This window comes from Thalassophryne amazonica, chromosome 9 (genome assembly GCF_902500255.1).
Source record: "Thalassophryne amazonica chromosome 9, fThaAma1.1, whole genome shotgun sequence".
NCBI classification, from domain to species: domain Eukaryota; kingdom Metazoa; phylum Chordata; class Actinopteri; order Batrachoidiformes; family Batrachoididae; genus Thalassophryne; species Thalassophryne amazonica.
Window position 1 is genome coordinate 86,226,399 of NC_047111.1, and position 110,692 is coordinate 86,337,090.

General features: G+C 40.8%; 3 protein-coding genes across 4 annotated transcripts; 1 reads left to right on the top strand and 2 right to left on the bottom strand.

Moving 5' to 3' along the window:
* Positions 1 to 2,978: 2,978 nt before the first annotated feature.
* Positions 2,979 to 17,593, bottom strand: LOC117517978 (short transient receptor potential channel 2-like). Its single transcript, XM_034179096.1, has 13 exons — positions 17,588 to 17,593; positions 16,828 to 17,520; positions 16,545 to 16,745; positions 16,284 to 16,448; positions 13,703 to 13,877; positions 13,410 to 13,610; positions 13,157 to 13,319; positions 12,293 to 12,385; positions 11,657 to 11,849; positions 11,451 to 11,578; positions 5,129 to 5,204; positions 4,915 to 5,035; positions 2,979 to 4,762 (listed from the first exon to the last, which is right to left on the bottom strand). Exons 1-13 carry the CDS (start codon positions 17,591 to 17,593, stop codon positions 3,945 to 3,947), a joined length of 3,033 nt encoding a protein of 1,010 aa, XP_034034987.1. The 3' UTR covers positions 2,979 to 3,944.
* A 14,433-nt stretch (positions 17,594 to 32,026) lies between these two features.
* Positions 32,027 to 104,850, bottom strand: rb1 (retinoblastoma 1). Of its 2 annotated transcripts, XM_034178655.1 has the most exons (28): positions 104,626 to 104,850; positions 104,213 to 104,333; positions 101,669 to 101,772; positions 95,767 to 95,901; positions 95,574 to 95,612; positions 87,168 to 87,217; positions 86,802 to 86,912; positions 69,778 to 69,923; positions 69,621 to 69,698; positions 68,138 to 68,244; positions 67,911 to 67,985; positions 64,977 to 65,064; positions 64,111 to 64,227; positions 63,964 to 64,020; positions 63,644 to 63,675; positions 63,425 to 63,501; positions 63,053 to 63,276; positions 39,123 to 39,238; positions 38,653 to 38,825; positions 36,380 to 36,525; positions 34,111 to 34,215; positions 33,883 to 33,996; positions 33,636 to 33,784; positions 33,339 to 33,369; positions 33,016 to 33,158; positions 32,342 to 32,388; positions 32,196 to 32,269; positions 32,027 to 32,149 (listed from the first exon to the last, which is right to left on the bottom strand). In XM_034178655.1, the coding sequence occupies exons 1-27, from the start codon at positions 104,733 to 104,735 to the stop codon at positions 32,205 to 32,207; spliced, it is 2,760 nt and encodes a 919-aa protein (XP_034034546.1). In that variant the 5' UTR covers positions 104,736 to 104,850; the 3' UTR covers positions 32,027 to 32,149; positions 32,196 to 32,204. The 2 variants fall into 2 exon arrangements, with proteins under 2 accessions (XP_034034546.1, XP_034034545.1); XM_034178654.1 differs by having other exon boundaries at positions 32,143 to 32,269.
* On the top strand, positions 43,870 to 46,189 carry LOC117517576 (lysophosphatidic acid receptor 6-like). Its single transcript, XM_034178657.1, has one exon. The coding sequence runs from the start codon at positions 44,330 to 44,332 to the stop codon at positions 45,467 to 45,469; it is 1,140 nt and encodes a 379-aa protein (XP_034034548.1). The 5' UTR covers positions 43,870 to 44,329; the 3' UTR covers positions 45,470 to 46,189.
* Positions 104,851 to 110,692: the final 5,842 nt, after the last annotated feature.

Genomic DNA, 110,692 nt, shown 5'->3' on the forward strand with positions numbered 1-110,692 from the left:
TTTTACTAATAGCCCAATTTCATAGCCTTAAGAGTGTGCATATCATGAATGCTTGGTCTTGTTGGATTTGTGAGAATCTACTGAATCTACTGGTACCTTGTTTCCCATGTAACAATAAGAAATATACTCAAAACCTGGATTAATCTTTTTAGTCACATAGCACTACTATTATTCTGAACATTACTGTAAATTAAGCATTATTTCATCATAAAAGACAAAGGAAGCGATCAGAGTGCCGAGACTACACGAGCTGCTAGCTCATGCATTCACTGCATGTCGGTCATTTCAAAGCGTTACAGAGTATCGCCTCGTTTCTGCTTAAAACTAACTTTAGAATAATTTAAGTGGTTTTACCTTGTCATCTGATGGTTAATAATCCCATTAATCCATTTGATCACTTTGGGTGAAGAGACTGTCTTAGAACGGCTGAGCTCCAAAATGACGCATGCGCAGTGAAGGCAGGGCAGACCAATATTTAGGGGGGGGCATTCAGTCTGTGACAACAGCATACTCAGTAATGAATTATGATTTTAAAAGTTGTACAGTGGATTACCTACTTAATTTGTACTTAAATATACGAGGTCTGTTAGAAAAGTATCCGACCTTATTATTTTTTTCAAAAACCATATGGATTTGAATCATGTGTGATTACATCAGACATGCTTGAACCCTCGTGGGCATGAGAGATTTTTTTCACGCCTGTCGGTTACGTCATTCGCCTGTGGGCAGTCTTTGAGTGAGGAGTCGCCCACCCTCTCGTCCTTTTTTTCATTGTTTAGGAATGGCTCAGAGACTGCTGCTTTGTTTGATAAAAATTTTTTCAAAAACTGTAAGGCACAACTGAGTGGACACCATTCAATAAATTCAGCTGGTTTTCGGTGAAAATTTTAACGGCTGATGAGAGATTTTGGTGTGTAAGTGTCGCTTTAAGGACGGCCCACGGCGCCTGACGGCGATCTGCGCTCCGAGGCGTCATCGTCTCGCTGTTTCAAGCTGAAAACTTCCACATTTCAGGCTCTGTTCACCCAGTAAGTCGTCAGAGAACAGAGAACTTTCAGAAGAGGTCGGCATGAGGAGTTTATGCGGACATTCCACTGTTAAAGGAGATTTTGTAATGAAAGAACGTGCGGGCAGATTCGCATGTCGGGCCGGACCCGACCAGGGGGGGTCGGGACAGGAAAAACACCTCCATTGGAAACCTTAACGGACAAGTTGGAACATGCCCACCTGTTAAACAATTTCTCAGATACTCACTTGTTGAAAGCCATCAAAAGCCGCCTGAATTTTACAAATGGTTTTCAACACGGAGGTGTTTTTCCTGTCGCGGCGCAGACGGATTTGCGTCGTCGTCACGGAACCGACTCGGCGAATTTGCCCGCACGTTCTTTCATTACAAAATCTCCTTTAACAGTGGAATGTCTGCATAAACTCCTCATGCCGACTTCTTCTGAAACTTCTCTGTTCTCTGACGACGTCCTGGGTGAACAGAGCCTTAAATTAGGATGTTTTCAGCTCGAAATAGCCAGACGGACGCCACCTCCGACCGCGCCGCGCCGATCCGCTTTGTGAGCTGTCCTTAAAGCGAAAGAAACTCCACAATCTCTCATCAGCCGCTAAACTTTTCACCGAAAACCAGCAGAATTTCTCGAATAGTGTCCACACGGATATCCCTCACAGGTCCTGAAAAAATTTTGATAAAGCAACGTGCGCTGTCTCCAGCAGCGTCTCAGACAAAGGATTTCAGCTGAGAGGGCTGGACCAGTGCTCACTCAAAGCCTGCCCACAGGCGAATGATGTCACTGACATGCGTGAAAAAACTCACGCATGCGCATGAGGGTTCAAGCATGTCTGGTGTAATCGCACATGATTCAAATCCATATCGTTTTTTTTTTTTTATAAAACTGCCGGTTAGTTTTCTAATAGACCTCGTACTCATAAAAGTACCAAGTATCTGAAAAAACAACTTAACTGAAGTACCTTATATGCTCATGGGAATATGATCCTATGCAAATTTCATCTGTGTAATCTTGATGTTGGGGTTCAGTTCCATTAAGTTGTTTTTGGTGTTTTTTTAAATGTGATTCCTGTCCTGTATCCTTTTATGTCTCTGGTCACCTGTCCTGTCCCCCCGTTGTCTGTGGGTACGTGTGTGAGTGTATCGCTTGGCTGTCGTGCGCGTGTGTGTGCATCGTCTGGCTGTCATGCGCGTGTGTCTGTCCCATGGTGTGCTTGTGTGTGTATGTGGTCTTATCTTACCTGCATCTTGGGGTCAAATCTTGTCTCCTAGTTGTTCCAACCATAACACTTGATGTTAAATTAACCTTGTTTCGTTCATACTGCTCGCCTATGTACACAACTCAACTTTGGTGGAACTACAAGAAATCGTCTATAAACAAATTGTGTATCCTATCATAACATTTTTAAATTAATCATTGGATTCTCCACATATGAGAGTCCAAGTCCACTCTGCACAGTCTTTGACATACAGTGTTGTCAGGCTATGATTGGGAATTTGGTATATCGGTTCATGCAGCATTTAGACAGGTCTGTGAATCCCATCATATGTGCTATTCTTGACACCAGCTTAAAATATAGATTCAGGATCTAGACCCACTAGTTACGGATGTTAGATACAAACTTCACTCTTTAAGTCTATAACTGCCCACTTATGGACCTTTGTACATATCATGCATCTATGTACTCATGAGTCTGGAATAAAGTCATTATTATTATTATAATACCTTGAGTAGTTGTAATTAGTTACTTCCACCCCTGCAAACACAACATGATAATCTGTTTTGTTTTCATTGTAGAGAAGCGATTACGACATACACTGACGTTGTTATGAAGTAATGGAGCGATCTGTTTATGTGGACAATCTCACGAGAACAATAAGCTGCAGCTCCAGGTGTAGGCAGGGACCACTTACCAAATTAGAGACTTAATGTCATGTTATGACTAAACAATGACAGAACAGAAGTATTTAATAGTTTAATTACTGAAGGACATAATGTATACTTTAACACAAAGCAGATTTTTTTGCAACACATCTGAACTTCATGAAAATGGAAACCAGAGAGACCTGTTGTGCTTCTTTGCTACTGAACAGTAAACTTTAAAAAATGATCCAAAGGACAAGTTAATGAAGGCCTTAATATTTGGAGTATGACACAAATGTAACATTCCAAAATTCAACATCTTTATTTAACATGGTCATGTCTTTAAGACAAACTACTGCACTATTTTGTGGAACACATATCCTGCCATTGATGCTCTTTGATGCTAAAGGAGTAAGCGGACGTTTGTGACAGTTTATCCTGTTGGTTAAGTTTAATATAAGATAAGAGGATTGGTGAAAATATTGTAACTGGGCAACACATTCTCAGCACTTAACATTTTAGCCTTTCGCCTCTAAAATATATGGAGCAGAATTATCGCTGTATAGTTGAACGATACACAGAGACACTATCTGCAGCTAGCATTAAATTTTCAAGCCCTTTTGTAGTGAAAGGAACATGCCAAGTTATGCGTATTTGCATCCCAAACAACATGACTACTTGGAACCACACCAGCCCTGGATGGTGGTGTTGAAGTTTCGATTGCTTCCTTCTAATAACAAAATGCTTTAACCTATCGTCGTTTATCTACAGACTTTTATTTCTATCCTCTGCCCTGTTTGGTTGTAAGATCACCCTCTAGACCATGGTCTGCCTGTAGAGGTCGCACAAAAACCCCAACTGTGACTGTCTGTTGACACTATCAGGTCAGGTCTGACAGTACATGCTGGTACCACACTACGGCTCTGCCTTGGGTCGTAGACGGCAACCACTCAGGCAGACAACCAGTCCATACCCACCTGTCAAAAGTGGGCACCCCCTTGTTGAAACTATGCATGTTGAATATGTCAGCCTTTACAAAGAAGTGACTAATTCTCCAGCACTAAGTTAAATCCTCTCAACAGACATATGACACTGCCCTGGTTGTGGGGTTACTGGTGTCAAATCAGTTGAATTCTCGGCTTCCTGGGAACCAAATCCTGTGTCTTCAGAACTGCTGCTGCTTATTGGGGAGGAAATATCATCTACATTTTTATCAGCATTCTCCTGCACACTCGGGTTCTCTGTTGCATTTTTCTCATTCTTTGCACCCTTCATCCATCTTGGCTCTGCTTTTCTTTCTTTAAACTCTGTGGGTTTGAACTTCACCAGACGTGTTGCATTTGCCTTTTCCTCTGGGACACGTTCAGGTGTTATCTCTATGTCCTTTATCTCTTCTGCCTCATCTCGTGTGGTTTCTCCTGGCCTCTCTTCTTCCACCTCACACTCACTCTTTCCAATTATTTCAATTTCTGCCTTTTCTTTTTTCTCTGTTTCTTTTTGCCGTCGCTCTACTATTACTCTACCTTCCTCCATTTTCACCACATCTACCTGCTTTGTTCCCTCTGACCTGGACTTGAGCGCCTCTTTCCATTTCATGTCAGACTTCTGCATTCGAACAGGGTCAAGCTTTTCATCCTCTACCTCTTGCTCTACATGATGCACTGTCACTTTACGAGATGTATTTTTCACATCTTGTCTGCTGTTAAATCCTCGGAAATTGTTCTTGGCACCGATGATGTATTTCCCCAGTAATGAAGAACCATCTTTGGTGGATTCATCTCCCACTGTGTAGCCTTCACCCACCAGAAGCTGCTGGACCAGTTTCATGTCACTGTGCATTCTGCCAACTGCTTTGCTCAGCTCAGTAATCCGATTACCAATGTCTGAGGAAAGAAGAACCCCGCCAGAGACAGAAAGACTCATATCAACTGATATTATTGGCCAACCGATATATCGTATCAGATTGGGCTCTGGCACAGTGCAGTAAAAGGTCGCAGGCTGTGTCAGTGAGCCACTAAGACAATGTCATGTTTACCTTTCCTCTTAGTCTCCTCAAACTCTCGACGAGCTGATTCGATGTATCGCTGCACCAGAGCCCTGATCACCTGCTGTCGGTAGGGCAACTGGCCGTCACTGCTCGCTGTCTTCTCCATAGACTTATTACCAGAGCAAGAAAAATATATTTAACATCTTACACAAAATGCACATGTTTTCTCACCAATTGTTTGCAGTTAATAGTAAAAACATACCATAGAAGGTAATGGAGGATATTTTTCCTCAGAATTAGAATTGCAGCAGCAGCAGCAGATTGTCCTGAAGATTCCCCTAGAACATAATTGAAAATGAATTAATACAAGAGTGGGCAGTCAGCGAGTGTAACATCCACACATTAGATTAGACCCGTCCATATAGACTTGGAAAAAAAAAGATTTGGAAGTAGATGGAAAATGTATCTCAAAATATTAGAATGTTTCATAAGATCAACCCAAAAAAAGGGTTTATAATTCAGAACTGTATATATATATATATATATATATATATGTGTGTGTGTGTGTGTGTGTGTGTGTATATATATATATTTCAATTCAATTTCAATTTATTTTCATTTATATAGCACCAAATCACAACAGAGTTGCCTCAAAGCGCTTCACACAGGTAAGGTCTAACCTTATCAACCCCCACAGCAACAGTGGTAAGGAAAAACTCCCTTTGAGAAAGAAACCTCAAGCAGACCAGACTCAAAGGGGTGACCCTCTGCTTGGGCCATGCTACAAACATAAATTACAGAATAATTCACAGAACAATTCACGGACAAATATATAAGAAATGCTATTGGCGCATAGGACAGGAGGATCGCCAACACAAATACAACTCCCATCTCTGGATGGAGCTGCACCTTAAACAGAAAGAAAAAACAGAATCAGGCATCAGAAAGACAAAAAAATACTGTATAATTTGCCAGCATTAAACAACAAGAAAAACAGAAGAAATACTAAGGTGATCGCCGGCCACTAGCCATAAACTTCACTAAAAGACCCAGAATTTAGGTAAAGCTGAGGCCGCGGCCAGCTCCAATTACTAATAAATGAATTAAAAGAGTAAAAAGCGTAAAACAAAACTGTACCAGTATGCTAGCCATATGAAAGGAAAATAAGTGCGTCTTAAGTCTGGACTTGAAACTCTCCACAGAATCTGACTGTTTTATTGATGCAGGGAGATCATTCCACAGAACAGGGGCACGATAAGAGAAAGCTCTGTGACCCGCAGACTTCTTATTCACCTTAGGGACACAAAGTAGTCCTGCACCCTGAGAATGTAAAGCCCGGGCCAGTACGTAAGGTTTAATTAGGTCAGCTAGGTAGGGAGGTGCCAGTCCATGAATAATTTTATAGGTTAGTAGCAGAACCTTAAAATCTGATCTCAATGGGACAGGAAGCCAGTGAAGGGATGCTAAAATGGGTGTAATGTGGTCGAACTTTCTGCTTCGTGTCAAAAGTCTGGCTGCAGCATTTTGAACCAATTGGAGACCCCTAACGCTAGACTGCGGTAAACCAGAAAATAGAACATTGCAGTAGTCCAATCTAGAAGAGATAAATGTATGGATCAGGGTCTCAGCATCAGACATAGACAGGATGGGACGAATCTTCGCTATATTTCACAGGTGGAAGAAAGCAGTCCTAGTAATATTTCTAATGTGGAGGCCAAAGGACAACGAAGGATCAAAAATTATCCCAAGGTTCCTCACTTTGTCAGTGTGATGTATGACACATGAGCCGAGGCTGAGCGTTAACTGGTCAAATTGATGCCGATGTCTCCCTGGACCAAGAACCATCATTTCAGTCTTATCAGAGTTTAAAAGTAGGAAGTTTCCAGACATCCAACTTCTCACTGCTGCAAGGCAATCTTCTAAGGATTTTATGTGAACGAAATTACCAGCAGTTATCGGCATGTATAACTGAGTTTCATCTGCATAGCAGTGAAAGGTAATCCCAAAACGCCGCAATATGTGCCCAAGGGGTGCTATATAAAGGGAGAAAAGCAGGGGGCCTAAGACAGACCCCTGTGGAACCCCAAATTTCATGTCACTAAGGTTAGAGGTAGTGTTACTTTACAAAACACAGTGAGAACGACTGGTCAAGTATGACGTCAACCATGCAAGGGCACTCCCAGTAATCCCAAAGTGATTTTCCAGCCTATCAAGTAGAATATGATGATCCACTGTATCAAATGCAGCACTGAGATCTAACAGCAACAGAACTGTAGTGGTGTCCGAATCCATTGTAAGCAGAAGGTCATTCACCACTTTAGTGAGAGCCGTCTCTGTGGAATGATATTTTCTAAAAGCAGACTGCAGTGGCTCAAAGAGATTAGTCTCAGTAAGATAGTCTATGAGCTGCCGTGACACCACTTTTTCCAGAATTTTAGAGAAAAATTATAGATTTGATTTCGGCCGATAGTTTGTCAATACACTAGGCCCAAGAGTGGGCCACAGGTCCTTAAACAGTTTTGTTGGTATAGGATCAAATAAACGGGTTGTGCTTTTTGTTGACATTACGAGTTTTGTCAGCATGCCTAGTGAGATACTGTCAAATTTTGTAAATCTAGGTAATACCTCAGTAGTGGCGCCCACATCAATAGCAGGGTGTAGTGGCTGGATTAAGGCATGCCGAGATATGTTTAACCTGATGTCTTCTATTTTCTTCCCAAAGTAATCCAGGAAATCTTGTGCTGTAAAAGGAGAGCGAACTACAGGTGGTTGTCCATGCAAAAGTGTTGCCACTGTGTCGAACAAGAACTTTGAGTTATGCTTGTTTTTGTTGATCAAATCAGAGTAGTAAGTCCGCTTTGTAGCCAATAATGCATGCTTATAGTCTAAGATAGCATCACGCCACGCAAGGTGAAATACTTCTAATTTTGAACAATGCCATTTCCATTGTAGACCTCTTGCTTTATGCTTGAGGTCTCACAGATAATCATTGAACCAAGGTGACTGTGATTTGGGGGAGTGTGGTTTTAACATAGGTAGTGCAATCATGTCGAGTGTAGTTTTGAGCACTGAGTTTAAACTATCCACAAGTCTGTCTACTGACTGAGTATTTGTCAAATGTGAAGCTAAGACATCAGGCAGTCTAGCTTCGAGTTCAGTCTTAGTTGAGGAGTTGATACATCACCGTAATGATATATAAGATTGTTGTTCCACTAAACACAGCAGCAAAACTTTAAACTTAATAAGTGAGTGATCAGACACCACTGATGTAAGAGGCATGATGTCAATATTCGTGACAGCAATACCACGTGCGAGAACCAGATCCAGGGTATTTCCACTAATGTGCGTCGAATCCCGAATGCATTGCCGAAATCCTAATGCATCCACAATTTCCATAAATGATTTGCAGAGGGGATCAGAAGGCTTATTTATATGAATGTAAAAGTCACCAATGATCAGAATATTATCTACACTAGTTGCCAAGTTAGAGATGAACGCACCAAATTCATCTAAGAATTCAGAATATGGGCCAGGAGGCCTATATACAGTGACAAAGTAATACGACTGATTTTTATTCTTCTGACCTTGGCAATGTGTAATATCCTGAGCAGAGCGGAGAATCAGATGCTCAAACGAGTGATATTTGTAACCCCCAACAGCTAATAAGCTAAACCTAGATTTATAAATAAGAGCAACACCCCCGCCTTGCTTCGCATCACAAGGGACGTGACTAAATGTATATGCTGGTGGGCAGGCCTCATTTAAGGGGAGGACAGCTGTAGGTTTAAGCCAGGTTTCACATTGCCCAATCATATCTAAGTGATGATCAATAATTAGATCATTGATAAACAATGATTTTGAGGACAGTGATCTTATGTTAATGAGAGCCAGTCTAAGGACCTCAGTGGGGTTGATAGTTGAACTGTTTGGGTTTAGGGGTGGTTCTAGAGTAGCATATATAAGATGCCTAGAAGTAGGTTTAGGTTTAAGACATTCCATGTGCATTGTAGGTAGCAGACACGAAATCTTTGCTATTGCTGGAACAACCACTGGGCCATCCTCAATTTCAACATCATCCAATATAGTATTGGCATTAAGTTTGGAAAGCATATCCCTCTATGATTTTTATGGACACGACTACGGAAGCAGGCCACAGTCTCAACTTGTTGAAATTCCCTCCCTGGCAAATAACTGCACTAACACCATAGTGGATATTCTGCACTAAATTCCCCGCTAAGCTAATGGATTCCACACCCACATTTGTCATAAGCCTTGCAGGGTCTCTAATCACCTGCTCCGTGGCCTGCTGTAGATTCCTAATGTTACCCTCCCTGGAGAGCTCTATCTATGTTCGCAGACAAGATGGCGGCGCCTTCCCCAGTAGGGTGGAGGCCGTCCGGCATCAGCAAGCCACGGCGGCCCCAGAACATACATATATATATATATATATATATATATATATATATATACACATACACACACACTAGACACACACACACACACACACACACACACACACACACACACACACACACACACACACACAGAGTACTGTGCAAACGTTTTAGGCACCCAGAGTTATAAAAGTTGCGTTTGTTGCCCCTTCCCCCGCTCCATCTTTGAATGGCATGTCAACACAAAATCAGTTCCAACAAAAGTGAATATATGAGCTATATGTTTTTTAATTGCTTAATAATAATAATAATAATTTATTTGCAAGTGTATTGGCCAGTAGAATACCAGACAAACTCAGTTGAAACTGATCATGCAATATCAATATGATTGCACACAATTACTCATACTTTAAGTCACATTTTTCTTAAAATAGTTTTTGAGGCCCTGCAACTTATATACCGAAAATTCACATGTAAACAGAACCCAACTGTCAAATCGATTGTCATCAAAGTTGAAATTCATCATACATTTCATTTATTTATGAATATTTGCCTGGCTTTCATAATTTTTCAGGCTTTTATGATGCATTAAATGTGCCTGAAACATTTGCACAGTAGTGTACACACACACACACACTATAATATATATATATATATATATATATATATATATATATATATATATATATATATATATACGAGGGCTGTCCGTAAAGTATAGGTCCTTTTTATTTTTTTCAAAAACTATATGGATTTCATTCATATGTTTTTACATCAGACATGCTTGCACCCTCGTGCGCATGCGTGAGTTTTTCCATGCCTGTCGGTGACGTCATTCGCCTGTGAGCACTCCTTGTGGGAGGAGTCGTCCAGCCCCTCGTCGGAATTCCTTTGTCTGAGAAGTTGCTGAGAGACTGGCGCTTTGTTTGATCAAATTTTTTTCTAAACCTGTGAGACACATCGAAGTGGACATGGTTCGAAAAATTAAGCTGGTTTTCAGTGAAAATTTTAACAGCTGATGAGAGATTTTGAGGTGATTCTGTCGCTTTAAGGACTTTTCACGGTGCGAGACGTCGCTCAGCGCTCTCAGGCAGCGTCATCAGCCTGTTTCAAGCTTAAAACCTCCACATTTCAGGCTCTATTAATCCAGGACGTCGTGAGAGAACAGAGAAGTTTCAGAAGAAGTCGGTTTCAGCATTTTATCCGGATATTCCACTGTTAAAGGAGATTTTTTTAATGAAAGACGTGCGGACGGGTCCGCGCGTCGGGACGCAGCCGACGCGGCGCGGCGGCACAGGAAAAACACCTCCGTGTTGATAACCATTTGTTAAAATCCAGTTGGCTTTTGATGGCTTTCAGTGGAGTGAGTATATGAGAAATTGTTTATCAGCTGGAGATGTTCCAACTTGTCCTCAAGGCTTCCAACAGAGGTGTTTTTCCTGTGGCGGAGCGTCGCGGTGGCTGCGAGCCGACGCTGCAATCCGCCCGCACGTCTTTCATTAAAAAAATCTCCTTTAACAGTGGAATATCCGGATAAAATGCTGAAACCGACTTCTTCTGAAACTTCTCTGTTCTCTCACGACGTCCTGGATCAACAGAGCCTGAAATGTGGAGGTTTTAAGCTTGAAACAGGCTGATGACGCCGCCTGAGAGCGCTGCGCGACGTCTCGCACCGTGAAAAGTCCTTAAAGCGACAGAATCACCTCAAAATCTCTCATCAGCTGTTAAAATTTTCACTGAAGACCAGCTTAATTTTTCGAACCGTGTCCACTTCGATGTGTCTCACAGGTTTAGAAAAAATTTTGATCAAATAAAGCGCCAGTCTCTCAGCAACTTCTCAGACAAAGGAATTCCGACGAGGGGCTGGACGACTCCTCCCACAAGGAGTGCTCACAGGCGAATGACGTCACCGACAGGCGTGGAAAAACTCACGCATGCGCACGAGGGTTCAAGCATGTCTGACGTAAAAACATATGAATGAAATCCATATAGTTTTTGAAAAAAATAAAAAGGACCTATACTTTACGGACAGACCTCGTATATATATGTATATATATATATATATATATATATATATATATATATATATATATATATATATATATATATATATATATATATATATATATATATATATATTATATTCACAATAAAGGTGGTTGAATCTTACTAGACACTAACAAAACTTACCTTAAAATGTAAAAGACAGCTTTGGGGGAGGGGATGATGTTGAAGGGCACAGGAATGGTCAAACCTTCTCGAAAATAACTGAGGTAGAGTTTTGAGCGGGCAAATTTCCACTCCACATCTGCATCATCCTGAAGGAAAAGTTTCAAGAAGTCACTTTGTTTTTGGTTTTGAAACTGCAAGTGATGAATTAAATTTTTTTCCTATACCTCAATTTTCTGAAAGGAGTTTGTGATCATGGCAATAAGCATGTTGAGTAAGATGATCACGATGACAAGTGTGAAAATGCCATACAGGATACGTCCCACAAACTCTGCCAACACAAACTGTGGCATATCCACATAGTCCTGATTGGCCACGCCAAACATGGTCCAAAACAGGAAGTGGAAGGTCTCGTTGAACCTGCAGGAACATAGTAAACTTCTGTTATTATTATTATTATTATTATTAATATGTTTGATGTCGATGACATTAATGAGTGAAGCTCTTTACTATCTGTGTATATATCAAACAATAATTTTAAATTGAATAACTGTTGCAGAACCTCAAAGTAATAATAGGCTACGTCACAACTGTCGTTATGATTCTTTTTTTTTTATGGCAATATTGTAATAATGTAAAGAAAGAAGTTTGCGCCATTTCCGGTTTGGGGCTTCGTCTACCATTGAGTGATCTCACAAGATATTTTTTGTGCCATTTTTGCTCGAACGTGATTTCAACCAGTGGGCAGATTTTTTGTGCCATTTCCGGTTTGTGCCTTTGTCTACCATTGAGCGAGCTCTAAATATGATGCCATATTTCTAAGCTGTCATGTACCCCTTTCTTTGAGTGATTTATTTATTTACCTGCCCAGGTGTGGAGAGATGATATAAGGCACATAGACATTGTTGATGCCACAGAGGAAGGCTGTCCCAATAATCATCAATATAAACATGAACCTAAAAAAAAAGAAAAGAAACACACAGCTGTATCACATCTACAGTACCTCCTACAAAAGAATATTTGACATGAGGCTCAGCCATTGAAGTCATTGCAATGGCTGAATCAGTGGATAACCTGATTGCATGACTTGAGAATCTGTGAAAGGAACCAGAGTGTCTGGGTTTGCTACTGCCCTGGATCAAGACTAAGATCCATGTTTGTAACAACTTCCTGGACTTGACCACCAGAAGTGTATCTGTATGTGGTGAAAGTGTTGAACTTGTAGATTGAAAGATGTCGATATCTTTGCAGGAGAACAAAGGTCCGAGTATTTAGGGTCTTGGTGCTTCCTGTCTTACTGTATGGTTGTGACACTTGGACACTAACCAGTGACCTAAGATGAAGACTGGATGTCTTTGATACTAGGTCTCTTTGGAGGATCCTTGGGAACAGACTTTGTGTTAATGAGCGCTTACTAAGGGAGACTAAGATGAGGACCATCACTTGCATTATAAGGGATCATCAACTTTGATATTTTGGCCACATGGCAGTGGCTGGAGAAGGCCATGGAGATGTCGATACTATACCTGGCTGCAACAGATAGATGGCTATTTTAGAGAGGTGGGGGTGGACTGGTTGTTTGACCAGGTGGTTACCATTAAGGACCCAATGCAGTTCGATGGTGTTGTGGATACAGCGAAGTGAAGCACCAGTGCCTGCTCACAGACTTGCCTTGACTCATCCATGTACGATGTACACCAAATTTCTTTGTACAAATCAACTGTCACCTCATCATGTCATCAATCATCTTCCCGATGGAGATCTGTAGCGTGCCCAGGGACTCATGGGCTGGCAGGATGTACGCCAACCGTGTGAAGCTCAACATACTTGTAACTGCAAAAAGCACCTCTGCAATCAGCTGAGGGTCCTCCTGATGCCAATCATTGCGCACTATTGGACACAATCGCACAATAAGAACAGACCAGTAAACAACATGCAAAAATCCCACAGAGGTTTTCAATGATTAATTTCATTTCTCACCAGTCTGCGTGAAATAGAGGCACTCCTCCGTCCCATTATGAGCCTGGCACAGGAAGTAACCTTTAAGCAGGATTAGCACACGTAGCGAAAAGGAGGCCAGGTACATGCTGAGCACCATCATGTCCAAGCAGTTCCACCAGTCTAAAAAGTAACTTCTCAGCCCTTCAATCCACACCTCCTTACATTCATACCAGAAGAATCCTACACAAGATCACAGAAGCTCAAACCTGATTCAAACCACATTTCATGTGTATTTTTTTTTTTTTACACAAACAATAGGAGCATGAACTTACCAACCACCCACACCATGTGGAAGGAGCTGTGCAGAATGTTTTGCTGCCGGGAAGCAAATTTGTCCCGATACATCTCCATGGTGATCGATTCTCCGAGTAATGTGATCAGGAACCACAGGTAGGAAGCAGAGTGGAGGAGGAACTTTATCACTGGGATTTTTAGCAGCTTTCCTGCCTAGTGAAGACATAAGACCAGGACAGAGCAATAATCACACCACAGAACCGTCTTCCAATCCATCTTCCAGTTGGGTTGCACATCTGTCTTCTTGTAACCTCACTAATGTATCATTAGTTTTGTCACTCAAACAGCTGTGAATGGTGAACCAGCATTTCTTGGAGCAAGTCTACTATGATGTAGATCTGGGTATAATTTGATGAAGCAATACTAAAGGAGGTAGACTCAAGGCCGGGTCACACAGCACTAACAAAGAACACCGAAGCCAAAACGAAACAAGAAATCTGGACTTACGTTGACATTGTTTAACTGTCGTCCAGCTTCGTTTCTGTAGCTGGCGCTTTGTCAGAATTTTCAAACTGTTGAAAAATGTGAACGAATCCTGAAGACAACCTCAGTTTGTCCATATTCTGTTTTGCTTTCTGTCTTGACGGTTCCTCATCGTTTGCGTAGTTCCTGTACTGTCTGCGTTCCGTTTGATTGTTGTCCAACTTCCTCCAACCTCCAGCCTCTCAACGTCTCTGGCTGTGATGTGTGTGTGTGCACACACATTATTAAGACCACGCAGCTGCAGGTGGCTGTGGACAGCACAGACTCACTGCAGAAATGATCTCACACTGGCACTTCGTTTTGATTTTGTTTATATGCGTCAAGGTCACCGTTCACTTTGTTTTTCTTTTGTTAGGTTTGGTTTCGTTTTGATCTTTTATGCACTCTGCACTCGCAGGCTTTTCGGTGATGGGAGAAGTCCAGGCTAATTTGTCCACTTTTTCTCAACGATTTGTGACTTTGAGACTTTTTTCCTTCGTTCAGCTAAGGCTGTGTGCTGTGTGACCGGGCCATAAGACTTGGTATTCAAACCTTAGACAAAGACAAAGAATGGTGGTGTGCTATGGGAACAGACTGGACACGTTAAATCTGTCTAACTCTAGTCCAAAGATTCAAAATTGAGCCCACCCTTTTGCGGTGGTTTAAGCCTGTTAGTCCTGGTTTAATGCCAAGATGGTAGTGACTGTCGTGCTTCAAGACATAGAGAGGAGGCGATACTTATGTCAAGAAAGGGTTTGTCAAGATTGTAAGGGTTCTTCCAATCTCTGAAATCTGTGATATTTTTTGGCCAATTTTGATTGAAAACAAATCTTTTAGTCATATCAACCCAGGTACCATATTTATTTTTTAATTGAACTTTTATTTAACCAGGTTAGTCCCATTGAGATCGAGACCTCTTTTGCAAGGATGACCTGGACAATTTTAAATTTACATTTCACCAAACTTGCATGTCTTTAAATGTGGGAGGAAACCGGAGCACCCAGAGAAAACCCACATAAACACGGGAAGAACATGCAAAAACCACACAGAAAGGCCACAGGTGGGAATCGAACCCATGACCTTCTTGCTGTGAGGCAACAGTGCTAACCACTAAGTCACCGTGCTGCTGAATGATTCCTGATCCCATCTTTGAAATTGCCACGCAATTTTCCAGTGAGCAAAAATGGCAAAATCATGATTAAAACTTTCATTTTTGCTTCTGGAACTTCATCCTATAGTGTCAATTGTTCCTTATAATATTCTCTAAATACCACAAACAAAAAACTACTAGTATTTAGTTTTAACACACTCAAATTTTAACCCAAGAATACAGAACCAACCTCTAGATTGCTTTTTTGTTGTCGCACTGTTTAATTTCAACAGCAGCATTTCACTTTCAAGTCACATTTCCTCAAGGAGGGTGTATGTTTGGGCATTTTTCTTTTTGTTTCTTTTCCTTTTGGCATGAGTTCTACTCATTGCAGGCAAGGCGAGTTTTCACATCCACAGCATATGCAGTGATGAATGCGAAAACAAAACCACAACAAAGACAAAATGAGTTTTTGGGCTATCAAGCATGCGCAAAGGACAAGGTTTGTTCAGACACAACTTTAGTCTAGGGGTTTGCTTAGTCTATAGTCAGGAACCTCATATCAGTTCATAGCATTATTATTTTGTCAGTCTGATGCAAAATTGGAACCACGGGTCTAGTGAGTCTCAGACTGACTTAGCCCAAAACGTTTTAGTACCTCCACATAAAACTGCTCACATTACCCATCTGTGTCCTTGGACAAGACACTTCATCTGCATCGCCTCAACCCACCCAGCTGTAAATAGGAACCAGACTTGGCTGGGGAAGTATCCTTAAGCAGAATGACATCCTGTCCAGCGACAGTTGTAGACTCATTTGCTTCATGCTGCAGAATCCAGCTATAAGCACTATAACCAATGTGCTTCAGGGCCGATATAGGACTTCTTCTGCCTGCTTTCTATTACTATAGTTTTGAATTTAAATGATTACAGTTGATGCTCAAGCATCATGTTGAATCAAGCATTTCACTATAGTCTTTGGATGTGGAAATTTGTGGGTGCTGGGACCTTTGATTTTGGGGCTATCCAGTAGATGAGGCAGAGTACAGGCATGGTGAGGAAGATCCCTACAGAGACAAACAGCTTCCAGGCTGTCCTGCTGCCTCTCCAGCCCGCGAGGTTCCCACACCAGATGGATGACAACACCTGCTGGCAGATTGGATGGGCCACAAACTGCACAAAAAACAACAACAACAACAACAACAACAAAAGGGTTAGGGTCAGGTATATATGAATATCTTTACAAGTGGACAGTGTTTCAGTGGGTACCTGCTTCTGGTTGTAGTTGACAGCAAGTCGCAGTCGTAACAGGCTGGGTATTCCCTCCTCAAAGGCCTGTTGGTCCAGTGAATCCTGGATCTCATCTCCGCAGCAGTTCAGAATAGTGGTCACCTCACTTTGGTTCCGACACATCCCTAGCAACTCCACAGCAAACTCCTGACAGAGCTGCTCCAGGCTCAGGTACTGAGGCTGCAGAAGGGAAGCACCACAGCAAATTAAGAAACAACACAACCTGAACTGTAAGTGGGAAAAGCTATGGACACCGTCACACCTTGAACTCTGGCTCTTTTTGAGAGAGTGTGCGGAGCTCTCTGCTCAGGCTGAAAGCACTGAGCATGGCATCGTCTGATGTGATGGACAGATAGGCGCGGCTTGCAATGCCACGATAGGTGTTGATACGGGACAAGGAAAACTTCAGCAGATCATACTGCCTGCCGTTACGGCACTCCAGACATGCACAGGATATCGTGTGTGGCCATGGGATGACGTGGCCTCTTTTAGTAAGCATGATGACGATATCATACAGGTCCTTCTGGCAGGATAAGGTCAAAGGGGTCACACCGGGGGCAAATTGGGAGTTGTCAATTGAATGATCAAAGATGGCCTGAGAGAAGGAGCGCACATCCATCTTATTCCCCTTCTCTTGGTCCAATCGGTCTAGCAGTTTTTTCACTACACGAGGTTGGTTGGTATCTACAGCAACGAGCAACGCCTCGTGGATCTGCCGGAAGTCAAACTTGACGCCCTGCAGGAGGGCATCCATAGCATCCTCACTGCCCAGGCGGATGGAAAGGTTAAGGGTCTCCCTCCACATGCGATCTTCGGACTCATCCAGCTGGCGAATGATGCCATCGCCAGTCTTCAGAAGTCCGCAAACCAGGTCTATTTTCCCATCCTGAATGGCATTGATGAGCTCCGGTGGGAACTTCAGCTTCTTGTTCATAATCTCGCGCCATTGGTCTGGCTGTTGGACAGGACAGGACAGTTAGTGTAAGCTTTTGTAGATAATTCACAATAATCTACATGCAAACAAGCATTGTCAAATGTTAGTCATCATTATTGATGGGTTATGAAACTGCCAATGTAACCACATAGTTTTAAAGCAAACCTTCTTTTGGTTGGTAGTATTGGATATTGCAAATGTCAATTATATTGTCCACTATCACACCATCCACCTAACCATAAATCAACTCTTTGGCCTTCTTCTTCTCCTCTTGCCTGGTAGTTCTATCCTCAGCATCCTTGTCCTGATCTACCACTTTGTTTCAAACAATCCTAACTGTGCTGTCCTGCTGATATCCTGTGCATCCTCATCATTCCTAAAGAAAATCACAGCATTTTCAGATCTTCCAGCCTCAAGTCCACCTTCTGCCTTGCTGGCTTTTTGTTAGTGCCATCGCCTCTGCCATACAACAAAGCTGGTCTCAGTACTCTCTTAGAATTTCAATTTATTTTATGTATATAGCACCAAATCACAAGAGCGCTGCCTCTTGGCACTTCACATGGGTAAAGTCTAACCTTACCAACCCCCCTGAGCAAGCACACAAGTGACAGTGATAAAGAAAAACTCCCTCTGGCATTTTTGAGGAAGAAACCTGAAGCAGACCACACTAAACTGCAGGATTGTCTTACAGACATAAAGACATGGATGACCTCTAATTTCCTGCTTTTAAACTCAGATAAATCTGAAGTTATTGTACTTGGCCCCACAAATCTTAGAAACATGGTGTCTAACCAGATCCTTACTCTGGATGGCATTACCCTGACCTCTAGTAATACTGTGAGAAATCTTGGAGTCATTTTTGATCAGGATATGTCATTCAAAGCGCATATTAAACAAATATGTAGGACTGCTTTTTTGCATTTACGCAATATCTCTAAAATCAGAAAGGTCTTGTCTCAGAGTGATGCTGAAAAACTAATTCATGCATTTATTTCCTCTAGGCTGGACTATTGTAATTCATTATTATCAGGTTGTCCTAAAAGTTCCCTAAAAAGCCTTCAGTTAATTCAAAATGCTGCAGCTAGAGTACTGACGGGGACTAGAAGGAGAGAGCATATCTCACCCATATTGGCCTCTCTTCATTGGCTTCCTGTTAATTCTAGAATAGAATTTAAAATTCTTCTTCTTACTTATAAGGTTTTGAATAATCAGGTCCCATCTTATCTTAGGGACCTCGTAGTACCATATCACCCCAATAGAGCACTTCGCTCTCAGACTGCAGGCTTACTTGTAGTTCCTAGGGTTTGTAAGAGTAGAATGGGAGGCAGAGCCTTCAGCTTTCAGGCTCCTCTCCTGTGGAACCAGCTCCCAATTCAGATCAGGGAGACAGACACCCTCTCTACTTTTAAGATTAGGCTTAAAACTTTCCTTTTTGCTAAAGCTTATAGTTAGGGCTGGATCAGGTGACCCTAAACCATCCCTTAGTTATGCTGCTATAGACGTAGACTGCTGGGGGGTTCCCATGATGCACTGTTTCTTTCTCTTTTTGCTCTTTATGCACCACTCTGCATTTAATCATTAGTGATCGATCTCTGCTCCCCTCCACAGCATGTCTTTTTCCTGGTTCTCTCCCTCAGCCCCAACCAGTCCCAGCAGAAGACTGCCCCTCCCTGAGCCTGGTTCTGCTGGAGGTTTCTTCCTGTTAAAAGGGAGTTTTTCCTTCCCACTGTAGCCAAGTGCTTGCTCACAGGGGGTCGTTTTGACCGTTGGGGTTTTACATAATTATTGTATGGCCTTGCCTTACAATATAAAGCGCCTTGGGGCAACTGTTTGTTGTGATTTGGCGCTATATAAAAAAATTGATTGATTGATTGATTGACTTATGGGGGGGTGATCCACTGCTTTAGCCATTCTAACAGTTGCAAAGTCTTTACACAACCCAGTCTCACGGCATGTCATGATTCAACAGCAGGAAATATACATTAATCTATTGGTTTGAGATATTGTCACAAAATGTGCAAAATGTTCATAATGGGAGCACAACTTGATTCTAATACATTCCGTTACGGCTACATGAAATTAAAAGTGTTGCAGGGGGTTCTGGGGGGTTATGGTTAGGGGTAGGGGAAGGAGTAGAGTTAGGTTATGGTTAAGGTTAGGGTTGGGGTAGGGTAGGGTTATTAAGTTAAAAAAACCCTATCATGAAAATTTGAATCATTTTGTGACAGGAGCACAAAAAAAAAAAAACTTGTGAGACTGGGCTGCTTTACAAAGGCTGAAAAACCCTCTTTTGGGTTGGCATTTTGACTAGTGGCATTTGGAGGTGGTTCCCACGTAATATATGTAAGATGCCTTAATTTGGTTTGGGTTTATTCAATTCCACACTAACATTTGAATACGTTGTAGGAACAGCCACTGGGGTACCCTCAGTTGTAGTGTTACTCAGTGTAGTAATGGGCACTAAATTTCCAAAGCATGTCCCTATGCTCTTTATAAGTATGTCCATTAGAAGAGGTCCTTTTCACTCTTGTACACCCTTGACACTCTTTTTTACTTTTGTATCACACATTTAAACTTTGAATAGCTTATCCCAAGTATTCTCACTCTCTCCCATGCGTACTACTACCTCTACAGGCTCACTTCAACCTGCTCCCTATTGTCACTACAATTCACAATGTCATCTTAAAACATCAAAGACTATGGAGATTCCCATCTGATCTTTTGCATCAATCTGTCAGTGAACATTGCAAACAAGAAAGTACTCAGAGCCAATCACTGATGCAATCCCACCTCCACCTTGAAGCTCTCCATCATTCCTACTGCACATCTCACTGCTGTCACACTGTCATTATACAACCCCTGGCAATAATTATGGAATCACCGGCCTCGGAGGATGTTCATTCAGTTGTTTAATTTTGTAGAAAAAAAGCAGATCACAGACATGACACAAAACTAAAGTCATTTCAAATGGCAACTTTCTGGCTTTAAGAAACACTATAAGAAATCAGGAAAAGAAATTGTGGCAGTCAGTAACGGTTACTTTTTTAGCCCAAGCAGAGGGAAAAAAATATGGATTCACTCAGTTCTGAGGAATAAATTATGGAATCACCCTGTAAATTTTCATCCCCAAAACTAACACCTGCATCAAATCAGATCTGCTCATTAGTCTGCATCTAAAAAGGAGTGATCACACCTTGGAGAGCTGTTGCACCAAGTGGACTGACATGAATCATGGCTCCAACATGAGAGATGTCAATTGAAACAAAGGAGAGGATTATCATACTCTTAAAAGAGGGTAAATCATCACACAATGTTGCAAAAGATGTTGGTTGTTCACAGTCGGCTGTGTCTAAACTCTGGACCAAATACAAACAACATGGGAAGGTTGTTAAAGGCAAACATACTGGTAGACCAAGGAAGACATCAAAGCATCAAGACAGAAAACTTAAAGCAATATGTCTCAAAAATCGAAAATGCACAACAAAACAAATGAGGAACGAATGGGAGGAAACTGGAGTCAATGTCTGTGACCGAACTGTAAGAAACCGCCTAAAGGAAATGGGATTTACATATAGAAAAGCTAAACGAAAGCCATCATTAACACCTAAACAGAAAAAAACAAGGTTACAATGGGCTAAGGAAAAGCAATCGTGGACTGTGGATGACTGGATGAAAGTCATATTCAGTGATGAATCTTGAATCTGCATTGGGCAAGGTGATGATGCTGGAACTTTTGTTTGGTGCCGTTCCAATGAGATTTATAAAGATGACTGCCTGAAGACAACATGTAAATTTCCGCAGTCATTGATGATGGTGGAAATGAGTGAGAGCCAACTGGTGGTTGGCTCTCACTGCGGTATTGTATCACTTCCTGTTCCGGAGCACAGCGGTGTTTTGCTGTATCTGTTAGCTGTTTAATCTGCGCAGTTAGATTGATCTAGTTATCTAGATTACGATTTGTTTCCCAGTGTAATCTTTACGTGCCTTAACTAAAGCACTCCCTCTGCTGAATCACCTCTAAATTATTTACACATTATTCACTTTGCGTGTTTTTAGGAATCCGCTAGCTTAGCGTAGCTACTAGCTCTTAGCCGATTTAGCATGGCGGCTTCTCCTGTCTCTCCCGCACTTTTCTGCTCTGGGTGTGAAATGTTTAGTTATTCCTCGGCCTCCTTTAGAAGTAACGGTACTTGTAATAAGTGTAGCTTATTCGTAGCTTTGGAGGCCAGGCTGGGCGAATTGGAGACTCGGCTCCGCACCGTGGAAAATTCTACAGCTAGCCAGGCCTCTGTAGTCGGTGCGGACCAAGGTAGCTTAGCCGCCGTTAGTTCCCCCCTGGCAGATCCCGAGCAGCCGGGAAAGCAGGCTGACTGGGTGACTGTGAGGAGGAAGCGTAACCCTAAACAGAAGCCCCGTGTACACCACCAACCCGTTCACATCTCTAACCGTTTTTCCCCACTCGACGACACACCCGCCGAGGATCAAACTCTGGTTATTGGCGACTCTGTTTTGCGAAATGTGAAGTTAGTGACACCAGCAACCATAGTCAATTGTCTTCCGGGGGCCAGAGCAGGCGACATTGAAGGAAATTTGAAACTGCTGGCTAAGGCTAAGCGTAAATTTGGTAAGATTGTAATTCACGTCAGCAGTAATGACACCCGGTTACGCCAATCGGAGGTCACTAAAATTAACATTAAATCGATGTGTAACTTTGCAAAAACAATGTCGGACTCTGTAGTTTTCTCTGGGCCCCTCCCCAATCAGACCGGGAGTGACATGTTTAGCCGCATGTTCTCCTTGAATTGCTGGCTGTCTGAGTGGTGTCCAAAAAATGAGGTGGGCTTCATAGATAATTGGCAAAGCTTCTGGGGAAAACCTGGTCTTGTTAGGAGAGACGGCATCCATCCCACTTTGGATGGAGCAGCTCTCATTTCTAGAAATCTGGCCAATTTTCTTAAATCCTCCAAACCGTGACTATCCAGGGTTGGGACCAGGAAGCAGAGTTGTAGTCTTACACACCTCTCTGCAGCTTCTCTCCCCCTGCCATCCCCTCATTACCCCATCCCCGTAGAGACGGTGCCTGCTCCCAGACCACCAATAACCAGCAAAAATCTATTTAAGCATAAAAATTCAAAAAGAAAAAATAATATAGCACCTTCAACTGCACCACAGACTAAAACAGTTAAATGTGGTCTATTAAACATTAGGTCTCTCTCTTCTAAGTCCCTGTTGGTAAATGATATAATAATTGATCAACATATTGATTTATTCTGCCTTACAGAAACCTGGTTACAGCAGGATGAATATGTTAGTTTAAATGAGTCAACACCCCCGAGTCACACTAACTGTCAGAATGCTCGTAGCACGGGCCGGGGCGGAGGATTAGCAGCAATCTTCCATTCCAGCTTATTAATTAATCAAAAACCCAGACAGAGCTTTAATTCATTTGAAAGCTTGACTCTTAGTCTTGTCCATCCAAATTGGAAGTCCCAAAAACCAGTTTTATTTGTTATTATCTATCGTCCACCTGGTCGTTACTGTGAGTTTCTCTGTGAATTTTCAGACCTTTTGTCTGACTTAGTGCTTAGCTCAGATAAGATAATTATAGTGGGCGATTTTAACATCCACACAGATGCTGAGAATGACAGCCTCAACACTGCATTTAATCTATTATTAGACTCTATTGGCTTTGCTCAAAAAGTAAATGAGTCCACCCACCACTTTAATCATATCTTAGATCTTGTTCTGACTTATGGTATGGAAATAGAAGACTTAACAGTATTCCCTGAAAACTCCCTTCTGTCTGATCATTTCTTAATAACATTTACATTTACTCTGATGGACTACCCAGCAGTGGGGAATAAGTTTCATTACACTAGAAGTCTTTCAGAAAGCGCTGTAACTAGGTTTAAGGATATGATTCCTTCTTTATGTTCTCTAATGCCATATACCAACACAGTGCAGAGTAGCTACCTAAACTCTGTAAGTGAGATAGAGTATCTCGTCAATAGTTTTACATCCTCATTGAAGACAACTTTGGATGCTGTAGCTCCTCTAAAAAAGAGAGCTTTAAATCAGAAGTGCCTGACTCCATGGTATAACTCACAAACTCGTAGCTTAAAGCAGATAACCCGTAAGTTGGAGAGGAAATGGCGTCTCACTAACTTAGAAGATCTTCACTTAGCCTGGAAAAAGAGTCTGTTGCTCTATAAAAAAGCCCTCCGTAAAGCTAGGACATCTTTCTACTCATCACTAATTGAAGAAAATAAGAACAACCCCAGGTTTCTTTTCAGCACTGTAGCCAGGCTGACAAAGAGTCAGAGCTCTATTGAGCTGAGTATTCCATTAACTTTAACTAGTAATGACTTCATGACTTTCTTTGCTAACAAAATTTTAACTATTAGAGAAAAAATTACTCATAACCATCCCAAAGACGTATCGTTATCTTTGGTTGCTTTCAGTGATGCCGGTATTTGGTTAGACTCTTTCTCTCCGATTGTTCTGTCTGAGTTATTTTCATTAGTTACTTCATCCAAACCATCAACATGTTTATTAGACCCCATTCCTACCAGGCTGCTCAAGGAAGCCCTACCATTATTTAATGCTTCGATCTTAAATATGATCAATCTATCTTTGTTAGTTGGCTATGTACCACAGGCTTTTAAGGTGGCAGTAATTAAACCATTACTTAAAAAGCTGTCACTTGACCCAGCTATCTTAGCTAATTATAGGCCAATCTCCAACCTTCCTTTTCTCTCAAAAATTCTTGAAAGGGTAGTTGTAAAACAGCTAACTGATCATCTGCAGAGGAATGGTCTATTTGAAGAGTTTCAGTCAGGTTTTAGAATTCATCATAGTACAGAAACAGCATTAGTGAAGGTTACAAATGATCTTCTTATGGCCTCGGACAGTGGACTCATCTCTGTGCTTGTTCTGTTAGACCTCAGTGCTGCTTTTGATACTGTTGACCATAAAATTTTATTACAGAGATTAGAGCATGCCATAGGTATTAAAGGCACTGCGCTGCGGTGGTTTGAATCATATTTGTCTAATAGATTACAATTTGTTCATGTAAATGGGGAATCTTCTTCACAGACTAAAGTTAATTATGGAGTTCCACAAGGTTCTGTGCTAGGACCAATTTTATTCACTTTATACATGCTTCCCTTAGGCAGTATTATTAGACGGTATTGCTTAAATTTTCATTGTTACGCAGATGATACCCAGCTTTATCTATCCATGAAGCCAGAGGACACACACCAATTAGCTAAACTGCAGGATTGTCTTACAGACATAAAGACATGGATGACCTCTAATTTCCTGCTTTTAAACTCAGATAAAACTGAAGTTATTGTACTTGGTCCCACAAATCTTAGAAACATGGTGTCTAACCAGATCCTTACTGTGGATGGCATTACCCTGACCTCTAGTAATACTGTGAGAAATCTTGGAGTCATTTTTGATCAGGATATGTCATTCAAAGCGCATATTAAACAAATATGTAGGACTGCTTTTTTGCATTTACGCAATATCTCTAAAATCAGAAAGGTCTTGTCTCAGAGTGATGCTGAAAAACTAATTCATGCATTTATTTCCTCTAGGCTGGACTATTGTAATTCATTATTATCAGGTTGTCCTAAAAGTTCCCTAAAAAGCCTTCAGTTAATTCAAAATGCTGCAGCTAGAGTACTGACGGGGACTAGAAGTAGAGAGCATATCTCACCCATATTGGCCTCTCTTCATTGGCTTCCTGTTAATTCTAGAATAGAATTTAAAATTCTTCTTCTTACTTATAAGGTTTTGAATAATCAGGTCCCATCTTATCTTAGGGACCTCGTAGTACCATATCACCCCAATAGAGCGCTTCGCTCTCAGACTGCAGGCTTACTTGTAGTTCCTAGGGTTTGTAAGAGTAGAATGGGAGGCAGAGCCTTCAGCTTTCAGGCTCCTCTCCTGTGGAACCAGCTCCCAATTCAGATCAGGGAGACAGACACCCTCTCTACTTTTAAGATTAGGCTTAAAACTTTCCTTTTTGCTAAAGCTTATAGTTAGGGCTGGATCAGGTGACCCTGAACCATCCCTTAGTTATGCTGCTATAGACGTAGACTGCTGGGGGGTTCCCATGATGCACTGTTTCTTTCTCTTTTTGCTCTGTATGCACCACTCTGCATTTAATCATTAGTGATCGATCTCTGCTCCCCTCCACAGCATGTCTTTTTCCTGGTTCTCTCCCTCAGCCCCAACCAGTCCCAGCAGAGGACTGCCCCTCCCTGGGCCTGGTTCTGCTGGAGGTTTCTTCCTGTTAAAAGGGAGTTTTTCCTTCCCACTGTAGCCAAGTGCTTGCTCACAGGGGGTCGTTTTTGACTGTTGGGGTTTTACATAATCATTGTATGGCCTTGCCTTACAATATAAAGCGCCTTGGGGCAACTGTTTGTTGTGATTTGGAGCTATATAAAAAAATTGATTGATTGATTGATTGATTGATTGATATGGGGCTGCATGTCAGGTAAAGGCACTGGGGAGATGGCTGTCATTACATCATAAATAAATGCACAAGTTTACGTTGATATTTTGGACACTTTTCTTATCCCATCAATTGAAAGGATGTTTGGGGATGATGAAATCATTTTTCAAGATGATAATGCATCTTGCCATAGCGCAAAAACTGTGAAAACATTCCTTGCAAATAGACACATAGGGTCAATATCATGGCCTGCAAATAGTCCGGATCTTAATCCAATTGAAAATCTTTGGTGGGAGTTGAAGAAAATGGTCCATGTCAAGGCTCCAACCTGCAAAGCTGATCTGGCAACAGCAATCAGAGAAAGTTGGAGCCAGATTGATGAAGAGTACTGTTTGTCACTCATTAAGTCCATGCCTCAGAGACTGCAAGCTGTTATAAAAGCCAGAGGTGGTGCAACAAAATACTAGTGATGTGTTGGAGCGTTCTTTTGTTTTTCATGATTCCATAATTTTTTCCTCAGAATTGAGTGAGTCCATATTTTTTCCCTCTGCTTGGTCTAAAAAAGTAACCGTTACTGACTGCCACAATTTCTTTCCTGATTTCTTATAGTGTTTCTTAAAGCCAGAAAGTTGCCATTTGAAATGACTTTAGTTTTGTGTCATGTCTGTGATCTGCTTTTATTCTACAAAATTAAACAACTGAATGAACATCCTCCGAGGCCGGTGATTCCATAATTTTTGCCAGGGGTTGTACATATCCTGCACTACCCTCACAGACATCTCTGCTCCTCCTAACTTAATCATACAATACTACAACTGCTGTCTTGACATCCCATCATAGTTCTCTAAATCCACACACACACAATGCACGGTTTCTGGTGTTCTGTGTGCTTCTCCATAAGCACTCTCAAAACAAACGTCACATCTTTAGTGCTTTCTTGGCACAAATTCACGTTGCCGGTCACAAATCATCTCCCTTCTCACTTTCTGCTACTCTTTCCCATAACTTTGTCCTGTTGATCTTCATCCCCTCTGCAATTCCTGCAGCTCCATTAACGCCCTTATTACAAACTTTTCAAGATACGATTAAACTGTGTGGCTAAAAACTCCAATGCTATGTCTCCCAAACAACTCCATGTACCAGTTGCCATCAATGCCTCAAAGTAACACCTTCTCAACACTCTCAGCTTCTCAGTGTGCTTCTTTCTATATGAATTTTAAAACCAAACAACGGGGCTGAAAACTCTGATTTGCAGATGATGTTCTGTTATTTAATAATTACAAAGAAATGTCCCATTAAGACATGTAAAATAAATAAAGTGCGCTTCAGCTTACAAAATTAATGCATTACTATAACTACATTTTTAACATAAGAAAGCACAATTGATGATAAAATAGACAAGTTAGAACACATGGTTTGAGTATTAAATACATAATAAAACGGCTTACCGTGAGGTTTTCCATTCTTGACAAAAAGAAAATGAAAAAAAAAGCAAGCAAGTTAAAATGTCAACACTGCCTGGAGACTTACAATATATTCCAAGAGTAATTCTGAGAATCTTCAGTGGATGGTATCAGTTGTACTGCTCACAAAAAGAGGTGTCTGTGATCAACTGCGACTTATTAACTTAACTCAATAACACATTTCAGTCCCTGTGGAATAAAGCCAATTAAAATGTAACTTTCACAGTGTTTCATACTTGACTAGGCTTGAAGCAAAGTGTTTCTGCAAACAGGAATTAACTGTGGTCTCCTGTTGGAAACAAGGCCCTGCTTTAATTAATGTAACTGTTAGTGAGCGGGTAGCAGCTGTCATCGCTCCCCAGAGGAGCCTGAAGTCATTCGGCACAACAAAGCGCCACCAGAACAAGAAAAACACATAAAATACACTGGCACTGGCTTTCTATGCAGGTCTTTTTATCGAGATTCATTTTTGGCTTCTAAAACAGTTATTTTTTATTTTATCCAGAGATGTCTGGGTTTTTTTCATACATTTTTGAAGCTTTACATCTTGTAATGTACCTTTTTTCCCTTACTTACTTAAAAATAAAAGGTGTGAAGAAGCTACTCAAATCAAAACCAACACAATACTTATTTCAGAGCTGACAGAAGCAGGTGCAACTTGCTTCAATTCCAATTCAACTTCAATTCCCACTGTGTTCGAGCTTGATGGCAGATGTAGAATGAGTGGTGCAGAGTTGTGCAAATGATTTTTGTTGTTGAAGTGAGGAACAAAAATTCAAATATTGTTATTCTGACTGCTTTATGAATTTTGAAATGCTCTAGTTTTTGCATTTTGTCTACAACTAAACACAAGGCAGAGATAGTAGACTTCACCCCATTCAAACAACTAGCGGAATAACAATTAATGAGATATACTTTGATAATATTCTCACCAACTGTTCAATTTTTCTTTGTTTTCTGAACAATGCCAACATATTATAATGATATTTAAAATAAAGTATGAAAAAATTGCAGATGCAGCTTCACACTGGATCTGCTGTGGCGAGAACAAGGGAGCAGCTGAAGGGATTTACTCTTATTATCAAAACAGCAGTTGGGCTAGTAACCCAGTCATGAAGAGCTATCAGTTACACTCCATTGCAGGTATTGTCAAGTGCCTGTGTTTCTGCACTTGACAATACCTGCAATGGAGTGTGTATATATATATATATATATATATATATATACACACACACACACACACACACACAGTGGGGAAAATAAGTATTTGACCCCTGTCAGTTTTGCAGGTTTTCCCACCTACAAAGAATGGAGAGGTCTGTAATTTATATTGTAGGTACACTTCAACTGTGAGAATCTAAAAAAAAAAAAAAAGAAAAATCCAGAAAATCACATTGTATGATTTTTTTTAAAATAATTAATTTGCATTTTATTGCATAAAATAAGTATTTGACCCCCTACCAACCAGTAAGAATTCTGGCTCACACAGACCTGTTAATTGTTCTTCAAGAAGCCCTCTTATTCTGCACTCTTTACCTGTATTAATTGCACCTGTTTGAACTTGTTACCTGTATAAAAGACACCCCTGTTCACACACTCAATCACACTCCAACCTGTCCACCATAGCCAAGACCAAAGAGCTGTCTAAGGACACCAGGGACAAAACTGTAGTAGACCTGCACAAGGCTGGGATGGACTACAGGACAACAGGCAAGCAGCTTGGCAGAAGACAACAGCTGTTATTATTTATTAGAAAGTGGAAGAAACACAAGGTGACTGTCAATCTCCTTCGGTCTGAGATTCCATGCAAGATCTCACTTTGTGGGGTAAGGATGATTCTGAGAAAGCTCAGAACTACACAGGAGGACCTGGTCAATGACCTGAAGAGAGCTGGGACCACAGTCACAAAGATTACATTAGTAACACATGATGCTGTCATGGTTTAAAATCCTGCAGGGCAGCAAGGTCCCCCTGCTCAAGCCAGCACATGTCCAGGCCTGTTTGAAGTTCACCAGTGACCATCTGGATGATCCAGAGGAGGCATGGGAGAAGGTCATGGTCAGATGAGACCAAAATAGAGCTTTATGGAATCAACTCCACTTACCATGTTTAGAGGATGAGAACAACCCCAAGAAAACCATCCCAACCGTGAAACATGGGGGTGGAAACATCATACTCTGGGGGTGCTCTTCTGCAAAGGGGACAGGACAACTGCACCGTATTGAAGGGAGGATGGATGGGGTCATGTATTGCGAGATTTTGGCAAACAACCTCCTTCCCTCAGTAAGAGCATTGAAGATGGATCATGGCTGGGTCTTCCAGCATGACAATGACCCCAAACACACAGCCAGGGCAACTAAGGAGGGGCTCTGTAAGAAGCATTTCAAGGTCCTGGAGTGGCCTGGCCAGTCTCCAGACCTGAACCCAATAGAAAATCTTTGCAGGGAGCTGAAACTCCAAACCTGAAAGATTTAGAGAAGATCTGTATGGAGGAGTGGACCAAAATCCCTGCTGCAGTGTGTGAAAACTTGGTCAAGAACTACAGGAAACATCTGACCTCTGTAATGGCAAATGTTTCTGTACCAATTGTTAAGCTCTGTTTTTCTAGGGGGTCAAATACTTATTTTATGCAATAAAATGCAAATTAATTATTTAAAAATCATACAATGTGATTTACTGGATTTTTTTTTTTTTTTTTAGATTCTGTGTCTCACAGTTGTAGGTACAAGTGTACCTACGATAAAAATTACAGACCTCTCCATTCTTTGTAGGTGGGAAAACCTGCAAAACTGATAGGGGGTCAAATACTTATTTTCCCCACTGTACATACAGAGCCACTAAGAAAAACAACAATAATGTAATTAATTAATCTGGCCCTTTTGAATCAAATTTTGCACAGCAGAGGGAGTAAAGGCTTGCCATAATGGAGGTGCAAAAGAAAGCATTTTAACTCCTGATATTATTCACATATGTGATTTTCAAACAATGATTATTAGTAATTTGTCACTCAACATTCAGCGAATTAAAACAAAAATGAAAAGTAAAGGACTGAGTTGATTTTAATCACATTGAGTTAATGTAAAGCAAAAGAAGTAACATTTTTCCTAAGATGAATTATTGGTGAATTATTTTTTTCAGATCCACATTATTCTGCAGAGACACACCAGCACAGACAAAAACAGCCAAACCACAGGAGCTCAAACGGTAACGTGGTATCCATCCACAGCCACACTAAAGGTTGAATCAAAAGACTCTTTCACACAATAATACTGACAGTAGTCTCATTTATCCTCAAAATAAAAACAGCAATGTAACAAAACTGCAATGTTGCCTTCACATAATGAAAAAGAGCTGCTGAAATACTTCAAAAGCCAAAATTAAATGGATAATAAGTCATCAGTAAATGAGAAGAAAAAAAAAAAAAACAGATTTTGTTTGTATGACACGTGGCAATGTATTATTATTAGTACTAATAGAAAATTAAAATCATGAAAATTGGCTCACTCAAATGACCACATTAAACTTTTCATGAAACTGTTCCATTTCTCTTAACTGATTGCGCACAAAGAAAAATGATGTGTTTATGCAAAGATGGGCAATTTTTTTTTAAAGATTTTCAGAACAAATATAAACATATTTTAATTTAAAAACTACAGCATTTGACATTTTTAGTAATATTTAACACATGCACAGTCTGTTTTTAATGGCTTCTTCTGACACCTTACAACAAATTAAAAGTTAAACATTATTTTTGAAACTGTGACTGAGAAAAAAACAAAACAAAACATTCCTTCAGCTTCTTTTTAACGATCCCCAAAGTAAATGAGTTACAATAAAACTATATACATTACAGTAAAGTAAATGTCTCATTAAACTACAAATTGTTCGGACCACAGTGTGACTGAAACAGGAAATCTGACAGAGTGCAAATCAAATACAGGTTTTCTTTTACATAACACTTCAATTCACGGCACTTATCCACAATGTTGCATATCAATGGAATAATTACACACTTTTTAAGTGGTTTAACTTGAATCATTTAGCAATGCATTCCCAAACACATTATTATGCGATGTATTAAACTTGAATTTAAAACAAGCTTTTCAAAATAAACTATTGTACTTTGAAAAAATAAATAAAATCAACTGAGCATGATGCATACAATGTAATAATTTTATTACAGGTTGACATATGTAACGGCTGCCTGTAATCAATCATTTCAACATTCATTAATAACCACTGAAAAGTACATAATTATTCTGCACACACCAGGCTCCATCCTCTGATGTTTTCCATTGTCTATAAGCAGCACAATCAATTACAACAATATTTCCATTTGTGGAACGAGTGGAGTGAGTGATCATCCAGCATTATAATGTTAAATGAAATGTGTGAAATGTGTCTGTAGAAGAGATACTACAAACATAAAGTTGTTGACAGCGATAATTTAACCAGCTTATCAACACTGAGCCTGGTGATGGAGCATTTTTGTGAAACAAAAAAAAGAAAGAAAGAAAAAAAAAAAGATTATTTTAACATCACTCTTAAAACATGTCCAAACACACTTTTGCCAAATCCAATGAAAAATCATTATTCAGTTAAAAAATTCAGTTATAATATCAACATAAAAGAAGAGAAAGTCCTCCTTTTTAACATATTACTAAGATTTTAATGAAAAGGTTAAATATAAACTAAAATCAAGTAATAAATGTACACTTTTTTGTCATAGCACATAAACAAAACATAGTGTTGTGTGTGTGTGTGTCAGTAGATTTGAGTTATTCCTTCCTGGGTTCCGCGTCCTCTTTCATTTTTTGTTCCTGCATGCGAGTTCGAGTGGAGCCTGCACAGAAAAGCTTCATCACTACATCTGATGTGAACAAAAGATAATGAATAAAACCCCACTTTCACTTACTCATCTCTGCGAGTTTCTGGATTAGTGTCGATTCCCCACCGGATTTACTGCAAATTAAAACACAGAATGTTATGTGATATAGAAAGTAAACAAACATAAAGAGCTCTTTATAAACAGCACTGTGTTTTTAACATACTGGATACAACCTTTTACTTTAAAGAAGGGAAAAACTATACACATGCACACACTGTATCCGTGTACTGGAATGCCTCTCATCATGCATCAGCCCACCCTCATTTTGAGTTCGCTAAACCCCTTCCCTAAATTAAAGAAAAACAATTAATTAAAGTTTATTAAGCGCCCATGCTAAAATGAATTAATTTTGTGACCCCATCATTTTGGAAGATGCAGTAAGTAATGAGTTTTCAGTGTTTTTCTCATTGCTTTCGCATCTTACATGTGACGAAGTCAGTGTGCTCTGGTAGTATTTGCATGACAATGACGTCAATCTGAAAGTTTGCACTACGAGAGTTGAAGCACACACTGTGACGGATTGAGTAAACTGATCAGAACAGATTTAATTAGTAATTTGTCCAGTAGCAAAAACTGTCTAATCCACCAGTCTACGATGGATTTCGGGCTCTGTTGGAATGAGCGGACAACCACCGAATGCGGGTGTGATTTCATGAGTGCTTCTTGACACACACAGGTCAATATCACCATGCCTCACTGACCTTCCATCAGCTTCGTCTTGGCCGTCTACATCAAACTTTAATCTCTTCAGGGGCTTGGGAGTTGCACCATGATCCAAAGTCCTTTTAACAGCTCGATCGTTGCTGTTGACCATTTGGTTGATTTTCTGAAACCGATTGGACGGCTGCACATGAAAACAACAACACAAGACAATCATTTAACTGCAGACTATGAGGAAAATGGTGACTGCATTGTGACATCAAATATAACACCTAAATGATCCTTGTTATTTGATTGGTGGGTTGTATGTCACGTGCCATTGATTATTTGTATGTTATGACAGAAAGAAACAAGAGGAACACACCCCAAAGGATTCACCGATGGACACCAGCATTCTGGAAATCAAAGGCAAAAAAAAAAAAACCACACACACACACACACACACACACACACACACACACACACACACACACACACACACACACACACACACACACACACACACACACACACACACACACACACACAACACACACACAAACAAACACTTTTATAGCAAAAGACAGTTTTCAAAGTCAATTTAAACACTGACGATGCTTCTTCCAAAAGTGAAATCATTAACAACTTTTTTCAAGAGCAATGCCAATCATCATGAACTAACCTGGATCGAGGAGTCATGATACCCGGGGACATGCGAGGGCTTTTCAGAGGGGAGATGTACACGTTGTTGCTGCCAGGCACACGCAGAGGTGAACTGGGGAACTTGTAGGGGCTACGTGGTATTTGTGGGATTGGAGAGAGTGTAGGAGGCTGGAAAAATAACAACAGCATAGAGTGGTTGTGGTGTTAGTCCATGTGGTCTGATTAAAGTATTCAACTTGTACATTGTCAAAGACACCAAGTCTCACCCTGGTAGATGCATACTGGAGGATGTTGGTTTTTAGTTTCTGCATGAACACCTGGTTGTAGAAGACGATGATGGAGTCATAGTGATCGTCCGTGATCAGCACATGCTTAAAAGTCTGTAAAACCCAGCCACACAAGCACACATGCACAGTTTAGAGTAAATCAAGACTGTGAGGGCAGAAAACCACACTGAACCAAAAAAAAAAGCAATTTTCAGAAAGGTGCGACACCTCCTGGTTGGTGTTGGGCATGTTCTTGTAGGCCGTGACTATGGTCTTGAAGCGCAGATCCACGTTTTTCACTTTACATATGGCATACATGGCTGACATCATCAACTATAAAAACAAGGACAAATGTGAGAGAAAGACCAAGAAATGCAGAAAACATGATTACAGAAAGAAAAGACATCAGAGGGCTCATACACACCCCTGCACGCTACAATAGAAATGTAGATGCAAATATCATCATCATCAATTCATCAATTTTATTTATATAGCGCCAAATCACAACAAACAGTTGCCCCAAGGCGCTTTATATTGTAAGGCAAGGCCATACAATAATTACGTAAAAACCCCAACGGTCAAAACGACCCCCTGTGAGCAAGCACTTGGCGACAGTGGGAAGGAAAAACTCCCTTTTAACAGGAAGAAACCTCCAGCAGAACCAGGCTCAGGGAGGGGCAGTCTTCTGCTGGGACTGGTTGGAGCTGAGGGAGAGAACCAAGAAAAAGACATGCTGTGGAGGGGAGCAGAGATCAATCACTAATGATTAAATGCAGAGTGGTGCATACAGAGCAAAAAGAGAAAGAAACACTCAGTGCATCATGGGAACCCCCCAGCAGTCTAAGTCTATAGCAGCATAACTAAGGGATGGTTCAGGGTCACCTGATCCAGCCCTAACTATAAGCTTTAGCAAAAAGGAAAGTTTTAAGCCTAATCTTAAAAGTAGAGAGGGTGTCTGTCTCCCTGATCCGAATTGGGAGCTGGTTCCACAGGAGAGAAGCCTGAAAGCTGAAGGCTCTGCCTCCCATTCTACTCTTACAAACCCTAGGAACTACAAGTAAGCCTGCAGTCTGAGAGCGAAGCGCTCTATTGGGGTGATGAGGTCCCTAAAATAAGATGGGACCTGATTATTCAAAACCTTATAAGTAAGAAGAAGAATTTTAAATTCTATTCTAGAATTAACAGGAAGCCAATGAACAGAGGCCAATATGGGTGAGATATGCTCTCTCCTTCTAGTCCCCGTTAGTACTCTAGCTGCAGCATTTTGAATTAACTGAAGGCTTTTCAAGGAACTTTTAGGACAACCTGATAATAATGAATTACAATAGTCCAGCCTAGAGGAAATAAATGCATGAATTAGTTTTTCAGCATCACTCTGAGACAAGACCTTTCTAATTTTAGAGATATTGCATAAATGCAAAAAAGCAGTCCTACATATTTGTTTAATATGCACTTTGAATGACATATCCTGATCAAAAATGACTCCAAGATTTCTCACAGTATTAGTAGAGGTCAGGGTAATGCCATCCAGAGTAAGGATCTGGTTAGACACCATGTTTCTAAGATGTGTGGGGCCAAGTACAATAACTTCAGTTTTATCTGAGTTTAAAAGCAGGAAATTAGAGGTCATCCATGTCTTTATGTCTGTAAGACAATCCTGCAGTTTAGCTATTTGGTGTGTGTCCTCTGGCTTCATGGATAGATAAAACTGGGTATCATCTGCGTAACAATTAAAATTTAAGCAATGCCGTCTAATAATACTGCCTAAGGGAAGCATGTATAAAGTGAATAAAATTGGTCCTAGCACAGAACCTTGTGGAACTCCATAATTAACCTTAGTCTGTGAAGAAGATTCCCCATTTACATGAACAAATTGTAATCTATTAGATATATATGATTCAAACCACCACAGCGCAGTGCCTTTAATACCTATGGCATTATAGGTATGCTAAAATATGTGCTAAAATATATAGAAAATATATATTTCTGCCATGGTGTTTTTGATTGTGCATGACTTCATAATGAAGTAATTCATACCAATCAATCACAAATATTTTGCTGATCATAGATCAGCAAAATATGCTGAGAATATCTATGATCTAAAGTATGCTTTAGATCATAGATCTAGGCTTCTTGGTGGTTGAGATATTCAAAAAAGGTGATTTATGTTTGACCGCACTGCTCCAAAATCTAATTTTGGTGCATATGGTTAAAAATAAATAAATAAAACTATCGGTGAACCTCGTTAACTCTCGCAAGCTGGGGTCCACAAATCCGTGAGTTAACATACAGGAGTCTTTATATAGTACTCCAAATTTTTGGGGTCCACAAATCAACCGCAGCTAAAGCTGAAACATGAGTAACGCATACGTGACTTAACAGGGTTCACCTATAATAAGGGAGGAAAGGGGGGAAGGGGGGGGGAATGAAAATGTAAGAGAAATTGATAGAATTAAAAAACTGTGTAAAAGCAGCATGAAGATGTGATGGGGGTTACCTGGTCCAGGTGACGGTCCTTCATCAGCTCGTACTCGTGCTGCAGAGTGTGCTGGAATAGCGTCCATATAATTGGTTCCAGATCAGTGTGGGAGCACAACAGGTAGGAGCAGAGTGTCTTCAGCCTCATGTAGGACAGACGGTACACTGCAGGAAGAGCACATCAAGGAGACTGTTGGACACAGTGAAGTAGGCAGCACACAGGAGCACAGGACTGCAAAACATCAAATCACTTAAGATGGCAAAAGCTGCAGAACTTCTCCTGTAGAACCCTGTCACACTTAGTAAGAATGCACAGGAACCAGACCGACACCGCAAAAATGGCCATAATCTAGATGCAGTCGGGAGGGAAAGAGGTGTGTAGACTATGGGTGGATCCCATCCAAAGCGTTTTTATACAACAGTTAGATGACACAGAGTGCTGTCAGACGGCCATATAAAGCTCTGAAGACTGCCTGATGTCCAAACATCTGGATGGCAAACACAGGACCAGAGTGAGAGCCAGCGCTGTGTTCCTCCCTTTGCACAGGACCTGCTGGTACTGGACATCGGAGTACAACCAACGTATGGACCAGACCCACGCCATATGTGTCAAAAGCTGGCATTGATGCTGTCACTCACTCATTCCCAGTGGTGGGCACAGTTCCGCTAATCTGCTAATTAGCAAAGCTAACTTTTTGTTAGCAGATTAGCTTTTCAGCTAACTTCAAAAACCATCAGCGAACCAGTTAGCTTCTGCTAAATTTAGTTCCGCTATTTTTTATTTTATTTTATTTATTTATTTTTACACAGTGAAAAACATTTGTAAACCTGAAAATCATACATGTTGGTTTCTTTCTACTAAGTATTTTGCAACAGTCAGGCAGCTGTGAGGAGCTGAGCTCAACTCTACCCCAGCAGAAGAGGCCTGGCTGCTACAAAAAAAAACAAAAAAAAAACAAAAAACAAAAACTAAAGTCATTTACATTCACACATACAGTAGTCCAGATGTGAGGCAGAAATCCTGAAAAGGAAAGCAGTTTTGACTTATCGTTTTGATTTATAAACCAAATTAATCCAGCTAGTTTAACTACATTAATGTTAACTCTGTCATTTTTACAAAGTGAAAATATAACACATACCTTTAAATTTTAAAATAATGCACTAATTTTGAAGGTTTGAACATTAACACACAGATGCCAAAAGGCATTATGGGACAATCAGCCTCCACTCATCATTAATTGGTTGATTAAGTATATGTAAAAATTAACACACAAGTTACTGTAACGTGTGTGTTGGTTTTTACAAATAAATGTGCATTTGTAAAATATGTCATTTTATTTCATTTGTAAAAAAAAAAGCATTTGCAAAACTGAAACATCTATTTGTTAAAAAAACCATGTGACATGTGTCAAAATGTATAGAATACTGCCATCTACGGGATGGCAGTGTGAATAGCACCCGCCCCAAATATCAAACCCTCAAAATTAGTGCATTTTTTAAAATTAAAAGATATGTGTTATATTTTCGCTTTGAAAAAATGACAGAGTTGACATTAATTTAGGTAAACTACATGGATTAATTGGGTTTATAAATCAAAACCATAAGTCAAACCCGCTTTCCTTTTCAGGACTTCTGCCTCACATCTGGACAACTGTATGCTGTGAATGTAAATGACTCTTCCTTACAGCAGTGGGCAGGGCACACAAAGACAGAAGCGCTGACTCGTTGGTTGTTGGGTTTGTGATTGTCGTTGATTCAGAAGCGTTGCCGGTGCTTTAACTCAAAACCGGCTTATCAGTAGCTAAGCGTATACCAGAGACAATACTGATATTTAGTGGTTAGCTGTAGCTTCCGCTAAATTGTTTGGTGGTTTATCCATTTATCTTTATAAAAGTTAAATTTTCAGTTAGCAGATTAGTGGTTATCGAAGCTAACTTTTTGGTTAGCTGTGCCCACCACTGCTCATTTCCATGCAATCACATCTTCACTCGTCCTCTTTCTCAGCGCTCACTGACCTCACAGCAGGAGACCACATGTGCATGTGCCTGTTTGCATAGAACAGGTGATAAATGACCACTCAGCTGTGTGTGTGTGTGTGTGTTCATAATGGCTGAATGAGTCGCTACGTGTGCATGCAGTGGTGCCGCTGTCAGCCACTGGTCACCTTTTGCTGCTAAAGTTTGCTGGCGGTGGGCCAAGCTTCCCCATGCATACAACATTTGCAAAACAAACAAACAAAAACAACCCTTCGCCAGTGATAATATGCAAAAAAAGAAAACAATAATATCTTACATTTTTTGTAGAAGAGGCTGAGAGAGTTTGACTTTGGAGGTCGGCTATGACCAGCGGTCTGGGCAGCAGACTGGGTTGGAGGATGAGAGGCAGATGGCAGACTGGGTGTGGCTGCAGCATCTGGCGGTAAGACAGGGAGGCCAGGGAGACCAGGGCGCACAGGCGACAGATACCTGTAACAGACACAGAAACCTGGTGATCTCTGACCGTTATGAAAACGCACAGCAGTCTCGCAGTCATCAGTCATGACTTCATGAAAAATCAGTGATTACTCAATCTTGCAACTCCACTGTAGAGTACCAACACTGAAACAGGAACTACAGTTCAGGAACTAAATGGTTTGAGTTGGTGTGTGTTTTTGCTCTCTGAGCTAAACTGAAGTTGTTTTAAGTGGTATTTTCTGTAGTTACGTTAAAAAGTCTGCTTTCCACTAACTGACAGTTCCACAGACAGTCGTTTTGTGAACTCACAGGTCAGCTGCAGTGTGGTTGTGCTGTAGTGGTTGATTAAAAGTCGCTGCAGCCTCCACCTGCTCCGCTGCGCCCTCCTCATGCGCCTGTTTCAGCAGCTCAAAGAGAGGGGAGCCCTGTGAAGAAACAATTGTCATTATTTAATTTAATCCGGCACCCAGTTATTAAAGTTATGTTTGTGAGCATGCACAGATTTGAATCCCTATATATCTGACTGATGTCATCAATAAAACTTTACAACATTAAAACAACAGATCAGAATCAAATTATGTTGTTGCACCTTCACAATGCTTAAGAAACATCAAACTGCCGCACTGCATCAAGACAGCATTCTAACTAATGTCGCCACAGTGTGCTTCATATCCAGTTAAACATGTTTACCGTTATTACTTACCTTTGGGATCAGTAGCATTGATTACAACCATAGACATCACTAATGAAAGCAGTGATATTCTACTTGCCCCTGTGTCTGTTTGTCCATGTTTGAAAAAAATAACTCAAAATGTTGCGATCCAATTTGAAGCAAACTTCATGCATCACCTATGATTAGATTGAGATAAAAATCATAAAAAAGAATCAAGGTGTCAGTTTACGAGTCAATATTTGAGCCTAATGTTTACAGATACGGGTTATTTAGAATGGCTTTTCACAGAAACTGGACAAAGATACATCTATGGTTACTACTAATCACAAATATAAAGTCACATATCACCCGTCTATAGTTCCAAGACCTTGCAGCATCTCTCAAGCTCCATCAGGTTGGATGGGAAGTGTTGGTGCACAGCCATTTTCAGATCTCTCCAGAGATGTTCAATCAGATTCAGGTCTGGGCTCTGGCTGGGCCACTCAAGGACATTCACAGAGTTGTCCTGAAGCCACTCCTATGATATCTTGGCTGTGTGCTTAAGGTCATTGTCCTACTGAAAGACGAACTACCATCCCAGTTTGAGGTCAAGAGCGCTCTGGAGCAGATTTTCATCCAGGATGTCTCTGTACATTGCTGCATCCATCAATCCTGATTCCTGACTAGTCTCACAGTTCCTGCTGTTGAAAAGCATCCCCACAGCATGATGCTGTCACCACCATGCTTCACTGTAGGGATGGTGGCTGGCTTCCTCCAAACATGACACCTGGCATTCACACCAAAGTGAGCAATCTTTGTCTCATCAGACCAGAGAATTTTGTTTCTCATGGTCTGAGAGTCCTTCAGGTGCTTTTTGGCAAACTCCAGGTGGGCTGCCATGTGTCTTTTACTAAGGACTGGCTTCCGTCTGGCCACTCTACCATACAGGCCTGATTGGTGCAGAGATGGTTCTCCTTCTAGAAGGTTCTTCTCTCTCTGCAGAGGAATGCTGGAGCTCTGACAAAGTGACCATCGGGTTCTTTGATCACTTCCCTGAGTAAGGCCCTTCTCCCCCGATCACTCAGTTTAAACAGGTGGCCAGCTCTAGGATGGATCTGAACTTATGCCATTTACGGATGACGGAGGCCACTCTGCTCACTGGGAACTTCAAAGCAGCATAAATGTTTCTGTACTCTTCCCTAGATTTGTGCCTTGATACAATCCTGTCTTGGAGGTCTACAGACAATTCTTTTGACTTCATGCTTGGTTTGTGCTCTGACATACACTGTCAACTGTGGGACCTTATATGTAGACAGGTGTGTGTGTGTCTTTCCAAATCATGTCCAATCAACTGAATTTACCCCAGGTGGACTCCAATTAAGCTGTAGAAACATCTCAAGGATGATCAGTGGAAACAGGATGCACCTGAGCTCAATTTTGAGCCTCATGGCAAAGGCTGTGAATACTTATGTGCATGTAACTTCTTAGTTTATATATATATATATATATATATATATATATATATATAAAAACACACACACACTTTTTCGTATTGTCATTATGGGGTGTTGTGAGTAGAATTTTGAGAGAAAAAATTAATTTCCTTCATTTTGGAATAAGGCTGCAGCATAATAAAATGTGGAAAAACTGAAGCCCTGTGAATACTTTCCAGATGCACTGTACATGTTTTTCTATTTCATTTCTGTTTCCTATTGGTTATACAGTAACCTGTGACTAATGCATTTGTTCCTGTTTTATGATTACTAAAGGACACTCCCTAAAGCATTATATTTAACCTATTATCATCCATCCACCAATGAGACAAAGTCAAGCACTTCTGTTTAAGTGAGTGTAAAAAAAGATTAAAAAGCAGGACCAGTTTATTTGAAAATCACATTTCACTAAAAAATAGCACATATTCTTAACCTTAAAATACAGTGAGGCCCATAAATAACTGGACAGTGACACAAATGTTGCCTCTGTATACCACCACATTGGAGCTAAAATTAATCAAAGAAGATGTGTTTGTAGTGTAGAGTTTCAGTTTCAATTCAAGGAGTTTAACAAAAAGTATCACAGTTACCATTTAAGAATTTCATCCATTTGTATACACAGTTCCCCATTTTCAGAGGCCATAAGTAATTGGGCAATCTAAATATGAGGTTTACATTCACACATATCATCAGAGCCAATGTTCTTTAGAGAGGTCAGCAGATGAATACATTATCATTATCAAGTTAGTGAATATGTGTTGGACCTCATTTACACCATTCACTAAGAAATACAAAGCCTGACCTGGTAAATCTATCTGTAGTAGGTATTTCTCCAAACCTGGGTGAACGGGCAAAAAGAGGACTAGTGAGGGGAGCCACCAAGACACTCTTGACAACTCTGAAGGAGTTATAATGTTTTGTGGATGTGACTGGAGAAACTGGGGATAGTGCAACTTTTGCTCAAGCTAAAAGTGTACGGCATTTCAACTCCATTGTGTTAGTACACAGAGGCAATATTACAAAAAAAAAAAAAAAAAAGTTTCACTGTCGAAATACTTATGTACCCTTAATGCACATCACTCTACCCACCATGGGCTAAATGCACCCCCACCCCCCCAACCACCCAAATCATATTCCAGTACATAAATCACAAAGCAATACAGACACAAACACATGACATAGTTTCAGCTGTGGTATGTGGCTTTATATTCACCATAATAGGTTTCATAAAAATGGTTAAATCATTTAAACAACAAACAACCAAACAAAAGCTACAACAATGCAAGAAAAGGTGTTTAACTACTTTATGAAAATTTGATTTCTAATGAATAACTGTCTAGTATTTAAATGTACTCTGGCTTGGAACAGATACAGTATACTTATTACATGGCTACGACAGTACGCACGCTCTGATTGGCTGAATTTAGGTCTGATATTTTCCCATATCAGACAGTTACTATGAGAATTGGTCCACATTGCGTATCAGATTTGCGACTTTGTTTACAATTTTCACGGCGCAAAATAAAACAAAACATGAACAAAGAAATTATGAGTGATGAAAAGGACCATTCTCCCAGCAAATTTTATTACACTGACAAGTTTAAATTGGAGGAATTAACAGCAAACGAGCTTGAGGTGGACATGCAAAATGAAGACCAACAAGATGAAAACACAGCCCTGAACAGCCATATAATAAACAAATTATCAACTCGCTTGCTTGGTCTGTACGGGAAAATATCAGGCCGAGGTCTTGACAAAAAAGAAAGACCTCGGCCTGATATTTTCCCGTACAGACCTCGCGCTCGGTTGAGAATCCTTCAATACTGGGCGTACATCTGGATCAAGCTGTGGATCCAAAATTTTCAAAAGCAAGCAGGTTACCAAAATATAACCAAAATTTGCTTTGTAATTTGTGTCATAATATTTGTAGACATCTGGTGTCTCAAACTAAATATGATTTTAGTTGTGTTAACTAAATGATTTTAGTTAACACTTTAGAGCAAGGGTTCTTTAATTAATGCAGCAATAAACATTAACTAAGACATTAACACTTAACTGTGTTTAGTAATCACTTATTAATGGTGTTCATGTTAACTAAAGTGTTATTGTATACATTGAATGCAATGAATGAATACAATGACTAAACCATCAGCTTAATTCACTCAAAGTTACATTAACTAATGTGATCACCACTAATAAAGTTCTACTAAACACATTAGTTAGCTAACACTTGTTACTGCATTAACATGAACACAATTGATAAATGATTACTAAACACATCGTTTAATTATCGCTGCCTTAATTAATGCCAATGAATGTACCCTTATTGAAAACTGTTACCTAATTTTAAATATGGTGACATAGGAGCATCAACATGTGAGTCCAGATTAATGCTGTCAAACAACATGAAAGTTAAGATTCGGTGATGTGCAAATCAGTTGGGCACGTGATTAAGAGCATGTATGCACCAAGAAAAAAAAAAACTGTGAGAACAGACTCGACAGGCAAGTGGGTGTGGTTTGCAACCCCTGTTTTCCACAGCAGCTGCAGGTACAAACCTGCAATTATTGCATTCCTCTCACCGCAGAGCTACACCCTGCTGACGCCACCAACAAGTTTCAAAGTACAACTGAACCTAGAACCTTCTGTACTAAAACCAAGTGTACTAATCACTTGCCCACCACTGAAATACATCAAGTATTGTGATGTTTTTGATAGATAGAAAGACAGTTACAAGGGAAGATAAAATCTTAGTGAAATTTGTGTCATTCCAGAAATCATACATGAGTTACACTAATATCCCACTGAGTTTCAAATGGAGGCGGCTGCAAAAGCCAAGCAGCACTGGGAGGACTTTGGCCCTGATTGAGGCTCCTCCCTCTCCTTCAACAGTCCACTGTGTACACTGCGCTGGAGCCTCAGTGGTTTCTCCTTTACGGAACAGCAGACGCAGACTAAAACCTGTAGATCATATTAGTAATGATCACCATGCCCCCTGGGGCAGGTGCAGCAACAGACAGGAGAAGCAGAAGTGGAAATTACCACTTGGTGGTTCGTGGAATTGACCACTTGACTGCTTTCTCAAAAGGAATACACGTTTCAACTCTGACAGAAGACTAAAATGGCTCAAAACGTTTCTTAAAAGAGGATTACTGGTAAGGCAAGGACTGTTTGAAAGAACCATCTCAACACATTGGATACCGACAAAGGTACTGTGAAGACATCTCTCCTCAATTACTCCTAAGATTGAATACGCAAAGAATTTGATGACTGTTTTTGCCTACCCGAACGCAACTTCAATTCTGAAGAGCCTGTACAAGTTTGCTGAACAAGCAGAATTTTGTGTTGTTTTTTAATGAACTGGACAGACTATGAAGAAAACTGAGGAGGACCTCGTCACTTTGTCTGGTCTAAAGATGTATATTAGCAGTGTACAACCTGATAACGTCAGCACACTGGCACAGATGAGCTGCAATAAGAGCGATGACTTTAAGTATGCAATGTACAGCGGAGTTTTCAGCCTGGTGTTCGTGGTTGGACTTTTCTTCAACATGGTGGCCATATACATTTTTGCCTGTACACTGAAAATGCGCAACGAGACCACGACATACATGATAAACCTGGTTGTTTCAGACTTGCTCTTTGTCCTCAGCCTGCCTTTTCGGATATTTTACTTTGTCAGGCGTGACTGGCCATTTGGCAGTGTATTGTGCAAGATCTCTGTGGCTGTGTTCTACACCAACATGTATGGCAGCATCCTCTTCCTCACGTGTATCAGCATTGACCGGTTTCTGGCCATTGTACACCCATTCCGGTCCCAGGGAATTCGTACCAAGAGGAATGCCAAACTGGCCTGCTGCATGGTGTGGGTGATGGTTCTGTCTGGCAGTGTACCCACAGGATTCCTTTTGGACACTACCTCACCTAAAAACATCAACACCTCCTCCAACTACTGCTTTGAAAACTACTCCAGAAAGCAGTGGAAGGCTGAGCTGTCTAAAGTGGTGGTGTTTATTGAAACAGTGGGTTTCCTCATCCCGTTGGTGCTGAATGTCTTCTGCTCGATCATGGTTCTACGGACGCTGAAGAAACCTCAAACTATCAGCCGGGGAGGGAATATCAACAAGTCTAAGGTCTTGAGGATGATCATTGTGCATCTGCTCATCTTCTGCTTCTGTTTTATTCCCTACAACGTCAACCTCATCTTCTACTCCCTGGTCCGATCGAACATCCTAAAAGGATGCAACGTAGAGCACGTTGTCAGAACCATCTACCCAATTGCTCTGTCTATAGCAGTAACTAACTGCTGCTTTGACCCAGTGATTTACTACTTCACATCAGAGACCATTCAGAGCTCCATCAGACGCAAATCAACAATATGGCAAAACAGTGTCAAGCTGTTTGACCGACTGCAGACAGATAGCTCACAGAGCAGTCCAAATTCAACACTCAAAATCTTGACTCTGAGGTCCATGAGATCTAAAGCCTGTGACAGTGAGGCACAGTGTTAGTCTATCGCACAGCAGCACCCTGACATTGCTTTGTGAATGTGCATATGAATGGGTGAATGTGAGGAATCACTGCTTTGAGTGTCTGTATCAGATGGAAAAGCGCTATAAAAATGCAATCTATTTATACCCCCTAAAGCCAGCTCTAACATATGACAATTCAACATATTCAATTCAGTGAGTACTGGTGGTGATACTCTGGACAAACCTGAGACAGCAGGTGGAAGAAAATATTGAAATCAGTAAAAACAGTGAGGACATTGTGATTTTTCAAGAGTCACACTCTCACCTGCTAGAAAGCCCTTTGTCTCTCATTAAAACACTATATATTTATTGTGTGTATGAGTGGAACAAGCTGAAGAAGAAACATTTCAAGCTGAAATTTGTTTCAGTGTACATAAACTTAATCAGTGATAATAATTCTCAACATACAAGTTAAAAAACTGTCTCTACCCGCTAACAATTTCACAATGGCTGTGTATTAGTGGAAATGGCAAGTGTCCAAGCAAGTACATGATGTTGGAAAACTATGACATAAAATATTGTGATTATTTTATTCTGCTTTGGCACAACTGAAACAGTATTATATTTCTCTAAGTGTCCATTTTTCAAGTATTTGTAGCCTGATTTAGACTATTTAAGCACTTTAAAAAGTGGTATGTTTTGTAACAGCTTTTTACAAAAAAAAAAAAAAAAAAAAAAAATCACTTTTTTATGTAACAACAAATAAAAGTAAATGTGGAAAACTCAAGTTTGAAATTCACTACTTGGTTGGCAGAGCGGGCTGTTGTAAAATATTGGCCAATAAAGGGCAGCTGTGTAGCACATTCAAATATACTGTACTAACAATATCCAGGCCTCGGACAACCAATTATATGAGTGAACACATTTGGAAATCAGCATCTTGGTTCAGCAGTTAGCACTCTTGCCTCACAGCAAGAAGGTCTGGGGTTTGATTCCCTCCATGCCAAGTTCCTTTCTATGTGGAGTTTGTATGTTCTCCCCGGGTCTGCGTGAGCACTTTGAGTTCCTCCCACCATCAAAAACCAGTGGTTGGATTGTGTCACTTTCATTAGGTTGGGTTACGTACAGAGGACATATTTCATTGTATGTATGTGCAATGACAATAAAGGTTTCTTTTTCCTCTTCTTCTCTAAAGAAGAACTCTGCAGCATTTCTACATACATATATGCATGTTCAAGTAAATAGGAACAAGGTCTAAGGAACAAGGAGTCTAAATGGAACACAGCTCAGTGGATCAGAGTTTATGTGAAACACGTGTTCCTTCTCATTAAGGTTGAACAGTGCAAGACTGAGCACTACTACATTCCTGTGGAAAATTTTGCTTCAGGGTCTTCACTGACTGTGACATAGTCATCCACCGTGTGCTAATGAAAAGAATTGTGAAACAGATACAGACGAGCAACAACATGCCTCTTCAGGGAGAAGAATGTTTATAAGACAGTGCAAGCTCTTACTATGCTGAAATAGAATTGATAATTACTGCAAAATATCAATTAGAAACATGGGATTGATTCAGCAAAAAACGGTTTCTGAAGCCATCTTTTTCCCAGACAAACTCCTCACTATACAACAGACACAAATACAAAAACCCCAAATCTCACTCAAACGTTTTTTTTTTTTTTTTTTTACATCTGGAAGTTCCTTCAGCTACTCCCTTGTTTTCACTCAGGCTCGCCACAGCAGATCCAAGGTGGATCTACATGTTAAATTAGCACAAGTTTTACACCGGATGCCCCTTCCTGACGCAACTCCACATTACATAGATAAATGTGGCAGGGGTGAGGTTTGAACCCAGAACATTCCGCACTGAAACCAAGCGCACTAATCACTTAGTGATCAAAATTAAAAATAAATATACAAATAAATAAATAAATAAATACATTCAGACTTCCAACTACAATAACTTAAAAAAATGTATCCTCTTTAAACTGGAAGTACAAACAAATCTCTCCATCAGGACCAATACTAAGATCCAGGCATTGAATGGTTCCTAGACTCAGCTATCAGTGGTAAAAATGTCAAACCTGTAGAGAGATTTATTTATCTCAGCAGTGAAATACATGTGTATGGTTCTTCAGTCTGAGATCGAGAGACACCAGGGAGAGCTTAGTGAGTCATGAGGTCCCTGTTTAGTGATGCTGGTACCTCTGCATGCGAATGACGGTCCTAAGTCTTGAGAGTCCTAGTGCTTCCTGTCTTACTGTATGGTTGTGAGGCCACTAACAACTAGATATCTTTGGTACTAGGTGTGTTAAAAGGATCCTTGTGTACCCCTCTGTAATCACTTTGTGTTAAATGAACGGTTACTTCAGGACATTAAAATGAGGAGTATCACTTGCATTGTCAGGGACTGTCAGCCACGAAATTTTAGCCATGTGACGCATTTCTCTGGGCATGATTCAGGACACAGGTGTCTCAGTGCTGAGGACACCAGCAGGTGGAGAAGGCCAGAAACACATCTATGTTTCACCTGACAGATGGTTACTTTCAACAGGTGCGGATGGTCTGGTTGCATGCATAAGTGGTTGCTATCCAGGACTCAAGGTGTGGTGCACGCAGCAGCAGTACATGCGCCCAGACCTGACAAATAATGATTCAGACTATTTCATAGTGCCATGTAACATGAATTTAAGTTCTTTTCACAAGTGCCATTAATTAGCGATGAGCAGCAAAAGCCCAACAACACATCTGTTTTATTAGCCTGATTAGCCCAAATTATGTAAAGATTCAAAAGCAACCCTGCTGACTACTTGTTTTTGAATATTTACATTGCAGATGTCTAACATGTAACATCGGGGCTGACTCTCACCTTACTGACCACATGGTATATTGTTCCCATAAAATCAAAAAGCTGATATGTACAACCCCTGGCAAAAATTATGGAATCACCGGCCTCGGAGGATGTTCATTCAGTTGTTTAATTTTGTAGAAAAAAAGCAGATCACAGACATGACACAAAACTAAAGTCATTTCAAATGGCAACTTTCTGGCTTTAAGAAACACTATAAGAAATCAAGAAAAAAGATTGTGGCAGTCAGTAAGTTACTTTTTTAGACCAAGCAGAGGAAAAAAATATGGAATCACTCAATTCTGAGGAAAAAATTATGGAATCACCCTGTAAATTTTCATCCCCAAAATTAACACCTGCATCAAATCAGATCTGCTCATTGACACTGACCCTATGCCATGACATTGACCCTATGTGTCTTTTTGCAAGGAATGTTTTTGCAGTTTTTGCTCTATGGCAAGATGCATTATCATCTTGAAAAATGATTTCATCATCCCCAAACATCCTTTCAATTGTCCAAAATATCAACATAAACTTGTGCATTTATTGATGATGTAATGACAGCCATCTCCCCAGTACCTTTACCTGACATGCAGCCCCATATCATCAATGACTGTGGAAATTTACATGTTCTCTTCGGGCAGTCATCTTTAGAAATCTCATTGGAAAGGCACCAAACAAAAGTTCCAGCATCATCACCTTGCACAATGCAGATTCGAGATTCATCACTGAATATGACTTTCATCCAGTCATCCACAGTCCACAACTGCTTTTCCTTAGCCCATTGTAACCTTGTTTTTTTCTGTTTAGGTGTTAATGATGCCTTTCGTTTAGCTTTTCTGTATGTAAATCCCATTTCCTTTAGGCGGTTTCTTACAGTTCGGTCACAGACGTTGACTCCAGTTTCCTCCCATTCGTTCCTCATTTGTTTTGTTGTACATTTTTCGATTTTTGAGACATATTGCTTTAAGTTTTCTGTCTTGACGCTTTGATGTCTTCCTTGGTCTACCAGTATGTTTGCCTTTAACAACCTTCCCATGTTGTTTGTATTTGGTCCAGAGTTTAGACACAGCTGACTGTGAACAAACCAACATCTTTTGCAACATTGCGTGATGATTTACTCTTTTAAGAGTTTGATAATCCTCTCCTTTGTTTCAATTGACATCTCTCGTGTTGGAGCCATGATTCATGTCAGTCCACTTGGTGCAACAGCTCTCCAAGGTGTGTTCACTCCTTTTTAGATGCAGACTAACGAGCAGATCTGATATGATGCAGGTGTTAGTTTTGGGGATGAAAATTTACAGGGTGATTCCATAATTTTTTCCTCAGAATTGAGTGGTTCCATATTTTTTTCCTCTGCTCGGTCTAAAAAAGTAACCGTTACTGACTGCCACAATCTTTTTTTCTTGATTTCTTATAGTGTTTCTTAAAGCCAGAAAGTTGCCATTTGAAATGACTTTAGTTTTGTGTCATGTCTGTGATCTGCTTTTTTTGTACAAAATTAAACAACTGAATGAACATCCTCCGAGGCCGGTGATTCCATAATTTTTGCCAGGGGTTGTATAAATGCCACAGACTTTAGAGAGGCTAGTTAACAATAAGAAACTAAGAAAAATCACAGTCCAACATTTTCTTACAAAAATGTTGGACTGTGATTTTTCCAACATTTTCTTACAAAAATGTTGGACTTTTCTCAAGCTTTTGAAAATGCAGAAAAAAAACAGAACTACCAACAATCATCAGAGAAGAAGATAGGTGTTGAATTGCCCAAATGCAACATGAGTAATGTTTTCTTCTCTGTTAAGTCCCAAAGCTGACATTAAAGGGCCTTTCACAGTGAATACGTCAGGCCGTTAACGCCTTCCAATCCATTGGATGCGTTTCCAACGCATCTGTCGCATCCGACGCGTGACGTCAGATGCTTCGCTTCGGAAGTGGCAAGGGGGCAGAGATTGCTATGTAACACTCTGGCTGTTTCCACAACCTGAAAAAAGTTCAGCGAGCGCCATCTTGAATTTGCGTCACCTGAACCACAAAAAAGCTTTAAAAAAAAACAAAAAAAAAAAAAACAGCAGTAGAACGATTCTCCCATCACCCTACTGGGAGCTTTTTTTCAGCTACTTTTCGGAGTGACGCCGACCGAGGGAGGACTGACGACTTGGTGGGATATCAATCGAACGCGAAGTCCCAGTTTGCCCAGTGGAGTTTAGTTCTGCAGCTTTATCGAGGTGAGAATAATCTAAAAATAAAACGTGACGTTTCTGCACTGCTGTGAAGGTTTAATGATTAGCTAACGTTACCTTAGCCTTTTAGCACAGTTGATCTGAGTGAACGCTTTAATTTGTAAATGGTTCAGTCTTTTTTATTTTTACCAAATAAAGCTACAGCTTTTTTTTTTCAGAGACCACAAACGCTCAACTTTAAATAACTTTTTTTTGGGCATTTTTTCCATCATTTTTTCTTTTTTATATATATAAATTGTTTAGTGTTTCTTTATATTTAAAGAAATATTTTTATTTGTCCCAATCAGGAACATTTGCTGTGCACACAACCAAACGTCCATTGATGAGCTGAACACCACGGAGTCCAGTCGAAAGAAAACATCTCTGCTCTTCAAAATAGGACAAAAGTGTCTTCAGCAACACCACCAGAGTTCAAAGCTGCAGAAGAGACCTTCATCTGGTCCCGAGAATACAGCATAACATCACCTGCTTCTAAATAAAAGGCTCTTTCAATTCTTTCTATTTTATTATTTTTTAAAAAGCTGTTTAATTTTATATTTTAACAATAAATGAATGGATCATTAAAAATGTCCACGAATCAAAGTCCAAAGACATTTGCACAGGTAGAAGGTCTCCACTTATTGCACTCAAATTCATATTTTAGAAATGACTGTCCTGATAACAACATTAAAGGCAATTACATATTTTGGCGAAATTACAAATTGAAATGACCATTAAAAAATTCATTATGAGGTTTATGTCACAGAAATCCTACTTCACAATCACACTGCAGTCATTGTTAAATTATTTCCTGTTGCATTTATAATAAACATTTGTATTTATTTACAGTGTCTGTTTTTCTGGTTGAAATGAGATATAAATAATCTACCAGACTTTTAAAAATGTACAAGTTTCCATGTTATTTTATTTGTCTAAAAATAAATGTCCAAGGTTCCTTATGTTAAACAAGAAATGATCTAATCTGAAATAACAGGTGGTTTTAATTTACAGATGAAAGGTTTCTAAAGAACCATTTATTGATTTATTTAGCTATTTTAATTATAAGTGTTCTAAACTTTTTTTTTTTAACAGTAATCAGATATTCTGAGGTAACAAACAACAACAACAAAAAAACATTTCCAAGGATTTTTATTCACTGCTCTATAAATGAACAGTCCTGTGACACGTTTCTGTTTTTGTACAGATCAGTGGTTTCTGCACCGATCCGTTTTGTAGAGATCAGTGGTTTCTGCCACTAGTCTTCCGTGTTTTGGCCCAACACGTCGTTCCTATTGGACAGCGCGAAGCTACGTCACGGCTCAGTGCATCAAAAGTTAGATTGGATTGAACTTTGACCGCATCAGCCTGCTGACAAGTGGCAATGCGCGCTCCCGTCAGAAGTCTCGTTTTAGCTCGGCTTTTGACGCGACGCTCCTGACGCGTCTAAAAAGCAACGCGTCTCATTGAAAATATTGCTTTTTAGACCGTTTTTTGACGCTTCTGATGCATCTGACGCTTTCAGTGTGAAAGGCCCTTAAGGGTATAATGCTGATGAGTGCACCTCCATTTAGAAAATTTTTCCACATCACTAGACTGGTCAATGTAGTTACTGATTAAATTGGCTCATTTGTGTAACTTTTTAAAACACGCACCCATAAACAGTACCTCCTTCCTCCCAAACCTCCCAACACAAAGGAGCCTGCTAAATAAACGATTCTTTAGCGTAAAAGCTCGAGCAATTCGATGTATAAAAATGACGAGAGCACAGTGCTCATTAAGCACAAACCTCCACCAACACTAGTTTCCAATTCCACAAATTTTTATCTTGGAAAAAATTTTCAAGGTCAAAGTCCTGTTAGAAGCGGCTTTTCATAAGCGGCTTTTCAATGTTAAAATCAAATATCCGCTAAACACACAATACGGATAAAACTTATTCTATTCATTGAGAGTGTCAGTTTGCTCCTCATTGTTACAAATGAGAGTGTAAAATGTACACCAAATGGGCTTTTTAATATTACATTCAAATGTATACAAAATCCACAATCCGGATCAGATCCAGATTAAACTTTGCCAGGTGATAGTGAGTGCCAGTCTGCAGTTCACTTTTAAATATGAGAGTGACTGGGGCACGTTTGATTAAGATATAATGTAAAATATACATAAAATGGTGTTAAATTTAAATGGCCACAAAATTTTTAATCTGGATCAGATCTGGATCAAACTTTGCCAGTCGATAAAGGATACCGTCCTAATGCTCTCAAATATGAAAGAAATTCAATCTTTTATGACAGAGTTATGAATTTTTGAAAATTCATTCAATGTTAAAGGATAGGAATTTGTCCAATTTTCCAAGATTTTTCCTGGCTTTGACCTTTGACCTATGACATGAAAATTTAATCAGTTCTTGTCTATCAAGATATGAATCATCAAAAAATTTCATAACGATATATACTCAACAAAAATATAAACGCAACACTTTTGGTTTTGCTCCCATTTTGTATGAGATGAACTCAAAGATCTAAAACTTTTTCCACATACACAATATCACCATTTCTGTTATGTGTCGGACGCAGCTCGGAGAACCGACCAGCGTTTGAAGGACCCAGTATGAAATAAGCAGAGCACGGTACAAAGACTAACTGAATTTAATACATAACAGTGATAATATAATAACAAAAAGGTGCGGCCTGGCGTGGTGCGCTCCCAGCAGCGCTAACGGTCCGGAGCCAGAAGCTGTTTCGGACCCAAGGACCCCGCCGACACCCCCCAGGTGGCCGCAACAACCGAGTCTGTGAAAGAAGGAACCATTATGTGAGTCCACACTCTACACACAGAACACTTAAAGGTGTACAAACAGCAAACACTTCCTGGCTTGATTACTGATCAGCTTCCCAACCTGCAGGCATGGAACATCCAGTTCCACTGCAGTGGAAGCTGATACATGACTAACAAACAGCTCAATACAATAAGGTGTGAGGGACACCACATTTACTGACTGTATAACTGTTAGTCACAAAATCTAACGTACCTCAGGAAGTGTGCTGACGAGCGTGAAACCTCACCCCCTCCTCTTTCACAGACTGTGCATCAAACCTGGACGTTCTCAGCATCCGCTGCTGATGAGATGGCTCCCGAGACGACGATCTCACCCGTCTGGTCACAAGGTCGAGTCTCTGGCAAATACACACTGTGCACTCCAGTCTTAAATGCCAACATGTTCCAATCCATCCAGATGCACCACAGCTGTGAGTCCTGACGAGTCGCAGGTGATCAGGGTGAGGTCCTGACAGCCTCAGCAACACAGCCACTCAGTCCCAAACGCACGCCACCTGGGAGGAAAACCAAAAGACAGAAACAAACCGGCAGCCAGGCCCCCCCAGCCATATAACAATTTCCCTCAAATATTGTTCACAAACCAGTCTAAATCTGTGATAGTGAGCACTTCTCCTTTGCTGAGATAATCCATCCCACCTCACAGGTGTGCCATATCAAGATGCTGATTAGACACCATGATTAGTGCACAGGTGTGCCTTAGACTGTCCACAATAAAAGGCCACTCTGAAAGGTGCAGTTTTGTTTATTGGGGGGGATACCAGTCAGTATCTGGTGTGACCACCATTTGCCTGATGCAGTGCAACACATCTCCTTCACATCATCCGTGAAGAGAACACCTCTCCAACGTGCCAAACGCCAGCGAATGTGAGCATTTGCCCACTCAAGTCGGTTACGACGACGAACTGGAGTCAGGTCGAGACCCCGATGAGGACGACTAGCATGCAGATGAGCTTCCCTGAGACGGTTTCTGACAGTTTGTGCAGAAATTCTTTGGTTATGCAAACCGATTGTTTCAGCAGCTGTCCGAATGGCTGGTCTCAGATGATCTTGGAGGTGAACATGCTGGATGTGGAGGTCCTGGGCTGGTGTGGTTACACGTGGTCTGCGGTTGTGAGGCTGGTTGGATGTACTGCCATATTCTCTGAAAGGACTTTGGAGATGGCTTATGGTAGAGACATGAACATTCAATACACGAGCAACAGCTCTGGTTGACATTCCTGCTGTCAGCATGCCAATTGCACGCTCCCTCAAATCTTGCGACATCTGTGGCATTGTGCTGTGTGATAAAACTGCACCTTTCAGAGTGGCCTTTTATTGTGGGCAGTCTAAGGCACACCTGTGCACTAATCATGGTGTCTAATCAGCATCTTGGTATGGCACACCTGTGAGGTGGGATGGATTATCTCAGCAAAGGAGAAGTGCTCACTATTACAGATTTAGACTGGTTTGTGAACAATATTTGAGAGAAATGGTGATATTGTGTATGTGGAAAAAGTTTTAGATCTTTGAGTTCATCTCATACAAAATGGGAGCAAAACCAAAAGTGTTGCGTTTATATTTTTGTTGAGTGAATTTGGGGTTACAGGCTGTTCACAAACAGACAACAGGTGAAACATAACCTCCACCCAGTTTTGTTGGCGGAGGTCATTAACACCAAAGAAAGGAGCAATGATTTGCAATGAAAAGGTAACTGCCACAAACACCTCATGAATTTCAGAGCATCAAACCTCAAGATAACAATGTGATTCAAAGTTCATTAAACAGATGGAGTAAAAGGACCAAGTCATACAAGAACTAGATTGGAAAAACAAGTAGTGTAAGAGGGAAGAGACAGAGTGAAACAGAAAGACAAACACACATTGTGACAATGTAGGTGTGACGGTTGCAAAAAGATCAACACTAGTCTGTGAACAAAGTATCTGAAGAAGTCAACCTTCTTTTGAAAATAAACCGACTCCCTGGAAATATCATTCTGGTGAGAATGTTATAATGGTGAGTGATTATGCTTCATATTCCAATTTAATTTAAACTAAAAAGTTGACTTTGTATATGTATATAAAGGAAACTAAAAATATATCCCAATCTGTGAGTACAACATTATAAACATTCTTCTCATAGTATGATCTGGAATAGAAAAGGTTCACAAAAACTAGTTATTTTTAATGTGATGTGCATTTTTTTTTACTTTTACAAATAAAGTTAATGTTAACGTGAGATGAGATCAGAGAGATGAGATGAGATTTATTTTCATTGTCATTACATGAGTGCAACAACAACTAAATTACATTTACACTCCAATTACCTCAGACAAAATACAGCAATTATTCCACAATTATTAATAGCTGAACATAATAATGGCACACATCAGAATTAAAGACAGCACATATACATTTGACATTGTTTATGTGTACTAAACTTGAAGCAGTCCGTCATCCGAATTGAGGAAAAGTGGGTGAAGGCTGCAGCAGGAGGGGCTCACGCTGCCCAGCTTGGGGGAGTTGAACGCGGCAGCAGTAAAAACCGCGCTGCCTTCGAGGTGGCAGGGAGGAAACCAGGGTGAGGGGAGTGGAGAGACATGGGGGGTAACAGGGATGGAGACAGGCGTCATGTGCAGATGAGTTAAGTTTGTGTCAGTTTCTGCCCATGTCTGCATAAAGTCTGACATTGCTAGGCAACAGCAGGCTGGGGGGGGGTAGACAGATGAGAAGGGGGAGCCAAATTCCTTCACCAAGGCCATAGATCCTTTGACCTTCAGGAGCCGATAAGGCTGCCATGCTGATGTTAGGCGGAGAGATACAGAATTCCATTTACTGCACCTCTGACTGTCTAGAGTCCAAATTTATGAAGAATTTTCTCCAGTCCTCAGCAGCATATTCCTTTGCAATGCAGCGATGTGCTCCAAGATGGTATCCATTTTGCGTTTGAGTTCAAGAATTCACGCAGGCTAAGATTACACACCACTGCCCAACTCATTAATCATGACAGACAGATGAGGGGACGAGATTCTGGTAGCAGCCGTCTTGCTAATATTCCTGTGGGTCAGGGCAGTGCACAAACCAATCAGCACCAAACATCCCACCATAAAAGCGAATAGAAATGAATCCTCAACATCTTCCACAGAGAGTGGCGCCAAGCACGCCACACTCCATTTCTCTCATGCGTCGAGAGCATATACCACTGGGTAGGTTCCATCAAGGCACACAGGATCACCCAGCCCTGATTTCCTTGTCGAAAAAATGGTGTCAATAGCATTGAGAGACCAGCTGATCAATTCCATGGTTAATCCAAATCTTAATTTGAAGTATTCACAGTCTGGTGAAGCTGGGACTTTGAAGGTCAGAGCAGAGATAGAGAACAGAAAGGAGAGGAGAGGGGAGGAATGCGACTGTCCTTGCCAGAGTCCCAAGCTGATATAATGAGAATAATAATATAATGAGAACGTAATGAGAATCTAAAATTGTCAGCAACTTTGCTTTTCTAAGTAGTACGAAATTCAGTTTATCGCATTTACAAACTCAGTGAGGATAACTGAACACTGTAGTTGTTATCAGATAGCTCAAAAGATGGCTGATTTAATTAACATATAGCAGTAAAAGGTAAAATTTGCTCTTTCATACATCATTCATTCTTGTTGTGGAAATTACTGTCTTGGGAAGACAAATTCATTTCAAGGATTTTTTTTAATTTCTAATATCACACTCGCACTCATCTTCAACCGCTTAGTCCAATTAAGGGTCGGGTGGGGGGGGGGGGGGGGGGGGGAGCCTATCCCAGCAGTTGCTTCTAATATAATAGATAAAATTTCAACTGACCCAACCAGGTTTTACTAATCTGCAAAAATATGCATTGATACCTGAAGGTTCCCTGGAAGTATTAATCTACTGTTGAGGCTTTTATTTAAAAATTAAAAATGTAATTTCATAATTTTAGTTTCAATCATCCATCCATCCATTCATTTTCTTCCACTTATCCTAGGTCGGGTCGCGGGGGCAGCAGCTCAAGCAAAGCCGCCCAGACCTCCCGATCCACACACACCTCTCCCAGCTCCTCCGGGGGAACCCCAAGGCGTTCTCAAGCCATCTGAGAGAAGTACGTAGTCCCTCCAGTGTTATCTGGAGGGACTATGTCTGCAATCATTCATGATGAAACTCTAACCTGAATATCATCACCAAAATAGTGACAGCATCAGTGTTACGACCAAATATAAAAGATAAATTTTTTTTGTAATTTGTATGCGCAACTGTAGGTGTAACAGTCTACTACAACAGCATGAGTTTCTATAATATTAGTGTCAATATTTATTCATCCTGTGCAATACAATCATATGTGACAATATTTGCTCATTTTGAAATGGATGCCTGCAACATGTTTCATAAAAGCTGGGACAGTGGTATGTTTACCACTGTGTTACATCACCTTTCCTTCTAACAACACGTAACAAGCATTTGGGAACTGAGGACACTAACTGTTGAAGCTTTGCAGGTGGAATTCTTTCCCATTCTTGCTTGATGTCCGACTTAAGTTGTTCAACAGTCCGGGTCTCCATTGTTGTATTTTGCGCTTCATAATGCGCCACACATTTTCAATGGGCGACAGGTCTGGACTGCAGGCAGGCCAGTCTAGTACCCACACTCTTGTACTACAAAGCCACATTGTTGTAACACGTGCAGAATGTGGCTTGGCACTGTCTTGCTGAAATAAGCAGGGACGGCCCTGAAAAAGACGTTGCTTGGATGGCAGCATGTGTTGCTCCAAAACCTGGATGTACCTTTCAGCATTAATAGTGCCGTCACAGATGTGTAAGTTGTCCATGCTATGGGCACTAACACAACCTCATACCATCAGAGTTGCTGGCTTTTGAACTTTGCACTGGTAACAGTCTGGATGGTCTTTTTCCTCTTTTGTCCAGAGGACACGACGCCCATGATTTCCAAAAACAATTTGAAATGTGGACTCATCAGACCACAGCACACTTTTCCACTTTGCGTCTGTCCATTTCAAATGAGCTCGGGCCCAGAGAAGGTGGCGGCATTTCTGGATGATGTTGATGTATGGCTTTCGCTTTGCATGGTAGAGTTTTAACTTGCACTTGTAGATGTAGTGACGAACTGTGTTAACTGACAATGGTTTTCTGAAGTGTTCCTGAGCCCACGCGGTAAGATCCTTTACACGATGTTGGTTTTTAATGCAGTGCTGCCTGAGGGGTCGAAGGTCACAGACATTCAATTTTTCGGTCTTGCCGCTTACATGTAGAAAGTTCTCCAGATTCTCTGACTCTTCTGACTATATTATGTACTGCAGATGATGGGATCCCTAAATTCCTTGCAATTGAACATTGAGAAACATTGTTCTTAAACTGCTGGACTATTTTTTCAAGCAGTTGTTCACAAAGTGGTGATCCTCGCCCCATCTTTGCCTGTGAATGGCTGAGCCTTTTGGGGATGCTCCTTTTATACCCGATCATGACACTCACCTGTTTCCAATTAAGCTGTTCACCTGTGGAATGTTCCAAACAGGTGTTCTTTCAGCATTCATCAACCTTACCAGTCTTTTGTTGCCCCGTCCCAACTTTTTTGAAATGCGTTGCAGGCATCCATTTCAAAATAAGCAAATATTTGCACAAAAACAATAAAGTTTATCAGTTTGAACCTTAAATATCTTGTCTTTGTGGTGTATTCAATTGAATATAGGTTGAAGAGGATTTGCAAATCATTGTATTCTGTTTTAATTGACATTTTACACAACGTCTCAAGTTCATTGGAATTGGGGTTGTACACACACACACATATACATACATACATATACATATACATATATATATATATATATATATATATATATATATATATATATATATATATATACACACACACACATATATATATTACTATCAATATTAATAATTTTACCTTATATTGTATATAGAGATTTTCAACTGCACTGTCCTGTAAAATTTTATCATATATATATATATATATTTGTTTGCACTGAAAAAGGAGAAGCTCTCGAGTCTTGTTGTACATTATGTAGAATGACAATAAAGGGCAGTAAGTAAGTAGTGATGATGAAAAATTGATGATGACGAATCTCGAAACAAGGAAAATGCACCAGCACAGAGGACAAGTGTTCACAATTAAACCCTCACAAACCAACAAAAAGAATCCTAATAGAATACAAAACAAGATACTGCATCACATCACTTTAATAAACTCATATCTTTATAAATGATGATAAGAATTATTGCAGGCCAGTATATTTTAGAGGTTTATTCCATTTTCCACAAGCTGCATAATGAAACGATGGCGTTATGAGTTTGCTTGTTTTACAAGAGCAGGAAGTTGCAGTTAAAATTTGACTGACAGAATACATCCGGCTCACATCTTCACACCAAACATTAAATCAATTTTCTTATGTGCAACAACATACTCGTGTCACTTCAGCAAATTTACCTTCCATAAAACAGCTGGTGTTTGGAGATAATTATGTATTTACTTGCACCAACAGAAGGTATGGAGAATATTCCTGCTCACTTCAAACAACCTCATTTCCTCCACATATAAGGGTGACTTGGTCATATAAAAGCTTTGGTGCAGCAAATAATTTTGAAACATGGAGATCTGGAATATGGAGATCTGGAGTGATACAACAGATAAGCCATTGTCACTTCTGCCCAACTGCACTGTGGATACCAGCTTCCACTTCACCTTCTATCAACTGTCCTACAGTGTCATCTTCCTGGTAGGTGTCACCATCAAAAGCCTGCTTCTGCGCCGACTCTGCGTATTTCTGATTACTCTGAACAATACAGCCGTCTACATGCTCAGCCTCTCAGCAGCTGATCTGTTTTTTGTGATTTCCTTACCTCTGAGAATCTACTACTACCACCAAAGAGCCATCACCTTCTCCTCAAAGACAGATGATCTATCCATATGAACTCCTGGGCCGGTATACTGTCAGCTCACATTCATCCTCAAATACATCAGCTTGTACGGTGGCGTCCTCTTCCTGGTATGCATTGCTGTAGATCGTTATTTTGCCATTGTGCACCCACTGATCTCAGCACGCCACCGGCTGCGAGTTGCACAGTTTGTAAGTGGTGGGATTTGGTGCTGGTACTTGGACTGACTGTGATTGTGCCTCTGCTGCTCCTCACCAGCATCAGTCCTGCCCACTGGACCCGTCCTCACAACACCACCGACCCGTTATCCTGACAGCCCTGGTCATAGTGCTGACACTGTTTCTGTTGCCCACTGCATTACTTAGTTACTACAAAGTGGTGAGTGTGCTACGCCAGCCGAGACATCAAATCCACAGCCGGCGCAGCTGGCATCAGAATAGTCTCACCGTCATTTACTCGGTGCTGGCGGTCTTCCTGTTGCTCTTTGTTCCCTATAACATCAACCTGCTAGGATACACCCTCACCAATGTTGTGCTGCTGACTAATTGTGGCCTAGCTAAGGCCACCAAGGCTGTGCATCTTGTGGTGCTGACACTAGCCAGCTCCAACTGCTGCCTTAACCCACTCATCTACTACTTCTCCAGCAGCATGGGGCATAAAGGAGCGGAGTGGTCCTGGATGCAGCAGAAGGTAGTAAAGCTGCGGTCCCACCGAATAATGAAGGATGAAGAAGGAGCCACGCACCCTGTTTTTTTTTGTTTCGTGAGCTATCGTGGCAGTATAGTGGCTCAGAGTGGCTCTTAGAGGCATTATCTTCAGTTAACGAGGCTCCTCTCTGAGCGTGGCGCTAATTTCAAGATGTTCAAAATTTAGCAACAACAGTGTGGCGCAGTTTGTGTTTGAGTTACTGCGACGGCTTAGAGGCATTTGCGTGGTGCTTACGAGTCTGCAAAAAGTCCATTATCCGTGCGCCTGGCACCTTCGCAGGACCTGAGAGGCTATTTTTGGAACAGCTCTCCTCTTGCGCACACAATTCCACCTGCTCTGTGCGCTGGATTAATCATTTTCTGCCAAACCTTGGATGCTGAAAACACCTCTTCTAGAATCAGCGGACTGTTTCATCTGGACGCTTTTTTTTCCTCTCTTCCTGCTCCATGTGGAATGTATTTTGAATAGCTTAAGGTAATTATTTTTAATGTTTTTTATAGCTTGATAAAACAGTCCCTTGCTGTAAAAGTATGTCTGTATGTTGATGTCTGTTGTATGTAAAAGTATGTTGATTTAATATCTTGTTAATGGATCACATGAGCTCCGTTGTGTGTGCGCACTGAGACAGTGACTCATCATCACACTTCAAATGGGCATTTAGGCAGAACGCCAGCTCACAAAAGAGTGATATTTCAGTCAATATTGGACGAACACAAAGTTAAAATTTGGGTGACTGCGTGAACGTGGATGTGTGTTTAAAGCCATGGAAGATAACTCCAGTGGAGCAGCTAAGAGCAAGAGCTGTGCGGCAACACAGGTGGAGAGTGCGCAAAAGACCGATTTTGAAGACATAACACAAAGTTAAAAGTTGTATCATGATAACTTGTAAGCTGCGGAAGAAATAAAGAAATATATATATATATATTTATATATTTTTTTTTTTTTGAAAATGATCCACAGGTGTATATAATAAAACAGCCACCTCATTCTGTATGCAGAACGGCACCGCGCGCAAAAGAGCGTTTTTGCAGAAATAAACGGACGAACACAAAGTTAAAAGTGGATTCACGTTGTAAAAATGACTGTGTTTAAAGACAAGGAAAAAATAAAGCCAGCAAGCCACGGATGGAAAGGAAGCCACTTAGAAAGAGCACAGAGGCGGCTGTCCATGAAAGGACAACAGCAGCGCGCGCAAAAGAGCGCTTTTGCAGAAATAAATGGACGAACACAAAGTTAAAAGTGGATTCACGTTGTAAAAATGATTGTGTTTAAAGCCAAGGAGAAAATAAAGCCAGCAAGCCACGGATGGAAAGGAAGCCACTTAGAAAGAGCACAGAGGCGGATGTCCATGAAAGGACAACAGCAGCGCGTGCGCAAAAGAGCGATTTTGCAGAAATAAACGGACAAACATAAAGTTTTGTGTGTTTAAAGCGCAGAAGAAAAGCCAGAGAGCCGCGGAGCCAGCGAGGAGCACAGAGGTGGCTCTCCAGGAACCCATGGTTCGAGTCTAGCTGGTCTGTGCACAGTGTCAACGCGTGTGAGTTTAAGCAGTTGCCATCTACTGGAGTTCCCTGAGGTGAAGCATTTCAATACATCGTTCCACAACACTTCCTCCACCAACATCTCTGACCACCTAATTTCCCTCAATATCACACCATGGGCAGACAGCCCTGCCCCCATTTCAGTTCTTTATTTTATTTAATATTTTACAGTATTATCTTGATAAAACAACTACAGTGTGTTTGTTGAATGACACAACTTCATGATGTTTTGACCTGAAGCTAATAATGAACGCATGTGTGGAACCTGCCTAATTTATAGATGTAATAAATAAGTAATGGAAGGATTTTCTATAGATATTCAGTTTATTCTTTGCAAATATTTGATGATGTTATTTTGCAGTAATGTTTCACACATTGACAGATTCCTCATGAAAGTTTTGTTTAAACAAACATGGGGGGGGAGTAAAACATCTTAAGTCAACATAACCCTGGCAATTTGTTATGAATTAGTGTACTTTGGTGGATTTTTAAGTACAGTGTGTTTGTGTCATTTTTTTAAAGGGATGTAATTATACACATGGTGCAGTAGGAATAAGAGAAAGGACTGACTGTTCTCCATGCGATGCTCTCCATGATGAGATGCTCGCAGGTCTCCAGATGTTTGACGATGTCTCTGCTGAGTGTTGGCTCTGCCTTAATGAAGCTCTCAATAACTTTGTAGAAGTCGAACGCGGCAAGATTGAACATATCCAGAATCCAGGGAAAACACAAGTCTGTTTCCGCCGAGTCGGTGCCACTTCCAGTGTTGTGTCCTCCAGGCTTACAACTGCTCCCTAAACACAAGAAGCAAAGAATATTACTGACACATCTCACACACCCACAAACCTCTATGTGCCTTACTGGAGATACACAATAAAGCAACATAAGAATTCCTGTCTTATTGTATCACTTGTTGTTATTTAGGCAAATTACAGGTTGCACCTCTATATGTTGCCATGACAACTTCCAAAGCGCAGGCCAGAAGTGATGTGTGGAATGTGGAATCATTGAGTAGTTTACTGGAATGGAAATCACATGACTCAAGTCAAGGGAAACACTATCACCACATATCAAAACAAACAAAAAAAGTGTGTCTGTGAACAAGTCACTGCCAAGTATCAACACACATAACCAACTATTTAATAAAACATATGAACACACCTGAAATTTTGTACAGAGAGTCTCTTCTCTTCCTGCAGAGCAAAACAATATAACAAATAACAACACAAAATGAGAGAGATGCTCAGTCAACAACGATGCTACGTGAGATGTTTTTGTTGACAGATTTCATTTTCTTCACATTTTGTTGTTATGAAGTGAAAAATACCTGTTTTAAATCCATGAACTTATTCTGCATTTGATAAAATAAAAAAACAACTGATTAAGCAACTGCAAAATAAAAATCTGTCAACAAATTCAAGGAACACAAGAATAAAATTGTTTAAAATTTTTTTAAATCACTCAAAAGCTCAAACACATACCGATTTCAGCATTGACTCCATTACTCGGTAATACAGTCTGACACCAAGCGTAAACCTCTGTGAGATCAAAGCATGCAAGTCAGACATAAAAGAGGTTAATGTCTTTAGTTACTGCTGCTCATCATCTACTTCAGAGCTTCTTCATACCTGCTTGCCAAGAACTACAAAGCGTGGACCAACTGCGTGACCAAACTTTTGGCTGAACGTCTGTCCGAGCATCTCCACACGCTTCAGCACATCCTGTGTGGGGTCAATGGTGCAATTCTGATCACAGGAAAGGAAGACAAAAAAAATGAGAGAGAAATAAAGAACTGCTCATGCAATAACAAGGCTGCATCAACCACAGTCTTTACAAACCTTTCATGTTAGGAATTTCAAACATTTTCCAGAACATTAAGTGTGTGATAATAAACACATCATATCATTACATGGACAAATATTATTCCTTATGAATATCACTTGTGAAATAACTTTAATCCACATCCATCTGGAGGAATAGTCAGTTTTGTTCACTACGGATAAACTACTCATAAAGCAGATCTGTATTTCCACCAATCTTATTTGTGGTAAAATATTTGCCTTTGAAACATAACATCACCACCAGGGGATTTAGACCAGCAAAAACAACTAAGGTGTCTAAAAAGAAAAAAAGCACATCTCCATTTTCAGACATTTTTACATGATTTAGAAACATTTTTTGTCTTTTACTGGTTAAAAATTAACATCCCGTAAAATTATCCTTGAAAAGATGATACAACTGTTATTTTCCATAAATTACTATATAAAAGTCCAATATAGGCCACCTGAGGCACCCAATGATAAAATAAAACTTCAAATCATTACAAAATTAAATTTTTTAAGAGCTAACATTTTTCTTCCCTAACTAACATCCTGCTGGTTAACTTTAAACCAGCAAATTATCAAGCTTGGATGGAACGACTCCCTGTATTTATACAACTCCAACACAATAAATCAAAGTAAAATGTTTAATTCCAAGGCTTCTGGAGACTCACTTTAAAATATGTAGCCAAGTTCATAGATGGTTGGTCCCCACTGGAAGTGAGATCACCTCTCAGCTGCTGAATGGAGTTCAAGGCAGCTCTGATGACATAAAAACAAAATTCAAACAGTTCTCAAACATTCATTCATGGATAAATATAAATTAAATAAATAAATACATAAATTAAATATTTCATGGAAGTTAATTTCCAGTGCTTTTTTCCCCATTTTGGATGCACTTACACATCCATCCATCCATTTTCTATGTCCGCTTTCTCCAGTTGAGGGTCATGGGAGGGCCTGAGCCTATCCCAGCAGACACAGGGTATGAGGCGGTGTACACCCTGGACAGGATGCCAGTCTACCACAGGCCCACATTCAGACAGATAAACACATTCACACAACCAATTCACCTAACCTGCATGTCTTTGGATGTGGGAGAAAGTTGGAGCACTTGGAGGGAACCCACGCCATCACGAGGAGAGCATGCAAACTCCATACAGAAAGGCCACAGGTGGGAAGCAATCCCACAACCTTCTTGTTGTAAAGCAACAGTGCTAAAGCTACAGTGTGTAGGATTTAGCATCCTCTAGTGGTGAGGTTGCAGATTGCATTATGCCATCACAGGTCACAAGTTTCCTTCACTTCAGATCTTTGCTTCTTTTTGCATTTTGTTGTGATGAACATAATATGTATGATCCTCCATTTCACAAAAATAAAGCTTCTCAACCTTGTTAGCCTGCGCTAGCAACCAGCAGACAATGTATAGGGGAGCAACCACTGATTTCTTTTCTTTTTCTCCAGTTTTCTAGCTAAAATCCAAAATGCAGAGCAAGAATGTCCCCATTTGCCTACTGTATCAACACGTGGTCGGCCTCCATGAGGTGGCCCGCTTCCATGTAGATATGACAGACTTATTCTAAGCTTATGGAAACACTGATTTATTGTTGCAGGTAATTAAACACTAATGCACAGATGGGTATGAATGCTATACCCCATAGTACGATGAACACCAACATACTGTAGCTTTAAATAACACGCCACAATAGGGTTAAAAGAGCTAACCAACCAAGTAACCACAAATATATTGCATTCATCTAAATATTTTCACAACAATTATGTTACACAAAGGGAAAAAAACATGACATCAAATGCATCATCTGACAGTCAGAAGCTTTCTATTCAATAAAATTATTCTGGTGGTTGAATCAGTTTTGTTCACTATTGGTAAACAACTATCTAGTAAAGAAGGTCTGTATTTACACCAGTCAAAAATAAGCAACCATTTACCTGAATTTCAGTACAATAAAGTTACATAACAACAGGAACATGGAAGACAAACAGCACGTGAAAGGTTTGCATCAAGTGTGGCTAATTATAATAATAAGAATTATAATGACACTAATAATAATAATAATGGCAGCCCAATCGACACTCAGACTCAGCACTTGTGGGTCATACTTTGTATTTCAAAGTACAGCCTCACCTCCAGGTATCCTGCCACAAACTATTTCAGTGTTGAAATCATTAGCGGACTCACCAAAACTATGAAAATCCTTGTGTAACATGTCCAGCTCATCCAGGACTTGTTTTGCAAGCCATGTCTCTTGAAGGCACAGGATGTCTCACTCTTTCAAGACTGACTCAGTCACATAACATCTGACTTTATCAGCAGCACTGTCACGCACACTGCATGATACAACCAGGATATTTGATTTTCCTCTTTATTACTCCTTTGAGGGAATCTACATTATTATTATTACTATGTTTCTGAAGCATTTTTATCCAAGGCCATCAAATATGGCCGTCGGGTATTGCAAAGTCTTTTCGTCCGTCCGTCTGTGCTCAGCATAAGTCCAGTCCTATTACTACCAAAGTCTTAAAATTGACAGGGAACATGCTTGGGACACAGACCTTGGACAAGTTCAAGGATGGCTAACCTTAACCTTTTTTAAGACATTAAAAAGTCACATTTTGTACCTAATTTTATGGTATGATCTCGCAGACATTGCTTGGTGATGTTACTTCCTGGTGTTGCTAGCTGCTAACTTTGCTTCATTCTTGGCTGGAAATAACACCTTTCTCATATATTATGTAAAAGTTAGTGCGAAATAAACACTGAAAACTGAAAATGCTGTTTTTGTAACTTGACACCTCTGGAAGGATTTACAAAACATTTAGCAGACGTTAGCGTGGTGCCGTCACTCCCAGGTTTTGCCAGCTGCTAACTTCACTTTGTTTTGGCGAGAAATAACACCTTTCTCATGTATGCACACTAATGTCTAACTTAAAGCTAACTTGCTATGGAGTTAAATTTGTCTCATTAATACCTGTAAATACATAGAGGGTGATCTCGAAATATTCCTTGATTTGCACAACTTCCGCTCTTGTCAAACGCTCATATATGCGCACACGCAAGGCCTCCTGCCGATGCCGTTAAAATGTAAATACTGTTTTTGATTGACTGATTGATAGAAGGGCTTTACTGAACATGCACAAATTGTAATTAAGACAACAGGATCTTAAAAATTAATTTAAAATTGCAAATTATAAAGAACACAATGTCATGCGGCCGAGGGTATTTTAGCATTGGGTTATATTTTTTTTAAAGGCCCATTCAATTTAAACAAAGTTAGAAAAACTATGACAAATGGGCCATAAAATAACAACAAATTTGAAACAAATTAAAATCATACACTAATTATCAACAGTACAACAGAGATTTTAAGACTGAATTTAAATGTTTGTACTTAGGTGTACGCACTAACATCCACACACAGGCTGTTCCATGAGGTGCAGTAAGGCAAAGTAGCCTACAAACTCATCGGTCAGGGTGTACAAAAAGAAAGGAGCTTTTGAACATGGACACAAGCGTGTACCCTCTTCTTGGTAGACAAAACATAAAATAATTCATCAACAGGCTACCAGGCTACCTACTAATAACTCACCTGACTGGAGTTTGGGGAGGAATGAGCACCTGATCTTCCAAAAGATTTTTCTTTGGTGTTCGCTCCACCTCTGTTCTGAATACAGAAAGAATTTTTTAAATAAAAGCATCACATAAATTCTGATGACATGCACATGAGCTTTTTTGTGTTATGCATTTATTTGAAAATCAAATACTTAAAAAACAAAATAGAAAGAACAACAACAGAAGACTGAAAGAACAAGTTACATGTTGATTTTAGGTGCAAGAGTCTCATCTCCTTCCAAAAACAGTCTTCCATCAAAGTCTCGACTCCTGAGGTAGAGTTCTTCATACTGCTGGCTGAGATCTTTCACCTGCCGGGAACATAACGGTTAAATTGTTAAAAGAGCATCACAAATTTCCAATTAGTGCACACATCAGTCAGTATTTACAAGTTTACAAATTGAGAACTAAGTGCAGCTCACATAAATGGGCAAATTGTTCTCTCGTTAACCATCTATCTATGCACTGTCTCTACTCGCTTACTCCAGTTAAGGGTTTCTCACATTATCCTCTTTCATAATGTTGTGTCATCAAACAAAGGTAAAAGAATGATTCATATTCAATTAAAAATGTACTATAATTTGAGAAACATTTATGTTTTTTCTCCTAACAGGTCAAAATTCATAGGATGACCCTAGATTTACCCTTAAAGGGCTTGTTTTGTTAAAAGCTTAAGGTCATTGGGGTTAAAGGTTAAAATTATGGTTTGTCTGTTTGTTCTTTGATATGTCCTCTGGCCAATTTCTATCAAACATGGTATGTGGATGACAGTCAATCCCAGAAGTGCCTAAAGAGGAGCTTGTTTTGTCCAAGATCTTTGAGAACAATGGTTAAAATATAATTCTCAATCCACTGTCCACCAAATTTAGAAGACCTATGTAGGTGGGTTCTAGAATTTCCCAGGAAAGATCAAATTTACCACAGGTCAATTAATGGGGTCAAGGTCATTGGAGTCAAAGGTCCAAAGGTATATTTTTCAGTCAGATTTAAACCACACTTGGCAAACATATGGTGGTAGGTTCCAGAATTGCCCAGCAAGGTCAAATTTTCCAAGGTCAATGTTGGGCTGCCTGTCTGTTGGTCTACTCCTCCCAGGTACTTCAGCTGATTTTTTTTTTAACCAAACTTGGCATGTCAAAAATGATCTTGAAATAGCCATTCTTTTGCCTCAATTTGGCAAAGGTCATGGAATTTGATTTTCATCCTGATTTGGACCAAATGTGACACATACTTGGGTTTACTCCAGAAATGCCCTTGCAAGATCATCCAGAGGTCAGTCATTTGGATGAAGGTCAAAGTCACTGGAAACAAATATCAAATTGCTGTAGCCCTTACTGTCTTCATGTCCAAAGGTACTATTACAGAGTATTCCTAAAATGTATTAACATCCATAACATTTAATTTTCAACAAATAAGGACCTTTGAGACCTCAGACTATAGTCTAACCTACAAAGCCAAATAAGATTTCTATTTTAATTTTATCTACTCTTTTCAGATGTCAGCTCAACCATGCTGAACATTTATCACCAATATAACAGCTATGTAAACAATCTGCATCAAGAGGTCAATGTAACAGTCTGGAAACACAGAGAACAATGAACAGCTGCCAGACACAGATTACAGCAAACAGGAACAAATGACTACAGAGCAACAAACAACAGAGCAGATGCTGTGACAATCGTCCTACCTGAGGACAATCTGGTGATCTTGAAAGATCTGTTGAATCAAGGAAAGCCAGGAAACTAGTCTGGTATACATTCTTCACCTGCAAATATGATTATGAATATGGATCAAATAGGCCAAAAATGCAGTGAGGAGAAAGTAAAAAGTAGGAGATGATTTACCTCCTCTGCGCTGCATCCATTCTCCTCACACAAAGTCTCCAGAAGCTGCACATCCAGCTCCGGCTCCACAGGCCGGAGTTTGGCTTTGCTTTGGTTGCGACGAGATGTTCGTGTTGGGGGGCCCTGAGCTTTGCTGATGGCTGATTCTGAAAGAAAAGTTAAAAAATAAATCAAGACTGTCACATTCATACAATAAACACTTCCAACATACAAAATATACAAATTTGAAGTTCACAGATACAGTATTTCTATAGCATGCTAAAATTTGCTGTGATACTTTAACAAATAAGGTGCATATCTTTTTAAAACCAAAAACTTTAAAAAGGCATTTGCACTACATCAATATAAAATATGCATTCATAAATATGTTTCAACATTTTTGCACTTGCCACAGGTGGTTGTACAGAGTAAACTGTTTGCATAAATTTAAAAGTATACAAGAGCACTTGCAGGCAAAGTAAATAACAGAGGTGAGGAAAGGTAAGGTGTTGATTCTGAGATGCACTGCAATGGGGATGTGGGCGATTTTGCATTAATGCAGTGACAAACTATATATATATATATATATATATATATATATAAAAAATCATCCAGACACCAATATGGATGTCTGATCCTGTCTGCACATCCCCAACTCACTTGCACTTCATCCCTAACACACACTCACGCACGCACGCACGCACGCATGCACACACACACACACACGCACACACACACGCACACACACACACACACACACACACACGTGTCAGCTTGCTTTGATGGCTACTTTGTCCCAATTCTCTGTGTGTAATGAAGCTGCCCTCCCTGAAACATCATGACCAGAATGCAGTGCAAATGTTTTCTAGTTTGCACATGAATACTGTTGTTGGAACACTGATAAAGGACTTGAAATAACAGATATGTTGCTCTGATTACAAAATCACGTGAACTGGTTCAGCTGTGTGCATGTGTACGGTCGCTGCACAAGGGCTACAGAACAGAACGAACTGCTGCATTTATTTTCAGAACGTTCTCTACTTCTCAATCAATCAACCTTGATTTATCATCAAACCACCTACAGTAGTATTCAGAATAATAGTAGTGCTATGTGACTGAAAAGATTAATCCAGGTTTTGAGTATATGTCTTATTGTTACATGGGAAACAAGGTACCAGTAGATTCAGTAGATTCTCACAAATCCAACAAGACCAAGCATTCATGATATGCACACTCTTAAGGCTATGAAATTGGGCTATTAGCAAAAAAAAGTAGAAAAGAACTTCCAGTAATGGCCGCGAACTAAACAAACGTGCGTGACCTTGCTCTGATCATTTTGTATAAAATCCTGCTGCAAACTGATTTGCTAACATAACTGTGTGCAGTTATATGAAGAGATAATGCCGACCAACCCAAAGATTACAAAAGAGAAGGGGAAAACTGTAACACAGTCAAAGCTTTCGGACTTTGGGAAACCTCCGGAGTCGAAAACTAGCAAGGATGCTACTAGCCAATTGGAGGAAGAAGCTAATGCCTCCCAAGAGGCTAGCGCTATGCCCGAAATCAATGCTGAAGCCACTGTGGTTCGTGACAGTGAACTCAAGCTCGTTAAGAATGAAATCCTGAAAGCGGTGGGAGACCTAAAATCTGAGTTTAACGACAAACTGAATGGTATCTTGAAAGTGGCAGAGGACACCACGAAACAACTGGGTGACTGCACCAAGAGGATCAGTGAGGCAGAGGTGCACGTCACCACTGTGGAGGATGAGTGCAGCACACTCAAAGGCAAGGTGGAGAAGCTGGAAAAGAGAAACCGAGTCCTGGAAGAAAAGGTGATTGACATGGAGACAAGATCACGCCTTTGCAATGCACGCCTGGTTTCTTTGCCAGAGGGGGCTGAGGGGCCGGATCCGTGTGCATTTCTCGAGAACTGGCTACCGGAGGCGCTGGATATGGCACCGCTGTGAGAGCCCTTGGTACTGGAGAGAGCACAAAGCCAAAGCGAGGGACGGAGGACCCGCCAAGACCGCTAATAATGAAGTTTCTGAACTATAAACAAAAAGTTGCTGTGATGAACGCCGCAACTTTGTACAAGAACGTCAAAGTGCGGCTCTACAATGATTTTGCCACGGAGGTGCACAAACAGAGGAGGCAGTTTGATTCGGTGCGTCAACAGCTACGGCAGATGGGACTGAGACATGGAATAAGACTGCCCGCTAAATTGCTGGTAACACACAAAGAACGTACTTTCACTTTTGACAACGCGTCACAGGTAGAAGAGTTCATTCGTAGCATTGAGGGAGAAAGCTCTCACTAGATGAGTTAGGGTACAATGTGCTACATGTTTTGCAAAGTACTGTTCAAACTTCTGTTTTATTTATTTATTCATTTTTTTATGACGGCTTATGCTTAACTGACTAATTCATAAATGTTATATTTGGATTTTGGTAAGGCAAGATTGCACATTAATGTGTTATTATTTTATTTGGCATTGAATATGGTTAACTTTCTCTAATACTTTACTTAGATTTATTTTTATGATGCCAATTTTCTACAAAAGCAGAAATTCAATATTTATGTTAGAAAGAGCAGAGGAGCTTGCTTTTTCTTTGGTATTTTTATTTATTTTTACTTCAGAATTGTGATTAATGCCACAAAGTCAAGGGGATTGATCAAGTTTAAGATCTGTCCCAAAGACAAGGAAGTTACATAAGCAGGGGGAAGAACCACTTGACGTGGGGATGGGGTTAGTTCTTACTATTAGAGTTCAGGGTGTTCATTGTATTTTTTTTTTTTTTTTTTGTAGTTCAGCAGTCAACCTTTTCATAGTCAGCCATCAAAATTAAAATGTTTATGTTTGAATGTCACAAAAATTAAAACTAAAATGTATATCGTGGAATTGTAGAGGTTTACAGAAAATAAGAAAGTTGAAACAAGTAATGAACCATCTAAAAGATTCTTGTGCAAAAATTATATTTTTACAGGAGACTCATACTATTAAGGAGGATCTCCTCAAAATAAGAAGGAGATGGTAGGGGGAGGTATATGCAGCATCTTTTAACTCACAAGCTAGGGGAGTCATGACTCTCATCCATAACTCCATTTCAAGTACCTGACGTAACTGAAGATAAATTTGTAAGGTATTTAATTGTCCAAGGTGCACTCCTTAAAACTAATTTAAATTTGGTGAATATATATGGTCCAAATACAGATGATCAAAAATTTTTTACTGATCTTTTTTTGACTCTTTCTAATCTTCCAGGGGCATATATAATTGCAGGCGAATGGAATTGCACCCTGGAACCAATTAAGGACCGATCTACTGGTGTAGATAACACCCATAGTAAAAGCAGGATAACTATCAAAAATTTTATGAATGAGCTAAATTTAATTGACATATGGAGGCATTTAAAACCCAATGATATTGTCTTCTCTTGCTATTCTGGGACACACCGAACCTTTTCTCGTATTAATTACTTTTTAATTTCAGCTTCCCTACTGTCAAAAATTGAGAACTGCTTCTACGACAGTATATTATTGTCAGATCATGGACCATGTGGAATTATTTTAATAGATGATTCTCTTGTTAAAGATCCACCAAGATGGAATCTAAGACAAAAATTGTTGTTGGATGATGACTTTCTCCAGTATATTGACAAGATAATCAAAAACTACTTTGAAGATAACACATCTGAAACAAGTGCTGTAATAAAGTGGAAGGCATTTAAAGCCGTGTTGAGAGGTCACATAATTAGTTACACCTCGTTTAAATCTAAAGAATTTCGGGAAAAGAGATTGATTCTTGAGACCAAAATAAAAATACTTGAAAACCAATTAATAAATAATAATAACACTAATGCTGAAAAAGAACTACTAACACTAAAAGCAGAATATAAAAAACTATCTGCTGATAGAGCAGCTTCTGATATTATCGGGCTTAATCAGACATTTTATGAACAGGTTGGAGAAAACAGGGTCATTGTTGGCATGGAAAATCAAACAATTAGAGACAAGGAAAGCAATCACTTCTATTATTAAGAATAACGGCGTGACTTTGACTGATCCTATAGAAATAAACCAAGAGTTCAGAGAATTCTATAAAAAGTTATATACTTCAGAGAAAGGCTCTAATTATAAAAATGTGTTTTTAGACACTTTGGAAATTCCTCAAATCCCAAAGGATTTAACTGAAAGGCTCGAAGCCAGTTTGGATGAAAAAGAAATTAGTAAGGCCATTGATGGTATGAGGGCAGGAAAAACTCCTGGGCCTGATGGAGTTCCAATAGACTTTTATAAAAAATTCAAGTCAAAATTACTCAAACCTCTGCTGGATATGTTTTTGGAAGCATTCCAATACGGAAGCCTACCAAAATCAATGACAGCAGCACTAATAACTTGACTACCCAAACCTGGTAAACCAAACAATTGTTGTGGAAATATGAAACCAATAAGTCTCCTAAATGCAGATTTAAAAATTTTATGCAAAATTCTAGCAATGCGACTCCAAGAAACATTACCTTAGGTTATACATAGGGATCAAAATGGATTTCTCTTGGGACGACAGGGGTTTCATAATGTTAGGAGGGTCCTTAATATTATTCAAGGTTTGGACAGTACTGTAGATAAGGCCCTTTTATCTTTAGATGCCGAAAAGGCCTTTGATAAGGTTGAGTGGCCTTATCTGTTTAGTGTTTTGGGACGATTCGGCTATGGAAATAATTTTCTAAAATGGGTTCAATTGCTGTATTTAAATTCTACTGCAGAAATACTAACAAATAAAAATATTGCACAGCCAATTGAAATAAAGAGGGGATGTAGACAGGGGTGCCCTCTGTCACCTCTCCTTTTCACATTGGCAATAGAACCTTTAGCCATTGCCATTAGAAAACATCCTGACATATGTGGAATACCTGTACACCAAACTGAACATAAAATAGCATTATATGCAGATGACGTTATCCTTTTTATTTCAAACATTAGTAGAACAATTCCAACAATCCTAAAATTGATAAGAGCCTTTAGTTTGGCTTCAGGTCATACCATTAATAAGAGCAAATCCTCCATCTACTTGATGAAAAAGATGCCAGTAATCCTGACTCACAGGTTTTGTCCTTTAAAGTGGTTGATAACTTTACATATTTAGGTACTGATATCAGACGCAAAATCAATCCTCTTGTTGACTCTAACTATGAGTCTTTAATGAATGACGAAATGAGTTTGATTGATCGGTGGATGACATTATCGTCTTTAATAGGAAGAATTAATGTTATAAAAATGAATATACTCCCCAAAATGTTATACCTTTTTCAGAATGTGCCACTACCCCCATCTACAGATTTTTTTACAAAGATAAACAAAATATTAATTTCATTTATTTGGAAAAAATAATAAAGCTCGAATTAGATTATTATTATTGCACCTACCATATAATCAGGGAGGTTTAAAGTGTCCAAATATAATTCTGTATTACTGGGCTATACAATTAAGATCACTCAAATTTTATTTTGAAACAAATAATGCCCCACAATGGAAAGAAATGGAATCAGAAAGCTTAGATTTACCATTGCCTCAATACCTTTACTCAGATAAGATTACTAATCTAATCAAAAAAACAAATAATCCAATAGTAAAGCATACAATAAAAGTCTGCTCTAAAGTACGTAAATACATCAATGAGCCAAGTGGGTTATCTTTATACTCTAATTTGGGGAAACAAGTATTTTATCCCTCCCTGGAAGAGCAGACAGCATTTTTAAAGATCACGAGGGCTGAAATCATTGCAGGATTTATTCATGTCGCATTCAGAATCCCTAATGTCTTTTGAGGAACTGACACATAAGTACAATATAGATCAAAAATATTTTTTTTTAATTCCTTCAACTGAGGGGTTTTATTAGAACCAACCTGGATAGCAAACTTCACAAACCTAAAAAGACATTATTAGAAAAAATTATCTCTAAAAATAGTTTTAGCAAGGGTGCAGTGTCAGAGCTATATCATTTTTTGCTTTCTAATTCAAAGGAAAACTGTAACTCTAAGCTGAGGGCATGTATTGAAGATCTTGAAATAAACATATCAATGTAAGACTGGGAATCTGCATATAACAAAGCACACAAACAATTACTTAATACTCAATTTAGACTTATCCAATACAAATGGCTTATGAGAACTTATGTAACACCAGTCAAATTGAACCGTTATAATAGTAATATATCAGATGTATGTAGTAAGTGCACTGATGCTAAAGGAACATTATTCCATTGCATGTGGTAATGTCCAGAGGTAAGACTTTTTTGGGAGGAGGTTAGAACGGCAGTAGAAATAATCATTTCCAAGAAGGTTTCAACAAATCCTGCAATGATTATTTTAGGAATTTATCCTGAAAGACATACGTTTACCAAGTACAAATCATGATTAATATGTGTTTTTTACAAGCAAAAAGAACAACTGCAATATTTTGGAAAAAGACTCATAGGCCCAAGATGATACACTGGGTAAAACAAATGCTTATCGTCTTTCCACTGGAAAAAATTACATGTATTAGGAAAGGGAAATTAAAGCTATTTGAAGATATGTGGGGCCCATTTAAGGTTTTTGCTGGTAATCTAAATATAGGAAATAATGAGGAGAAATGATTGAAATTAACCTGGGAATATTTTTGTTTTAATTGTACAATTCATATATGTGACACCATTTATTGGGGCTGGGTGGTATGGTGATGGAATTTAATTATGCTCCCAACTTTCTATTCTAGCTATATAGACAAATTGTGATTCCTTTTTTTTTCTCTTTTTACTCAGATACACTTAAAGTAACTAACAAATCCTAAAACGGATTAACTAACATTTATAAAGGGAAAGAAGAGGAAAGAAAAAGAAGAGGGAAAAGAGGAAAAGAAGAGAGAAGGGAAGGGAGAAAGGGAGAAGAAGGAAGGAAAAAGAAAAAAAAAAAAAAAAAAAAAAATCTGATCTATGTCCGGGAAAGCAATAGTGCTTAGTTTTCCACCACTCCACCCACCCCCTTTATATATATATATATATATTTTTTTATTATTATTATACTTTTTTTTTTTACGTGTATGGCTACTTAATTAGGCAAATATGTTGTCAATTCTAAGGTTGAACTGCTTCGTGTATTTTTGTTTTGTTTGTTTGGGTTCTCTTCTTATATTTCATATACACTCAATAAAAATATAAACGCAACACTTTTGGTTTTGCTCCCATTTTGTATGAGATGAACTCAAAGATCTAAAACTTTTTCCACATACACAATATCACCATTTCCCTCAAATATTGTTCATAAACCAGTCTAAATCTGTGATAGTGAGCACTTCTCCTTTGCTGAGATAATCCATCCCACCTCACAGGTGTGCCATATCAAGATGCTGATTAGACACCATGATTAGTGCACAGGTGTGCCTTAGACTGCCCACAATAAAAGGCCACTCTGAAAGGTGCAGTTTTATCACACAGCACAATGCCACAGATGTCGCAAGATTTGAGGGAGCGTGCAATTGGCATGCTGACAGCAGGAATGTCAACCAGAGCTGTTGCTCGTGTATTGAATGTTCATTTCTCTACCATAAGCCGTCTCCAAAGGCATTTTAGAGAATTTGGCAGTACATCCAACCAGCCTCACAACCGCAGACCACGTGTAACCACACCAGCCCAGGACCTCCACATCCAGCATGTTCACCTCCAAGATCGTCTGAGACCAGCCACTCGGATAGCTGCTGAAACAATCGGTTTGCATAACCAAAGAATTTCTGCACAAACTGTCAGAAACCGTCTCAGGGAAGCTCATCTGCATGCTTGTCGTCCTCATCGGGGTCTCGACCTGACTCCAGTTCGTCGTCGTAACCGACCTGAGTGGGCAAATGCTCACATTCGCTGGCGTTTGGCACGTTGGAGAGGTGTTCTCTTCACGGATGAATCCCGGTTCACACTGTCCAGGGCAGATAGCAGACAGCATGTGTGGCGTCGTGTGGGTGAGCGGTTTTCTGATGTCAATGTTGTGGATCAAGTGGCCCATGGTGGCGGTGGGGTTATGGTATGGGCAGGCGTCTGTTATGGACGAAGAACACAGGTGCATTTTATTGATGGCATTTTGAATGCACAGAGATACCATGACGAGATCCTGAGGCCCATTGTTGTGCCATACATCCAAGAACATCACCTCATGTTGCAGCAGGATAATGCACGGCCCCATGTTGCAAGGATCTGTACACAGTTCTTGGAAGCTGAAAATGTCCCAGTTCTTGCATGGCCAGCATACTCACCGGACATGTCACCCATTGAGCATGTTTGGGATGCTCTGGACCGGCGTATACGACAGCGTGTACCAGTTCCTGCCAATATCCAGCAACTTCGCACAGCCACTGAAGAGGAGTGGACCAACATTCCACAGGCCACAATTGACAACCTGATCAACTCTATGCGAAGGAGATGTGTTGCACTGCATGAGGCAAATGGTGGTCACACCAGATACTGACTGGTATCCCCCCCAATAAAACAAAACTGCACCTTTCAGAGTGGCCTTTTATTGTGGACAGTCTAAGGCACACCTGTGCACTAATCATGGTGTCTAATCAGCATCTTGGTATGGCACACCTGTGAGGTGGGATGGATTATCTCAGCAAAGGAGAAGTGCTCACTATCACATATTTAGACAGGTTTGTGAACAATATTTGAGGGAAATGGTGATATTGTGTATGTGGAAAAAGTTTTAGATCTTTGAGTTCATCTCATACAAAATGGGAGCAAAACCAAAAGTGTTGCATTTATATTTTTGTTGAGTGTATAACTTTGTTCAATGTGATAGTACTTTAACTGTTAAAACAAATAAAAATATTGTAAAAAAAAAAAAAAAAAAAAGTAGAAAAGGGGGTGTTCACAATAATAGTAGCATCTGCTGTTGACGCTACAGACTCAAAACTATTATGTTCAAACTACTTTTTTAGCAATCCTGTGAATCATTAACTAGTATTTAGTTGTATAACCACAGTTTTTCATGATTTCTTCACATCTGCGAGGCATTAATTTTGTTGCTTTGGAACCAAGATTTTGCTCATTTACTAGTGTGATTGGGGTCATTGTCTTGTTGAAACACCCATTTTAAGGGCATATCCTCTTCAGCATAAGGCAACATGACCTCTTCAAGTATTTTGACATATCCAAACTGATCCATGATACCTGGTATGCGATATATAGTGTTGTGTGGGCCGCTGAAGAGGAGGTACTGCTGGCCCACCACCACCAGAGGGCGTCCTGCCTGGAGTGCGGGCTCCAGGCACCAGAGGGCGCTGCCGCCTCACAGGAGCAGCCGGGGTGACAGCTGTCGCTTATCACCGACGACAGCTGTCATCAATCATCAGATCTACAATGGTATATCAGCAAGACGGCATCTCCACCTCATTGCCGAGATATCGTTCTACCTGAAAGGTAATATCCTCAGCCTGACAGCTCGATAGAAAGCCTTTTTTTGTGATTTTGTGAGTGATAACAGACTTTTTCTCCAACGAGAGGTGGAGGTAGCTTCCCTGCCGTGCAGATTGCTGGGTGCAGACGCACCCACGTTTAACTGTGTTTTTGTTCCTCGCCAGCAGTACCAGGTCCGACACGCGGAGGCAGTGGCCACCTGGGAGTTCGGGACTTGGCGGCTCCAGTATTCCCGGGGTCTGGTGGCGGAGGAAATCGTGTGGTTCCGGTTCTGCTTTGGACAGGCGTCTCCTATCCTCGAGCCTGCCCACACGACACCTTGTAATTTGACCTTCGATCTATTGTGTGAGCTGTTGTGTTTGTTGTGCACGTTCGCAACAGTAAAGTGTTGTTATTTGACCTATTCCATTGTCCGTTCATTTGCGCCCCCTGTTGTGGGTCCGTGTACTTACACTTTCCCAACAGGATATCTCGGCCAGCATCATGGATCCCGAGGGGCGTCAACCGGCTGTTGAACGGCCAATGGAAGAACAGGGCACACAGGCGTGCGCAGGAGGGGTGATCGGTGAGTTGCAGCAGATCCTCACCGCTTTCACGACTCGGTTGGATTTGATGACCGAGCAGAACGTCCTCCTGAACCGCAGGGTGGAGGCTCTCGCCGCTCAGGTGGAAGCGCGCCCTCCGGGCGCCGCTGCGGCTCTCCCTCCCGTCAACCCTGTGCGTAACAGTGACGTTCCACTGGTCGTTCAACGACCCCTCCCACCTTCCCCGGAAGCATACATAAGCCCCCCAGAGCCGTACGGAGGCTGTGTGGAGACGTGCGCGGATTTCCTTATGCAGTGTTCGCTCGTCTTCACACAGCGTCCCGTCATGTACGCGACTGATGCTAGCAAAGTAGCTTATGTGATAAATCTGCTTCGTGGTGAGGCACGCGCTTGGGCTACAGCGCTCTGGGAGCAAAATTCACGGCTCCTTCTGACATATGATGGGTTTGTGAGGGAGTTCAGAACAGTGTTTGATCACCCAAATAGAGGAGAGACCGCTTCAGCTGTGCTGCTGTCAATGAGACAGGAGCGCCGGAGCGCAGCTGCCTATGCAGTCGACTTCCGCATCGCGGCTGCGAGGTCAGGCTGGAATAGCACTGCCCTCCGCGCCGCCTTTGTAAACGGACTGTCACTGGTTCTAAAGGAGCACCTGGTGGCTAAGGATGAACCGCGGGATTTAGATGGGCTTATCGATCTCGTCATACGATTAGACAATCGGTTGGAGGAACGCCGTCGGGAACGAGACGAAGGGCGTGGCTGGGCACGCGCCGTCCCTCTCCCTTCCGGTTCCGATCGCGTTCCGCCCTCCCCACGCTCCACGGCCCCTGCGCCTCGTGTGGTTACAGCTCCCCCTGCTGACGAAGCTATGGACACGAGCAGGGCCACATTTAGAGCACCAAGTAGACAGAGGAGGCTGGACCGCGGGGCGTGTTTTGTTTGTGGCTCGATAGAGCATCAATTGAGAGACTGCCCCGAGCGGTTAAACACCAACGCCCGCCCTTAGAGACTGGGCTAGGGGTGGGCCGAGACATTCACGTGGGACACACCCACATTGCTACACGACTCCCAGTTACAATCCTGTATGAGGATTTAACCCTGAAGGCCCCAGCACTGGTGGACACGGGCTCTGAAGGGAATCTGTTAGACAGCAGATGGGCCAGGGAGATAGGGCTCCCTCTGGTGGCTCTTACCTCGCCTGTGCAGGTACGAGCACTAGATGGCTCCCTCCTCCCTCCAATCACGCATAGGACACCACCTGTAACTCTGGTGGTGTCAGGGAATCACCGGGAGGAGATCGAGTTTTTTGTGACTCCAACTACCTCCCGTGTGATCTTGGGGTTTCCCTGGATGTTGAAACACAATCCCCGGATCGACTGGCCGTCCGGGGTAGTGGTTCAGTGGAGCGAGACCTGCCATCGGGTATGTTTAGGTTCCTCGGTACCCCCCGGTTCCCAGGCTAAGGAGGAGGTCAGAGTCCCACCCAATCTAGGGACGGTGCCGGTGGAGTACCACGACCTGGTTGACGTGTTCAGCAAGGATCTGGCGCTCACCCTTCCCCCCCCACCGTCCGTACGATTGTGCCATTGATTTGGTTCCAGGCGGTGAGTTCCCGTCCAGCAGGCTGTACAACCTCTCACGGCCTGAGCGCGAATCAATGGAGACCTACATCCGGGACTCTTTAGCCGCCGGGTTGATCCGGAATTCCACCTCCCCGATGGGTGCAGGTTTCTTTTTTGTGGGTAAAAAAGACGGCGGACTTCGTCCATGCATTGATTACAGGGGACTGAACGAAATCACGGTTCGTAATCGATACCCGTTGCCCCTGTTAGATTCGGTGTTCACGCCCCTGCATGGAGCCCGAATATTCACCAAGCTAGATCTTAGAAATGCGTATCACCTGGTTCGGATCCGGAAGGGAGACGAGTGGAAGACGGCATTTAACACCCCTTTAGGCCACTTTGAGTACCTGGTCATGCTGTTCGGTCTTACAAACGCCCCTGCGACGTTCCAAGCTTTGGTTAATGATGTCTTGCGGGATTTCCTGCACCGATTCGTCTTCGTATATCTAGACGATATACTCATCTTTTCTCGGGATCCTGAGACCCATGTCCGACATGTACGTCAGGTCCTGCAGCGGTTGTTGGAGAACCGGCTGTTTGTGAAGGGCGAGAAATGTGAGTTCCACCGCACATCTTTGTCCTTCCTGGGGTTTATCATCTCCTCCAACTCCGTCGCTCCTGATCCGGCCAAGGTTGCGGCGGTGAGAGACTGGCCCCAACCCACAAGCCGTAGGAAGCTGCAACAGTTCCTCGGCTTTGCTAATTTCTACAGGAGGTTCATTAAGGGCTACAGTCAGGTAGTTAGCCCCCTGACCGCCCTGACCTCACCAAAAGTCCCCTTCACCTGGTCGGATCGTTGCGATGCCGCGTTCAAGGAGTTGAAACGGCGCTTCTCGTCTGCACCAGTTCTGGTGCAGCCCGATCCTAGCAGCCAGTTAGTGGTTGAAGTGGACGCCTCGGACTCAGGAATAGGAGCTGTGCTGTCCCAGAGCGGGAAGACCGATAAGGTCCTTCACCCGTGTGCCTATTTTTCCCGCAGGTTGACCCCGGACGAACGGAACTATGACGTCGGCAATCGAGAGCTCCTTGCGGTGAAAGAGGCTCTTGAGGAGTGGAGACATCTGTTGGAGGGAACGTCCGTGCCATTTACGGTTTTCACTGACCACCGGAACCTGGAGTATATCAGGACCGCCAAGCGGCTGTATCCCAGGCAAGCCCGCTGGTCACTGTTCTTCGGCCGTTTTGACTTCTGGATCACCTACCGTCCCGGGACCAAAAACCAGAGATCGGATGCCTTGTCCCGGGTACATGAAGATGAAGTCAAAGCGGAGTTGTCGGATCCACCAGAACCCATCATCCCGGAGTCCACTATCGTGGCCACCCTCACCTGGGACGTAGAGAGAACCGTCCGGGAGGGCCTGGCACGAAGCCCGGACCCCGGGACTGGGCCGAAGAATAGACTCTACGTCCCACCAGAAGCTAGGGCTGCAGTCCTGGACTTCTGTCACGGTTCTAAGCTCTCCTGTCATCCCGGGGTGCGAAGAACCGTGGCAGTTGTCCGGCAGCGCTTCTGGTGGGCGTCCCTAGAGGCCGACGTCCGGGATTATATCCAGGCCTGTACCATCTGCGCCAGGGGCAAGGCCGACCATCGCAAGGCCTCGGGATTGCTACAGCCGCTGCCCGTGCCTCATCGCCCCTGGTCCCACATCGGCCTGGATTTTGTCACGGGCCTCCCGCCGTCCCAGGGCAACACCACCATTCTCACGATAGTGGACCGATTCTCCAAGGCGGCCCACTTCGTGGCCCTCCCGAAGCTCCCAACAGCCCAGGAGACAGCGGACCTCCTGGTCCGCCATGTCGTCCGGCTGCATGGGATTCCAACAGACATTGTCTCTGATCGTGGTCCCCAGTTCTCCTCGCACATCTGGAGGAGCTTCTGCCGGGAACTGGGGGCCACGGTAAGTCTCTCATCCGGGTATCATCCCCAAACCAACGGGCAAGCAGAACGGGCCAATCAAGAAATGGAGCAGACCCTGCGTTGCGTGACAGCCGCGCACCCGGCGGCCTGGAGTACCCATCTGGCCTGGATCGAGTACGCCCACAACAGCCAAGTGTCATCCGCCACCGGCCTCTCCCCTTTTGAGGTGTGTCTGGGGTATCAGCCCCCGTTGTTCCCGGTGGTTGAGGGAGAGGTCGGTGTGCCCTCGGTCCAGGCCCACCTGCGGAAGTGCCGTCGGGTGTGGCGTGCCGCCCGTTCTGCTTTGCTGAGGGCCCGGATGAGGACAAAGGCCCATGCAGACCGGCGGCGGACCCCGGCTCCTACGTATCGTCCTGGGCAGGAAGTGTGGTTGTCAACCAAGGACATTCCACTGCAAGTGGCCTCTCCAAAACTACAAGAACGGTACATAGGTCCATTTAAAATTCTCAAGGTCATCAGTCCCGCTGCAGTGAGTCTTCAGCTTCCGGCCTCACTGCGGATCCATCCTGTGTTCCACGTGTCCAGGATTAAACCACATCACACCTCACCCCTCTGCACTCCGGGTCCGACACCACCTCCTGCCCGGATCATCGATGGCGAGCCGGCTTGGACAGTGCGCCGGCTTTTGGATGTCCGACGGATGGGCCGGGGCTTCCAGTATCTGGTGGACTGGGAGGGGTACGGCCCCGAAGAACGCTCCTGGGTGAAGAAGAGCTTCATCCTGGACCCGGCCCTCCTGGCCGACTTCTACCGCCGCCACCCGGACAAGCCCGGTCGGGCGCCAGGAGGCGCCCGTTGAGGGGGGAGTCCTGTTGTGTGGGCCGCTGAAGAGGAGGTACTACTGGCCCACCACCACCAGAGGGCGTCCTGCCTGGAGTGCGGGCTCCAGGCACCAGAGGGCGCTGCCGCCTCACAGGAGCAGCCGGGGTGACAGCTGTCGCTTATCACCGACGACAGCTGTCATCAATCATCAGATCTACAATGGTATATCAGCAAGACGGCATCTCCACCTCATTGCCGAGATATCGTTCTACCTGAAAGGTAATATCCTCAGCCTGACAGCTCGATAGAAAGCCTTTTTTTGTGATTTTGTGAGTGATAACAGACTTTTTCTCCAACGAGAGGTGGAGGTAGCTTCCCTGCCGTGCAGATTGCTGGGTGCAGACGCACCCACGTTTAACTGTGTTTTTGTTCCTCGCCAGCAGTACCAGGTCCGACACGCGGAGGCAGTGGCCACCTGGGAGTTCGGGACTTGGCGGCTCCAGTATTCCCGGGGTCTGGTGGCGGAGGAAATCGTGTGGTTCCGGTTCTGCTTTGGACAGGCGTCTCCTATCCTCAAGCCTGCCCACACGACACCTTGTAATTTGACCTTCGATCTATTGTGTGATCTGTTGTGTTTGTTGTGCACGTTCGCAACAGTAAAGTGTTGTTATTTGACCTATTCCATTGTCCGTTCATTTGCGCCCCCTGTTGTGGGTCTGTGTACTTACACTTTCCCAACATATAGGCCCAACACCATATTAGGAGAAACATGCCCATATCATGATGCTTGCACCACCATGCTTCACTGTCTTCACTGTGAACTGTGGCTTGAATTCAGAGTTTGGGGGTCGTCTCACAAACTGTCTGCGGCCCTTGGACCCAAAAAGAACAATTTTACTCTCATCAGTCCACAAAATATTCCTCCATTTGTCTTTAGGCCAGTTGATGTGTTCTTTGGCAAATTGTAACCTCTTCTGCACATGTATTTTATTTAACAAAGGCACACTGCGGGGGATTCTTGCAAATAAATTAGCTTCACACAGGTGTCTTCTAACTGTCACAGCACTTACAGGTAACTCCAGACTGTCTTTGATCATCCTGAAGCTGATCAATGGGTGAGCCTTTGCCATTCTGGTTATTCCTCTATCCATTTTGATGGTTGTTTTCCGTTTTCCTCCACGTGCCTCTGGTTTTTTGTCCATTTTAAAGCATTGGAGATCATTGTAGATGAACAGCCTATAATTTTTCTGCACCTGCGTATAAGTTTTCCCCTCTCCAATTAACTTTTTAATCAAACTACACTGTTCTTCTGAACAATGTCTTGAACGTCCCATTTTCCTCAGGCTTTCAAAAAGAAAAGCATGTTCAACAGGTGCTGGCTTCATCCTTAAATAGGGGACACCTGATTCACACCTGTTTGTTCCACAAAATCGACAAACTCACTGACTGAATGCCACACTACTATTATTGTGAACACCCCCTTTTCTGCTTTTTTTTTTTTTACTAACAGCCCAATTTCATAGCCTTAAGAGTGTGCATATCATGAATGGTTGGTCTTGTTGGATTTGTGAGAATTTACTGAATCTACTGGTACCTTGTTTCCCATGTAACAATAAGAAATATACTCAAAACCTGGATTAATCTTTTTAGTCACATAGCACTACTATTATTCTGAACACTACTGTATGCTTTACATTTTCTTCATCCTGCACAATTTCTGTGGATGCCCCCCCAAAAAAGGAAGCACAATTCCACACAGACACCCCACTTTACATTTTGTCAGTCATTCCACAAATAGGCTTTGAGACACTTGGAAAACAATGTTAGAAAAAATGGTCTATAGGAACGTATTTTGTGGTACATCATGATGCATAAAGAACCGCTGTGCATTAGACACCTTGTCTGGTGAATCATAATAGTATACAAATAATGAATCTTTATAAGTTCAATGTACATATATTTCATGAGGTGAAAGCTACAACATACCATTCAATGAGGTGAAGCCGAGTTGAATGGTATGTTCCAGCTTTCACCAAATTAAATATTCATACCATTGAAAGAATGCAAAAACATTCATTATTTGTTTTATATAATGGCTAAAATAGATTCTTGTCATTTGATATTTTATTAATTTATAAACACCAGAAAAGGGACTTACATTTTTGTGTTCCACTGCTGCTAAAGTCCAACACGAACTTTAAAAAGGAGTCCAAATTGTGACGTGTAGTCCGGTGATGCTGTGCACTGACTTCGTACTTCCAAAAAAAAAAAAAAAAAAAAAAACTTTGTGTAGTTCCTCAGTCCGCCATGTTTGTTTTAAAGCTAAGTGCCAAGCGGGACAGTGCTTGTGTGCGGGTGTACTTCCTCAGTGCAGCAACAAAAAAACCCAAAACAAAACAAAAACAATCACATCAGAAATTAGTCCAGCATTTCATTCTTACTTCCTCCTAACAGCTCTTCATGCCTCCAGATGGCTTACAGAGCAGTGGATTTGTTTTGTTTGTGTGCGCGTGCTGTGTGTGTGTGTCTGTGTGTGTGTGTGTGTGTGTGCGTGCGAGAGCACGCAGAGTGCAAGGGGACCAAACATATAAAACCAAATTGCATTCTAAATGCAACACAACACAAATGGGACGAATAATTCATGTCAAGTGACATACATAGCACCAATCAAATGACAAGGATCCACTCAGTCGTTATATAAAACTGAATCATGCATGAGTGTTAGAGAAGATTCATACTCCTACTAAATGAGTCTGAAGCTTACGGTATGGAGGCTGCAGCAGATCTGGAGGGCAGCGCTTAATGAAAAACTCCAACACACAGAGCAGCAGCTGGAACGATATCACCAGGTCATCCTCCATCTGCAAGGCCTTTCCTGCAAACATCAGTGGCTCAGCACGAGAGGCATGGTGATGACACTACTGCTGTTGACTGGAACTAACTCAACAGCAACTGTGAGGACACAAACTTTCCATTTGATCTGAGCTTTTCAGTCGAGCATTCAGAAGGAAGGAAGGATAGAACTGAATGAAGAATATGTGGAAATATGGAAACTATTTCACCAGATGTGTTTAGAGTGCGATTATCATGGTTTTTGGTAACACACATGGTGCTTTTCTTAATGTCTTACCTTTGGCCAAAAGAAACATGGTCCAACAGCTCTCTATGGTCTCCCTCTCCCTTGAAAATGAGATACTGCACCATTAGTCAATCACATATTTCAGTATAAGCACAAAATGATCAAAAATAAGACCACAAACACTCACAAACGCAAACAGTTGTTAGTGTTCTACCCAGTGGTGGGCACAGCTAACCAAAATGTTAGCTTCAATAACTGGTAATCAGCTAACTGAAAAGTTATCTTTTTTAACGCTAAACTGATAAACTGCCTAAAAACTTACCGGAAGCTACAGATAACTGATAACTTTCAATTTTGCCTCCCATACGCTCTCAGCTACTAAGAAGCTGATTTTGAGTTTAAACACCACTAAAGCTTCTAATAGAACCAATGGCGATCACAAACCCAAACAGCCAATGAGCCAGCCATGGTGGTCTGAGTTACCCACCATGTGGAGAACAGACAAGATTTTGTGAACAACATCAAGGACCTTCAGCTGGAGGCAGATGAAACTATGGTGTCATACGATGTGTCATCGTTGTTCACCTGCATCCCCACTGCTGAGGCCGTCACAGCTGTGATGCACAGGCTGCTGGAGGACGCATCTCTACTTGAAAGGACCTAACTTACACCAGACCACATCTGCCAACTCTTGGAGATCTGTCTTAACACCATGTATTTCCTGTTTAGGGGGAATTACTACAGGCAGACCCAGTGTTGTATAAAGTACCGGAAAATCACACTTAAGTAAAAGTAAAGATACCCATTAAAAAATGACTTTGGTAGAAGTTCAAGTCACCGATTAAAATGCTACTCAAGTAAAAGTCTTAAAGTATCTAGTATTTATTGTACTTAAGTATGACAAGTAACGTACAACTAAATGTACTCAAGTATTGAAAGTAAAAGTACAAGTAAATGTTAATAATCAAAAACGGACTGATTTTTTTATATTACAAAGTTTATCTAGGCTTGTAAATGACTGGTAGTATTAGTCAAAATACTGAAAATTGTGCACATCACACAAAAACACTTCAAGGTTTCAAAACCTAAACGAAAGTAGGCTACTCACTAGGTGTTCACAGGAAAGTTATTTATAGTTATTTTCATTTCTGTTGTGTTTTGTTTCATTAGGTTCTTTTTGTCTCATTGTCACATTGTAACATTATTAGTCTATTATTATTGACTATTATTGTCTATTATGTAGACTATTATTGTTTTTGCTATTATTATTAATATATGAATAAAATAAATTTAAAAAATTACAATTTGACTCTTTTACGACAACGAACGCTGAGCCATTAATTATACAACACAAAAATTGTAATCAACACAAACGTGCTAATGCGAACAGCTTAATGCTAACTTTAACATTGAAAACGCCATAGACATGCTAACGCGTTAGCATTGGTCCTGTTTTTAAGTTATAAAATACATCTATCAACTGTTTCAGAAGACCATAACAGGTCGGTTTAACATAAAAATATTAAATATTACTCACAGACATATGCTCTTCAGGGTTTTAGGGGGGAAAAACAATGACTCCATGAATCGTAGATTGAAGCACTTCTTCGATCTGCGAATCACTGCTTCGATCTGCGAATCACTGCTTCGATTGGTTCAAGGTTCAAAGCAAAGCCGTGCTGCAGAAAAGTTGATTACAGACCCGCTGCATGTCTGTAATCAATGTAGAGAAATTATCATTTTCCTGACAAACACCCCCTAAGTGCGCAACTGCAAAAAAGCCTACCGGACATGGCTCATGACAAATCGGCCTGACTTTGTTGCAGTCACTCGTTAACCAGTGGTGTCTCTGGGTGAAAACACGACTTTTTTCGCATACATGTCAACCCCTTTGAGGGTCCACCTGTATAACCAAGTGAGAAAATCCATAAAATCAACACAAAATGCTTATAACCTCCAAATCGCACCAAAATCAGTTTTATTACAGTACACACAACCGCATAGCGGTATCACATAACTGGGTTTTTGTCCACATATTATGAGTTGCCACAATGACATTAAAGTCAGGATCATTAGTATTTCCTCCACAGTTGAATTTCAAACAATAGAGATCTAGTATTCTGCGTCAAGCTGAATTTTATAGAACTGAATGTGTCAAATTTTGTTATTTTTTACAGAAACAAGAACTGTGTGTCACTAATGGAAATACATTAATAAAATCATGAAAAATAAATAGAATATAATGAAGAAAATAAAACATACCTCAGAACTTCATCAAGTGTATCGAAAATTGCCTCGCCAGTGGCGATGTTGCAGACGAGCATGTCATGTCGATGATCCTCGACTTCGCCCCTGTGTTTATTAGGGATGGGTATCGATAAGATTTTATCGACAGATACCATTATCGATTCCGCTTATCGTTCCGATTCCTTATCAATTCCCTTATCTATATCTCTTGAGATTTTTTTGTGTACTAAAACTAGGCTTTACAGGTTTTCTATGTCTGCAGGTCAAAGAGCTTTTTCTTATTGTGCACCCGCTCTGTGGAACGGTCTTCCTGAGACCGTGAGGCAGTTGGAGTCTGTGGATATTTTTAAGTCAAGCCTTAAAGCCCATTTTTATTCTCTTTCTTATGACTAGTTTTTATTTTTTATTTTTTTATCTGTTTTAATCTTTTACTTCTGTTTTTAATTATGTATTTGAATTTTTTAATTTTTATTTGTTTATTTTAATTATTTTATGTTGAACTGTTCTATGTGAGGTGCCTTGAGAAGGCTTTTGTTGTGATTTGGCGCTTTATAAGCCCATTAAATTGAAATGGAATTGGACAGCATTGAGTCTTAAAGTAAATAAATATGAAATTGGTCACTGGATCCTTAAACTTTGGACATAATAAACTCTACATGGAATAAACAAAATCTGTAGTTTTTGTCAAAAGCATTTCCTTCCAGACATTACTGGCATGAATGTCTTTCCATATATCTGAGGTGAGCTCTTATAGCTGTGCTGTGCTGCACGTCAGCATCAGTTTAATTCATAAAGAATGCAGCACGTCTCATTTTGGGAAGAAAAAAAACATTTTAGTCGATTGTAGTTTATTTTCTGTATTACAGCATTTGGAAAGAGGTGTCATTTTATTTAAAGCGGCAATTTGAAGTTATTAATTCCGACTGGACTCTGTCTGTCTCAGCAGAGAGCCACGCAGCTGTGCGGCTCCAAACGCACGGAACAGAGGACAATTCTCATTTATTGACTACAACAAGACAAGAGTCCCAGTTAGTGACTTTAATCCACACAAAAGCGACTCACTATATTTTAATGGCTTTGAGAGGAGTTAAGAAGCGGACTTGGCGTTTCTGAAGAGCAGCGAATCAAAGAACCAACGAACTAGTGGATCGAAGCATTGCTTCAATGACTCACGCATCAATGTGGAGTCACGCTGCAGAAACGGTTGATTACAGAGCCGCTGCAGACCAAACCCTGATAATCTGTAAGACTTTATTTGTACGTCCGTATGACTCTGAAACTCGGGAAAATCCGTATCATTTACGGACAATCCGTATAGGTTGACATGTATGTTTTCGTGTTTTTTTTGTTTTGTTTTTTGTAACGAGTAACAGCATGGCGAATAGAAAATGTATCGGAGTAGAAGTATGCAATTAAGGTCGGAAATGTAGTGAAGTAAAAGTGAAAGTAAGCTGAATTTAAAAAAATCAAGTAAAGTACAAAGTCTCCCAAAACGTACTTAAGTACAGTAGTGAAGTATTTTTACTTCGTTACTATACAACACTGGGCAGACCCATGGTTGTGCGATGGGGTCTCCGGTATCCACCATTGTGGCCAATCTGTACATGGAGCTAGTGGAGAAGAGAGCCTTGGCATCATTCACGGGCATCTCTCCCAGTCACTGGTTCAGATATGTCGATGACACATGGGTTAAAATCAAGCAACAGGAAGTGGAGGCCTTTACAGAGTACATCAACTCTCCAATATCAAGTTCACACGTGAGGATGTCAGAAACAACCATTTAGCCTTCTTGGACTGTGATGTTATGATTGGAGAGAACAGGCAGCTCCAGACAGGGGTTTACAGAAAACCCACTCACTCTGACCAATATATGCTCTTTGGCGCAAACCACCCCCTTGAACATAAGCTCGGGGTGATCAGGACTCTTCAACACAGAGCCCGACAGGTGCCCACAACTACAGAGGGAAGGGCTAAAGAACAACAACATGTACGGAAAGCCGTCACAGTATATGAGTACCCACAATGGTCCCTGGTTAAAGTGCAGAAGTCCCAAAGAACAAAGAGACCAGACAGACAGGAGACAGAGCCAAGAAGAAGAGGAGTGTCTCTCCCTTATTTAGCAGTAGTAGGGGAAAAACTACAGAGGATCTTCAGACAGCACAAAATCCCAGTTTACTTTAAACCTGTTAACACCTTGAGGCAGAAATTAGTTCACCCTAAAGCCCCTTTCACACCGGGCCCACTTCGAGTTGCGTCGTGCCGCGTCATGACGACGCCACGTGGAAGCAACGCAGTGCCAAGACAATGTAGCTCAACACCACAACAGTGCAAGGGACGCAAAGGAAGAAGCCAATCGGATGCCAAAAATTAAACATTTAAATTTTTTTTTTTGCGTCCTATGCTCGATGCAGAAATTAAGTTGTTTCAACGCAAGTCAGGGCAATGCGACGGTACTCAACGTGACTGGAAGCCACACCCTCACAATACAACGTTACCAGATGCCAATTTATGATTCCTGCTGTGTTCCATTGTTCCCGAAGTATAAATCATGCAGGACTGTTTTTATACCGTGGACACAATGCAGTAAGACTACACGCTCAAAAAGAGCACAGAAAAAAAAAAATGCTCAGCCTGACTGCAGCTGCAACTCTTCACTCTTCTCTCACTTTAAATAAAGTCCATAAAAGTCCTGCACACAGACTGATTGCCAGAGACAGGACATGTCCACATCCAGTAAAACGTCCGGACATCTCCAGTCTACTCACGGACGATTCGTTAACACGCGGTCATGTCAACAATTAAAAGAAAAACACTGTCTGGCTGCTGCAACTCCTCGCTCTCCTCTCAAACTCTCTCATCAGTGTGTTAAATAAAGGACAAAAAAAGACATAGGTCCTGCTCACAGACTGACTGCCAGAGACTGGAGATGTCCACATCTAGTATAACTCCAGACTCCTCAACATTTACACACAGACGGTTTGTTTGCGCGTGCGTGCACACAGTTCGCAGTCAAAGGAAGAAAGATAAACTATAACAGAACTCAGAGTGCAGACCTGCATAAGAACAAATATAAACTAGAAGAGAAATCAGAGTGCACAGTCTGGCTGCAGCCAAACTGTGCACTCTGATTTCTCTGTCCAGAGGACCTGCAGGCTGCGTCCTCACCTCCTCTCTCCCCCTTGCTGTGCGCACCTGATGCAGACATTCCTGCGTCAACATGACGCCACAGGAAGCAACTCGACGTGGGCCCGGTGTGAAAGGGGCTTATGAACAGGACCCCTAGTTACAAAGAGAGCAATGTAGTGTATTCTATCAGATGTCAGGAAAACTGTAACGAGCACTACATAGGTGAGACTAAGCAGCCGTTGCACAAAAGGCTATACCAGCACCACAGAGAGGGCGCCTGTGGACCTCAGTCTGCTGTTCATCTCCACCTTAAAGATACTAACCACACGTATGAAGACAAGGAAGTTAAAATCTTAGACAGAGAAAAGAAATGGTTTGACAGGGGAGTGAAGGAAGCATTGTATGTGAAACATTTGAAACCCAGTCTTAACCGGGGAGGGGGTCTGAAACACGCTTTGTCCCCTGTTTACAATGGGGTACTCAGGTCAAAGCAGTTTCAGTCTTTTGTTCATGGTAATGAGTCATTCACGTCATCAGGAGAGTTGTCAGTAGAGGTGTCAATCCTATCGTTAGGAGGGACAGCCGCCCTGTCATTAGGAGGGTGATAACTAGAGCATAATAGGTGCTAATTAGAGCAATTGTTAGTCACTAGTCTACAGCAGTCTACCTCTCAGTAGGAGGGGTCTGGGTAGGTTTAAAACTCCAGCTTTTGCTGGCTTCTGTTATTCTTCTCTACAAGAGTCAAGACAGAAGTCAGACTACCAGAGCAAGAATTTTAGCTGAGGAAGCTTCTGCAATTAGAAGGGGAGGTGATGGTCTAGTGGCTAAGGTGTTGGGCTTGAGTCCAGAAGATCATGGGTTCAAATCCCCACCTGACTGGAAAATCACTAAGGGCCCTTGGCCAAGGTCTTTAATCCCCTATTACTCCCGGTGTGTAGTGAGCGCCTTGTATGGCAGCACCCTGACATAGGGGTGAATGTGAGGCATAATTGTAAAGCGCTTTGAGCGTCTGATTCAGACGGAAAAGCGCTATATAAATGCAGTCCATTTACCATTTAATTAGAAGTGAAACATCCTCACGTCAAGCAACCCAGTCTAGTCGAAGATTCAAGCTTCTCTACTACGGAAACCACCTGGATAACTGAGAGCCTTCACAGAAACTTTACAAATAAATGTGCTTTTGTAAAATATGTCATTTTTTTCATTTGTATAAAAAAAAGAAAGAAATTTTCAACATCCCGCTAGACAGCGCCTAAGTGCACGCGTGATGACATCACAACTCCAGTTAGGGAGACAAGGTTTCTTTCAATAACAAGAACAACTTTCTCAAAAAACCTTCTCATGTTTGGTTGGAATTGTGTGGCGATAAGAATCGCCTTTTAAATGCTTGAATAACAATGTCAGTTGCACAAAGAAATCAAATAATAGGGAAAACATGTTTGGTGCGGTGTCATAATGCATCAATCAGTCGCTCCGTGAGGCATCATAACATCCGATCGGTTAACGGCTCGGTGCAGTGTCTTAACAGATCAATCAATCGCTCCGTGAGGCATCATAACATCCGATCAGTTAGCAGCTCCGTGCGATGTCATAACAGATTAATCAGTCGCTCCATGAGGAGTCATAACATCCGATCGGTTAACGCTCCGTGCAGTGTCACAACAGATCATAACAGTCACTCTGTGAGGCATCATAACAGATCAATCAGTCGCTCCGTGAGGCGTCATAACATCAAGCCTGGTTCACATGGCAAAATAATTAGGCCGATATTGGACCCGATCTTCCTCTTTCGACAATCTTAAGGACGCCCCGACAATCGTGATGACGCTAAATATAATCTTATCAGATATTCCTGTCATGTGTGGTGTGTTAAGGACATGAGGAGCTAAATGTGACATGGAGCCAATCAGAAAAGCGAGGTGTTTGACCTGGGAATGTTCATGTGTGAAATCTGTTCATGTGTGTTGTTTTTACCATGTGGCTGACACCACACACTGTACAACTAAACCTGTCAGATCTATGATTTTTTTTATCTCCACGTGTGAGGTCTCTCAGATTTTGGAGACCTACAGATAATTTTAAAATCCTGCGGTCGACAACACTGTGATATAACCGGTCGCCAGTAGACGGCAGTGTTCTATGCATTTTGACGCCGGTTGTATCACATGGCCTGAATCACAATTTAATAGACTTTTCGGCTTTTGGAGAAGCAACCTGGGCTTCTTCTGGCATTTTTACATAAAACAAGCACAATAACGTCTATAAAACCAGAAAATAAATTCACGAGAGTTTTAGGCACAATATACAAAAAGTTTAATGCTGTTGTCCGTGTGGAGCCTGAGCAGAGTGTCTCAAATCCATTTCTTCTGTAGTGAATGTACTTGGCTTACCCATAATGCACTGAGCACAGCATGTCCATAATAAAACCTTCAAAATTAGTGCATTACTTTAAAACTAAAACATATATCTGATATTTTCACTTTATAAAACTTCAGACGTGACATTAATTTAAATAATTTGTCCGAAATTAGTTTGGTTAAAACTGTAACCATAAGTTAAAACTGTATGCCTCTGGATGACTTCGGTGATAATGCCAACGTATCAGTATGGGGTCAAAAGAAATGAGCTTTTTTATTTTCTATGACTATTCTCCTTTGCCTGCAGAGGATAGAGCAGTTTCTCCTAGAACCAGCTCTTCTCTGTTTGTAGAGAATAGAACTGCGCATCTAGTACAAAAAGCTATGTCTGCAAAAATGTTAGCGGTCTAAGAATTATCGGACCAAAACTTATCGGAAGATAATTGGTCCGATGATGCTTTTCAAAGTTATCTGAAAATAATCTGATAATGAAAACATTATCTTCGATAATTAGCGGTTCGCGGATTAGCGGAACTGTGCCCACCACTGGTTCTACCACAGTAAACTGTTTCATAGCAATGCATTTTCAGTTATTTTTTTAAAATTACTTTTCTTTCATACCACACAGCTGCCAAATGTGACTTACAGCAATCAGATCTTTGATTACTAAATTTTGAATGTAACTAAGGCTGTAAAAAAAGCAAAATAAACTTGTCATTTGACTTACTTATCATCAGAATCCAAAGCAAAGATTTTCTTGCAAGTTCTGAAACACAACAGATGACATAATTTTAATGACATAAATAACACAAATAATCGAGTGAATGAATAGAGGGGATTAGAGGATCTGTTTAAGGATAAAGCTATGAACACCTCTACATAAATTATGCCTGTGTTCCCTGCTGACAATTTCCACTCACTTCTCAAACCTCTGGTAGAGAGCCAGCATCACTTCATATTTGTTTTCCAATCTGGTCAGCACAGAATCGACCCTGGTGCTGATTGTATCCAAGTTCACATCCAGCTTCTTCACCAGACTAAAGAACTCCTTCACACTACAAAAGGCAAAAAAAAAAAAAAAAAAAAAGAATAGTGATATGAAAAATAAATATAGAAGTGCAAAATGTTAAAACCAAAGAAACAAAACTAAATGAAAACAATGTCTATGTCATTTGGTATGTACTTATAAGTATGTACTTATAAGTATCAGCCACCATGTTAATTTTTTTTAGTTTATATACCTCCAAATCACATCAAAGCTGCCTCAAGGCGCTTCACACAAATAAGGTCTAACCTTAGAGCAAGCAGAGGTGACACTGGTAAGGAAAAACTCCCTCTGATGATATTGAGGAAGAAACCTCAAGCAGACCACACTCAAAAGGGTGGCCCTCTGCGTAGGCCATTCAAACAGTTACAAGATTTTGCAAAGTTTTACAAAACAGAACATAAATCAAATCAAATCAATTTTATTTATATAGCGCCAAATCACAACAAACAGTTGCCCCAAGGCGCCTTATATTGTAAGGCAAGGCCATACAATAATTATGGAAAAACCCCAACGGTCAAAACGACCCCCTGTGCGCAAGCACTTGGCAACAGTGGGAAGGAAAAACTCCCTTTTAACAATAATGAATTACAATAGTCCAGTCTAGAGGAAATAAATGCATGAATTAGTTTTTCAGCATCACTCTGAGACAAGACCTTTCTAATTTTAGAGATATTGCGCAAATGCAAAAAAGCAGTCCTACATATTTGTTTAATATGCGCATTGAATGACATATCCTGATCAAAAATGACTCCAAGATTTCTCACAGTATTACTAGAGGTCAGAGTAATGCCATCCAGAGTAAGGATCTGGTTAGACACCATGTTTCTAAGATTTGTGGGGCCAAGTACAATAACTTCAGTTTTATCTGAGTTTAAAAGCAGGAAATTAGAGGTCATCCATGTCTTTATGTCTGTAAGACAATCCTGCAGTTTAGCTAATTGGTGTGTGTCCTCTGGCTTCATGGATAGATAAAGCTGGGTATCATCTGCATAACAACGAAAATTTAAGCAATGCCGTCTAATAATACTGCCTAAGGAAAACATGTATAAAGTGAATAAAATTGGTCCTAGCCCAGAACCTTGTGGAACTCCATAATTAACCTTAGTCTGTGAAGAAGATTCCCATTTACATGAACAAATTGTAATCTATTAGATAAATATGATTCAAACCACCGTAGCGCAGTGCCTTTAATACCTATGGCATGCTCTAATCTCTGTAATAAAATTTTATGGTCAACAGTATCAAAAGCAGCACTGAGGTCTAACAGAACAAGCACAGAGATGAGTCCACTGTCTGAGGCCATAAGAAGAACATTTGTAACCTTCACTAATGCTGTTTCTGTACTATGATGAATTCTGAAACCTGACTGAAACTCTTCAAATAGGCCATTCCTCTGCAGATGATCAGTTAGCTGTTTTACAACTACCCTTTCAAGAATTTTTGAGAGAAAAGGAAGGTTGGAGATTGGCCTATAATTAGCTAAGATAGCTGGGTCAAGTGATGGCTTTTTAAGTAATGGTTTCATTACTGCCACCTTAAAAGCCTGTGGTACATAGCCAACTAATAAAGATAGATTGATCATATTTAAGATCGAAGCATTAATTAATGGTAGGGCTTCCTTGAGCAGCCTGGTAGGAATGGGGTCTAATAGACATGTTGATGGTTTGGAGGAAGTAACTAATGAAAATAACTCAGACAGAACAATCGGAGAGAAAGAGTCTAACCAAATACCGGCATCACTGAAAGCAGCCAAAGATAACGATACGTCTTTGGGATGGTTATGAGTAATTTTTTCTCTAATAGTTAAAATTTTATTAGCAAAGAAAGTCATGAAGTCATTACTAGTTAAAGTTAAAGGAATACTCGGCTCAATAGAGCTCTGACTCTTTGTCAGCCTGGCTACAGTGCTGAAAAGAAACCTGGGGTTGTTCTTATTTTCTTCAATTAGTGATGAGTAGAAAGATGTCCTAGCTTTACGGAGGGCTTTTTTATAAAGCAACAGACTCTTTTTCCAGGCTAAGTGAAGATCTTCTAAACTAGTGAGACGCCATTTCCTCTCCAACTTACAGGTTATCTGTTTTAAGCTGCGAGTTTGTGAGTTATACCACAGAGTCAGGCACTTCAGATTTAAAGCTCTCTTTTTCAGAGGAGCTACAGCATCCAAAGTTGTCTTCAATGAGGATGTAAAACTATTGACGAGATACTCTATCTCACTTACAGAGTTTAGGTAGCTACTCTGCACTGTGTTGGAATATGGCATTAGAGAACATAATGAAGGAATCATATCCTTAAACCTAGTTACAGTGCTTTCTGAAAGACTTCTAGTGTAATGAAACTTATTCCCCACTGCTGGGTAGTCCATCAGAGTAAATGTAAATGTTATTAAGAAATGATCAGACAGAAGGGAGTTTTCAGGGAATACTGTTAAGTCTTCAATTTCCATACCATAAGTCAGAACAAGATCTAAGATATGATTAAAGTGGTGGGTGGACTCATTTACATTTTGAGCAAAGCCAATTGAGTCTAATAATAGATTAAATGCAGTGTTGAGGCTGGCATTCTCAGCATCTGTGTGGATGTTAAAATCGCCCACTATAATTATCTTATCTGAGCTAAGCACTAAGTCAGACAAAAGGTCTGAAAATTCACAGAGAAACTCACAGTAACGACCAGGTGGACGATAGACGATAACAAATAAAACTGGTTTTTGGGACTTCCAATTTGGATGGACAAGACTAAGAGTTAATCTTTCAAATGAATTAAAGCTCTGTCTGGGTTTTTGATTAATTAATAAGCTGGAATGGAAGATTGCTGCTAATCCTCCGCCTTGGCCCGTGCTACAAGCATTCTGGCAGTTAGTGTGACTCGGGGGTGTTGACTCATTTAAACTAACATATTCATCCTGCTGTAACCAGGTTTCTGTAAGGCAGAATAAATCAATATGTTGATCAATTATTATATCATTTACTAACAGGGACTTAGAAGAGAGAGACCTAATGTTTAATAGACCACATTTAACTGTTTTAGTCTGTGGTGCAGTTGAAGGTGCTATTTTTTTTTTTTTTTTTTTTTTTTTTTTTTATGCTTAAATAGATTTTTGCTGGTTATTGGTGGTCTGGGAGCAGGCACCATCTCTACAGGGATGGGGTAATGAGGGGATGGCAGGGGGAGAGAAGCTGCAGAGAGGTGTGTAAGACTACAACTCTGCTTCGTGGTTCCTCTGTCATAACACAACAAAAGATGAATTTGATGAGAAATCCTTGCAGGAGTCCAGTCCACAGGCAGGGGTCATCCATCATGTCATTCAGTGGGCCTGTTCCCACGACAGAGTCTGTTCCATGTCCTTTTCAGAAATTATGCAGTTGTCAAATCCAGCACATGGTGTCATGACACCATCCACACATCGGACAGAAAGAAAAAGAGCAGAATCAGTCGGCCAGAAAAACTACACCTAAGGTAAACTGTTCCAATGTTAACTGTTCAGAATGTATGACGAATTATTTTAGGCACATCAACATCTAAAATCCAAAGATACAGTGAAATCCCACCTTCATCTGACAGAACAGAGCAACTCTTTTCAGACCCCTCTACAATTTAAATATCAAGAAACTACACACAAGATGTTAAACGCTGAACACACACAACTAAGAAGACAATTCAGAACTGAGGCAGATGATCAAATCCCTCCAATAAATAAGAGGATACGATGTCATTTTTTCCTCATGTTTTTGGGGCCAATACACCGAAAAAAACAAACAAAAAACAACTCAAATGTCTTAATTCATGTATCAGATGCTGCTGATGAAATATCCCACAAACTAAAAGCTACGTTCAGTGAGCAAGAATATGACAGAAAAGCCTAAACTAAAGTATATTTTGTGTTGTAGCACAAGAAAAAGGTTAGATGTACGAGTCTTGAAATCTACTTTGTATGGCCACAGACGGGAGATGTTATCCAGAAGGCTTCTAAATACTTGGTACTTTTTTGTATATTAAAACTCATTTGGACATTAAGAAAATAATCAATCAGGTGCAATCTCAATCCTTCTAATATCTTCTGCATATAATCTGATCATGGTGTATGGCTGTATGTGTCCTGAAATTAAACTAAATGTTTTTAACATAACATTTTGAGCAATTTTTAAAAATGGACATAACAGGTATAGTAAGGGCAGCGTTAGAACACAGTCTCACTTTATGCAGACAATATGTTGCTCTATCTATCTGACATTTCTACATCTTTTCCTAGGGTCCTGAATGTGCTAAGAGAGTTTGGTAAGACTTCTGGCTATAAAATAAACACACAAAAAAGTAAATTGATGCCCATAAATCAGGAGGCAATAGACTCTCTGTCTGTGCATGCATCACCATTTAAAGTGTGTGAGGACAGAATAAAATAACTTGGTGTTTGGGTCACACGTAAATTTAAAGACCTTTTTGTGGCAAACTTTCCACCATTTCTGTCCTCTCTTAGGGCCCCTTCACACATAACACGATTGAAGCCGAACAGCGCACAAAGGAGGAATTGCATGCCATTCAATCAGAGCTGCCTCAAACGCCTCGTACACCTGTCACTACAACCATTCTCGCACACAAGCGGCAGAAAGACAGCAAATGCCCTGCGCATTCTCATTCGATCCCCTTCTCGGCAGGTGTCGGACAAATTCCTGGTGTCACACACGAACATCTAACACCGCTCACTGCACACTTAGATAAGGCGGGGCTATTCGCACACCTGGTACGATAGTAGAAAGCAGGCGATCACATGCAACCTGTCTGTGAAAATTGTCAAAGTGCAACACAGTGTGGCATCACCTAGCAACACACATGGGTGTAACTGTGCTGAATCCTCCCCCGACATACACACACACACACACACACACACACACACACACACACACACACACACACACACACACACACACACACACACACACACACACACACAAATGGCATGTGGAGTCTGTCATCTCCTGCCCCCCAAACACAAATGGCAGTGCATATGTGTGTGCAGGCACTCACGCCCTCATGAGGACCGGGCAGCATCTGAGCGCACGGCACGGTGTGAAGCCGCCCGACCGGTTGATATTACTTCCACCATGTACATTGTTGTATACATGACAGACAGAATATAAACAAATATGTAGGACTGCCTTTTTGCATTTACGCAATTTTTTTTTTAATAAAACCTTCCTCTGCTCCACTTCATCATGAAGCTGTAAAACTGGGGATACAAAAAGCAAAACATGCACTTTCTCCAATCACAGCCACAGAAGCCAGTAATGTCTTCTGGGCTGTCTGGGTGTCTTGGTGGCTTTCTTCACTCTTCTCCTTCTTGCACAGTCACTCAGTTTTTAAGAACTGTCTACTCCACAAAGATTTACCATAGAGTGTCATACTGTTTGTATTTCTTCATAAATGATGTAAATAAAGTTCAAGACATAGTCAGTGACTTGGAAATGTTCATGTATCCATCCCCTGACTTGTCTGAAGAAAACTGGCAATTAAACAGATTATTTACAGGTATTATACCAAAGGGGCTGATTACTTATACAACCCATCATCTTGGCTTTTATATTTTTAATTGATTTATATCAAGCTGTAGAGATTTACTTTCAGTTTGACTCTAAGGAAGAAAATTTTAGAATTTTTGTTTATATTGAGAAGCCTGATTTACTTTTTGTATTTGAAATGCCATAAGCAAATTAAAATGCGTGAAATACCAAGGGGGTGAATACTTTTGCAACCCACTGTAAGTTGCATCATGCACTTACTTTAAATTCACTGCTTTCTGAACCTGAGTTAAGGTAAAACAGGTGACGTCCATGTCTGTCACTGCCACAAACAGACACGCCCCCCACACCTTTTTTGAATTGTCCTGAAGAGAGAGAGAGAGAGAAAAGAAATGTCAAGTTATATGACTTAATATCATAACAGGCAGAATATCATTAACAAATTTGTCAAGTTGGAACAGACTTTCATCTGATGTCATCAAGAATCATAAAATGAATCAAAATCCTGTAAACAATCCTGTAGCCCAATGACCATTTACTCTATATGTTAAACAACCCTTTTCATGCACGATTATCACTGAGCAGAGTTCCTCTGTCCTGATCCACAGAGACCTCCAGCACAGAACAATTTCCATTCTGTCATTTTCATGCAATTATTATCTATTTTGCATTACGGTCATGTTAAGTATGTTTAAGCGCCAAAAAAAAAAATTTAATTTAAACACTCACATTCACTGAAACATCTATTTTGCATTCCAATACTGCATTTGGAAATAAAAAAACAACAACAACTAGCTGTGTTACTGACCTGTGCTACCACACTGGGATTCAGGTAAAGAGATATTGGCAGTTTTCTTTTCAAAAATTAAAGCTGGAAGGTATATAATTTATGTATTAGACCAAATTGTTTATTGTGACTGACTGGTTTGGGTAAGATGAAAAAAAAAAAGAAGCAGCAACCAAATCTGACAAAAACAACAAACTAATCAATTCCCTGGTCAATAGTGTCTTAGTGAAACTTGGTCACACTCAAATTCAAAGTTTTCTGAGATACTCGTACACTCATTTTGAATGTCCAGTTCAAATGTGGTGAAAATCAGTCAAATTTTGTTCACGTTATCATGTGCACAAAAAGTATGACTGATGCACACACCATGCAAAGTTAAGCACAGTAATCCATCCATCCATCCATCGTCTACCGCTTAGTCCATTTTAAGGGTCGCGGGGGGCTGGAGCCTATCCCAGCAGCCATAGAGCGCGAGGCGGGGTACACCCAGGACAGGATGCCAGTCTGTCGCAGGGCACACAGTAATCCATTCTGTAATTTTTACTTTGGTTTTAATAATAACGTTTTAAGAAATTTTCAACTTTTGATGCAGATTAGGGTCTGAAGACAAAGGTGGGTGTGTAAAACATTATGGGGGTGGATATTACACAAAGCTTGAGCATCATTATTCTAAACAAGCACAAATGACTGAGCACAGGATGATGTGTTGAAGAGTTGCTTTAACTCCACCACTCTTCTGCTCTTTTTCCATTTTTGGACCTATCCTCTTTAGGGCTGCTGCTGAGAAGCTGAGCCACACATTTGTGTCTTCCAGAACTGATTATTGTAAATATTATTTTCTGGTTTAACGCATAACAGTCCAAGATGTCTGCAGATAATTCAAAAGCAAGCTGCTTAAATCTTAACAGGAACTCAAAAATGTGATCATATTACTCAAGGACTAATTAATTGCATTGGCTGCCTGATTATCTGAGTAGATTTTAAGATTTTGTTGCTGTGTGTACTCAAAGTTAGGACTTTTGTAAAGTTGCTTTGTTATGACCTTTTTTGTTTTTGTTGTTGAATTGTGTGCTAAATAAACTCATTCATTGATTCATTCAAAAAAAAAAAAAAAAATCCAACAACAGCTGGGAGAACGTTTCAAATCATGCTCCAACGCTATGGAATAATTTACCAACTGACATTAGACAGGTCAGTTTAAAACACATTGACATCCATATCTCAGTAACTAGATGAGACATTGAACGAGGTTTCCTCCACTGATGTCTGCTCTCCTAACAAATGGATCAGACCTCTGTCATCAATGAAGCCAAGCAAAGCTGAAAAATTAACTGGCAGCAGTGACCAACTGTGATTGTGTGGATGGCTTGTTTATTTATTTATGGATGTTGCTATTGCAAATGCAAACCACAAATTGCTCTTAGTACAGCTCCCGTTGTCATTTAACTACGAACTATTTTGAACTCTCACCCTAAATTTGGAGCTTGAAATTCCTCAATTGCTTTGTGTACAACTTCAACGCCATTATGTCCCTATTTTATTAAGTAGTGATCAAGTACGATCTTAGCAGATTGTTACTGGATGCTGCATGGGAACAAGGATTAGTGTACCTAATCAATGGCCACTTTGGGTTTGTTTGTTTTTTTACTTAACCCTTTAGTTTTAGATTTATGTCAGTGTTATCTTTTACCCACTCCCTGCCCCCCTTACCGCTTCTTTTTAACCAGTGATCTTATTATTGCATTTTGTATTTATGTCTAAATGTTATATTTGTGTTCTCTGTCTTCACTAAATGTGTGTTCCCGACTGTTTGCACACCAGACTGCTCCACTGGGCACAAATAAAGTTATCACTGATAGATTGTAAAGGGCTATATAAATAAATAAATTGCTGATATTATTGTTATTATTAAACACAATCACCACCCTTCCAACACTTTTATCTTTTCTGCAGTTCAACAGTCAAAAGCATAACAAATGTGCAAATCCTGTGTGCCGTATTAAGATCAGAGGACATACAGGGACTTGATCCATGGAGTCTTGGACAGCTTTCCACAGGGCCCAGGCCCGATCACACACTGTGTCTGTCACATGGAGGCTTTTGCACAGGAACACAAACTCAGCATCCTTGTCTCTGTGCCTAAAGGTCAGAGGTCACAAATCAAGATGACAGAGCCCACAAAGTGTGCTGCACAGGTGACAGCAGCACAGGACTTCCTTCACGGTCTATGGCTGTGCATTAACGTGTTGTAACAGTGTTATAACAATGTTAATTCCTGGTACGATCGTTTTACTTGGTTGTCAACAAACACTCAGCCTGCTACTAGTTAGCTACGAACTGGAAAATACTGACACGACCTTGATTTTAAGCCAGAACTGTATTTTTTCCGCTGGCTTATGAACAGTGAGACAGAAGGTAAGTGATTTCTTACTTTTTTGCAGATAAATCTGGGCTCTCTTTTCTGTCTGCAGAAACGATGTCAGCGTTCGGCCTTAGCTCTTTGCTCTGTGTCGTCGCGGAGTTGCGTTTTTTAGGTGGCATCTTGTCTCAACTTAGCTACACAACAAGCAAAAATAATAAATAAAAAGTTGAACTGCTAAGACGAACACTATAAGCAAAGTTTAGTCAAATCTGAGGCTCGCTTCACGGGTTACTGACTCACTTCCTGAAAGGGTTGAAAGAGGTACGTTCGTTTACTATTACCGCAGTGCGCGGACGGGCGCCTAAGCTGCCACCGCGAAACATCCTCCCTGGATGTTTTTCGTGGTTATATAACCTGTCTGTAGAACATTTATGACCAGCTGAATCAATTAAAACCTACAGCTGACAATACTAAGCGACTTATTCATTCGTGTTCCATTCAGATGCTGTATAATGACACTGACAGAGGCCCATCACGTGACTTCCAGTTGTTTGGCTATATTAAAACGAACTAACTCAAGCACACCAAAGGAAAGCGCGGGAAAATATTTACGCAATATCCTGTTCATTAGCATTTAACCCGCGATCTCCTGATCAAGAACAGACCGTCGCATAGCTATTTGTATGCATTTATTTGATTAATTAAGTTCACACATGTATTTAAGTGGCGCGGACTTTATTAGAAATTATATATATCATTTTTATATTTAATCATGCAGAGTTTGATTTTAAAGGAGAAACTCCTCTTTCACCAGAAGTGTCACACAAGAATAAATTATCTATTCAGATATTTACCACTATATATTAGTGATTTAAATAATGTAAATCGTGACTAATTCTGACGTTTAAGAAGCGTGACTAAAATGTGCGGAACCCAACCCTAATTATTGTGCAAACAGCGCCCTCTTGCGGTAACTTCGTAAATACAAGCCTGGGAACTGAATACAGAGGAATCCTGCACATGGTGAAAGAAGCACCAAATTTGGCACAACTACTCCATAAACATTGCGCTTAAAAAAACAAACAAAAAAAAAACAATTGGCCACTTTAATTTTCAGGTGGCCAGGTAGGAGTCACCTGAAATTAAAAGACACTCCAATCAGATTGAAAACTATCCCACCTTATTTGCCTGAGCCTAAAGATTCCAAAAAGGTATAGTTTGTACTATCTGTGCCTTAATATTCTGGAGTTATGTGGTAACAACAGCAAGAATGGTGGCAAAGGTCAATCTCAGTTTGTACAGAGGTCAAAAGTTAAAGTTGCTCTAATTTTGGTAAAAAGGGATGCAAATTATTGGTTGAGTTAATAGGGTTTTTAAAAAGAATAGTTTGCACCATGTGTTATGCTTAGGTGTTACATTACAGGGTAACATGTCACATAGAATCCAATGGATGTTGACATTCAGCACAGTCAAAACTATTCCATTAATTTTTGATTTGGGGTTTTATTTTTAAAAAGTAAACACACAGAAAGCTCCTAGATATTATTCCTGGTTGTGCTACCAAAGGATGAGCTCACGAAGTGGTAAATGTCTTTACATCATTATCCTTTCTCCGTTTCTGTCTAATCTGAAATCCCCACATGCTTCAAGAGGACCGCCATCATCCCTCTCCTGAAGAAATTAAAGGTGAGCTGCCTTAATACTATCATTCAGTAGCATTCACGTCTATTTTCATGAAATGCTTTGAACATATAGCTCACGTGACATCCTCACTACCCATGACACTTGAGCCATCTGAAACAGGTGATTTCACTCATTAGATCATCTACTTACCTGAAGAACTGAATTAATTAGAATGAGTTGGAGTGTTGGATGGATGGAACAAATGTGTGGTAGGCCTTTTACTCCCTGATAGTCCAGCAGTTAAGGGATAGAATCGTGCACTTTTTTACAAAAGCGCCAAACTTTGTCCAGGGACTCTTTAGGTTATATTAAGTCATGTCAAAGCGGGAGACATTTGTATCCTGCTTTTTTAAAGGGGTGTTTGCATGTTTATAATAAGGTGTATATTTTGCTATTCATGACAATACGATCATATGGTTATCATGTAGGGGGCCAGTGATCAAGATTGGACATTGTTAAGCTGTAGAGAATGGCTACTGCAACTAGTGCAAAGCTATACTGAGCTTATGTGATCATGTATCGTCTGTCGTGCGGCGTCATATGTCGTCGTACATCCTTATACATTAGCAGGGTGGTATGTTTCAAAATGGAAAGTGGTACAGGACTCATTTCAGGCCTGTAGGCATCTTTAACAGGCCTCTACCTCTGAGACATAAAATTAGGTCACTGTGATCTTCCTAGCATGAAAGCTGTAGAGAGTAGTTCATTAAAAATATTCATGAAACATTTGTGCATATCTAGGAAGTTTGCCAACCAGGTATTTACAATGTTTTCAGTTAAAAAATATGGTGATAATCGCCTTAATACCAATAACATAAAATAATAATGATAACAACAACAACAACAACAATAATAATAATAATAATAATGGTTATGGCCATAAAAACAAAATTGATTTCTTGTAATTAATAAAAAAGCATTTCTTTCCGTTCAAACACTGTTGTTATTTTAGAGTGTAAATATGTTAGAGTGCATGAGTAGCATCTTTCCTTTGCCCTATGCTCGCAAACAGCTATATTGCATAGGTATATTGATATTCACAATGAGTTAGACAATATTTAGTCACTTTCCCTAGATTAACGCTTTTTCTAAGAGTGTAAGCACACTGAAGTACATTCGAAGCATCCCTACTTAGCTTTAATACATTTTTCAAAACCTTCAAGTTTATATTATGAACTTATAAAGACATTTGGATAAGAGTTTGTCATGAATTATATGCTGTAGAAGGCTGAAAATGATTATTCTCTTAAACCCAAGTTTTTAGAGTGTAGACGTTTATGGATTCAATGTCTCCTGATCTTATATACTTCAGGACACTATAAAGTACCTCTGATAAAGTTTTGGCGCTTTTGTATAAAAGTGTATGATTCCCCTAAAATTTGTCCCTTAGCCGCCGGACTATGAATCAATCAATCAACATTTATTTATAAAGCGCTTTACAGCACCGACTGGTATCCAAAGTGCTTAACATTAAAAACACAAATTTACAAAAATAAAACATAAAAATTTTAAAACAACACATAAAAAAGAACATAAAAATAACAGAACATGTCACCTCCCCACTAAGTGTTAAAAGCCAGTTTAAATAAATAAGTCTTTAACTTAGATTTAAAAAGTGCTAGGTCAGGAATAGTACGTAACTCAAGAGGTAGCTCATTCCACAGTCTGGGGCCAGCTACCGCGAAAGCATGATCACCCCAACGTTTATATCTTGACCTTGGAACATCTAAGTAAAGCTGGCCAGACGCCCTTAATGTCCTACTGTAGGTGCGCAAAGTTAAAATTTCAGACAAGTAGGGAGGTGCAAGGCCATAAATAGCTTTAAAAACAAACATTAAAATTTTAAAATCAATTCTAAAATGAACTGGAAGCCAGTGGAGTGAGTACAGGACGGGCGTAATATGCTCACGTCTAAAAGTGTTTGTCAAAAGACGAGCAGCAGCATTCTGCACCAACTGGAGACGTGCAAGAGACAACTGATTAATGCCCGAATAAAGTGCATTAATTCAATTCAATTCAATTTTATTTATATAGCGCCAAATCACAACAAACAGTTGCCCCAAGGCGCTTTATATTGTAAGGCAAGGCCATACAATAATTACGTAAAAACCCCAAAGGTTAAAACAACCCCCTGTGAGCAAGCACTTGGCGACAGTGGGAAGGAAAAACTCCCTTTTAACAGGAAGAAACCTCCAGCAGAACCAGGCTCAGGGAGGGGCAGTCTTCTGCTGGGACTGGTTGGGGCTGAGGGAGAGAACCAGGAAAAAGACATGCTGTGGAGGGGAGCAGAGATCAATCACTAATGATTAAATGCAGAGTGGTGCATACAGAGCAAAAAGAGAAAGAAACACTCAGTGCATTATGGGAACCCCCCAGCAGTCTAAGTCTATAGCAGCATAACTAAGAGATGGTTCAGGGTCACCTGATCCAGCCCTAACTATAAGCTTTAGCAAAAAGGAAAGTTTTAAGCCTAATCTTAAAAGTAGAGAGGGTGTCTGTCTCCCTGATCCGAATTGGGAGCTGGTTCCACAGGAAAGGAGCCTGAAAGCTGAAGGCTCTGCCTCCCATTCTACTCTTACAAACCCTAGGAACTACAAGTAAGCCTGCAGTCTGAGAGCGAAGCGCTCTATTGGGGTGATATGGTACTATGAGGTCCCTAAGATAAGAAGGGACCTGATTATTCAAAACCTTACAAGTAAGAAGAAGAATTTTAAATTCTATTCTAGAATTAACAGGAAGCCAATGAAGAGAGGCCAATATGGGTGAGATATGCTCTCTCCTTCTAGTCCCCGTCAGTACTCTAGCTGCAGCATTTTGAATTAACTGAAGGCTTTTCAGGGAACTTTTAGGACAACCTGATAATAATGAATTACAATAGTCCAGCCTAGAGGAAATAAATGCATGAATTAGTTTTTCAGCATCACTCTGAGACAAGACCTTTCTAATTTTAGCGATATTGCGTAAATGCAAAAAAGCAGTCTTACATATTTGTTTAATATGCGCTTTGAATGACATATCCTGATCAAAAATGACTCCAAGATTTCTCACAGTATTACTAGAGGTCAGGGTAATGCCATCCAGAGTAAGGATCTGGTTAGACACCATGTTTCTAAGATTTGTGGGGCTAAGTACAATAACTTCAGTTTTATCTGAGTTTAAAAGCAGGAAATTAGAGGTCATCCATGTCCTTATGTCTGTAAGACAATCCTGGAGTTTAGCTAATTGGTGTGTGTCCTCTGGCTTCATGGATAGATTACAATAATCAAGTCTGGAGCTGATGAAAGTATGAATGGCTGTCTCAAGATCACGTCTACTGAGAAAGTGCTTTATTTTAGCCAAAAGGCGAAGTTGGAAAAAACTAGCTTTGACAACAGAATTTATCTGTTGATCGAACCTCAAACAGCTGTCAAATATCACTCCCAAATTCTTGACAGCTGGTTTTACATAGTTAGCCAAAGCACCAAAATTTGGTGTTGCCACATTTGGTATGCCAGTGCGCTCAAACACCATGATCTCAGTTTTACCATCATTCAGGTAAAGGAAGTTTTGGGACACCCACTGCTTTACATCACGAATACAATTAAATAATGATGACAAAGCATCACTCCCATTAGTCCTCACAGGCAGATAGATTTGCAGATCATCTGCATAACAATGAAAGGACAGGTTGTGCTGGGTTATAATTGACCCCAATGGCAGAATGTACAAAGAAAATAGAATCGGCCCAAGGACAGATCCCTGCGGCACTACACAGCACAGAGGAGCAGTTGATGAGGAGAGGTCCCCAATCATAACAGAAAAGCTCCTTTCAGCCAAATATGATCTAAACCACTTAAGTGCAGTACCATGAATGCCAATAAAATGTTCCAACCGGGAAACAAGTACTGTGTGATCCACAGTATCAAAGGCTGCTGTGAGGTCCAACAGAACCAGCACAGCAGGATTCCCTGCATCCACCGACAGAGTAATATCATTATGAACTTTTAAAAGTGCTGACTCAGTGCTGTGTCGCGATCTAAACCCAGACTGAAATTTTTCAAGGATGAGATTGTCTTCTAAAAATGATTGTAACTGTAAAAAGACAACCTTTTCTAAAACCTTAGATAGAAATGGCAGATGAGACACAGGTCTAAAATTGGATAAAACTGATGAGTCCAGGTGAGGTTTTTTAAGAAGAGGTCGAACCACAGCATGTTTAAAAGCAGCTGGAACAGACCCTGATCTAAGACAAGCATTGATAAAAGTTAGGAGACCCGCCCCAACAGTACTAAAAACCTCCTTCAGCACCTTAGCTGGAACAACATCAAAAGGACAACTTGTAGATTTTATGTGTTTTACAACATCAGCGAGAGATGCAAAAGAAATGGGCTCAAACTGTTCGAGCACAGCAGAATGTGCACGAGGAGCAGACAACTCAACATTACAGCTCTGATCAGCGTTCTGTCTGACTGAT

Coding starts and splice junctions, on each gene's coding strand:
- rb1 (XM_034178655.1), bottom strand. CDS start 104,735: ATGCCACCTAAAAAACGCAACTCCGCGACGACACAGAGCAAAGAGCTA. Junction 68,245..69,620: donor GATCACCAGATTGTCCTCAG/GTAGGACGATTG, acceptor TGTTCCCGGCAG/GTGAAAGATCTCAGCCAGCA. Junction 32,270..32,341: donor CCAGAAACTCGCAGAGATGA/GTAAGTGAAAGT, acceptor TTTTCTGTGCAG/GCTCCACTCGAACTCGCATG.
- LOC117517978 (XM_034179096.1), bottom strand. Junction 16,746..16,827: donor AAAAAGAGCCAGAGTTCAAG/GTGTGACGGTGT, acceptor TCCCTTCTGCAG/CCTCAGTACCTGAGCCTGGA. Junction 11,579..11,656: donor ACTCCTTTCAGAAAATTGAG/GTATAGGAAAAA, acceptor CTTTTCCTTCAG/GATGATGCAGATGTGGAGTG.
- LOC117517576 (XM_034178657.1), top strand. CDS start 44,330: ATGAAGAAAACTGAGGAGGACCTCGTCACTTTGTCTGGTCTAAAGATG.